At 30.1% G+C, this 144179-nt stretch overlaps 13 protein-coding genes and 1 long non-coding RNA gene across 39 annotated transcripts; 8 read left to right on the top strand and 6 right to left on the bottom strand.

Moving 5' to 3' along the window:
- The first annotated feature begins 23420 nt into the window (after positions 1–23420).
- LOC119600696 (probable multidrug resistance-associated protein lethal(2)03659) lies at positions 23421–28424 on the top strand. Its single transcript, XM_037951131.1, has 6 exons — positions 23421–23652; positions 23728–25746; positions 25818–26202; positions 26276–26426; positions 26496–27444; positions 27523–28424. Exons 1-6 carry the CDS (start codon positions 23426–23428, stop codon positions 27821–27823), a joined length of 4032 nt encoding a protein of 1343 aa, XP_037807059.1. The 5' UTR covers positions 23421–23425; the 3' UTR covers positions 27824–28424.
- A 1330-nt stretch (positions 28425–29754) lies between these two features.
- Positions 29755–36905, top strand: LOC119600833 (probable multidrug resistance-associated protein lethal(2)03659). The gene is made up of 7 exons (XM_037951407.1): positions 29755–29834; positions 31642–31872; positions 31939–33849; positions 34463–34778; positions 34857–35007; positions 35277–36225; positions 36284–36905. The coding sequence occupies exons 1-7, from the start codon at positions 29755–29757 to the stop codon at positions 36561–36563; spliced, it is 3918 nt and encodes a 1305-aa protein (XP_037807335.1). The 3' UTR covers positions 36564–36905.
- A 7940-nt stretch (positions 36906–44845) lies between these two features.
- On the bottom strand, positions 44846–87908 carry LOC119600976. 22 transcript variants are annotated; one of them, XM_037951744.1, is made up of 10 exons: positions 87635–87892; positions 81054–81244; positions 63679–63914; positions 62622–63576; positions 62107–62259; positions 51855–51995; positions 51301–51415; positions 51032–51219; positions 46392–46412; positions 44846–46334 (listed from the first exon to the last, which is right to left on the bottom strand). In XM_037951744.1, exons 3-10 carry the CDS (start codon positions 63790–63792, stop codon positions 46123–46125), a joined length of 1899 nt encoding a protein of 632 aa, XP_037807672.1. In that variant the 5' UTR covers positions 63793–63914; positions 81054–81244; positions 87635–87892; the 3' UTR covers positions 44846–46122. The 22 variants fall into 22 exon arrangements, with proteins under 22 accessions (XP_037807672.1, XP_037807571.1, XP_037807591.1 ...); XM_037951643.1 differs by having other exon boundaries at positions 51023–51219; positions 62622–63914; positions 87635–87908; XM_037951663.1 differs by having other exon boundaries at positions 62622–63914; positions 87635–87908.
- Positions 87909–90425: 2517 nt separating this feature from the next.
- LOC119601069 (putative defense protein 3) lies at positions 90426–92862 on the top strand. Its single transcript, XM_037951777.1, has 3 exons — positions 90426–90765; positions 90835–91054; positions 92634–92862. The coding sequence occupies exons 1-3, from the start codon at positions 90555–90557 to the stop codon at positions 92701–92703; spliced, it is 501 nt and encodes a 166-aa protein (XP_037807705.1). The 5' UTR covers positions 90426–90554; the 3' UTR covers positions 92704–92862.
- Positions 92863–95838: 2976 nt separating this feature from the next.
- On the top strand, positions 95839–97324 carry LOC119601053 (probable phosphoserine aminotransferase). Its single transcript, XM_037951757.1, has 3 exons — positions 95839–96089; positions 96178–96854; positions 96922–97324. The coding sequence occupies exons 1-3, from the start codon at positions 96045–96047 to the stop codon at positions 97292–97294; spliced, it is 1095 nt and encodes a 364-aa protein (XP_037807685.1). The 5' UTR covers positions 95839–96044; the 3' UTR covers positions 97295–97324.
- Positions 97305–98933, bottom strand: LOC119601062 (guanosine-3',5'-bis(diphosphate) 3'-pyrophosphohydrolase MESH1). The gene is made up of 4 exons (XM_037951767.1): positions 98795–98933; positions 98113–98357; positions 97819–98013; positions 97305–97462 (listed from the first exon to the last, which is right to left on the bottom strand). The coding sequence occupies exons 2-4, from the start codon at positions 98332–98334 to the stop codon at positions 97346–97348; spliced, it is 534 nt and encodes a 177-aa protein (XP_037807695.1). The 5' UTR covers positions 98335–98357; positions 98795–98933; the 3' UTR covers positions 97305–97345.
- Positions 98934–100066: 1133 nt separating this feature from the next.
- Positions 100067–111946, top strand: LOC119600582 (pyruvate kinase). 3 transcript variants are annotated; one of them, XM_037950926.1, is made up of 4 exons: positions 100067–100282; positions 109950–111345; positions 111415–111571; positions 111637–111946. In XM_037950926.1, the coding sequence occupies exons 2-4, from the start codon at positions 109968–109970 to the stop codon at positions 111647–111649; spliced, it is 1548 nt and encodes a 515-aa protein (XP_037806854.1). In that variant the 5' UTR covers positions 100067–100282; positions 109950–109967; the 3' UTR covers positions 111650–111946. The 3 variants fall into 3 exon arrangements, with proteins under 3 accessions (XP_037806854.1, XP_037806837.1, XP_037806845.1); XM_037950909.1 differs by lacking the exon at positions 100067–100282 and adding an exon at positions 102169–102658; XM_037950917.1 differs by lacking the exons at positions 100067–100282; positions 111637–111946 and adding an exon at positions 102191–102658 and having other exon boundaries at positions 111415–111575.
- LOC119600621 lies at positions 102656–108543 on the bottom strand. 2 transcript variants are annotated; one of them, XR_005231157.1, is made up of 3 exons: positions 108495–108543; positions 102976–103304; positions 102656–102912 (listed from the first exon to the last, which is right to left on the bottom strand). It is a non-coding gene; the product is annotated as an uncharacterized LOC119600621 (long non-coding RNA). The 2 variants fall into 2 exon arrangements; XR_005231156.1 differs by having other exon boundaries at positions 102976–103294.
- A 129-nt stretch (positions 111947–112075) lies between the features above and the next one.
- LOC119600596 (pyruvate kinase-like) lies at positions 112076–115434 on the top strand. Of its 2 annotated transcripts, none has more exons than XM_037950942.1 (2): positions 112076–114592; positions 115199–115434. In XM_037950942.1, the coding sequence occupies exons 1-2, from the start codon at positions 113224–113226 to the stop codon at positions 115432–115434; spliced, it is 1605 nt and encodes a 534-aa protein (XP_037806870.1). In that variant the 5' UTR covers positions 112076–113223. The 2 variants fall into 2 exon arrangements, with proteins under 2 accessions (XP_037806870.1, XP_037806882.1); XM_037950954.1 differs by lacking the exon at positions 115199–115434 and adding an exon at positions 115089–115153.
- Positions 115435–115439: 5 nt separating this feature from the next.
- Positions 115440–116979, bottom strand: LOC119600597 (protein suppressor of variegation 3-7-like). Its single transcript, XM_037950969.1, has 3 exons — positions 116856–116979; positions 116308–116700; positions 115440–116233 (listed from the first exon to the last, which is right to left on the bottom strand). The coding sequence occupies exons 1-3, from the start codon at positions 116897–116899 to the stop codon at positions 115591–115593; spliced, it is 1080 nt and encodes a 359-aa protein (XP_037806897.1). The 5' UTR covers positions 116900–116979; the 3' UTR covers positions 115440–115590.
- Positions 116980–118860: 1881 nt separating this feature from the next.
- Positions 118861–120216, bottom strand: LOC119600603 (protein suppressor of variegation 3-7). The gene is made up of 3 exons (XM_037950982.1): positions 120030–120216; positions 119617–119967; positions 118861–119549 (listed from the first exon to the last, which is right to left on the bottom strand). The coding sequence occupies exons 1-3, from the start codon at positions 120098–120100 to the stop codon at positions 118967–118969; spliced, it is 1005 nt and encodes a 334-aa protein (XP_037806910.1). The 5' UTR covers positions 120101–120216; the 3' UTR covers positions 118861–118966.
- Positions 120217–120510: 294 nt separating this feature from the next.
- Positions 120511–121980, top strand: LOC119600612. The gene is made up of 3 exons (XM_037950993.1): positions 120511–120669; positions 120873–121174; positions 121245–121980. Exons 1-3 carry the CDS (start codon positions 120635–120637, stop codon positions 121796–121798), a joined length of 891 nt encoding a protein of 296 aa, XP_037806921.1. The 5' UTR covers positions 120511–120634; the 3' UTR covers positions 121799–121980.
- Positions 121981–123935: 1955 nt separating this feature from the next.
- LOC119600542 (protein suppressor of variegation 3-7) lies at positions 123936–129348 on the top strand. The gene is made up of 8 exons (XM_037950812.1): positions 123936–124103; positions 124165–124971; positions 125111–125476; positions 125537–126175; positions 126239–126436; positions 126501–126692; positions 126874–127707; positions 127816–129348. Coding segments are annotated over exons 1-8 (4362 nt in total). The 5' UTR covers positions 123936–124101; the 3' UTR covers positions 129140–129348.
- A 558-nt stretch (positions 129349–129906) lies between these two features.
- On the bottom strand, positions 129907–133379 carry LOC119600547 (TBC1 domain family member 5). Its single transcript, XM_037950827.1, has 12 exons — positions 133026–133379; positions 132715–132894; positions 132558–132654; positions 132376–132492; positions 132153–132304; positions 132038–132088; positions 131856–131967; positions 131649–131785; positions 131449–131591; positions 131272–131378; positions 130933–131208; positions 129907–130856 (listed from the first exon to the last, which is right to left on the bottom strand). The coding sequence occupies exons 1-12, from the start codon at positions 133175–133177 to the stop codon at positions 130293–130295; spliced, it is 2088 nt and encodes a 695-aa protein (XP_037806755.1). The 5' UTR covers positions 133178–133379; the 3' UTR covers positions 129907–130292.
- Positions 133380–144179: the final 10800 nt, after the last annotated feature.

Genomic DNA, 144179 nt, shown 5'->3' with positions numbered 1-144179 from the left:
AGTTTTCGAATTTGTCCTCCACTTTTGAAATTTAAACTTCCAGCTCTAATTACTAGATCATGTATGTTCAAATCAATGATGCAAGATGCTGCAGTAACTACAATGTTTCGCCGTATTAGAGATCCACTACATATTAAGACTCGTTTGTATATTATAGCTACGTGCCATCCAGCATTCGTTTCATTTACAACCACACCGCCTATAATAATTCTATTATTGTTTCTACTTTCAGCGTCCACTCTACTAAAGCACAACACAATCACCAGAGAGATTGTTAGAGATTTGTAATACCACAGACGATTCATCAGAGACACTAAATATGTTTATAAAACATTTGTCAGATATATACCAATATTAAGCAACTTTCACCATATATTTATATTTAAATATTTATTCAGTAGAAACTAGCATAAATAGGAGTAAAAAAGTTATATGTTGACAAATAGTTAATTAATTTATATTAATTAAAAATGTTTGATAATAAATACATTTCTCGACTTTAATTCGTACAAAATTAATGGATGAGTATGACAGCATAATAGAGTTTAAACTTGTCTTACATTTAATTCCATTTCCAAGCCATCGTAGGCTACAATTCTACGCATATATACCCTCTATCACCACTGATGGTATATGTATATAAGTTTGTCATTCCATGTGTAACACCAAGATATATTCATCTGAGATCCAACAAAGTATATTCTGAGAAGATTGAGAAAATGTAACTGTTTAAGTTTTTTATGGTATTCAGCAACAACAGTGTAGATAAAAGTTATTCAACAACATTTTTTTTGCACAAACAGAAAATATCATAGTATTTGTATGGAGAAAATATTATTTAAAGCCAGTTTATCACAAGTAATATGATCTGTTAAAATTTTGTGTAGAAGAGAACGGATGGGAACGTCTAAACGCAATATGTAATGAAATCATCACACAGTGAGAGAAAATACGGATGGAAAATTTGATAGTCGTATGGCTCTCTTTTGAAATGATTCAAAACTAATGGTAATACTTACCTCATGAAAATTGGGCAAAAAATGAGCAATATGGGGAATTTTAGATAGCTAAATGAAAATTGCCACATAGCTTCTCCTTAACGGAGATACGAGCAAAAATTCGATGCAACATCTGAAAATTTCATAAAAAAACATTTTTTTTGCATGCTTTCACAAAAAAGCAACAACAACATTGCTTATTGAAAAATAAAAACGTATGTTTGTATGTGTGCTAGTTTTATTGCTTTTCGTATTTTGTTTTGGTTTTTTTTTTAAACCCTTCACATTCGTGAGAAGGCTATGAACAGAGTTTTCCCAAACATTCCTGGACAAGGAAGGAAACTTCAATGGTATCACTTGTATAAGATACCTATCATTCATCACAGCACATCTCTTATTCAACCTACACACTCATAGAGAACAACATCCGACACACTCACTCTAGGTATACTCTCCGTATACCCCTTCATTCATCCTGTATCATATACACTTAACACAAACTCATTTCCAACGCTTAGTCCCACAGTCACTCCTCTGTGGGGTATCTGTTGACTCCGGCAACAAGCATCAAACTTGTTCAGAATTCTAGATTTCATCGTGCATCAGTCCTTTAACCGACATTTTCTTCCCTCGAATTTGGGTTTAAACCACAGACACTACGAGGATTTCGATGGAACCTCAACCAAGTGACCAGCCAGGACAAAGTCCTGCGACAACTTGCCACCCGTAGTACCATATTTTGTGGTTTTTTGGTTCGAACCCATGTCAAATCATTAAAGGAAAGCCCGAGGATACAATCGATCATCACCAGTTTATAGTCCCGACAGACTAGAGGTATTGGTTTCCCGGGATTGCAATCACACCAAGATGGGGTCTTTTATCAAGGTAACATGCCCCCGGGGGGACGTGAGAAGGGTAGGTTTGTCATTCCGTTTGTTATTTCCATATTATTTTCCGACCCTATAAAGTATATATATGTATTTTGGGACCTTATAGATAGCGGTCCCAAATATTTCTGTCAGACATACTTTCGAGAAGTTTCCTGTTTAATTAACTAACTAACTAATTTTACATCAATTATGAGTTCGTGTGATGAAGATTTTTCATCCGACGATGATCTCAAAGATCCTCTTTAAAGTAATTTTTTGAAGGGGGCCTTATATGAGGTGTAGGGTTAATTATGGACCGATCCACACAAAACTTGGTAGAGAGGTTTTGGATCATAAGAGACTTAATTACGTCAAATTTCATTGCAATACTAGTATTTTTAAGTCAGTAATGATCGGGGCTATACGAAAACGTTGACCGATATTGCCCATTTTCAATAACAAACAAACCTTATCTATAGAGAATATTTGTCGAAAATTTCAATCTTATAGCTCATTCCGTTCGGACAGACATAGCTAGATCGTCTTAGAATTTATAAAGGACCCAGAGTATATATACGTTTGTGGGTCTATAACCAATATTTCAATGTGTTACAAACGGAATGACAAAACCAACATTGTTTATTGGTTAAGTTAATTTACTTACATCTTTTTAAACGAAAATGAAGTTTATAGCTTTTTATTATTACATGAATAGCAAAATGAAAAAGACAGAGTTGTTGCATTGTGCAAAACATGTTATAAATCATTGAAAGGAACGACCAAAAGTAATTCAAATTTTCTGAGTCATCGAAAGAAATGTAACAGCGAAAAGTATAAAGAATACCAAAAACTAAGCATAACAAATAAAAACAAGAAGGACGAATTTGCAAAAAAGATTTTGTTTTTTATTGCCGATACTATGAGTCCAATATCAATTGTAGAACGGAAATCTTTTCAAAATTTATTTAAAAATGAAATAGTACCTTCTAGAACATTAGTAACAAAATTGATGGAAAAAGAATTTAGAGAATATATTTCGAAAGCAAAAGAAGTATTTAGGAAATCAAAATTTATATGTACAACAGCAGTTATATGGAGCGCTGACAAAAGGAGTTTTTTTGGATGCACTGCCCACGTAATAAATGAAAAGTCAATGGAAAAGGAGTCTTTTATTTTATCATGCAAGCGTTTTAAAAGTCCACATAGTTTTGATAGAATTGCCCAAATTATAAACACAATAAATACAACATTTGAAATTAAACCTGAACAGGTTGTTGCAACAGTAACAGATAACGCCTCAAATTTTGTAAAAGCCTTTAAAGAATTTGGAATTTTGACGGATGATAATTGTGAATCTTTTCAAAATTTATTTAAAAATGAAATAGTACCTTCTAGAACATTAGTAACAAAATTGATGGAAAAAGAATTTAGAGAATATATTTCGAAAGCAAAAGAAGTATTTAGGAAATCAAAATTTATATGTACAACAGCAGTTATATGGAGCGCTGACAAAAGGAGTTTTTTTGGATGCACTGCCCACGTAATAAATGAAAAGTCAATGGAAAAGGAGTCTTTTATTTTATCATGCAAGCGTTTTAAAAGTCCACATAGTTTTGATAGAATTGCCCAAATTATAAACACAATAAATACAACATTTGAAATTAAACCTGAACAGGTTGTTGCAACAGTAACAGATAACGCCTCAAATTTTGTAAAAGCCTTTAAAGAATTTGGAATTTTGACGGATGATAATTGTGAAGATATAGAAATTGAAGAAATTAAATTGCCGAAACATATAAGGTGTGCTTCTCACATATTAAATTTAATTGGAACATCAGATTATATCAATATTTTAAAAAAGACTAATTTATATGACAATCATTCAAAGGAATGTAAATTCAAAAGTGCGATAATTTAATGTGTATATAAAATAATTATTAATAATTATTTAATATAATTATTATTAAAATTTGAAACTAAATTAAAACAAATATGCGAATTTTTGGCCATATCGCAATTCACCAGCATTGACATACAATATTTGAAAGATTACCATACAATAATGGAACCAATTTCGATGGCAATAGATTTTTTACAAGCTGATTATATATTAAAAGGGGTTTTGTTACCAACTTTGGTCACAATAAAACTAAAATATAAGAAAATGTCAATTAATGAATGCAGTATTATAAAACAAAATATTATTGACGAACTTTTAGCTGCTATTGAACGTCGTTTCATCGATTTCTTTAAATTAAAAGAATCGGCTCACTACGCGGTTCTAGCTTCTGTATGTCACCCAGAAGTGAAACTTAAATGGTTTAATGTTATATCGCAAACAACAGAAATCGACAAATATTAAGTTCATGAAATTGTAATTTCTGCCATGAATGCTGTAGAAATTTCAGAAAATATACCCCAGGAGGATTTCGCTAAAAAATTTGTTTTTTTTTGGAACAGGTAAGAATCAAAAAAGAAAGTCGTTCCTACCTCACTTTTATTATAAATATATATATAAGACTACATTAAAAATTCTTATAACTCAAATGTATATTTTTAGATGCTACTAATTCAACAGCAACTCCATCCGAAAATGAATTACTTTCCTATCTTAGTGATGCTGATACGTCGCTTAGAAATTTGAAGAAATTTACTAGAATTTATGAAGTACTAGCTGCGTGTACCCGGCGTAATTCTTCGAAAATTAAAAAGAATATTTTTCTATCTGTAATGACTATACTTTTTTTTAAATAGATGTCAAAATTTAGCTTATAACGATAAAATAGTAATTATATTTTTCCGCATTTTGTTTAATACTTAAAATCAGTTTCAGGACCAAAAAGTCCTTTAAAAATTTACAAATTGATAATGAGCTTAAATTAGGAAATTTTGACTAATTTGTAGACAAATTTAAGAAACTTTTTTCGAGAAATTATACTTAAATCAGCATTTTCAATCACTGGTAGGGAATTAAGGACACTTTCAAATTAGTTGTTTTAATTTTTCCACGTGCAGTAGATTTTAAGAACTGTTCAGTTTAAATTTGGTCACACTTTACTTTAAATTGTAGTGCCCCTGGTGTAAAGAGGCAAAATGCTTCGGGGCATTTTATTAAATACAAAAATACCTACCATTAACCATACAAAATTTCAAGCGATTTTCTTTCATGCAATTGATGAAACTCTGAAACGATTATGAAAAATTCTGGAAAAAATCATGAAAAATTTGGGCTCATTGCAAGATTTCAAAATTCTTAAAAAAGAACAAAATTACTATCCTAGGAAAATATGAAGATTCCTTGAATTTTGACAGAGAAAACAAAATAACTTTTAATTTGACAAACAATTTTGAGTTGTTCATTAAAGAGTAAAACCACCGTTTTTGTCTCATCATTGTTTCTCAAATACATCCATTTATACAAAAGTATGTTTAAAAATATTATTTTTATTCATTAGCTTTTATGCATTCACACTTAAGTTTTGGCTGGATTTAGACACCACTTATTAAATCCGAAGAAATAAATTTTACTTATTAAAATATCCAAATCTTCCTGCAATTAAAAAAATTTCGGAATTTGTTAATGGTAAATGGAAAATGTGTGCTGGGGTTATTCAAAATCATTATTTAATTTGAAAAGCTTGCAATAAATACGGCGCTACATACAGAAAAAGTTGTGCAGAATTTTTGGTGATCTTTTTCTAAAAGTATAAAAAGATATCGAAAGATGAATTCATCCAAATTTTATATGAACAATGCTTTATATGCATCATTTGAGAGGTCTACCTATTTATATAAGATTTGCAAAAGTGCTGTCTTTCGGGGCACTCTAATGAGTAGTCAAATACATATCTTCATGGTTTTTTAGATTTGAGCTGAATTTAAAAAATGGCAACCGAATTTATATCAAGATAATTTTTTCATGGTATATTTAACTGATCACAGATTTTTATTGTTATCTCGATTTAAAAATAAATTTATATTTTATTTTTTTGATATAAAACTCGATTTGTATGGAAAATATTAGTGATTACGCATCTTTATTGTTTTCTCGAATTGAGAGTTATTTAAAGTAAATTTTTAAAGAGTTATATAAATAGAAATTTTAAGGGAGATAAGAATGATTTTCTAGATAGATTTAAGTGTTATATAAAGAACCACAGCCGATTTAAATTCGAATTTTTGTGAAAATGTAATATTTTACCTATTTTAGGATCGTAGAAAACTACATCCGATTCTGATTAAAAATAGTTATTTTCTGATACACAGCTGATTACAGGTTTTGAAATAAAAATAGTTTTCCGGTGGAAAATATAAGTGATGGGAGTCTTATATATGGATCTACAACAATATAAATTTGATAAAAAATTTTCATATGTTATTTTCTCGATCGTAGTAAACTACATCCGATTCTGTTTTCAAATAGTTATTTTTTGAGGATATACAGCCGATTACAGGTTTTGAAATAAGAATAGTTTTCCGGTGGAAAATATAAGTGATGGGAGTATTATATATGGATCTACAACCGATTTTATGCTTTAGATGAAAATCGATTTTTGATAATAAATTAAATTGATTACAGATTTTTATTTTACGTAATCGTAAAGTTAGTTAAACATTATAGAGTTTTCAACTAAAAATAAATTTTTGATTAAAAATTTAACTAAATAATATTTCTCATATAATATAAGAAGTATATATCATGATCTTTAGCATTATAAATGTAACAAAAAGTAGACGGAAAAAATTCATTGCATTTCATTAAGATCACAACATTCCTGAAATTAGTGGTATAGGTGTATTTTTTTGGATTTGATGTATTAAATATTCTCTTCCTCAAACTAACCTAGCCTTCCACGATAGAACTATTATCATGCTAAATTTCATGAAGCATAAAATTCAGATCAAAAAGTTGATTCCAAAAATACACTGTATGTTGCCAAATTTCTTGAAAATCGGTTCATATTTTTTATATTTAGCCTAGAAATTTGGTGTTATAGCTGGTATTCTAAAAGTGAACATAAAAATATGCGTAGCATCCAATCAATATAAGGTCCACTTCCGAAAATTACTTAAACGCACATAATTCATTGACAAAAAGAGTTCTCGCTATAAAAATTGGCATGAGTATATTTTGTGTATATACAAATCATTCTCAAAAAATTTTTGGATCAGTTGATAAATTGTAGTAGCTCCCATATGAGGTCCACTTCCTTAAGTCACTTTAACCCATATATTTCATTAATATATGTATGTATAAGTATATACGGATTAAATCCGACATAGTATGTTTTGTGTATCAATTAATCATTCTGCGACATTTTGTTCCGATTGGCCAATAATTGGTCATATCTTCCATAAAAGGTCCTCAAATTTGTTATTGAGTTGATCAAAATTAGCTGTATAAAGCATTACTAAATGATTCCTAAATGATAGCACCCTCACCAAAATTTAAACTTTCGCAATTTATTAAATACGTATCTAAAGCTATTTAGGTGGGTTTTCATAAAATGTAGCTTATAGGTGGAGGGTATTTAAGATTCGGCATAGCCGAATGTAGCACTCTATCTTGTTTTCATTCGAGTAGTCGATTAAATTTTAAAAATTATTCGATTATTCGAATGAATAAATGTTTTTATTCAAATAATTTAATAAAATATAAATAAATTTTGCCAAACACCTGCTAAATCTTAAGACGGGTAAAAACGTTTTTCGTACATTAATGCGCTTATAAATCAGTAACTTAGTTGAATCTCAACCTATTTTAAATTTCTCAGCGGATTTAAAAGAGGAAGCTGAATCCTTTATAATGATATATACAATGTATAACTAACATGTTTTGCAGAAGTTTTTACAAACTGTTTTATAGAAAAAATCGTACTATTTATTAATGTATTAGAAACAGGCCACTATCGGGCCTGTTGTGCACTGCTTTTCATGGAAGAAAAAGGTTTGTTGGTAAAAAAAATAACAGTGTACACTGAATGTATTATCTTTCAATGTTCTGAAACTCAGTTTCCTGGCTGTAATTCCTAAGAATTTCCCAATCAGTGTTCGTGAGAAATCTTCCGCTTGACCAAGACATTCTATCTGGGCTCAGTGTTTCAAAATTTCCGACATATTCTGTCTCTGGTACCTCCGATGAATGTTTATAGCCTTCCAATGTGTTGATGACATGCCCTATAACCGCTTTTGGCTGGTTCACCTAATGTTATGAGCCGTTCAGTTGTATGTGGCGCCTCATATCTTAAATATGTATGTTTCAATTGGTGGAATATCTAGCAACGTTTCTAGAGCCTTGCTCAATGTTGTTCTTATGGCTTCTCTTGTGCCCAAGCAACATATATGTACGCTGAACTCCCTGTTTTAGTTTGATATTAAACTTTTTGTCCAAAGATGTCAACCTGATTATTAAGCATAAGCTAGAATTAGTCTAATTACCCTTCTATAAAACCAATATGTCATATTAGGACTAAGACCCCATTTCATGCCTATAGTTCTCCTACATATCGCCCAGCACCGATGTGGCTTTTTGATCTTATCTTCTATGTGGTGTCTCAATTTTATTTTTCTATTGTCTATCACCGGTATCTTCTTGTCCAGGAAACAGGGTTGGGTATACTTAGAAATTATTGTCTTTCTTGTAAAAAGGCGGATACTTAAAGAACTAAATTGCTTAATGTTTGTCTGTTTCACTTATTGCAAACATTAAAAAAATGAAGAGAATCACTTTAAAACTAGAACCAATTTATTTTTAACATAGAAAACCAAACATTTTTATAAAATAAAAAAATAAAATGTTATTCGTATATTCGAATATTCGATTAATCGACAAAAATTGTTCGAATTATTCTTTATTCTAAATTGGAAATTTTTTATTCGTTCGAAGAAAAACAACATTTTTCCCTCGATTAATCGAATAATTTTTATTCGAATAACAACCCTATTAAATACCCTCCACCATATACAGGTTATATAAATCATAAAATTTTAACAATGGATTTAAATTCACCATCATACATATATCCTTCATTTTCATTACGCCTTAAACTACACCATGTAAAACGGAATTAACACTTAACAGACTGTTACATAATGTACTAAATATAACAAATGTTAAACCATGATAAATGTTGCTGTTCAAGAATCTGAAGTGTTTCTCATCAAATAAATTTTCTTCATTATTGGAAAATAACACTGTAAGTATGTCAAAAAGACACAGAAAAACGCCGAGACACCTAAACTTAATTTTAGGTAGTAGAATCTAGTGGCATACTCCGTTTTGAAAAGTTGGGTCAAAATCGGGAGATATTGCGTTTTAAAGTATGAACAGTTTATAACGAGATTTTTTCTTTTTCACGCATATACATATATGCCACTAGATTTTTTACGACCGAAAATTAAGTTCAAGTGGTTCGACGTTTTTCTGTGTCTTTTTAAAAATTGATATTTTACTTACAGTGTAATTAAATTAAAGGAAGAAAATATATTATAAAGATATTGAATTTTATATGAAATGTATATCAATGTTACTGTTAAAAAGGGATTTTTTTATTAAACGGTTAATTGATAGAAATTATTCGGTTTATTCGTTATTCGAAATTTTCATTTATTCGATTAATCGTTTGAATACCCTAATACATATATGTGCTCTAGAAGATATTTATCACTGTGGGAGAAACTTAAATATTGTAAAAACAAGTTAGAGTGCTATATTCGGCTGTTCCGAATCTTAAATACCCTCCACCATAAACAGGTTATATAAATCATAAAATTTTAACGATGGATATAAATTCACCATAATATATCTTTTATTTTCATTACGCCTTAAACTATACCATGTAAAACGGCACTGACATCTAACAGACTGTTAAATAATGTACTAAATTTTACAAATGTTAAACTATGATAAATGTTTAACATAATTTGAATCTGTGTGTAATTGGAAATAAAGATGTATTACAAAACTTAATTTTCATTACGCCTTAAACTATGCTATACATGTAAAACGGAACAAACACTTAACAGACTGTTACATAATGTACTAAATTTAACAAATGTTAAACTATGAAAAATGTTTAACATAATTTGTATCTGTGTGAAATTGGAAATAAAAATGTATTACAAAGCTTTTTATATAATTTTGTTTGTAAAAACTTGTGATCTGATTTTTACGATATTCAACATTGTTTATCCTAGTACCAAAATCTATATGTAGGACAAAATCATTGATCTGGATTACTTTTTGTATAAAATGAACAAGAAATAGTGAAAAACCCAGCAAAAAATAACTTCCAACGAAGCGAAAAGAAGTAGAATTTACTCTATGGAAGTACTAAAAAAACCGCAGCAAAAAATAACTTCCCCAGAAGCGAAAAGAAGTACTAAAAAAGACCTGCAGAAGTGATGAATTTAACACAGACTTGTCATAGGAGGAATGATCTTTTTATTTGGTTCCAATTTCACTACTTTTGAAGTCATTCTCAAGAGATAATTTTTATGTTATTTTTAGGAAGTTATTTGGAATTGATTAGAAGTTATTATTGAATTGAATATTAGTACAATATAAATTTGATATAAATAATATTAACATTAATAAGAGAAGTAGGGTAGAAGGGGGACCATACGCCACTTTTTTTTTGAGGCGGCCTCAAATTAAAACCACAATACATATTCTTAATTTTTTTCTTGGTTCGGATACTTAGATATGTTGGCTTTAGTTTTATTCCTTTCAATCTTTCCTAAGTCATCCTCATGTACATATTTTTTTAACTTTTCCGCACTGACCAAAAACGGCGATACCGCCCCATCCATGGGGTAAATGCGCCAAGGGGATGGGGCAGATTTGTCATTAGTAAAATAAAAGAAGACATTACAAAAATAAAAACTTATTTTGCTGTTTTATACTTTAATTCATTAAACAAAGTATAATAAACCAGATATTTATTGTTTATTTCACAAAACTTAACAAAAAAATTAAAACAAATTATTACTGATTTTTTCTATATTTTAACCAAATTTTGTTCTACATCACAAGCATTACATATATTTGGCGCATGTGCCCCACGGGCAGTTCTGGAGTTTAGTTTCAATTTTTTTCTGGCTTCAAATTATATTATCGAAAATATTATTGACGTTCTAATACTGACCAATATATTTTTTCTAACACAAAAACTAAAAAAGTTAGCACAAAAAGTTCACACAGTGAAATATTTTCACAGCCCTTTGAAAAACAATTAATCATGTCTGCCTCCCATCATATGTAAAGTTAATGTTTCAAATAACATTAACATAAACGAAAACAAAATTTGATAATGCGATAAAATCGATTACTCAATTTTCAAGTTATTCGCTATTGGCAGATGTGCCCCTATGGCGTATGATCCACCTTCTACCCAAGATACGTTTAACACAAAAGCCCAAAATTAATATTTTTTAACTCATAAAAATGTAAGACAAAACAATATAACTTCAGCATTGAAAAATATAATTCCACCAAAAAATTTTATTCTTTTGGAAGAACTTCGTTTTATCTTTTTCTGAGTAGAAATTATTTTCCAAATTGAAGAATTGAATCAGATTTCTGATTTGCCCCATGTATGGAAAAAATACTTTAAAGAATTAATTTGATTCTCTAAATTTAAACACTATTTATTCAAACTTACATAGCTAAATCAACACAAAATTTCACAAGGACCCACAATATTCACATGTCAATACCTTGTTGGGTCTGAGATTAATATTTCTCAGTGTTACACTCAGAATAAAAAGCCTGCTCCAGTGATGATGGTGTAGGTTATAATAATTAAATTTTGAAAAGATACAGATGTTTTCCTTTCAGAAATCCAATTTTTTGAAGAGGAATTACGAAAGTACCTATAAATTTGCGACAATTAATTTAGTTTCTTAAAAAATTTAAATATTTTTAATAAAAACAATGACATCCAAGATTCGAACCACCGATGATCAACTTTTCATTCTACTGTTCTACCCACAACACCACTGCCTTACATGGTTTTCTAATAATTAATGTTTTTGATATAAAAATACTCTTTTCTGTATGTACAAAAAAAAAAAGCAGTTGCTGAATACCTTTGGTCAACACTGATCTTGCTGAATTGCATAAAAAATTAAACAGTTACGTTTTCTCAATGTGCGCATTTAACGCGCGTTAGCAGTGAAAATCGTAATTTTATGTAAAAAACTCCAGTTAACAAACAAAACAAGACTAATTAATGGTGCAGTGGTGAGGACATAGAACCGGCAACTCCCTTTTAGACCTATCTTATGGTTGGTATCTAAAATGATGGTCCAAATAGTTGATCCTTGCATATAAAGCCATATATCTTTAAAAATTCATTAGTTTATCTACAGTAGTTTTTGTAAAAAATACAAAAAACCAGTTGAAAAAGCAAGATTTTTTAGAGGTTGTCTGAAATTTTTACTCATACCTCTGATCCTATTGGACCGATTTTGCTTATTTCGTAAGTTTCCATTGCTTTGTTTTAACGTGAGCGTGTTTTACACAGACAGACAGGCGTACATAGCTAAATCGACTCAGAATTTCATGAGGATCAAGAATACACATATATACTTTGTTGGGTCTCAGATGAATATAATATATGATAAAATAGTTATCGCAAATTTCATATTTCAGAAAATACACTGATAATTAAAAAAAAAAAATTAATTTTTTTGTTTGCTCAAATTCTGCAAATAAAAAAAAATTCTAAAAAATTTTCCTAAAATTAGAGATGATTTTTTCGGTTTGAAAAATATAGGCAGTTGAAGCAGGTTTCTCGTATATTTTTTATATCGAATCAAAGTACAATATTAATATTTGTGCATTTGAAAACGTAATTTTAATTATGTGTCATTATTATGCATGAATTCATAGTGAATGTGTTTAAATTGCTAAAATGTTGCTATTACAGTGGACGTCTAATAGTACGTATACTCTTTACTACGAATATCCAATAATACGAATGGCAAAATTGTTGCATTGTCTACTCTATAGTACGAATAAAGTCACAATTTTCTGTTCGATAGTACGAATAACGCATTTTTTATGGGAATTTTGGTTTTATTTACGTATGAATGAAGTTTTTATTATGTTTTTATTATACCCTCCACCACCATCAGTGGTGATAGAGGGTATATATAACTTTGTCATTCCGTGTGTAAAACCAAGAAATATTCATCTGAGACCCAACAAAGTATATATATTCTGGATCCTTATCAAATTCTGAGTCGATTTAGCTATGTTCGTCTGTCCGTCTGTCTGTGTAAAACACGCTCACGATAAAACGAAGCAATAGCGTTTAACCAAATTCACCCAAAATGTTCTTCATTTTCCTAAGTTATTTGGTATTGCAAATGGTCAAAATCGGTTCACACCGGGAAAAGTTATGAATCAAAATTTAAAACAACCTCGGAAAAAATAAGCATTTTTTACACATTCTGATGTAATTTTCTCGAAAACTATGCAAGATAATTCCATGGAAATCACCATACATTCGTTTTCTGCACAAGATCTTGATCCCTGCTGAAAATTGCCAGCATAGGTCCACAATTTCATATACCTCCCATACAAAAGTACATATTCCCGGAAAATGGGTTTTTTTAATAACTTCCGCCACAATGTCGATATCTTCACAAAATTTCACAAATTAAAATCTTATGTCAATAGAATTCTTTCAGAGGAAAAATTTTATGGATCGGTCCATAATTGGACATAGCTCCCATACAAGGTCCCCTCCCGAAAATCACTTAACGAACATAACTCATTACTAATTAAGATATCCATAATAAAATTTGGTATAAGTATTGCTCATATGCATAGAAATATTACTGTGAAAGTTTTTTTGCGATCGGTCCATAATTGGTCATAGCTCCCATACAAGGTCCCCTCCCGAAAATCACTTAAACGCGCATAACTCATTACTAAATAAGATATCCATATAGAATTTGGTATAAGTATTGTCCATATGCACAGAAATATTACTGTGAAATTTTTTTTCCGATCGGTCCATAATTGGTCATAGCTCCATACAAGGACCCCTCCCGAAAATCACTTAAACGCGCATAACTCATAACTAAATTAAGATATCCACATAAAAATTGGTACAAGTATTGCCCATATGCATAGAAATATTACTGTGAAAGTTTTTTTCCGATCGGTTCATAATTGGTCATAGCTCCCATACAAGGTCCCCTCCCGAAAATCACTTAAACGCGCTAACTCATTACTAAATTAAGATATCCATATAAAAATTTGGTATAAGTATTGTCCATTGCATAGAAATATTACCGTGAAATTTTTTTCCGATTGGTCCATAATTGGTCATAGCTCCCATACAATGTCCCCTCCCGAAAATCACTTAAACGCGCTTAACTCATAACTTAATTAAGATATCCATATAAAATTTGGTACAAGTATTACCCATATGAATAGAAATATTACTGTGAAATTGTTTTCCGATCGGTCCATAATTGGTCATAGCTCCCATACAAGGTCCCCTTCCGAAAATCACTTAAACGCGCATAACTCATTACTAAATTAAGATATCCATATAAAATTTAGTATAAGTATTGCTCATATGCATAGAAATATTACTGAAAATTTTTTTCCGATCGGTCCATAAATGGTCATAGCTCCCCTTCTGAAAATCACTTAAACGCGCATAACTCATTACTAAATTAAGATATCAATATAAAATTTGGCACAAGTATTACTCATATGCACAGAAATATTACTGTGAACATTTTTTTCGATCGGTCCATAATTGGTCATAGCTCCCATACAAGGTCCCCTCCCGAAAATCACTTAAACGCGCATAACTCATTACTTAATTAAGATACCCATATGGTACAAATATTACTCATATGCACAGAAATATTACAGATAAATTTTTTTCCGATCGGTCCATAACTGGTCATAGCTCCCATACAAGGTCCCCTCCTGAAAATCACTTAAACGCACATAACTCATTACTAAATTAAGATATCCATATAAAGTTTGGCAGAAATATTGCTCATATACAGAGAAATATTACTGTGAAATTGTTTTCCTATCGATCCATAATTGATCATAGCTCCCATACAAGGTCCCTTTCAGAAAAACACTTAAAGGCACATAACTCATTACCAAATAATGATATAAATAAATACTATTTTTGTTCATAAATACTATTTCGTAATGTTATTTCAAAAATTTTTCACGATCGGTCTATATTTGGTCATATTTCTCATACTAGGTCCTGCCCCTAAAAGCGCTTTAACCGTATTTAACTATTTGCATTATCAATTTGTGTAGAACAAAATTATATACAGTAGCGAGCACAAAAATTGCAACGCGGGGTCATATGATCTTTGATTTTGTCTGATTCGAAACAACGGTAATCAATCCATCTCTTCTTTTTGCTGTTTATTCTCTTAACTCAGAGCTTCCAAATAAGCGACATTTTATTTCAATTTCTATTACGCAAAGTGAAATATTTATATTTGCTGGAAAAAGTGAACTTTTTTCGCGAGCACAAAAAATGCAATGCAATGAGTAAATTTATGATTTTTATTGCGTTTTGAATGAAAGTTTCTTGAAGAATAAACAATACGAATATTATAATAGTAGTAATTATTATCTAATCAAAAATAACTATTATTAAAGCTCTATAGGATAAGAATTCATGCTTGAAATTGGTTTGTTTTTTGAGTGAAAAATTTGACGTAAATCGATCTGTATTACGATTTCACCTGAGAAAAGCGTGGAAAGGTAACAGATAGTGGTCATCTTTGGAAAACTACCACTTTTAGAGACCGTCACATGATTAAATTGTTCAAAATCGCCTCACGAAAGATGTCAGTGGACGTTGCTGGTTTCACAAAGGAGCATATGGGTGACTCTATTGGAGTTCAAATTGCCCGCAGAAGGTTTAACAAAGTGTAATTTGCTTGGAAAATGATTCACAAAGAAATCCCAGATTAGTAGAGTCAATAAAAAGTACCGCTTTGAGTTTGAGAAATGTGTTAAGCATTGGTCAGGTGGTACTGTAAATGCTTGACATATAATCAGTGATTTCATTGCGAAAATCTCGCTTCTTGAACCACTCCAAAATGGATTTTTCGACATATGTGACTATTAGACGAATATATTGTCTTTGTCTAGGCCATCTAGTAAGAAATTTATGGTATCGGAGCCAAATAAATTTTATTTGCTCACGTCGTCACATAAGACCTTAACCCGCTGTTCACTTGACCAATGCTGATACGTTTCGCAAAATAACGGGGCTTGTTTTTCTTGACTCTACTGATGAATGGTTCCTTAGTAAAATGTTTTCCAAGCAAATTACACTTTATTAAAACGTCCGCGAGCAATGTGAACTCCAATAGAGTCACCCATATGCTCCTTTGTGAAACTAGCAACGTCCACTATCTTCTTTCGTGAGCCGATTTTAAACAATTTAATCACCTGACGGTCTTAAAAGTGGAAGTTTCCATAGACAACCACTATCTGTTCCCTTTCCATGCTTTTTTGAAGTGAAATCGTGATTCATATCGATTTACGCCAAATTTTTCACTCAAAAGAACGAACCAATTTCAAGCATGGATTCTTATTCTCTAGAGCTTTAATAATAGTTCTTTTTGATTAGATAATAATTACTACTATTATAATATTCGTATTGTTTAATTTCTTCAAGAAACTTTCATTCAAAACGCAATAAAATCATAAATTTACTGTTATTTTATTGCGTTGCATTTTTTGTGCTCGCGAAAAAAGTTCACTTTTTTCAGCAAATAAAAATATTTCACTTTGCGTAATAGAAATTGAAACAAAATTTCGATTGTTGGAAGCCCAGAGTTAAGAAAATAAAAAGCAAAAGAAGAGATGGATTCATTACGTTATTTCGAAACAGACGAAATGGAAGATCAGATCGTCACGCGTTGCATATTTTGTGTCGCTACTGTACATACATACATACATACATAGATACAGACAGACATACATACCAGACAGACACATACAGACAGACAGACGACAGACAGACAGACCATACATACATACAGACAGACAGACAGACAGACATACAGAATACAGACAGACAGACAGACAGACAGACAGACAGACAGAAGACAGACAGAAGACAGGACAGACAGACAGACAGACAGACAGACAGACAGACAGACAGACAGACAGACAGACAGACAGACAGACAGACAGACAGACAGACAGACAGACAGACAGACAGACAGACAGACAGACAGACAGACAGACAGACAGACAGACAGACAGACAGACGACAGACAGACGACAGACAGACAGACAGACAGACAGACAGACAGACAGACATACAGACAGACAGACAGACAGGACAGACAGACGAAAGACAGACAGACAGACAGACAGACAGAAGACAGAAGACAGACAGACAGACAGACAGAAGACAGACAGACAGACAGACAGACAGACAGACAGACAGACAGACAGACAGACAGACAGACAGACAGACAGACAGACAGACAGACAGACAGACAGACAGACAGACAGACAGACAGACAGACAGACAGACAGAAAGACATACAGACAGACAGACAGACAGACAGACAGACAGACAGACAGACAGACAGACAGACAGACAGACAGACAGACAGACAGACAGACAGACAGACAGACAGACAGACAGACAGACAGACAGACAGACAGACAGACAGACAGACAGACAGACAGACAAAAGACAAAAAGACAGACAGACGACAGACAGACAGACAGACAGACAGACAGACAGACAGACAGACAGACAGACAGACAGACAGACAGACAGACAGACAGACAGACAGACAGACAGACAGACAGACAGACAGACAGACAGGACAGAATACAGACAGACAGACAGACAGACAGACAGACAGACAGACAGACAGACAGACATACAGACAGACAGACATACATACATACATACATACATACATACACATACATACATACATACATACATACATACATCATCACATACATACATACATACATACATACATACATACATACATACATACATACATACATACATACATACACATACATACATACATACATACCTACATACATAACATACAGGAAAATCATTCATGTCTAGAATGAATTTGTAATAAATATTATGAATCGAACATGACTTTTTCCCCAACCCTTTTTAATTCAGAATATTAAAAATTCATAAAATATATGAATATGAACATGATGGAAATTTTGGAATTTTTTCCTTTTTTCTACGATATCATGAAAAATGTGGAAAAATTCTATTATCTACCCAGCAAAAAAGCGAGAAAAAGAAGTAGAATTTTCACCACAAATAACATACTTGAAGTACTTCCAATTTTGGTGAAAAACCTATGAATTTTACATTAGCGTGTCATTGGAGGGATGTTGTTCATTTTTGACAACTTTGAACTACATCTAATGTTATTCATAGATGCAGTAAAAATCCGATATTTGGGTGTCAAAAATAAACCACATTCTTTCAATGACACAGCTTATGTAAATTTCATTGGTTTTTCACCAAAATTTGATGTATTTCAAATATGTTATTTGTAGTGACTTTTCAACATCTCTTTCCGCACTTTTAACTCGGTTTTTATTTGTAAGGAAATATTTGGTTTATAGAAGTGAAAAATATGCAATCGCATTTTTAGATGAGATTAAGATGTCGTTTCCATATTCAGTAAATATTAATAGTTTATTATCGAATTTGTATAATTAAAAAACAGAAATTGAAATGTTGAAAAAAAAATCTAAAACCAGAAAACATAGTTAAACATATCTATATATATAAAAATGAATGTGTGTTTGTTTGTATGTTTGTATATTTATTCTTTGGTTTTCACAGCGTATTCCTGTATGTCTGGAATAGGTATAGGCTGCTTTTTATTTGAAATTTCAAGTGGGCGAGGTGCCACGCCCATATTAGAAAATATTAAATCCGTATATTTGAGATAATATAACAGTTAGAGTCCTCAAATTTTGTCGGAGCCACTTTAGTGTCAATATGATTATTTAGGACAAAAAGTAGGCGGACTAGCATTAGGGGGCGTGGCACCTCCCATATAAATTAAAAACAAAAATTCGTTTATCTTAGAAACAATTACAGTTAGAATCTTAAAATTTTGCACAAATAATTTTAACATCCATGTTAACATTTGGGAAATAATTGGCGGACTACCCATGAGGGGAGCGGCACCTCCCATATTAATTAAATGCAAAAATTCGTTTATCTGGGAAACTAATAGAACTAAATTCTTCAACTTTTGCACTAAGAACTTAAATACAGGGTTTCAAAAAACTGCTAATTGCAGTCGCAAATTACTAAATATTTGACTAAATTTAGTACCATGCTTAAAAATAGTAACTAGTTAAAATTTCCCCTTACAAGCTAACTGAAGTCAGTCAACTGTGTCAACACATTGCTGCAATACCTTGCAAGTGGTTTTGTTTTTCTTCAGCAGCCACACACACAAGCAGCGGCCATGTTAAGTTTTTCAACTCAGCCGAACTGAACACAACGACTGAACAGTAAAAACAGATTTGCGTGTGCTGCTTACGTATTGCTTAGTTCTTGGTTTCGTTTTCTTACTAAGGGACGTAAAAAAAACTGATAGTTTGACTGGTTAGTACAAATCAAGCTGACTGAACAATAAACTTGATGTGTTGTTTGTTCAGTAAGACTTTGTTATTGTATGCAATTTGTTTTAGTATATTGTATGTTTTTGTGTTTAAATTTGACAAAAGTAAATAAAGTAATTGATAATTATTGCTAATAGAAATTGTTAATTAATTTAAAATTTATAAAATTATAAATTACTATACTTATAAATTTAGATATTTTCTTTAAATAAAAATTGAATCAAATTTAAGCATTTTGATGATTTTTTAGTGAGATTTTGTTATTGTATGTATGTAGTATATTAGGGTGGGTCGAAAATAGGCTTTTCGCTCGGAGCAACATCTAATAGTGAAATTATGTTGTATTTTAACGTCAAATGGAAGACTGTAAAATATTCTTCAATTATTTTGAGGGTAAGAGCCCGCGCATCGCCGCCAAAGTTTGTAAATGCGTTTATATGGGAAAAATGGCACTTTTTGGAGTTTTTTCACAAAATGAGGCTTTAAGTATTAATTATTGCACCATTTTATAGCAAAATCGTAATGTCTACAAAATTGTCTTTCCAAAAAGATGGAAAAACTCAAAATTGGTTAAAAAAGTTTTGAGTTATTAAAATTTCCCCCGAGAATTTTGTGATTCTGAAGACATATAAAAGTAAATATAAGAAAATTTTTGTTAGTTTTGAAAAATTTTACAAAAAAAATATTATGTTTATCTTTATAAGGTTCATAAATGTGCTAGTACGAATTTTTGTTCAAATTGGATAACGCTTACTCGGTTAAGTCTGTGGTCAAAAAAGGGCCATTATTTTAACAGCATCTCCAAAACTCCATTTTCAAACTTTAAAAAATTTTGTTAAATTGATTATTCAAAATTAAAGTTTTCTATACTGGATATTATAAAGGATATATATAAGAATTAAACACAGAAAGAATGAGCTTAATACCTCTCATAGTTTTACCGTACCTGCGATGTGAATTTGAAGGATTTCGGGAAAAAGGCAATTTTTGCCAATAATTAAGTAAAAATTATATTATTACCAATTGTTACTTAATTTTGATCAAGTAAATTGCGATTATTATTTCCGAGTCCATGGAAAGTTAGTTCTAATCAAATTTTCGAAACTAAAAAAAAACACCGGGGCCAAAATCAAATTTTTGAATTTTATGTTCTTGAAGAAATAAGAGCATGATGTTGTTAATTTGTTGATGGATATTGATGAAACTTCTTAGAAGTTATTTTTACTACATTCAAATAATACGATATATATCCATTAAATCTTTAAGAAAATTCATTTTAGAAAATTCATTTTTAAAAGTGTTTTTTCGGTCTTGAATTGACCCCAAGTATGACAGAGGGTTAATTTTTGAAGAAGTTTGATTCCTAGATTTCTGGATATATTTTCGTGTAGTTTGTCAAAATGAATTCATAATTAAATACACAATATTTTGCTATTTTTAATGAAGAATATTAAATATACAAAAACTTGATTTTGACCCCGGTTTTTAGACGGTTAATGATTTTTAATTTCGGAAATTTTATCAGAAATAACTTTTCATGGACTCGGAAATAATAATCGCAATTTAATTGATCAAAATTAAGCAACAATTGGTAATAATATAATTTTTACTTAATTATTGGCAAAAATTGCCTTTTTCCCGAAATCCTTCAAATTCACATCTCAGGTACGGTAAAACTATGAGAGGTATTAAGCTCATTCTTTCTGTGTTTAATTCTTATATATATCCTTTATAATATCCAGTATAGAAAACTTTAATTTTGAATAATCCATTTAACAAAATTTTTTAAAGTTTGAAAATGGAGTTTTGGAGATGCTGTTAAAATAATGGCCCTTTTTTGACCACAGACTTAACCGAGTAAGCGTTATCCAATTTGAACAAAAATTCGTACTAGCACATTTATGAATCTTATAAAGATAATTTACTTTTGTCAAATTTAAACACAAAAACATACAATATACTAAAACAAATTGCATACAATAACAAAGTCTTACTGAACAAACAACCCATCAAGTTTTATTGTTCAGTCAGCTTGATTTGTACTAACCAGTCAAACTATCAGTTTTTTTTACGTCCCTTAATAAGAAAACGAAACCAAGAACTAAGCAATACGTAAGCAGCACACGCAAATCTGTTTTTACTGTTCAGTCGTTGTGTTCAGTTCGGCTGAGTTGAAAAACTTAACATGGCCGCTGCTTGTGTGTGTGGCTGCTGAAGAAAAACAAAACCACTTGCAAGTTATTGCAGCAGTGCGTTGACACAGTTGACTGACTTCAGTTAGCTTGTGAGGGAAAAATAAATACTTGAACTTTCTTCAGTTCAGTCGACATTTAAAAAAATAAAACTAAAAACTAAATATTAAACCCTGCTTAAATATTCGTCTGAACATTTGGATGAAAAAGATCGGACTTCCATCTGGGGGGGGGGGGGCTTGGAGCCCCCATATGAATTAATTAGAAAAAATCGTATATCTTAGAAACTATTAGAGCTAGAATCTTCAAATTTTACTTGAAAAACTTTGACATTCATCTGAACAATTAGAGTATACCGGGCGGACTTTCAATGGGGAACTTGACAACTCCCATATGACTTAAATATAAAATTTCGTTTATCTGGGAAACTAATAGAACTAGATTCTTCAAATTTTGCAGAAATTACTTCAATAATCATCTGAATATTTTGGAGGAAAAAGATCGGACTTTAATCTGGGGAGCTTGAAGCCCCCACATGAATGAAATAGAATAATTGTATATCTGGAAACTACTAGAGCTAGAATCTTAAAATTTTACATAAAAAACTCTGACATTCATGTGAACATTTAGAGAATAGCGGGCGAGCTTTCAATTTTGGGCTTGGCACTACATAAAAGAATTAAATACAAAATTTTGTATATCTTGGAAACTATTAATTATTAAAATTTTTCATAGATAGATAGAAATTGGCGAACTTTCAATAATTTGCTTGGCATCTCTAATATGTAACATATTGTAAATCTAGAGAACTATTGCAGTTATAATCTTCAAAATCGTTAAGTGGGTTTTTTATTTATACTGCTTTTAGGGTAGCAAAGCACACTGGGTAAAGCTAGTGTTAGAATAAAAATAAATAAATTATTTTTGACATAACCCATGCACTTTTTAAATAAACAAATAAAAATCAGCTGCCTTGACGATTTCACCTTACTTAGTGCATCCTGTTATTAACTTTACACAGAAAAAGATAATACATAACTTGAATGAATTTTGTAATATATTGTATGAATCGAACATGACTTTTTTTTCTAAAACCATTTTCATTCAGAATACTAAAAGTTCATAAAATGTATGAACTTGTGCATGACGGAAATTTTTTGAATTTTTATTTTTTTTCTACGCTATTCATGAAAAATTGCAAAAGAGTCCATTATCTACCAATCTGTTTCCATATTTAGTAGATAGTAATCCTTTATTAGCGAATTTTGTATAATAAAAAAATATAAATTGAAATGCAGAAAAACCAAATCTCAAACAAGAAAACATCAGCCAACATAGTTAAGCATCTATTCTTCATAAAATGCCGCCAAATACGTGTATATTTCATCGATTTTAATTAAAAAATCATAAAGAAATACAAATGAAATGAAATGAAAATTTCAAACATTTTTCTTAACAAATAGAAAAATAAATTTGAAATATTTTAAGTCAAGGCTTCTAGATTATGTTTGAAAAAATATAAATTAAAAAATTCATACAATTTAAGAACTTATACTTAAATGTTATTAACTTTAAACAATGAAAGCAGTTCATAATATTTATGCTGAAACTTTTTTCTGTGCATAAGTGTTAAAAATTTGTGATGAAATGTTTTTTGATTCTACAACCATATTTTTCATCTTAACTATTTTTAGGTGGATGAAAGATCTTTTTCGTCGTGGTCTCAAAGGTCCCTTAGAGGATGAGGAATTATATCAACATCGTAAAAATTTAGATAGCGAGCGTGTTACTGAGAAATTTGGTCGTTTATGGGATGAAGAACGAAAACGCAAGAACCCGAGTGTTGTACGTATGATAGTTAAAGCGTATGGGTCAGTGTTTTTACCTTTGGGTATTTTATATTCAGTTTGTGAATCTATAACAAAGTAAGTCTCGTAAGATCTTAGGTGATTATATATGTATTATTATTTAATTTTAATACTTATTTATAAAATTTTCAGAGCTTTACAGCCACTGTTCTTAGGAGGATTGGTAGCTTATTTTGCAAATGGACAAACGGCAATAAGCGAGAAAAGTGCTTATCTTTTTGCCGGTGGTATTGTGTTATGTTCGATAGTGCCGGTGCTGACATTCCATCCATTCATATTCTACATATTTCAAGTGGGTACAAAAATACGGTTAGCACTATCAGGTTTGATATATCGTAAATGTTTGCAAATTTCTAAAAGTGCCAGCAATGACGGCTTACGCGGGCGTGCTATAAATATATTATCTAATGATTTGGGAAGATTTGATGTAGCCTTATGTTTTTTACACGACATTTGGAAAGGTCCTATCGAATCCCTTATTATTGGTTATTTAATGTACCGAGAAATTGGTATGTCGGCTGTGATTGGTGTGGCGTTCATGTTGAGTTTTATTCCACTACAAGCATGGGCCGCTAAAAAGGCTGCATATTATAGACAGAGGACAGCGGAACGAACAGATCTTCGTGTAAAGCTTATGAACGAAATTATACAAGGAATTCAAGTGATAAAAATGTACGCATGGGAAAAATCTTTTGCCAAGGTAGTAGCCGAAGTTAGATTGAAAGAAGTTAAAGCTATACGAGGAACTTCGTATATACATGCTGCTCTAAGTTGCACATCGATGATATCTCCACTTTCAGTGTTTTTGGCATTAGTTTCATATGTATATATGGGTGATACTTTGACTGCAAAACGAGTATATACTGTGTCGTCATATTTCAATATGTTAAATGATTCTATGGTACACTTCTGGCCCCTTTCAATAACGTTTATTGCTGAGGCCTGTGTCTCAGCCAGAAGATGCAAAGAATTTCTATTGGATGGTGACCAGGCTGAAGCTCCATTGAAATTAGAAAAGAAATTAAAAAAGAAAAAGGCGAATAAATCTCAAAATAAAGACCAAAATAAAAATACAGTAGATAAATTAAATTTCATAGACAATCGAATAGAAGCGACTATTGAATCTAGTCCTGTGCGAAATGTAAGAACATTAAATATTAATGCGGTTTCCAAGGGAGTGACACTGCGTAGTGCAACTGCAACATGGGATAGTGACAGTTCACATGGCTACACAAGTCCAGCAATATCAAATTTAAATGTTGAAATCAATGAAAAAACTTTGGCAGCAATTGTTGGGCCAGTAGGTTCAGGTAAATCGACTTTTCTTAATGTTCTTTTGGGAGAAGTTCAAATTGATTCCGGTGAAGTTCTAGTCAATGGAAAAGTATCATACTGCTCTCAAGAACCTTGGGTTTTTGAAGGGACAATTAGAGACAATGTTGTCTTTGTTGAAGATTATAATGAAAGACGATATAAGCGCGTCTTAAAAGTGTGCGCTTTAGAAAGAGACCTTGAGTTGCTCCCCCGAGGAGATTTGACAATAGTTGGAGAGCGTGGAGTTAGTCTTAGCGGTGGTCAAAAAGCTCGAATAAATTTAGCCAGAGCTGTTTATCGTAAAGCGGATATTTACCTATTAGACGATCCTTTATCAGCCGTAGATACTCATGTTGGCAAGCACATTTTTGAGAGATGCATAAATGATTTCTTGTCGTCGAAAATTCGAATATTGGTTACACATCAGTTGCAGTATTTGTTTGACGTTGAGCAACTTTTGTTAATGGGATCGGGGAGAATTGTAGCTCAAGGTAGCTATCAGGAACTGCAAAGGTCTAAACAATTTCAATTTTTGGCTCAAACCCACCATGAATGTGGCGGAGGAGATACGGCTGGTGATGAAGTTAGTGTTAGCAGTCACTTGTCAAGAAGTGACTCAGAAAAAAGTATGGAACATTATTACCATTTGTTGCGACCAGACGAAAAGCCTGTCGAAGATGTGAATAAGGAAGCCCAAGCAATAGGGTCTGTTAAGCTAGATGTCTATCTTTCTTACTTTAAAGCCCTTGAAAGTACCTTTATACTAATCCTTATAGTAGGACTCTTCATATGTGCCCGCATAATGCTGAATGGTGTTGATTATTTTTTGTCACGATGGTAAGATCGTTAGCAATATTTTAATGTTTTAGCCTGTACTTATTTGTATAAAATTATCTGACCATTTTTAGGGTTATTTGGGAGGAAAACAAAAATTCATCCTATGTTGGTGCAAATAGTTCTTTCACAGAAGTTCTGATTTCGAATTACACAATTTTTGATGCAACTTCCGATGGAGACTTTCAAGAGAAAGAAAATGAAAGACAGAAGAGAGTAATTATTTATTCATCAATGTTGGGTGCTACCCTGGTTGTGTATTTGTTACGGACTTTTGGATTTTTCCGAATGTGTTTACGAATTTCTCTAAAGTTACATGATCGTTTATTTCGAGGCATTACGCGCACAAGCATGTACTTTTTTAATACAAACTCTTCTGGTCGCATTTTGAATCGTTTTTCAAAAGATATCAGAACAGTGGATGCGGATTTACCTCACACATTAATGGATTGTTTATCTGTAAGACTTTTTGTCAACTTATTTTAATTCTAAATACTTATAAAAAAATTCTAAATACTTCATAAAATTTCAGTTCGCGATTGATGCCTCAGGCGTACTGATTATAGTGGCGATTGCAAATTATTGGCTGTTAGTGCCTGCAGTTGTAATAGTAATTTGTCTTGTTGGTATACGATTTCTCTACGTAAACACGAGTCGCAGTGTCAAACGTTTGGAGTCTATTTGTAAGTAATAGAACTGGAATGACTTCATTGTAGTGATTTAACTAATAGACATATTATTTGCATTTTAAGCGCGCAGCCCTGTGTACTCGCTCACCAATCAAACCTTCCAAGGACTTACAACAATTAGAGCATTGGAAGCCGAATCAGCATTAGAGTCGGAATTTCATGATTATTTAAACGCAAATACGTCTGCATGGTTCTTGTTTCTATCCTGTACTAGAGCATTTGCTCTATGGACAGATATTATTTGTGTTTTTTATATAACTGTCGTTACATTTAGTTTTCTATTGCTTGGAGCGGACTTTAACAGTGGAGACGTTGGCTTGGCCATTCTACATTCAAGTACTATGATTGGTATGTGTCAATGGGGCATGCGTCAAACAGCAGAATTAGAGAATCAAATGACCAGTGTTGAACGTGTGTTGGAGTATACCGAACAACCACCAGAGCCACCAATGGAAACATTAGATAAATTCAAACCCAAAGGTGAATGGCCAAGTAAAGGTCGTATTGAGTTCATTAACTTCAAATTGAAATATGATCCGAAAGAGTCGTATGTTTTGAAGGATCTGAACTTTACTATTGAATCGAATGAGAAAGTTGGCATCGTAGGAAGAACAGGAGCTGGTAAATCTTCTATTATACAATCACTATTTCGCTTAGCCTACAATGAGGGTGTAATTCGTATTGACAATGTGAACATTGAACAACTAGGACTTTATGATTTGAGAAGCAATATTTCTATCATACCACAAGATCCTGTACTATTTTCGGGCACTTTACGCTATAATCTGGATCCATTAGAAGAATGCAGTGACGTGGATATGTGGAGGGCGTTAGAAGATGTCGAACTGAGAGGACATGTCTCGACACTTATTGGTGGATTAAACTGTCGCATGTATGATGGTGGCTCCAATTTTAGTGTAGGCCAAAGACAACTGGTTTGCTTAGCAAGGGCCATTCTCAGAAAAAATAAAATTTTAATACTAGATGAAGCTACAGCTAACGTGGACCCTGAGTAAGTAATAAAACTGATATGTTTGATTAACTTATCATAATGACAATCAACTTTTATCTCATTTATGAAACATTGCAGAACCGATAAACTTATACAAAAAACTATAAGAACGAAATTTTCAGACTGCACCGTTCTAACCATAGCTCATCGTTTGCACACTGTCATGGATAGTGACAGAGTTTTAGTTATGGATGCTGGTCAAGCTGTTGAACTTGGTCATCCTTTTGAGTTACTACAAAAACCAGGTGGCTTCTTACGTACGTTAGTTGATCATACCGGCCTAGCGACAGCAGCAGCCCTATTTCAAGCTGCTGAGGAAAACTATAAGTTGAAATTTGAAAGAACTAAAAACGACACAGATACAAAAAAACAATTGTGATAAAAAGTATTACTGAAACTGCTACATCGTATACATACATATACATTCATATTTACATACATATATGAAACCTACTTACGAATGAAATCTCTTTTTAAATGTATTAGTCAATTTTTTATTTAAATGTTTAAAACTATCATCAATTAATTTTCATTAAGTATTCAATTTATACTGCCAATTTAAAAAGTTCGGTACTTGATTTATTTCTTCCATTTATGTGTTCTAATTAAATACATACAAAACATACGATACCTATCTATGTTCGTATGTAAGTGTAAATTGTAAAATATAATAATTTATTATAGATGTTTGTATTAATTTAAATTAAATGCAATTTATTATATAAAGTATTCATAATCAGATCAAAAATCATATAGGAATTTACTTCTTTTGTTGTTTTTATATTATATTAGAAGTTTATATATAAGACTAACAATTAAAATGAATACACGTATACGTACTTACAAATACAATACATATTTTTGTACTTAACATATTTAAAAACCAAATAAAGTGCCTAAACTTATGCAATTTTTCATGAGAAAAATTTAAAATTATAAATAATAATAATAAAATAAATGCTATATGATGGTCACTAAACACAATTTAATTTTGACTCAAATTTATTTTTTGGCGATGATAATTTTACAAGTAAGAGTGCTATATTCGGCTGTGCCCTGTATAGGCTATATTCCATTGTTATGGATGTATTAATTTCATTTTTTGATGATTCTAAATTCGTGATCGTTTCTGCAAACTTTCAGCTTTTAACATTGGCAAGTCTGGCCCAGACTTAATACAATGATGACATTGAAGACAAGTACTTACCACGCTCGCATACAAATAGGGAGTTAACTAAGTACTTACCACGTTCGTTTGCTAAAAAAGAGTTAAGAAAGTAGTTTTGTTTTTGAATAAATTTGAAAATTAGAAATATCTAGGCTAAAATGTTATTTGAAAGTCATTACTAGATTGGTCAAAACGGAGTCTCTTAGATTGTACTTGACAGTTCGCGCGCTGTGAACTACCACGTAAACCAACCAACCATTACTAGACTGCTTTCAAATAATGCAGACGGTATGTATTAGTCATGGAAAGGTAAGTTGTAAGTACAAGCCATTGTCGCATTACATTAATGCGTCGGATGTCACTTATTTGAAAGTCATAGAAAAGTGAAAACAGTCAATGAACAATTGGTAAATTTTTATTTATTTCGATATGGAGTTTTATTTTGTAACTAATTTGATCCATTAATAAAACAGTATGCAATACAATACAATAATTTTCAGTTTGTGCAAATATTATAATTATTTTTAGATACTACTTACAGTATTTAATAATACTCCACATACATATATAATTCGCACTATCTCTCTCTGGATCATCAAAATCAAAATGGGTACTATTCAAGTAAAAATACTTATTATAGATAAGATATTTCAACTTTTATTTACTATTTCAACTTTTATTTACTATTAGTTAGATTGCAGCAGCTACTATATCAATTTTATTCTAATTTAAAAAACGGTTAAAAGACCAGGAATATTTTTTAACAGCAACAATAGGTAGACTCGAGGGCGCGTTAATAACGTGTAATGATGGTGTTATTTTACTTTATTTTAACTTTTTAAGTTGTTGTTGATATGATGAATCCTGTCAATACGGATTTAGATAAATTCATCAAATGTAGAGAATTAATTTATTTCGTCGTTTATTTTTATAGAATTTCTATGTGTGGTTGTTTTTAACTGTGAATTATATCTTCTTAGCACAGGTTAAAATAGTGGTCATATCGAATGAAGAACTCAGTGTGCGCGTATCGTTAAAAAATAAATATTAAAAATTAATAACGAGCAATTTTAAAATTATAATAAAGAATTGATTAAATAATGGTTCTGTGTGTTTGATTACAAAATTAAAATACTAATAAAATGAATAAATCACAAGAAAACAGTGAACGTAAACCAAATCCAATTTTAAAAGCAAATTTCTTATCAAAATGGTTCTTCTGGTAAATATTATTAAATATTTATGTTAAAAGAAAATTATAACAAACAAAACATCTTTTAAATAGAGCCTAACAAAGAATTTATAACATTTTTTATTGTGGACATACTTTGCTTTCGACATCAAGAATTAACAAGTTTGAGACATAATTTAAAATCACTTAAATAATTTAGAGTCACTAAATATCTTGATTGCATGTGAATTTTGATAAGTACCACTTCTATTTATGACACATTCGAATTTCATTTAAGTGTACCGTCGATTATTTAATGATGGTTGCTTAAATTATACAAATATTGGTGCAGCGTCGTTTTATAGTTTTCGTTAAAATAATAGTAATGATATCAAAGGTAACAAGAAATCTAAAAAATAATGTATTCAAAGTAATTAAACTTATAAAAATATTTCATTTTAAGATGTTGGAATATTTTCGTCTTCCTAAAATTAGTAAATTATCTAATATAAAAATTTGTCTAACAAGAAATAAAGATTAGGAGATATGCTATTTTAAAAAGTGCTATTTTGTGTCTCTTGTAAAACTCAAGATTTTTATCTAGAAAATTTCTAATTTAGAAGGATCTTTCTAAATATGTATTTACTTGTCACATAAAGTTCATCTGATGCAATAGGTTCAAGGCGGTTAATGTTTTAAACAAACCTATAATAAAAATAAAATTATCAGAATTTTATAAAAACTTTTTTCCTTTTCTGAAAAAATTTTTTGAGTTGAGTCACTTTTGTACTGGGTGTGCGATATGTATGTATATTACACCGTTTCACACTGTACGGAAAGCAAAATCGTGTTATTGTTACCCCTTTAAATATTTACCTTGCTTTGTTTCATGATGATTCCCAAAATATTTTATTTTGATTAGAACCAAATTCAAAATCGAAGTTTTTTTCAACATTTTTTTTAAATTTAATTTTTTTTCAAACAGATTTTAAAAGCCATATTTATTCAATGGAGTATTAAACATAAATAAACGTGTTCTTATAGTTAAAAGAATTGTATGTTTATACCCTACACCACTATAGTGGGTAGGGTATTATACGTTTGTGCTAATGTTTGTAACCTAGCCCCCGTACGCTTCGAATGGGGCTTTGGAGCACATAGTTCTCTTAAATGATCTATTATCTTTATAAAAAATGGCACCACTTAGTTTTGTATAAGCTTCAATGATACTGCGTTTACATTTTGTCAAAATTAGTTTTATCATATCCGAAGGATTTGCATTAAAAATTTTGGTTTGAAAGAATTTAATGGTATTAAATATCTCATATACGCGTCCGAAGAATATTCGTATAAAAATAACTGTTTTTATATTAATAGAATTTGTTTATTTAATTTTCATTGTTCGGTCATCAGAATCTGGCTGGCTGGCTGACTATTTATTGGCCATAAATTATTTGATAATAAAAATAAAATACCAACAAATAGAAGACATAGAATGAAATCGAAAAAGGGAAATTGTTTAATAAATTAAATTTTGATACTATTACTGATACTATTTATTTATTTACTCGTCCATTGATGATGATGTGTTTGTCTTATCAAAAAAAAAAAAAAAAAAAAAAACACGACACCATATTTATTTCGTGCTTTTGCGTTTGATATTTGTAGTGTGCTACTCATGTGAGGGAGGATTTAAAACTGTCAGTCAAATCAAAAGTCAATACTCACTAATGTGGCCTTTTTTAAAATGGTTTATGACTTTATTTTGCCAGATTTCATTTGAACTTGATGATTATGATAACGTGCTATGCACATAAACAATAACGGAAAGTTTGTTTTGAATTGATTTTTGTTACAGGTGGACACGAGAGACATTTCGTAAAGGCTATAGAGAACAATTGGAAGCGGATGATCTTTACGAACATATTCCCACTTTGGATAGCAAAAATGTTTCGTTTGCTCTTATTAAGCATTGGGAAAGAGAGGTTCGCCGTAAAAAGCCTAGTTTGTTGCATATGATATTTAGAGCATACGGATGGAAATTTGTACCAACATGCATTTTGTATTCAATTTTGGAAATTTCTATACAGTAAGTCAATATCGAAGGGCATAGTAGAAATTATACACTTTTAATATTTGCTTATCGCTTTTCAAGTTGTTCACAGCCATTGTTTCTCGGTGGATTGGTGTCCTTTTTTGCTGAGGGTCAAACGGACATAAGTAAAAATCAGGCATATCTCTATGCCACTGGTATAGTTCTGTGTTCGTTGGTATCGACGCTATGCTTCCACCCCTTCATGTTCTACCTCTTTGAAACGGGAACTCGTATACGTTTGGCTTGTTCTGGTTTAGTTTATCGGAAATGTCTACGTTCCTCGGTGACAGCAGAAAACAGCGGAATGAGTGGCTTTGCAATTGCGGTTCTTTCAACAGATTTGCCACAATTTGATATGACATTTTATTTCTTTCATGATTTGTGGAAAGGACCCATTGAGGCATGTATTATGGGTTATATAATGTATTTAGAAATAGGTTGGCCAGCGATTGTTGGCTTGGCTTCCATTATAATTTTTATACCACTACAAGCATGGGCTGCTAAAGCCTCTGCGCACTTTAGGCATGAGTCGGCGGAACATGGGGATGATCGTGTTAAGTTAATGAATGAGATAATAACAGCCATGCAGGTTATAAAAATGTATGCCTGGGAAAAATCGTTTGCAAAATTGATTGCTTTGATACGCAAGAAGGAGATAAAAGCCATTAGGGGCTCTATGAACATCTACGCAGCTCTACAATGTACCGAAATGATTTCCAAGTTAGCACTTTTTCTTAGCTTGGTGTCGTACGTCTATACTGGTGAGATTGTGACTGCAAAAAAGGTGTTCATCATATCCTCATATTATGATGTTTTAAATGATTCTCTTTTGCACTTCTGGCCATTGGCAGTTACTACTTGGGCTGAAACGACAGTATGTGCCCGTCGTGTTGTCACGTTTCTAATGCAGAGCGAAGATCCGGCGGATGGAGGATTAGAAAACTTCGGAATGGACGACGATGATGAAAAAGGAAATTTCAGTGGTCGTGTTCACAATCCCAGAGCTATTAAAAAGGGAGTTATCCTACACAACTTGTCCGCTAGCTGGGACAAAGTTGAATCTGATAAGCGGCGGAGCCACATTGAAAATGTAAATGCTCACATTCACGAACAACAATTTATAGGTATTGTTGGTAATGTTGGCTCTGGGAAGACTACATTACTTAATGCCATACTGGGAGAATTGGAAATTATTAAGGGAAATGTCGAAGTAAATGGCACCATAAGTTATGCACCGCAAGAAGCGTGGATTTTTGAATCGAGTATACGAGAGAATATTCTATTTGTCGAAAAATACGAGGAGGCACGTTATAAGGCGGTATTGCATGCTTGTGAGCTAGAGCGAGATATTTCCCTATTTCCTCACGGAGACTCGACAATAGTGGGAGAACGCGGTATAAGCTTAAGTGGCGGACAAAAGGCACGTATAAGTTTGGCGCGTGCGGTTTATCGCCAGGCTGATATTTACATATTCGACGATCCTCTCTCTGCCGTGGACTCTTATGTTGGCAAACGCTTGCTAGAACAATGCTTTAAACGATTTCTATCTGATAAAATTCGTGTATTAGTGACACATCACGTACAACATCTAAAGGACACTGATCGTTTAATATTAATGGAAAATGGAATTGCCGCCGAGCAAGGTACATATGAAACTCTCAAAACAACAATACGTTTTAGAGTACACCTGGAACATGAAGATGATGAACAGAAAGCAAGTATTCAACATGCCGACAGCATAATTGATAAGGATCGAGATGAAAAGTTCAAAACACATGAGATATTGCCAGATGATACAAAGGATAAAGGAGAAGAACGCAAAGAACTTCAAATGCAGGGGTCTGTCAAATTGCTTACCTATTTCACCTACTTTTATGCCTTGGGTATGCCATGGTTAATTATTTTCGTATTTGTACTCTTTATATTGGCCAGAGCTTGTCAGGCGACAATGGATATTTTCATATCAAAATGGTATGTATACATTTTCTCATATATGTATGTATGTATGTATGTATGTATGTATGTATGTAGTATGTATGTATGTATGTATGTATGTATGTATGTATGTATGTATGTATGTATGTATGTATGTATGTATGTATGTATGTATGTATGTATGTATGTATGTATGTATGTATGTATGTATGTATGTATGTATGTATGTATGTATGTATGTATGTATGTATGTATGTATGTATGTATGTATGTATGTATGTATGTATGTATGTATGTATGTATGTATGTATGTATGTATGTATGTATGTATGTATGTATGTATGTATGTATGTATGTATGTATGTATGTATGTATGTATGTATGTATGTATGTATGTATGTATGTATGTATGTATGTATGTATGTATGTATGTATGTATGTATGTATGTATGTATGTATGTATGTATGTATGTATGTATGTATGTATGTATGTATGTATGTATGTATGTATGTATGTATGTATGTATGTATGTATGTATGTATGTATGTATGTATGTATGTATGTATGTATGTATGTATGTATGTATTTATTTATTTATTTACAGTTATTCCATTACCTAGTAATTTTTATTATTTTATTATTTTTTAGGGCTACTTGGGAAGAAACTTTGCCAACAGTACATGAGACTTATTCTGAATATACTTCCAAGCGAACACGTCTAGTGGTAGTCTATACTATATTCATTATTGCTACTTTAGTCTTGTACATCATGCGCACCTTTGGGTTTTTTATGATCAGCTTAAAAATCTCCTTACGTTTACACGACAGTCTTTTCAATGGCATAATTCGGGCGTACATGTATTTCTTCAATACAAATCCATCTGGTCGGATTTTAAATCGTTTTTCTAGTGATATCACTAATATAGATGTGGCATTACCACAGGCTATGTTAGATTCTTTGGAGGTAAGTGCCTTTCCCGTTCTTTAGTTACAGTAAATTGTCACAAAGGAATACACATTATGATATCTTTACTTCTCTTAGTTCTTCGTCAACGCGTTTGCCGTTCTGGTTATTGTAGCTATAGCAAACTATTGGCTTCTAATACCGGCTTTTATAATGATATTATTACTTTATTTTTGTCGAGGACTTTATATCGGAGCTAGTCGTAGCTTAAAAAGGATTGAAGTCATGTGTAAGTATAAATGTTCTAATGTTCAGAAACTTTCATTCATTTCGCATTGGTATATTTTTGTGAAAAATCAAATACATTAGTTTATTTTACTAATAATTTCGGTAAAACTAAAAATTGAGTCCTTTTTTGAAATTTAAATTATTCCCACAGACCTAAGGGGCACAAAATTTCTAAAATAATGTTTTTACTAGGTGTCTTATAGAATTATAGATATGAATCTTACTAATGCACTTACTCAACCATTCATATTTCAATTTGTATTTTTTTAGCACGAAGTCCTGTATATTCTCATACTAATCAAACGTTTCAAGGATTAACAACGATACGGGCATTAAATGCCACACGGCATTTGGAACACGAATTCCATGGATTGCAGAATAAGAACACCTCCGCTCTTTATCTCTATGTTACTTCGAATAGAGCTTTTGCGTTTTGGACCGATTTGATTTGTGTTTTATATATTTTGGCAGTGACTTTCAGTTTTCTTTTGATTGATCGTAATTTTTATAGTGGCGACGTAGGCTTGGCCATTACGCAATCCATGACTCTGGTAATAATGTGTCAGTGGGGTATGAGACAAACAGCTGAAATGGAAAATAACATGACCAGTGTTGAACGTGTTATCGAATATGCAGAAACTCCATCAGAGCCAGCATTGGAAACGGACCCTTCAGTTAAGTTACCCGAATGCTGGCCATCTGAAGGTCGCATGATCTTTAATAATTTGCGTCTACGCTATTCTGAAAAGGGTGATTATGTATTGAAAGGTTTGAATTTCTCAATAAATCCGATGGAAAAAATTGGCATCGTTGGGCGAACAGGTGCAGGAAAATCGTCTATTATTCAAGCCATATTTCGCTTGGCTAAGAACGAAGGAGTAATTGATATTGATGGCCTCGACATTGAAGATTTGGGATTACATGACTTGCGTAGTCGTATTTCGATTATACCTCAAGATCCAATATTGTTTTCGGGAACCTTGCGTTACAATCTCGATCCATTTGAAGAAAAGACCGATGAAGAAATATGGCATGCGTTAGAGGATGTTAAGTTAAAGCCATACGTCAAAGCCTTAGACGGAGGACTGTCATCTCGCATGTACGATGGCGGATCCAATTTTAGTATGGGTCAACGTCAATTGATATGCATGGCTAGAGCAATTCTACGACACAATAAAATACTTATAATGGATGAAGCCACTGCAAATGTCGATCCGGAGTAAGTTTTCATGTTATGATTTGTTTAAAATCGTTTCAATTATTGTCTTTATTCCCAGAACTGATAAACTCATCCAAGAAGCCATTCAAAGCAAATTTGCCAAATGTACCGTCCTTACAATTGCACACCGATTGCATACTGTTATGGACAACGATAGAGTTTTGGTGGTAGATGCCGGTAATGTAGTTGAATTGGGACATCCTTTCGAGTTGTTACAAAACACTAAAGGTTACTTGTACAAGTTTGTAGAAAAGACTGGTACTGGTACTGCCCAATTTTTAAGACGTCTTGCAGAGGAGAGCTATCGTAAGCGTGTGGGCGACAGAAAGTCGGAATGATTAACTATTATTGTTAACTTTTCTTTACGAGAGCAAAAGATTTCTTTCTTTATTATTGTTTAAAATAATAAAGAAGCTTTACTTTAAGACTTAAGCATTCCTTTTTGATAATTGAGAGACTGTTTTTTTATATGTACATATATTGACATAATAAATCTAGATGTTAACTGTTATGTGAAATAGGTAGGAATTAGAATATAATATTTGTATTTATAATTAATTGGAAATAATTCATTTAATAAGTATTATTTTGGAAAATAATTTAAAAGTATGAAATCAGTTTAAATGAGCTTTAAATAAATTATTGTTTTCAATTTGTCGACAAGATCTATTAAAATATTTACTATACAAATCATTGATATTGATATTTTGATTTGTTTAATAAATCATATAAAAATGTGCATTTGTTTTCATTTTGTTTAAAGTTTTTTTTTTTCAAATATCTATATATATAAAATTCTAACGTTACTGACTGACTGACTGACTGACTGATTCACTGACTGATTCATCATCGCACAGCCTAAACGGTTGAAGCTAAAGAGCTGAAATTTGGACAGGAGGTTGGTCTCCCGCCAAATAGATCCACTAAGACGGGATTTTTGGAAATTCGAATGTTTAGGGGGTAAAAAAGGGTAAAAACGGGTAAATTCGGTAACCTTATATCTCCTAAACTAGAAAAGATACAAAAACAGTTTAAAGCTTATCGCCGTTCATTTAAAAAATAAACGGACAGGTGTCTGGTACTTTTTTATAATTCGGCCCCTTTAGGGAATAAACGGGTAAAAACTGTATTTTGGTACTTTTTTCGCACCCCATGTATCTTTTAAACCGGTGCACATTCAAAAAATATTTTTGACTCCTTCATAACCTAACGAAAAAATAAAAATATGAATTTAGTACTTTTTGGATATTCTGACGTTTAAGGGTTTAAAATTGTACCTATTTTTGGTACTTTTTTCATAAAACATTGTTTTTGGTTTATTAACTTATACATATGAATACATAATAACGGGCTCCCACTACGATGTTGCAACTTTTTGGAATACAATTTTTATTTCGTTAATGGGGAGTAAAAAAGTACCAAAAGGGGTAAAAACGGGAAATTTGATTTTATTCAACCACAATGATCCAATTTAGATAAAATTTTTAAATTTAGAAACACTAAATATCCTAATGGGGTGTTATTTGGAACCCCGGTATCAAGTGATATTTTTTGGTACTTTTCATTCTCCAACTGGTCCTTTTTGAGTTTTCTATGATATTGAAATAGAAACATGAAATTAATAATAAAGGGACATTTCGCTACTTTTTCGTTCTTCAAAAGGTACTTTTTGAATTTTCTATAATATTGAACCTAGAAACATGAAATTAAACATGTAGAGACCGGAGTAAATGAGAATCTATAAAAGGGGACTTTTTGGTACTTTGTCGTCCTTCGACTGGTACTTTTTGAGTTTTCTATAAAATTTAACCTAGAAACATGAAATTAAGCATGTAGAGCCCGGAGTAAATGAGAATCTATAAAAGGAGACTTTTTGGTACTTTTTCGTCCTTCGACTGGTACTTTTTGAGTTTTCTATAAAATTTGACCTAGAAACATGAAATTAAGCATGTATAGCCCTTAGTAAATGAGAATCTATAAAAGAGGACTTTTTGGTACTTTTTCGTCTTTCAACTGATACTTTTTGAGTTTTCTATAAAATTTAACCTAGAAACATGAAATTAGGCATGTAGAGCCCGGAGTAAATGAGAATCTATAAAAGGGGACTTTTTGGTACTTTTTCGTCCTTCGACTGGTACTTTTTGAGTTTTCTATAAAATTTAACCTAGAAACATGAAATTAAGCATGTAGAGCCCAGAGTAAATGAGAATCTATAATAGGGGACTTTTTGGTACTTTTTCGTCCTTCGACTGGTACTTTTTGAGTTTTCTATAAAATTTAACCTAGAAACATGAAACTAAGCATGTAGAGCCCTTAGTAAATGAGAATCTATAAAAGGGGACTTTTTGGTACTTTTTCGTCCTTCGACTTGTACTTTTTGAGTTTTCTATAAAATTTAACCTAGAAACATGAAATTAAGCAGAATGAGAATATATAAAAGGGGACTTTTTGGTACTTTTTCGTCTTTCGACTGGTACTTTTTGAATTTTCTATAATATTGATCCTAGAAGCATGAAATTAAGCATGTAGAGCCTGGAGCAAATGAGAATCTATAAAAGGGGACTTTTTGTTACTTTTTCGTCCTTCGACTGGTACTTTTTGAGTTTTCTATTAAATTGAACCTAGAAACATGAAAATAAGCATTTAGAGCCCGTAGTAAATGAGAATCTATAAAAGGGGACTTTTTGGTACTTTTTCGTTCTTCAAAAGGTACTTTATGAATTTTCTATAATATTGAAAATAGAAACATGAAAGTATGCATGTAGAGCCTGGATTAAGTGAGAAACTATAAAAGGGGACTTTTTGGTACTTTTTCGTTCTTCAAAAGGTACTTTATGAATTTTCTATAATATTGAAAATAGAAACATGAAAGTATGCATGTAGAGCCTGGATTAAGTGAGAAACTATAAAAGGGGACTTTTTGGTACTTTTTCGTTCTTCAAAAAGTACTTTTTGAATTTTCTATAATATTGATACTAGAAGCATGAAATTAAGCATGTTGAGCCTGGAGTAAATGAGAATCTATAAAAGGGGACTTTTTGGTACTTCTTCGTTCTTCAAAAGGTACTTTTTGAATTTTCTATAATATTGATCCTAGAAGCATGAAATTAAGCATATAGAGCCTGGAGTAAATGAGAATCTATAAGAGGGGACTTTTTGGTACTTTTTCGTTCTTCAAAAGGTACTTTTTGAATTTTCTAGAATATTGAACCTAGAAACATGAAATTAAGCAAGTACAGCCAAGATTAAGTGATAACCTATAAAAGGGGACTTTTCGGCACTTTTTCGTTCTTCAAAAGGTACTTTTTGAATTTTCTATAATATTGAACCTAGAAACATGAAATTAAGTACGTAGAGCCCGGAGTAAGTGAGAACATATAAAAGAGGACTTTTTGGTAATTTTTCGTTCTTCAAAAGGTACTTTTTGTGTTTTTTATAACATGAAATTAACCATGTGGAGCCCGGAGTTAATGAGAATCTATAAAAGGGGACCCTTTGGTAATTTTTCGTTCTTCAACTGGTACTTTTTTAATTTTCTATAATATTGAACTTAGGAACATGAAATTAAATAAAAGAGGTCTTTTGTTACTTTTTCGTACTTCATTGGTACTTTTTGAGTTTTCTAAAATATTGAATATATAAACATAAATTTAAATAGGGGACTTTTTGATATTGCAGATATATATACATTTACAATAACATTTATTTTATTCCATTACGATGAGGGTAGCGAAGCACACTGGGTATAGCTAGTGTAGTATAACTTTGTAAAAATATTTGAAAACAAAAAAATTATTTTCTTTATATTGAATAAATATAAATTTAATTATGCTATGCACTATCAAGTCTTGCCTTTCGAGTTTCATTTTTTTACAAACTTGCATTTAAATTTTTCTTTTCCTCTACTGTTTCAAGAAATAATTTTTTGAATAATTTTTAGTTGTTCTTCAGAAAATTATCTCTCGAATAAATTTTTTGTATCGCTTCATTAGAAAATATATTCAAATTAAAAAAGTTTGTGAAAATTGTTTTAAAATTGCCTGAAGTAAATTTTTTCTTTTTATTTTTAATTACATTGTAATTAACATTGTTAAGTTTATATTGTTATATTAATGTTGATATTTTTGTGTTAAATACATACATATGTATTAGGCTTCGTTTAAAAAAATAAAATGTTTCCCGTTTTTGTGATATCACAACTTTTTAGAAGGTTTTTGTATCAGTAATTACTATGCTGAAATAATTTTTTCAAAATTCCAACTCCTTCCTCTGCATATCTGAGGCGGAAACCACTGATTTTGAGCGACATTTTTTACAGAGCAGAAACTGTAGAATTTATAGGAAATCATGCTCTAATAATTGATTTTATAGGAAAAATCAATAAGAACGAGCTAAATTTCACACTTTTATAATGCTTCAAAAGTGCATTTAGTATTATCCAAAGATGCACTTTTTTCAAAAAATTTTTTTCTTTGCGCATAATCATGCTTTTTGCTGAGACAAATGGTGCAAAAACAAAAATTTTATCATTAACCCTTTAGATGGGATGAGACTTTAAATTTTCAGATCTTAAACTTTTCAACGCTATACATATTTCGAAAACCACGAAAGTAATAAGGCCCAAAATTTGTCATTATACAAGTTATATATGGAACATTAATTGGATGGAGTTTTATTAAATTCGGAGATGATGATGAAAAACACCATTGTTTGATGGGAAATTATTAAACCACAAGCCAACATAACCATCATAACTCCTAAAGGGATTACAATAAATTAAAAATTTTAACACTATTTTTTTAAGGGCATTGAATATTATATTTACGAATGATAAAATCAGGTTTCAAATTAAAGTTTATATATCTTAAATTTTCCTGTAGAATAGTATACTAAAGTCGGATTTGAAATATGTACAGCAGTTTTCGGACTATAAAAAAATGTCGCCCAAAATCGGTATTTTGGCCGCAGATATGCAGATAATGATAAAATCAGGTTTCAAATTAAAGTTTATATATCTTAAATTTTCCTGTAGAATAGTATACTAAAGTCAGATTTGAAATATGTACAGCAGTTTTCGGACTATAAAAAAATGTCGCCCAAAATCGGTATTTTGGGCGCAGATATGCAGATGAAGGAGTTGAAATTTTAACAAAATAATTACGCCAATATTAGCGCTGTTCCAAAAACTGTCATAAAAGGTATGATATCACAATTTCAAAAATATTGCGTGAAGCCTAATATGTATGTACCTATGTTTGCTTGCATCTGAATTGTCATAATTGGAATGATGAAATGGAATATAAATTTATATGTTATGTTATATGGAAAATGTGCATAAACGTAAAAATATTACGTTACCCCATATTTTGATTATAAACAAAAATCTTTTGAATTACAATGTATAAAATTAAAGATACTAGAGACTTTATTCATAACAATTTATCATAGGTTTATAAGACGAATTTTCATACAAAATTTGTTCTATAAGCTTTTGATAAGTTCTTATGAATAAGACAGTATATTTCTCCCAGTCGTTTGACCTATTTCTGTTAGAAAATTTCAACATTAAGTTAACAATATAGTAATTACATACATATGTATGTCTTTTTTCATGTGTCTGTTTATAAGGTAATGGTATAATAAATTTATTATAATAAAATGATTTTTGTTGTTTTTAGTTGATTTGTTGTTAATATAAATGGCATTTTAATATTTTACGAAAAGTTTTTGTATTGTTTTTAAAAATTAAATGTTATTGCTATTTGCTTTTAATTTAAATATCTAATTGTAATTGTAATTGTAATTGTAATAATCATAGTAACATAAATAAAAATCTCAATTATTTATGTACATATGGATGTGTGTACATATGTATGTAAATTGGAAATTAATATTAAAAATATATTTTTCTTCATGTTCACTGCAGTTTATAATAGTCTGTATAGTTGTCAGTTGATTTCGTTTGATGTTATTATTGTTAAAAAAAAATAATAATAATTTTGGATCACTTTCATACTTACGTCGTATGTTCAATATTTAAGTTTTTGAAATCAAACAATGTTTAGAAGTAAAATAAAATATTGTTGTTATAATGGAGCTGATTTTGTGTAATTGTTTGTGTATTAAAGTATCTGGTACATTGTAATAGAAATATGTAAATATGTTTTATTTACTAATTTTTGCGTGTATATTTATTTTATATATTTTATTTTAATTTTTTATTTTATATTTTTATTTTTAAGTTAAAAACGCATTTAAGCCCTAAAATGTAAACGAGAAAAAATTCGCTTTTAATTGAAGACACGCTACTTGCTAAGTTACTATTTATGTATACAATTTTTCATTTCTATTTTTATAATTATAAAACATAGTTGTTTAGATCCGTTTCGATCTGCTTCGATCTGTTTTTATGTTTTGCGTGAAAATTATGATTATTTGATTTAAACAAAACAGCTTTGAAGTTCTTCCCCAAACTTCAAAACTAGTCTCGTTTATAAATAATTTATTATTTTTGTGTCTTTCTGTTTAGCAAGCAATTTTTAAAAAATTCGTTGAAATTTAACTAAATCACAAAGTGTTATTTTGTTGTAATTATTATTTATTTGATAGGATTTCCAAATTATTTTAATGTTCATTTTAATTTGAAGCTATAGACGTAATTATACAAATTATTGTTTTTATTTGTGATTATTTTCATTTCAAATTTGTCACAGGTAAGCTTTTCTAGTTGAGCTTTAAATGAATTTTAATAAATTTTACAAACTTTTAATAGTAAAGCTAAAAAACTTCCCCGTTCTTAATAATTTTATTATTGTTATTATTTTTTACTGTACCATTAATAATTTATAAACATTTTAGAGATGTTTTAATATTTGAACAAATTGTGTTAAGTTTTGATTGTTTTATTTATCTTTTTGTAGGTGATGAAAAAAGAAATTGTTGTTGATTGACATAAACATTTATATTTCTATGTAGTTATACTTAAATCAAAATTTTTAATTGTTGTTTCTTTTTTACTTATTTGGAACGGAATTTATTTGTAAGGTTTATTTTATTAACTTGATTGTAGAAATGTATGATTGTAACTTGTTTTTAAACGACTTTTAGTTGTAATTAATTTATCTGTTCGATTTGGAAAATATAAAACAAATTATCGTGTATTATAAAGAAGAAAGCAAATTATGTATTCAATTATGATTATTTTTAAAATTCTTAATTTCTCTAATTGGAAAATGTTTAAATTGTTATGTATGATTTTATGCACTACATTTCAACATGAAAATACATATAAATCGTAAGAAATAAATTGCTTAAGTACATACATGGACATTTTTGTTTATTATTTGTACTTATGACTTAATGTTTTCTGAAGAAATTGTCTTCATTTTGAAGAAGAAATGTAATTTTTATCTGAAAAAAGCAATTTGAACATCCATTAAGTTGCTCAATGTTAGAGTTAGATACTTTTTATTTGATTACTTCTGATTTCATCAACATGAGAATATTTTAGGTTTTAATTTCTTTTTAAGTTTTAATTAAAATATATTAATTTTTCTGATTTAAATCAATGTTTATTTCACGGTTTTAGGAGTATATAGAAAAAATTTACGTTTATAGCTTCATGAAACATAAAATATACATACAATATGTCTTCCATCATTTGATTCAAATTCCATATTTTCTTTTTCTATTTAAAATGATTTTAAAGTTGATGCGAAAAAAATTAACCATTACGAATATTTTTTAATTAATCATTGGATATTAATTAACGAGTTTAATATCAATAAAACAAATTACCTTCTAGAAGCTTAGATTGCTTAGACTTGGTGCGGATGATTTTAATTTTAATTAACGATTTCAGATTTTGTGAATGATTTAGATTAAAATCAATTGAAAATTTTCTAAAGTGCTTTAAACATTGCCACATAATTTGAAATAGTTTTTAAAAACTAATGTAAAAGTAGAAACAATTAAAAAACAGTTTTGTTTTTTGTAAAACAATTTATTCATTTAAATATTAAAATTGTTAATTGAATCAGATAAATGGAAGAATATTGAAATAAGTATGTGTGAAAGAGTATATTTTTGGTTTTGTTAATTTGTATTGTTGTTTTGAAAACATAATTATGTATTTTTTAGCTAAATAAATAAATAAATATTTAATATGTTTAATTTTGTTTTATTAATTATTTCCCTAATTTGAATTTAATATTTATTTATATTTCATATATGTTTGTTTGTATATATTTTTAGTTTATTTAACTAAATGCGATTGCTAATTAAAAAAATTGTATTTTGTTTTTAAATTTATATTTTATAATTGTAATTATAATAATAATTATTATGTATAAGTATTATGCATGTAAAGTTGGATGTAAATATAAATATTTATATTTTTGAAAGTGTACCGCAGACATTTTGTTTATAAATATAAGTATAACAATTTATCAAATAATGATTGGAGACTTTTGTTTTTAGAGGATTTTGTTTTTTATATAAAATATAGACTATTTTAGTTTTTTTTTTTCTTAATTTTTAAATTAAAATAAAAGAACAGAAATAAAAGTAATTAAAACGTTTGAAACGCATATTTTGATTCGAAAATATGGTCCCGAAGTTGTTTTTTTTCTTTTTTTTTTTTTTTTATTATGTACCATTTTGTAATGTACGTGTACGAAGAATAAAGTAACAAATAAAAATATAGATTTAAGTTTTTGAATGATACGAATGTAAATGTATGATTGTTCGAAGAATATATGTAGATGTATGCATGAATGAGTTTTTAATATATAATTTATTATTTAGGTTATTTATTTATGTTTATGATCAATGTATGTATGTAGATATACATACTACATACATATTCCATAAGCGTACTAAGTATTTTGTTTTAACGATTTCCTGTTTAATTATAATTCAATAAACTAATGATTCTAGGCTTTTTTCTATTTAGTAATTTCTTATATCCTTATTGTTTTATATTTTTAATTTAATTGTTATTATAATATTTTATGTCATTGCTGTCATTGCGCAATAATCGAAGATACTCTTAGTAATTTTTGTTTATTTTAATTCTAGATGAAAATGCGTGCATTATTTAAATAATTTCTTTCTAAGTCGAAGACCATTTTCGGCCTGTTATTTTAAAATATATATTTTTATATCTATCTTTCGTTAAATAAAGTTCGAATCGATTTTAAATTTGTATCATTTAATTAAAAATAATTTAATGTGTAAATTTTTGGAATTTTTGAGTTCGTTTAGGAAAATATATGAGTTTGTTTTTTTTTATTAAAAATATGTTTTTTAAGAAAAGTAACTTGTGATAGTTTGTTTATTATATTATTTTTTTTTTGTTTTAATGAATTTGTTATGCAAGGTTTTTTATATTTTTTTTATAATAATAAACTAGCGTTTTGTATTTTTGGTGTATTAAAGGCATTATTTTAAAATTGTATTTAAAAAGTTTTGAATTAAAATTTAAAAAATATTTTTTTTTATTTTTCTGCTTTCTGTTCATATGTAGCTGAACTTTTTAATGCTCATAATTAAATTTTTGGTTTTGTTGTTCAATTAAAAAGTGTGCATACATATTTGTTTTTTATTTAATTTATTTCATTTAATTGTTATTGTTATTATTATTATAATTTTTTTTATTTTTATGTTTGTATTAAAAAATTATTTATTAAATATTGTTTGTTGTATTTAAAGCATATTCCTTTTATTTTATTTTTTTAAATTTTTGTAAAATTACCTTTTTGTTGCTGCTGAATACATACATATATACATATGTATAATATATTTATGTGTTGTTCTTTATTCGATTTCGCTTCTGTTTAAAGCGTTTAATTGTAGGTCCTCTTTTTAATTAATCATTCATTATTATTAATTTGTGATTTATTTTTCTGGTTCAATAATTTCAACAGTTACAGTTTCAGCGACAGGATTCGATATAATATTCGTTTGTGTTAATGGCTGTTGTTCTTGTTGCTGTATTGGCTGCAGTTGTTGTTGCTGTTGGTTTTTCTGTTGTGAGGGATGCTGATGTTGATGTGGCTGGTATGTTGAACCTTTCCTCTCATGATGGGAGTTATTCACTACGATACCTGCTGGAGAAACAGAATTACTACGCGTTGATCTTAATGAGGTGGCGGATGCATTACTACCATGTGAATTCGAGCGTGAGCCTGAAATTATATAATTAATAAAAATAATTAAAATAATTTTTTTTAACAAATGAAAACTCCAAATAACCTTAACGTTCATATGTACATATTTATTTACATTGTATATAAGTATGTATTACATTCACAATTCTACTACATACATAGATAATAAACAATATTTATTTATTAAATTATTGTGAATACATTTATTTAGTGGAATTTAAAATGTTAATTGCAAATAATAATGTGCAAAAAATAAAGTGAATATCTCAATAAGAAATCATACATATGTATAGCAAAAAACAAAAATTCTATTACTACAGTAAAGATACATATATGATTTGTCTGTTGTTTCCTGGTTTATTAGATACCAAAATACATATTTGTGGTTTCAGAAGAAATTTATTTTTTCAGTTTTCTAAAGTATTTATAAAAATGTCGTAACTGTTATTGAAAAATGAAAGAAGAAAACTGCGTTTGAAGGTTTAAAAAATATATTAAATAAACAATGTTATTACGTTTTGTAGCTTAACTTCTAAAATTTTCTGAAAAGGAGTTGTCACAAAGCTAACGATATGTTAATCTATTTTAAGAGAATTATTTGTTTGTAACTGATTGACTCAATATATTTTTAGTGTCATAAGTGGCTTCATCAATAAAGTAGGTCTAAATCCGAATATAGTTCATATACTTGTACTATTACAGGTTAAATTTCTGATTTAAATTAGTTTATATGATTTTAGAATCGTATGGTCTATCTAGTAAAATTTTGAACAATATTTAAAAAGTTAATACGGAATTTTCATTTTTGTAAATTATCAAAACTACAAGAGGTTATAAATATTACGCAATAATTTTGATTTCAAAAAAGAATTAAATAGAAAGAAACGTAAGTATAATAAATAAATTCACGAATGCCCACGTCAATATTAGAGTAAATAGTTAATAGTAAATTTTAAATTATACTTCAAAGCAAACAAATTAATTTGAAAAATTAAAAGATAATTATAATTAAACATATCTACTTGTAAACAAGAGTCCAATCTACGTAACCGATGTAAATATGTTGTATGTATGTTTGTGTTTATTTGATAAAGGTGTAGTAAGAGTAAGACTATCTACATATAAATTGTGTGTAATTTAATAAGATATACATAGTAAAATAGTACATTTTTGTTTGTTTAAACTTTTGATATCGTGTAACAAAAACAAATTTCTTGTACACGTGTTTGGAGGTTTTTCTTTTTTACTCAATACAAGTGCAATAGCTCCACCATATAACCAACAACAAGATACTACCAAAACAAAAACAACGATACTACTACTTGACTAACATTAGGAGTATGCGATTATCCAACTAAACCAAGTTTTTACAGAATTATTTTCAGTATGTAAGTTCATACATGTGTATAGGGTGGCCCCAAAATGAATGTTGCTGATAGTTCCAAATAAAATCTGAGATACATCTCAAAATTTGTTTCCTGACGTGAAATGAGCTTTCAATGTCATATCGAACATTTAAGTGCGATTACAATGTCAGTAAACTGATAGATTTTAATATAACTTTTTAAAAATTGATTTCGAATAAATATATAACCGAATCATAATAAGCGGATAAACCGTTTAACCGAATCAATATTCTCAAAAAAATCATCAGAATATATCGTTTACGTTAATATGTTTCTCATTTAAATTGAAATTTAATTTAAGTTTTTACAATAAAAAATTTATTTCGCACCGACATTTGATAAATCTATATGAAAGACTTTAGTATGACGCATGTTTGTATGTTCAGTTCAAAAAACCCGAATTTTGGCTTATGCCAGTCTGGTAGTAAGTGAGCGATATGTATGTATGTACATACATATATGGAATTCCAGAGTGTAAATTAAAAAGCCGTCACTGCAGATATGCGTTTGTTGTAAAATTCTTTGTAAAACGGTTGTTGTTGGATAATGAAACTAATAAGTAGGTACGAATGCTAATTATTTGTTATTGTGTTAATATTTATTAGCAAAAACTACTGTATGAAAGTAGAAGAGTAATTATGGAGACAGATAGTATAGAGAGAGAGATAGATTAAATAACTATGTAGAGGAGAAGTAGAGTTTGTTGTGTGTTTGTGTATGTGTTTGATTTTGTTCAGAACTACAATATCGAGACTACAAACTGTTGACACCATACCTCGTAGAATGGGGTTCGTTTACAATTGTTTTTTTTTTTTGTTTATTTTTTGAAGAATATGATGATATGTTTGTTTTTTATCATTTTTCGTTTCTTTATATTTAAATTAAAATTTATTTGGTTTATTGGTAATTGTTGGCGGTGGAGTCATCAAATTTGAGCTGCAGGCAGTAGTTCCAGCCACAGGTGTTTGATTCACATATGTTATAGTTGTGGTTGGAGCATTTATAGATAATGGTGACACACTTGTTTGTGGGCCATGATTGGTCGTACTAGCATGTGGTATGGTTGTATTCGCATGCGTGTGCGAGGCATGGTGTGTGTTGGCTGTATGGTGCTCAAGCAAACGTGAGCAGTTTGAAGCATCACTAACGCGAGAATCACTGGATCGAGTATTACTTTTAGAACGCGTCATACGCCCTGAAATGAATGAAAAGCAGTAATAAAAAGGCCCCATTAAAAGGCCACAAATGAATGAAAGCCACTTAATATTGTAAAATACTTATAACAATGTGTGTTTACTATCTAAATAATACATACATACATTTTTAATACATAACTTGTATCTATCAATAATCTAAAATTTTCAATTACATATTGTTTTAATAAAATCCCAACAGACGCATTTTTTAAATTTTTATCAAAATTGTATACATACATACGTCATATTTATATGTACTTAAGTACAAAGGCAAATTAAATATCAATAAATAAATAAATAATACAACGGATTCTCTTGTCAGACTTGTCATTCAAAATGATTGAGCAGGATTGTTGAAAATAATCTATTTGACACCGTTGCCGCTTTGTCTATTAAACAGTAGAAAATTGTTTACATTATGTATGCAAATCAAATACACTAAAGGTGTTCAAAAATATCGATTTTGTTCAGATAGGTCTTATTTTGTTTGTTAGTGTCTAAAACATACTCGCGTAAAATTTTAGTAAAATCGTGTAATGGGAATCCGTGCCGGAACTTTTTTGATTTCTTCAAAAATAATGTCAAACTACATTCTTTGAATATTTCAATCAATCTTATGAATAAATAACAAAGTTACTGGCATTTTTCCACCTCACATATTTACTGAAAACGGATAATGGATATTTTCACATGTACATTTTTTTTTGAAAATGTGACGTGTGAATTTGTCAATAACTTTGTTCTTCGATTTTTGGACACCTCTAATATACACTAGCCTTGCCATTTAAAAAAAATTAAATTTTCATTTGAGAATTTAAAGCAAATTAAATCTACGACAAATTATTTTTAAATACTGATCTAATGTTCACACGAAAAAAGTTTTTTTCTTTTTAAATTTTAAAGTAACCCTATTAATTTAATATATACATACCATTGGTTTTATGATAACGAAAACAATACCATAATTTCATGAGCTATATACTTTTTATCATCTAGGTATTATGGCTTGGTTTATTGGGATCTTACTTTCGAATTATAAGTTTTGACATTATGTTAATTAAGAGAAGAATCCTTTAAGAATTTATGATTTATATCTAATTCGAAGATGATATTTAATATACATATTATATTTTTTGCAGTTTTCATGCTTAAATATAATTTCATAAAAATATATGCAAACAAAGTTAAGTTAGGTTATATTTAAGAGTAATAAAACGTGTGTAGTGAATATATATATTTGGATAAGAAAAGCTTATTTAATGCAAAACTGGTAGCTTATCAACATTTGAACCATAGTTAAGGCTTAGAAACAGATAAAGTTTATTGTTATATTAAATAAAATATCCTCCCTGCCAATTATTCGCTTCTTTAGAAAGGTTTTAGTTTATCAATTCAATTTGTAACATGTTTTTCCAAAAACTTAATTTTTTTTTTCACATGCATATAGAAAATGTTTTTTTTTTATAGAAATGTGTGGTAGATTCAATTCAATATGTATATTTTAATATTTTTGTTATAAATGTTTATTAACTGGTACAACAAAAATACAAATTGTTTAGATACTTTTCTTAAAATAATAAATAATATGTAAAATATTTACAGCTATTTTGGGGTTTGGAATTAAAAAATAATTCACACTGCCTAATTTTGTAATTGTGTGTAATTCAAGTTCGAAAATCTTACAATAGCATTTATCAAAAACAGACAATGTTTTTTATAATTGTTTAACTTTTATTTTATTGGAAAGGATAACGAAGTTTAAAATTATTTTATAAGATATAAGCTTCTTGCCATAGAGTAAACTTCTTGCTATATATACATTCTTATTTGTCCCTAAATAGTAGTATATCATATTAAATCTTCACTATTAGTTGATGAGATTGATTTTTTGCTCTTTAATTTGATTTGTATTTACATTTAAAAATTAAAATAAAACTTTTTGATTGATTAATTGAAATTGTGATCTGCATAATAAAGTTAATTAAATTGAATAAAATTGGGTGCAATAGGGTGCATGAATACGAACCTGTCTTACCTAACGACGGATTAGGGGAATGCGGACGCAAAGATGCCATACTTGGTTGACGAGATGGTGCTCTTACTGACATTCGAGATCCTCGCCGTTCCTGTCCATGCAATAGTTTACTCTCGCGCAAAAGTGACACATTCATCAACCGTGGATTTGGTGTATTGAAGATAGTTCGATTTTCGCGCCAACGTGCCCTACAAAAACAGATTGTTTATGAATAAACATACGACTTGATTGAACTATACAAATGACATTTATAAGCTTTCGATACATACTGACTAAACAATCTTAAAACCACACATATAATGATAAACATTAATGCCATACCAATCAGGACGCCAATCATTGCTGGATCTATATACGTTTCGGGTCCTTTTTTATCGCCACGTCCTTTAAGTACATAAAAAGAGATTATTTTGTACATAATTGACCATTGTCAAATATAGTCTGCCAATAAAGCGCGCATTTGAAGAAAATAAATGAAATACATAGATTTATTTCGTTTTTAAATCATTCATTATCCTCTTGCCAGATACGCACTTGTATATTTTACAATGTGTACATACAAATTTCGAAATAATATTCTTTAGTCATTCATAAATACATACATATGTATGTATGTATGAATGTATCTATGAGTGTATGTTTGTGCATTGGACAAGTGTTTATGTACTATATTCGTATGTAAATATTTGAATTAACAGTGACATATGTATGTCCAGATCTTTCACTGAAAACAACGTTTTGTACAATATCAAACAATAAAACATAAAAATAGCAGGATGTGTAGTTTAGCTGACAGTGTGTAAAACTTTTATAAATAATTTACCTTTGCACTCAACAGAGCCATCTTTCAACCAAACGGGTGTCATGTCAAAACGACATACACACCGTTGATCTCGACATTCTGTTTGGAAGTATTTCACTTCACATTGTTCATTAAAGAAACAGGTTTCATTTACCGCGGCCTCTGTGGATTTATAAATAAAAAAGTGAACAAAAAATTATTAATTAAAAAACAATAAAATTATTAATACATATCAATGTGTTGTAATGTGTATATTTCATGTGTTGTGTCATTTTTATCGTTTTTATACATTCACCTTCATAAGAAGGGTATAAATAAGTTTTTCATACTGTTTGTAATTTCTATAATATAATTTTCAAACCCTATAAAGTATATATATTCTGGATCCTTACATATATCATAGTCGATTTAGCCATGTCCGCCCGTCTGTGTTTCTGTTGAAATCAGTCCAGATATTTGCGAGATTCGAATCTTCAATAATTCTGTCAGGCATGCTTTCGAGAAGAACGTTATTTAAAATCAGCAATATGGGTCCATAAATAACGGAGATATGAGCAAAAATCCAAGACAAACTTTAAAAATTTCATAAGAAATTGAGATTTTTCGTGCATACTGAGGCAGAAATTGTAAAGAAACATTAACAACATCACATATAACCAAACGGTAAATTTCGTTCTTGTACTTGCTTGTTTATAAAAACAAAGCAAAGAAAGAACAATTACGAATGAAACAGTGTGTTGTTACTGGCTAGAAACATGAAATTAAGTATGTAGTGCCTAGGTTAAGTGAGTACCCATGTAAAGCGCGGATTAAGTGAAAACACATAAAAGGGTACTTTTTGGTACTTTTTCGTTTTTCAAAAGGTACTTTTTGAATTTTCTATAATATTGAACCCTGAAACATGAAATTATTTTTGAAGGAAAATATAGGTGATCACAAAATAACCTTATTTTTCAATTTAAACGTGTTTAACGAAGTTATAAGCGATTTGATGTTTTCGATCAATAAATCGATTTTTGAAGGAAAATATGGGTAATCACAAAATAACCTTATTTTTCAATTTAAAGGTGTTTTAACGAAGTTATAAGCGATTTGATGTTTTCGATCAATAAATCGATTTTTGAAGGAAAATATGGGAGATCACAAAATAAGCTTATTTTTCAATTTAAACGTGTTTTAACGAAGCTATAAGTGATTTTATGTTTTCGATCAATAAATCGATTTTTGAAGGAAAATATGGGTGATCACAAAATAAGCTTATTTTTTCAATTTAAACGTGTTTTAACGAAGTTATAAGTGATTTTATGTTTTCGACCAATAAATCGATTTTTGAAGGAAAATATGGGTGATCACAAAATAACCTTATTTTTCAATTTAAACGTGTTTTAACGAAGGAAAATATGGGTGATCACAAAATAACCTTATTTTTCAATTTAAACGCGTTTTAAAGAAGTTATAAGTGATTTTATGTTTTCGATTAATAAATCGATTTTTGAAGGAAAATATGGGTGATCACAAAATAACCTTATTTTTCAATTTAAACGTGTTTTAACGAAGTTATAAGTGATTTTATGTTTTCGATCAATAAATCGATTTTTGAAGGAAAATATGGGTGATCACAAAATAAGCTTATTTTTCAATTTAAACATGTTTTAACGAAGTTATAAGTGATTTTATGTTTTCGATCAATAAAATATGGGTGATCACTAAATAATCTTTTTTTTCAAATTAAACGTGTTTTAACGAAGTTCTAAGTCATTTTATGATTTCGATCAATAAATCGATTTTTGAAGTAAAATATGGGTGATCACAAAATAAGCTTACTTTTCAATTTAAACGTGTTTTAACGAAGTTATAAGTGATTTTATGTTTTCAACCACAAAAAATCGAAATTAAACACTATGGTGAAGGGTATATAAAATTCGGCACAGCCGCATTAGCACAAAATAACCTTATTTTTCAATTTAAACGCGTTTTAAAGAAGTTATAAGTGATTTTATGTTTTCGATCAATAAATCGATTTTTGAAGGAAAATATGGGTGATCACAAAATAACCATATTTTTCAATTTAAACGCGTTTTAAAGAAGTTATAAGTGATTTTATGTTTTCGATCAATAAATCGATTTTTGAAGGAAAATATGGATGATCACAAAATAACCTTATTTTTCAATTTAAAAACGTTTTAAAGAAGTTATAAGTGATTTTATGTTTTCGATTAATAAATCGATTTTTGAAGGAAAATATGTGTGATCACAAAATAACCTTATTTTTCAATTTAAAAGCGTTTTAAAGAAGTTATAAGTGATTTTATGTTTTCGATTAATAAATCGATTTTTGAAGGAAAATATGGGTGATCAAAAAATAACCTTATTTTTCAATTTAAACGTGTTTTAACTAAGTTATAAGTGATTTTATGTTTTCGATCAATAAATCGATTTTTGAAGGAAAATATGGGTGATCAAAAAATAACCTTATTTTTCAATTTAAACGTGTTTTAACGTAGTTATAAGTAATTTTATGTTTTCGATCAATAAATCGATTTTTGAAGGAAAATATGGGTGATCACAAAATAACAATTTAAACGTGTTTTAACGAAGTTATAAGTCATTTTATGTTTTCGATCAATAAATCGATTTTTGAAGGAAAATATGGGTGATCACAAAATAACCTTATTTTTCAATTTAAACGCGTTTTAACGAAGTTATAAGTGATTTTATGTTTTCGATCAATAAATCGATGTTTGAAGGAAAATATGGGTGATCACAAAATAACAATTTAAACGTGTTTTAACGAAGTTATAAGTCATTTTATGTTTTCGATCAATAAATCGATTTTTGAAGGAAAATATGGGTGATCACAAAATAACCTTATTTTTCAATTTAAACGCGTTTTAACGAAGTTATAAGTGATTTTATGTTTTCGATCAATAAATCGATTTTTGAAGGAAAATATGGCTGATCACAAAATAACAATTTAAACGTGTTTTAACGAAGTTATAAGTCATTTTATGTTTTCGATCAATAAATCAATTTTTGAAGGAAAATATGGGTGATCACAAAATAACCTTATTTTTCAATTTAAACGCGTTTTAAAGAAGTTATAAGTGATTTTATGTTTTCGATCAATAAATCGATTTTTGAAGGAAAATATGGATGATCACAAAATAACCTTATTTTTCAATTTAAACGCGTTTTAACGAAGTTATAAGTGATTTTATGTTTTCGATCAATAAATCGATTTTTGAAGGAAAATATGGGTGATCACAAAATAACCTTATTTTTCAATTTAAACGCGTTTTAACGAAGTTATAAGTGATTTTATGTTTTCGATCAATAAATCGATTTTTGAAGGAAAATATGGCTGATCACAAAATAACCTTATTTTTCAATTTAAACGCGTTTTAAAGAAGTTATAAGTGATTTTATGTTTTCGATCAATAAATCGATTTTTGAAGGAAAATATGGCTGATCACAAAATAACCTTATTTTTCAATTTAAACGCGTTTTAACGAAGTTATAAGTGATTTTATGTTTTCGATCAATAAATCGATTTTTGAAGGAAAATATGGCTGATCACAAAATAACCTTATTTTTCAATTTAAACGCGTTTTAACGAAGTTATAAGTGATTTTATGTTTTCGATCAATAAATCGATTTTTGAAGGAAAATATGGGTGATCACAAAATAAGCTTATTTTTCAATTTAAACGCGTTTTAACGAAGTTATAAGTAATTTCATGTTTTCGATTAATAAATCGATTTTTTAAGGAAAATATGGGTGATCACAAAATAACCATATTTTTCAATTTAAACGCGTTTTAAAGAAGTTATAAGTGATTTTATGTTTTCGATCAATAAATCGATTTTTGAAGGAAAATATGGATGATCACAAAATAACCTTATTTTTCGATTTAAACGCGTTTTAACGAAGTTATAAGTGATTTTATGTTTCCGATCAATAAATCGATTTTTGAAGGAAAATATGGGTGATCACAAAATAACCTCATTTTTCAATTTAAACGCGTTTTAACGAAGTTATAAGTGATTTTATGTTTTCAATCAATAAATCGATTTTTGAAGGAAAATATGGGTGATCACAAAATAACCTTATTTTTCAAATTTAACGCGTTTTAAAGAAGTTATAAGTGATTTTATGTTTTCAACCACAAAAATCGAAATTAAACACTATGGTGAAGGGTATATAAAATTCGGCACAGCCGCATTAGCACAAAATAACCTTATTTTTCAATTTAAACGCGTTTTAAAGAAGTTATAAGTGATTTTATGTTTTCGATAAATAAATCGATTTTTGAAGGAAAATATGGGTGATCACAAAATAACCTTATTTTTCAATTTAAACGCGTTTTAACGAAGTTATAAATGATTTTATGTTTTCGATCAATAAATCGATTTTTGAAGGAAAATATGGGTGATCAAAAAATAACCTTATTTTTCAATTTAAACGTGTTTTAATGAAGATATAAGTGATTTTATGTTTTCGATCAATAAATCGATTTTTGAAGGAAAATATGGGTGATCACAAAATAACCTTATTTTTCAATTTAAACGCGTTTTAAAGAAGTTATAAGTGATTTTATGTTTTCGATAAATAAATCGATTTTTGAAGGAAAATATGGGTGATCACAAAATAACCTTATTTTTCAATTTAAACGCGTTTTAACGAAGTTATAAATGATTTTATGTTTTCGATCAATAAATCGATTTTTGAAGGAAAATATGGGTGATCACAAAATAACCTTATTTTTCAATTTAAACGCGTTTTAAAGAAGTTATAAGTGATTTTATGTTTTCGATTAATAAATCGATTTTTGAGGGAAAATATGGGTGATCAAAAAATAACCTTATTTTTCAATTTAAACGTGTTTTAATGAAGATATAAGTGATTTTATGTTTTCGATCAATAAATCGATTTTTGAAGGAAAATATGGATGATCACAAAATAACCTTATTTTTCAATTTCAACGCGTTTTAACGAAGTTATAAATGATTTTATGTTTTCGATCAATAAATCGATTTTTGAGGGAAAATATGGGTGATCAAAAAATAACCTTATTTTTCAATTTAAACGTGTTTTAACGAAGTTATAAGTCATTTTATGTTTTCGATCAATAAATCGATTTTTGAAGGAAAATATGGGTGATCACAAAATAACCTTATTTTTCAATTTAAACGCGTTTTAAAGAAGTTATAAGTGATTTTATGTTTTCGATCAATAAATCGATTTTTGAAGGAAAATATGGGTGATCACAAAATAATAATTTAAACGTGTTTTAACGAAGTTATAAGTCATTTTATGTTTTCGATCAATAAATCGTTTTTTGAAGGAAAATATGGGTGATCACAAAATAATAATTTAAACGTGTTTTAAAGAAGTTATAAGTGATTTTATGTTTTCGATCAATAAATCGATTTTTGAAGGAAAATATGGATGATCACAAAATAACCTTATTTTTCAATTTAAACGCGTTTTAACGAAGTTATAAGTGATTTTATGTTTTCGATCAATAAATCGATTTGTGAAGGAAAATATGGCTGATCACAAAATAAGCTTATTTTTCAATTTAAACGTGTTTTAACGAAGTTATAAGTGATTTTATGTTTTCGATCAATAAATCGATTTTTGAAGGAAAATATGGGTGATCACAAAATAACCTAATTTTTCAATTTAAACGCGTTTTAACGAAGTTACAAGTGATTTTATGTTTTCGATCAATAAATCGATTTTTGAAGGAAAATATGGGTGATCACAAAATAAGCTTATTTTTCAATTTAAACGCGTTTTAACGAAGTTATAAGTAATTTCATGTTTTCGATTAATAAATCGATTTTTTAAGGAAAATATGGGTGATCACAAAATAACCATATTTTTCAATTTAAACGCGTTTTAAAGAAGTTATAAGTGATTTTATGTTTTCGATCAATAAATCGATTTTTGAAGGAAAATATGGATGATCACAAAATAACCTTATTTTTCGATTTAAACGCGTTTTAACGAAGTTATAAGTGATTTTATGTTTCCGATCAATAAATCGATTTTTGAAGGAAAATATGGGTGATCACAAAATAACCTCATTTTTCAATTTAAACGCGTTTTAACGAAGTTATAAGTGATTTTATGTTTTCAATCAATAAATCGATTTTTGAAGGAAAATATGGGTGATCACAAAATAACCTTATTTTTCAAATTTAACGCGTTTTAAAGAAGTTATAAGTGATTTTATGTTTTCAACCACAAAAATCGAAATTAAACACTATGGTGAAGGGTATATAAAATTCGGCACAGCCGCATTAGCACAAAATAACCTTATTTTTCAATTTAAACGCGTTTTAAAGAAGTTATAAGTGATTTTATGTTTTCGATAAATAAATCGATTTTTGAAGGAAAATATGGGTGATCACAAAATAACCTTATTTTTCAATTTAAACGCGTTTTAAAGAAGTTATAAGTGATTTTATGTTTTCGATCAATAAATCGATTTTTGAAGGAAAATATGGATGATCACAAAATAACCTTATTTTTCAATTTAAACGCGTTTTAACGAAGTTATAAATGATTTTATGTTTTCGATCAATAAATCGATTTTTGAAGGAAAATATGGGTGATCAAAAAATAACCTTATTTTTCAATTTAAACGTGTTTTAACGAAGTTATAAGTCATTTTATGTTTTCGATCAATAAATCGATTTTTGAAGGAAAATATGGGTGATCACAAAATAACCTTATTTTTCAATTTAAACGCGTTTTAAAGAAGTTATAAGTGATTTTATGTTTTCGATTAATAAATCGATTTTTGAGGGAAAATATGGGTGATCAAAAAATAACCTTATTTTTCAATTTAAACGTGTTTTAACGAAGTTATAAGTCATTTTATGTTTTCGATCAATAAATCGATTTTTGAGGGAAAATATGGGTGATCAAAAAATAACCTTATTTTTCAATTTAAACGTGTTTTAACGAAGTTATAAGTCATTTTATGTTTTCGATCAATAAATCGATTTTTGAAGGAAAATATGGGTGATCACAAAATAACCTTATTTTTCAATTTAAACGCGTTTTAAAGAAGTTATAAGTGATTTTATGTTTTCGATCAATAAATCGATTTTTGAAGGAAAATATGGGTGATCACAAAATAATAATTTAAACGTGTTTTAACGAAGTTATAAGTGATTTTATGTTTTCGATCAATAAATCGATTTTTGAAGGAAAATATGGATGATCACAAAATAACCTTATTTTTCGATTTAAACGCGTTTTAACGAAGTTATAAGTGATTTTATGTTTCCGATCAATAAATCGATTTTTGAAGGAAAATATGGATGATCACAAAATAACCTTATTTTTCAATTTAAACGCGTTTTAACGAAGTTATAAGTGATTTTATGTTTTCGATCAATAAATCGATTTGTGAAGGAAAATATGGCTGATCACAAAATAAGCTTATTTTTCAATTTAAACGTGTTTTAACGAAGTTATAAGTGATTTTATGTTTTCGATCAATAAATCGATTTTTGAAGGAAAATATGGGTGATCACAAAATAACCTAATTTTTCAATTTAAACGCGTTTTAACGAAGTTACAAGTGATTTTATGTTTTCGATCAATAAATCGATTTTTGAAGGAAAATATGGGTGATCACAAAATAACCTTATTTTTCAATTTAAACGTATTTTAACGAAGTTATAAGTGATTTTATGTTTTCGATCAATAAATCGATTTTTGAAGGAAAATATGGGTGATCACAAAATAACCTTATTTTTCAATTTAAACGTATTTTAACGAAGTTATAAGTGATTTTATGTTTTCGATCAATAAATCGATTTTTGAAGGAAAATATGGGTGATCACAAAATAAGCTTATTTTTCAATTTAAACGTGTTTTAAAGAAGTTATAAGTGATTTTATGTTTTCGATCAATAAATCGATTTTTGAAGGAAAATATGGATGATCACAAAATAACCTTATTTTTCAATTTAAACGCGTTTTAACCAAGTTATAAGTGATTTTATGTTTTCGATCAATAAATCGATTTTTGAAGGAAAATATGGGTGATCACAAAATAACCTTATTTTTCAATTTAAACGCGTTTTAACGAAGTTATAAGTGATTTTATGTTTTCGATCAATAAATCGATTTTTGAAGTGATTTTATGTTTTCGATCAATAAATCGATTTTTGAAGGAAAATATGGGTGATCACAAAATAAGCTTATTTTTCAATTTAAACGCGTTTTAACGAAGTTATAAGTGATTTTATGTTTTCGATCAATAAATCGATTTTTGAAGGAAAATATGGATGATCACAAAATAAGCTTATTTTTCAATTTAAACGTGTTTTAACGAAGTTATAAGTAATTTCATGTTTTCGATTAATAAATCGATTTTTGAAGGAAAATATGGGTGATCACAAAATAACCATATTTTTCAATTTAAACGCGTTTTAAAGAAGTTATAAGTGATTTTATGTTTTCGATTAATAAATCGATTTTTGAAGGAAAATATGGGTGATCACAAAATAAGCTTATTTTTCAATTTAAATGTGTTTTAACGAAGTTATAAGTGATTTTATGTTTTCGATCAATAAATCAATTTTTGAAAGAGAATATGGGTGATCACAAAATAACCTTATTTTTCAATTTTAACATGTTTTAACGAAGTTATAAGTGATTTTATGTTTTCGATAAATAAATCGAGTTTTAAAGGAAAATATGGGTGATCACAAAATAATCTTATTTTTCAAATTAAGCGTGTTTTAACGAAGTTCTAAGTCATTTTATGATTTCGATCAATAAATCGATTATTGAAGGAAAATATGGGTGATCACAAAATAAGCTTACTTTTCAATTTAAACGTGTTTTAACGAAGTTATAAGTGATTTTATGTTTTCAACCAGAAAAATCGAAATTAAACACTATGGTGAAGGGTATATAAAATTCGGCAAAGCCGCATTAGCACTCTTTCTTGTTACATATAGATTTCTTTGTAGACTGGCGAATTAGAGAAATACATTTTTTTAATCTGCTGACGTTTTAAACAGCAACAGAGAGTTTTAAAAATTGTCCCTCTTAAAATTCTTTGGATATTAAATTCATTTTACATACTTCGCCATTTGGAGTTAATTTATGTATTCTTTGCAGAATCACTTTAAAATTGAGTAAAATCTTGGCCTAGATTAAATTTAAAAAATGAAACTTATTAAATAACAAAACACTTAAGTTATGTACATGAAATATGTATGTAAAACAAACAAGACATTTTAATGAAATAAGAACAAATGAAAGCCACAAGTGATGATGGCGCCATAACACATGAAAACACAAGGATGGCACTGGAAAATGTCAATGTCACAAAATCGAAAGAGTAGAATTTTTTAAAAAATACTTTTATTTTAAGTACATATATCCATCGGAATTTTGAGTTTATAAAAATTTTGTTACTTTTTTAATTGGTTCAAAATATGTAAGTATAAAACAACAACTTTCCTTCTTATTTTCGAAAACCATTCTAATGTACACTCATTTCCACGGATAAAGAACCTAATACACAAAATTAAAAAAACGCCTTGTCGTTCTGAAATTGTTCAATTTCCATGTTTGCCATTTTTCGCTATTAAATTTATATTCGGAATAGAGGAAATAGGAGACAGCAACTACGATTAAAGAATGTTCGTAAAATGTGAAATGTTAAAGGTGGTAATTGCCACCTTTAAAACTACAAAGCTGTTCAGCACAAACAGAGTCCGATTTTAAATATAAAGTATGTTGCTTTTGTATTATCAAATGTTTACAAAATATGTCGCATAATAAATTGATTTTTCATGTACATATCTCAAAGGGAATAATATTAAAATTTGAAAAAATATGTACTAATATAAATTTGCATAAACCGATACGATGGTTGTTTAATGAATAAAGCGAATATCCCAATTTTATTATCAAATTTAGTTTCTTTATTTTTTAAGTTTTTAACATTAAGATTTTGGTAACTGATTATTACTGGTAATGAAACGACAACAAAGTTTTGAAAATGTTTAGTTTTTTATGTAAGAGTAAGCTATAGTTTTGCTTCAGGTCGGAAAAAGAAAATTTCCAACTTATACAGTTTAAAACTCTAATATACATAATAATTTTTTCCTCTTTGAACTCAATTATCTACGACTTTAAGGGTGAAAAACTTTTGTTGTTGCTGTTGTTATTATTGTTTTAAAATGTGGTTAAGTTGTGGTGTGTCGTAAGGTGATTTAAAGTGACAAACTTACCTTTACCACATTTATCAATGTGATTAGTTACCGGCAAATCCTCTGTACACTGACATGATTTTTTCTTTGGATCACAGATGGAGCCAGGGAAACCACATTCTAAAGTATTTTCGCATTTATCTCCGAACTTCTTTTGACCACGACTGGCATAATCTGCATTGAATAAAAAATCAACGAATATAATTATACACAATCATGACAACGTATGAGTTATATGTATTACTTATTCATATGTACATACATACATATCGTCACCTAAAACGCAAACGGCCCTATCTAACATTTTTTAAATTTTACAGGAGAAGCAAAAAACTATTGAAATTGAAAAGTTTGTTTCTATCAACGCGATTTATTTGTAGTAAATAAACAAATTGTTCAATAGTGTAATGAAATTATTGAAAATTAACAAAACTAGCAGACAGACAGACGATTTGCAAAAAGAAAATATAAAAGACGATAATGGGTATATAAATACAATATGATGGAATTGTTAATTTATGTTTTCCTCTACTTACCGAATTCCGGAGTTGTGGTTTCTAAGCCATTGATTGGAAAGAAAGTATCACCATCATCGCCGACTACCGGCTGAGGCAGCAAAATGGCAACTGCTGCGTATACCAACAAACATAAGGCAATTGAGGGGGGTAAACGTGTTTTGTTCACATTTTTAAAACAAATGCGTTCAAATGAACTCTCTAACGATTGTGAGGCACGCATGATTTTCGCTAAATTATAACCAATCAAACCGAAGCTACGACAACCTACTATACAAACGAATGGATTTCCGGTCAAATGTTTAATAGCGTGCGAGAACACAAAGAAAAGCAACAATTTCAAATGGATAAATAACCGCGAAATTAAGTCTGTCAAATTGAGATTTTCATAAAATTTCGGAATTAATAATAAGGACTTGTTGACCTCCTTATAATGAATATTGTTCTCACTGCTGGTGTTGCTGCTGCTGCTGTTGTTGTTTTTATTAACAATTACGTGATACTTTGAAGTATTTAATGTCGTTTTAACGACTTTTACTTCTTTTGTTTTCTTGCTGCTGCTGCTGCTCTTGTTATTTGTGCTATTATTCTTCTCTTTGTTTATATTCGTATTCTTAAATTGACGTGTTGTGATGTTGTTTATTGCTCTTTGCTTCAAATCACTTTCAATATTTGTTTTCTTTTTGTTATATTTTTCTATTGCTACAGTCTCTGCCGCAGCTGCAGTCTTCGCTGCTACTCTTGTTCTTGTTGTTTGCTGAATTTTGTCTTTGTTCCCACAACTATTCGAATCAATACAACTGGACCTAGTGGTTGTAACTGAAGAATTACTATATTGTGTAGTATTTGCTGTAGAAGTAGAAAAATTACAACTACTTAAGCTGCTGTTGTTGCTGCTACTAAAATGTTCACCACATTTCCTTTTTTGCGGCTGCTGCTGTTGTTCTTGTTGTGCTAGTGGTGTTGTATGCTGCTGCTGATTATTATTTTTATAAATATTATTATTATTATTACTATTATTTATGATTTCAGTTAAATGTTTATTATTCACACCACATTCACTAAGTGGCAGACCTACATTTTCATTCACCTTATAATATCGCTTGACGCGATACTTTCTTTGGACAACACCAGGGGAGCTTCCTTGTTTGGAGGCTCCTTGGCGGGGCTTTAAAGCCCCATTTAATTTCATATTCTTTCGTCGTCGTGTTCCTCATCCATTCTGTTGCTTTTTAACCCGTATTATATTAATACTTTTTAATTTACACACTGTAAAATAATGCCACCTCAGTTTGAAAGAAGTGAATGGGGGTCCTGTTGGAGAAACAAAACAAAAAAATTAAATTTAATATTTTAATTCAGGCTAAAAGTTTGAAAAAGTTAAATTCAAAGTTGATTCAATTTTTTGTTTGATTAGTACACATGTTAACATTATTAATATCCGATCTAACTCACTGTTTAATTTATTTTTTAAGAACAATAATTATCATAATTATTTCATGAATATAACCAATCCCTGATCAGTGTTTGGTTAGCTATTAATTAATCTTTTAAATGTTATGATATTATGATAGAAATGATTGCAAAAACTTACAGATGGCAAAATCTATTTCTTGAAGGAAATCCGTACATTAAGCTTGATATTATAGCAATAAATGTTTTGCTAATGGATTTGTAAATATGTATATCCGTCTTACATTTTTTATATGTACATATGTATGTATGTATGTATGAATTAATATGTAAGCATTTATTTTAAAGTTTAGACTAGACTGAAAACATTTCTATTAACACATTTCATTTAATATATAATTAGCACCTAATTTAGGGTCAAAGGCATACAAATGACATCTATCCACTCACTATATATCAATAATTTTATATCAAATTTAAAATATACATAGTAGACAACTTTAAGGTGGTAACGACACACGAGCAACGTAAATTTTAAAGTTAACTACTAAATGGCAACAAAATTATAATGAATTAACGTATCTTCAGGTATTGCAAATGACATCAGTGTCCTTTTAGTACTACCCTACAGTACGAAAAGTGCCAATTGACACCTTTCATTAGTTATATTACCGGATATCAAACTAACTAGGTACCTCTTATTGTGACATGTTTTTAAAATAATTTGTTCAAAGTGCAAATTTTAAATTATTTAGTGCACTAAAATCATAGACGTTCCAATTACTGTGAACTTCTACTACATATGTATATAATATACGTATGTATATAAGATTAATTATTTATTTTCTCATTTCAACCCGAATATTTTCCAATACAGGTCATATTGTTGAATCTTTTGTTGGAATCAAATGAGCCATCTAAAGTACCTCTTCAAATTACAATGCAACAGAGAAAAAAATCATCTTTCGTATGTAGATGTTGATAAATCGTTTCTTTTGAATTTTTATATTATTTTGCATTTTAATTGTTCCTTTTGTTAGATACATTTTTTGTAGTTGCTGGCAATACTGGAACAATGTTTAAAGATGATGGAAAATGAATCTAAAGAAAGATGACTACGAAGAAAGAACATTGAAAAAATGTGTTGAGACATGGTAATTTTTACTATAGTGTCTTTTAAATATATGTATATTACTACAACATGCTATTATTTGTAGTTATTTATATAATAAAATACAATTGTTTTTTTACATGTTACTAAAAAAATTTTTTATTTCTATAGATATCCATGTACATATGTATGTATATCTGAGTATCTAATGCAAAAAATAACAATACTGAAATGAAAGGCCGTAAGACGTACGATATAAAAATACATGTATTGGATTCTACTTAAAAAATCTAAGTTAAATTTATTGCTTCAATTGTTTATATTAAGGATGTAACTGTTAACTGATCTTGGAAAAATATTAAGAAATTCCTTAGTTTTGTCACTGCGTTTAGAATATACAGTGTCTCACATAAATATTCGAATTTAGTATTTTTTATGAATTACTGTGTTATTTTATGATGCTACATTAAAAATAATAATTAGCTTAAAATGTTCAAAGAAAAAGAGGCAATCAATTCAGATTAAAAAATAAATTTATATCTCTATAATCAAGGCCGATCAATTAAATACATATAGGAAATGTTTGATAGATTCCCGTCGACAATATATTTTGTCATTACACGAATGGAACAAAGAATTCCATCGAGTATTTACAATTGTCAGGTAGTCCAAAATGCTGTCAATACAGGATGACAGAGAAGTACTAAGGAAATAAGGAAGGAACATTCATCTATCAGCTCCAAAAATTAACAACGAACTTAGGACAGTCCTGTGAATAAAAATTAGTGGTAAAATTGTGCGGAGAGTACTAGGGAGCAATAATTTGCATGGGCAAGTACCAAGGTGGAAACCGCTCATATCGAAGTAATAGATAGCAAGTGTCTTGTCACTAATAATTACTGGTAGTTCAAAATTATTCACTACTTTTATTAAAGTTTAGTGATGAATTGAAAAATATAAGCCTCATTCAATAATAGTGATAATGATATTTAAAATTTGTAACTAAAAATATTTTAAAAATATTTGTTTTTACAGCCTAGTGAAATAATTTTTTCTACACTAAATTATTAGTTCAAAAAATATTCCTGCACTATTTTTTCAACAGAGAAATGTTTCACTTAATTGAAAGTTTACGTTAATAGGTCAGTGTAGAAATGATTCAAGTCAACCTAAAACTCATTGGACGAATATTATTAATGAATAAAACTTCATTATTTACAAAGTTTCCAAGCTGTTGCTTAAAAAACATCCAGTAACCACATCATTTTGGCCACTGGCAATGCAGCTGAAGTGGCAATCGAGATACATAATCGACCTATTAATTTATTTCTCCGAGGAGAGTCCACCATTCCTCTAAAAGAAAATAATCGTTATACTGGAGCAGAAGAAGGCAAAGGCCTGTTAAATTTTAAACATATTTGCCTTATTTGTAGATATTTGTTGAGGCTAAAAATACGGTAAATCCTTTCAACAAGTTTTTACGGGAAATCCCTTGAACAAGTTTTGGAATTCAAGTGTTTCAACCATTTCTTTTTAAAGCGTATCATGTTGTTGGGGTAACACTATATGTAGGGTCATCACTATCGAAATCTGTATTTTTCATTTTAATAGATCTATCTTTTAAACAATTTTATCATATATTGTCTCACAAATATGCTAATATCGCAATATCCCCCATAATAAGGCAGACATTGCCTAATACTAGACTTAAATGATTACAAAAGAAAATAAATTTATGACGGATAATACCATTACGGATGCTTTGCACTATGCTCTATAAAAGTGGTAAATAGTCTTCACGTAAAAGTAAGCTTATACAAACTAATCCAAAATGTTCAAGGTTAACTTTGAATAGTGGAACCTAAATAACCATTTAAGAACCCCTAATAACAGTGTGAATATGTATATTCAAAAATGAACACAACATTTAGAATAACTCTATTTTTACATTTAATGTGATGTGATGTTAAGATACAATTTTCTTCTTGCTTGTATATGTATTTCTTAAATTTTTTTTCTTCATTCTTCTTGGCTCAGTGCCAAATCATTTATATGTATGTACATATGTATGTATGTATATGTATGTACGTATATTCATATAAGTGCATAAGATATACATACACTTAATAGATATTACTGTTCTTATTTAAACTTATAATTTTCGGTTTTGGTTCGAAAGAACCTAAGTAACTATGTATTTAATTATTTGAAACCACAATGAGTACGATTATTATTAAATATCTAAAACACTCAGTACAAATACTTATAGGGTACATATTTTATTTTTACAAAAAATTTAAATTTTTAACTAAAAATTTAATATTTCACTAAACATCAATCTAATACAAGTAATATGATAACAAATTTCTTAGCCTTCAACTTACACTAAAATGTTGTTAAGTTTGTTTCCATTCTTCGACATCAGAATAATTTAGGGCTTCTTTAAATTACACTTATGAATATGTACAGTAAATCCTTAATCCTCTGTAATATACACACAAAATACATGTAAATATACTTAGCTATTTACTTTTTATAAATTTGTGTACATATTGCTCTATTACGTCCTTGAATGCTCTATGTCATTATACCCTACAGCACTCTAGTGGAGATTTTGATGAAATTTAACACATATGCCCAAACGACGAAGCCTTTTAACAATTTTGAGATCTGTTCCTATTTTATATAGCCCCTATTATATACGAACCCTTCAAGTAGGGCTTTGAAGTTCCTGATTATACAGTATATCTACAAAAAGTTTTACACCGCCAATTTTGGTAATAATTCGTGCCCATAATAATTACCTTTCAGATAAAAATCTTATAATATTAATTTTTCAAAACTGAATCTATATTTAAGTGAATGAACTACTTATATGTTTTTCAATAAACATGTTTTGTGGATATATGTATGTACATATAATTAATTTCTGCAAATCCAGATGTACTTATCAATCTCATCGTATTTTCTTTTCCTTCTTTACTTTATTGATTGGTGATGTAAACATTATTCGGCATTTAAAACATTTGTCAACAAAAAAAGAAATATAATTCCATAGATAATATACACATGTGAAGATTGATCCGTTTTCTCTTGTTATTCTTTTGGGATCTTAAACTTTTGTAAAAACAAAAAAAAAATTATAATTGATAATTGTTGTTAAACTTATTTTATTTTAAGCGATATTCTCGAACATTTTTTAAACTTTCGAGACAAGATAAGTTAGAAAATGAAATGGGTTATTTCCAATTAAAACAGTGAATTAAACAATAGTACGAAAAAAATTGGAAGAAAATTTAGGTGGACTACAAAGTTGAAGGTTATAAAATAGTTGTTTAGGTATGAGCCAATAATACCAATTAAAACAATAATTTTGTATTTTTTTCTTTATTATCATCTTTCATGTTTTGGAAATCGTTCTAAAGAAAAAGTGCAAAAAATTTTAAGAATAACATTTTTTTGGGCACAACCCTAATACATGTGGATCCAAAGTAGATATTTATTATTTTGTTCTACTAAATGCAGTCACTATAGATTATAAGAGAATAAAAATTGTCAAAAATATACAAAGATTTCATGAAAATAAAAATAATTTATTACACAACTAGGCATCTATAAATTGCAAAATTAAACACGCAATCCGAAATATTATATGGCATTTAAATTGTTTTACGAATTGGAAAATTTTCTGTATGATTCATAAAAACGTTCATATTTTAAAAATTCTAAATAAAATTCCTCAAGTTACTTCATTGATTGTTGTATACGAGGGTTGCAATAAATTTGTAGTTTTTTTATTTTTAAACACAATGTATTTAACAAATTATTTAATAGTCTTTATGTTCAGTGTATACATATTTGTTTTAACAGCTTCTTTTAATTTATCAGTATGTAATTTGGTCAATGTTGGGATAACTTTAGTAAACCGTTTAACATTTGTAATTAGTCAAATTTAACAATTATTACTGCAGTAAAAACGTGTAAAAATTACTATGCAATGTTAACTTTAATAAATTTTATGTTCATTGGTTTTTATTTTGTTGAATGTTAAATGCGGTCGTCTAATATTAAATTTATTATTTTATACTGCCCGCGCAAAGTACATATATTTTATTTCAAAACATTTCCCATCCATTTAATTGCAGTCATCCAATACACATGCATATTTTTACATACATATGAATGTATGTGTGTATTTGGTACTCCAGTAATTATAAGATGATGGTCTAAAGAAATACCCAAAGGCTGTTAAAGGAGAATTAAATTTTCAGCATAAAACCCAAATTAATTGAAGGCCAATACAGAAGTAATTGGTCAGAGTTTGACAGTTTGTCAAGAGTTGGACAGAATAAAACAAAATAAATGGTAACATTAGCTCAGAATTATGGCATGTTTTGGGTACGTACTTACTTACTTCGTTTCCCACTTATAATGGTTAAATTATTTGCACGTTTAAATGTCAACTCATTCCACCAACATCAACGAAAAATGTAAGAAAGTACCATCTAAATATACACAAGCTTCAGCCAGCATACCGTATACCCTTTTGCAGTAGTAGGACTCTTTTATTCCTATAATTATGATTTATTCATTTCACACGAAGTGGTTTCATATTTCCCAACCACGGTTCTTGGTTATTGTTGTTATTGTTGCGCTTGTACGATGGTTACGGAACTTTGGTGTATGGCAACCAATTTGTTTTAGGCTTTTCTTGTTACAACAGCAGTACCCGAATAAGTTCCATCGAAATATTTTGTGGACCACAAAATTTAACAAGCAAATTTAGTAAATGAAACAAATTTTACGAGTCGAATACATGTGTAAGTGAGTACATACATATTTACTGTAGACATTTACATACATTTGACATCTGTCCATATATTTAAAGGATTGATTTGTTTTATGCATTTTGATTTTGACATTTCTCTATTAGGAACGTTAGGATTTTGCCATTTAATAATAGAGAACTTTACGCTCCGAGAATATTAACATTTTATACCAAAGTACAAAATTACACAAACCATTAAACGAACGGTCGTGTGAATTAATCCATTTAGACTATTTCTTAGGGATTACATTTAGCCTTTGTCGAACAGAATGGTATAGTATTTTGTCCTATTTGTTTACACGAGTAATGGAAAAATGAGTCCTGCACTAATGTCAGTGCTATTAACGACTAGTATTCCATAATTAAATTTTGTAACAAAAATAATTTCCAGAACTAAACCACAAATACTTTATTTAAAAAATAAATAAACTTTAATGAATGAATTCTTTTCAATAACTGACAATGTTATAATAGTATAAAAGGCGAATATCATTAGTATTTGAGAGTAAATGCCTTTAGTAATTTGTAACGCTAAATAAAATCAGTTTCTCAACAAAGAAAAAATAAAAGAAAATAAATTTTATTTGGCGTAAGTAAATAAATATCACATTATTGTATGTTTAAAGTATTTTCTTATGCCTATACCATGACATTCATAGCTTGAGAAGAACTTACTTTGTCATGTCATGTGTATAAAATTGAGATACCACATACATACAATAAGCGCTTTCTTATTAAAACCCCAAAACACAAAGAAAATATATAAATTTAGGCAATTTTTAATTAATCGATAAAATGGTATTTCGCATTCACAATTTAATTTTCTTTGTTTTCATTACATTTTGTATAAAACAAACACACAACACTATTCGCTTAGTTGCGTTAATATTGTCATATCTAAAAAAATATAATTTATTTGTCTTAAAATTTTTATTGGAGACGCGAAAAAGTTTAGCTGAAAAAAGTTATTTCCTACTCTGTTTAAAAATTACAATTATTAAGTTATTACGATTTAATAGCGAATGAGCCATATGCATAAATAAAACATACATACGTACATATGTAAATACATACATACATATGTATAGTGTTTTGAGAAATTGATGTAATTTAGTGCGACGTTATAACTAATACCAATAACAACAAATAAATAGAAATAACAATGGTAAAAGTAGAAAAATAACGAAATACATCCGATAGTTCATTCATTGTTTGGTTTATTCAAAAAAGAAACAAATCAAACACGAAATATAGCGTGGCTGTATGCTATTCCCTGAAACATTACCATGTCAAAGTTAAAGTGCTTATAGCCAAATATTTTTATATGTTTATACTTGTTTCAGCAAAAGTAGTTGGAGGAAATTTAAATAAATCGTAAAATACATATAATACAACAAATAACTAGATGTTAAAAATAAAAGATTATTATATACTTTTTTTTCGTACTTAATATTTAAAAGACTAACTGTTCAAAGGATATTTATTCATTATTTCTCTACTCCTTCTTAAATAATGCAACTTTGAGTTCGACCCTCACTGCAAATAAAATATAAATTTACAATCAAAGATTTTTCTGGTCTTTGAAAACCATTTACATATAAATACATATTATGTATTTTCAAAGGATCGAAGTATATTTAGAGAAATTTTATTAAAAAAAAGGTTGATTTTAACAAAGAAATGGATATCGTAAAATTCTGTCTAGCTCATTGGTTACCAGAAGGAGGATACTTTAAATGAGAGTAAAATAATATCAACAATGTAAGAAGTATTAGTTACCATCAGCGTTGCCAACTTAGTGGTCTTAGCACTGTTTTTAGTGCTTTTAAAAATTTTCGACGCGATAAAAAATTCGAGTTAGTGCCTAGTGCTTTTTCTAGGAAATTGTGAAATATTTTAAAAATCCTATTTTTTAAGGTAATTTTAACTTAAATTTTAAAAATTTTCTTGAAATTGTCTGTTTCATAGTTTTGAAATTATCGGTTCTATGTGTTTTAGATGAAAACGTTTTTCTGTTCCTATTTCTATCATTTAGGTAATGTAAAGAAAGGACGTTCAAGTCAAGGAACACCAAAGGCCTATTCGGGAGGCACAATTGGTAAAATAATAGACCAATTTCTAACATTTTCAATAAGAGTCATCAAATTATCTTGAACATTACGAACTTTGGTTGATTACAAGGATAAGAAAAATCAGAACAAGCTCACTTTATTTATTATTATATTTATTTATATATTTTTGAAAGTTAGTGTTGTGTATGAAAAGCCGATTAATGTTCGTACCTTGGGACAATGTTTACATTTCTTTGTTTCAGCCAGAGTTAGAATTGACATGTAGTTACAAATTATATTTATATAAATTAAAATTTTCCAACAATTAAGCAGAAAATAGTTTGCAATAAATATTTACAAAATTAGTTAAAAAAAAATTAAAACATGCTCTTAGCTGTTTTCAGGAGAACTATGTATCTCTCATTTTAATGAAAATAAGATCTTAGCTGTACCCAGCTAAAGTAGTGTTCTAATAACGAAAAACTTTTTCTCACGTCATTTTGATGCAAAAACCTTCCTCTGCAAATCGATGTTCTAAAACCATTCACAAATAAATTTGCAAGAATTTTTAATAATATACATGTTTGGGTACTAAATTTGGAAGGGGAATAAAATACAGCAGCTTGCTTTTTCTCCTCGTATATGTCGTGGGTCAAATAATGACACTTGTTTAGATCAAAAATTTTCGATTTTGTAGTAATTAATTTTAAATTTTGTTTAGAATAGTTATCGAAAACTTTTTTAACGCCATAAAAACAACTTTTAAATAAACCTATATTCTTCCAGTTTCGAATTTTCCTACTTTTTTTTTAATTTATGAAAATTTTAAAATTATTTTTAAATTTTTTACTTAGAAATTTTGAATTATTTTAATGAATCCTTATGATTTCAGATCATTTTTACAGGTATTAAAATTTTCCAACATAACTTGGAATTTTTAAAAATAAAATTTTATTGTGATCAGTCGTCTTCTGCTTGAGAAATTTTTTCTATTTTGGGCTACGGAAATGGTTCACAATTCAGTCACAAATTTTGAACTTTTCTAACAAACAAAGGAAGTTTAATATGGAAAAGCAATACAATCTAAGCATTTTGTTGTGTTAATTAATGGATACACTTTTTAGGATTTATATGTATTTGTACTGAAATCATAATTCTTCTATTCTAATAAATTTTATGGCGATTACTTAATTTTAAATTATTAATTTATAATAATTCCTTAAAAAACAGTTTTATAAAAACTTCAACAAAATATTTCCAATCTTATTACAATTAATTACTTTATAAGCTATATGAGACTTAATTTGGGATAACAACTCATTCTAAATTTATCAACAAGTATGTTTTTAATCCTCATACAAAAAGGTGATGAATATAAGTTTTTGATCATAAAATAGTTTTAATAAATATTTATTCAACACATTTTATATACATATGTACATATGTATGTAGCTCGTCATGTGTAGTTTATACATATTTATTTACATACATTCTTGTATGTTAAAATACACATTTACATACGTTGCGTGTACACAAATGTACTATTAATATTTCAACGAAATTTAAACGATATTTAAAATTTATTTACATACATATTCATATGTATATATTCACTCTAAGTCACACTCATACAAAAAAATATATTATTCATTCATACATACTTATAGAATTAACATGAATGAACGATCTGATGTACATATGAATGTATGTATCATGTAAATATGTACAAACTTACGGATGGATGAATTTGATGTGTATTTAAACTGCACTTATTTGGCACATGTCCAGGCTTTAATAAAATATAAATAAAAATACATGTGAAAAAAGCCAGGAAAACAATTAACACTACTCACTTACACTCAGAGAAATCATGATGAAATCTATATACATACGGGCAATTTCATATCAAGTGACCCAACTCAAAAAATCGATTTTGACGAAATTTGCACTAATGTTAGTACTATTGGATAGTAGGCCAAACACAAATTTTCTGCGCTATCGGTCCAAAACTGCCGGACTTAGAGGGGATCAATATTGGACATTTAGGTCATACAAGGTTTTATTCAAATGCATGTAACTTTTCACCTATTGGTCCCAGCAAAAATTGTCCAAAGGAGTTCAGATAGCTATTTCTTCAACGTTTCCAAACTTTTTTTTTTTATACCCACCATCAAAGAAGATGGGGGGTATATTGATTTTGTCATTCCGTTTGTAACACATCGAAATATTGGTCATAGACCCACAAAAGTATATATATTCTGGGTCCACATTAAATTCTAAGACGATCTAGCCATGTCTGTCCGTCTGTCTGTCTGTTGAAAGCACGATAGCGTCCCAATGGAAAGAGCTAGAGGGTTGAAATTTCACATAAATATTTCTTATAGGTAAGGTTTGTTTGTTATTGAAAATGGGCAATATCGGTCCACGTTTTCGGATAGCCCCCATACAAGTGGCCCCTCGAAAGCAGCTTTAACAGCCATAACTTGTTTAAAAATACGAATATAGCGATGAAATTCGACGTAAGTAAGTTTCTTATGATCCACAATCACTATGCAAAATTTTATGAGGATCGGTCCATAATTGACCCTACCCCCCATATAAGGTCCCCTTCAGAAAATGACTTTAACGCTCATTAATGGCTTAAAAATACGAGTGTAGCGATGAAATTCGACACAAATAAATTTAATACGAACCAAATCCTGTCTACCAAATTTTATGAGGATCGACCCATAATTGACCCTACCCCCCCTATATAAGGTCCCCTTCAGAAAATTACTTTAACGCTTATAACTGGCCTAAAAAATACGAGTATATAGATGAAATTCGACATAAGTAAGTTTCATTCGAGTCAAACGAGGTTTGATGGTGGGTATATAAGATTCGGCATAGCCGAATATAACACTCTTACTTGTTAATTTTTTAAAATTTTTTGCTGGGACCAATAGGTGAAAAGTTACACGCATTTGAATAAAAAAAATTTCATCAAAATCGGAAGACAATAATTTTTAAGTTATGTCACTTGACACGATATGACCCATATATATAAAACTCTAACATTATGACTGTTTCATCATCGCATAGCCTTAACGGTTGATGCTAAAGAGCAGAAATTTGGACAGGAGATTGGTCTCCCACCAATTAGATTCACTAAGACGGAATTTTTGTAAATTCGAATGTTTAGGGAGTAAAAAGGGGGAAAAGATACAAAAAAGCTTAAAGCTTTTTAGCTTTAAGCGTACTGGTACTTTCTTCAAATTCGGGCCCTTTAGAGATTAAGCGGCTAAAAGCCTTATTACGGTACCTTTTTGATTCCATCATAACTTAACGAAAAAATAAAAATATGAATTTAGCACTTTCTGGTTATTCGGACGTTTAAGAGATGAAAATTGTAATTATTTTTGATACTTTTTGTTTCCTATGTATTAACTTGTACATACATACATATGACTGAATACTTAATTATGGTCTCCCACTATGATATTAGAACTTTTTGAATTAAATGTTTATTACTTCAAAAGGAAAAAAAAGTACCAAAAGGGGGAAAACCGAAAATTTGATTTTATTAAAACTTATTGAGCCAATTTTAAAAAAATTGGAGAAATTGGTAGATTTTGTAATATTAAATATGCTAATGGGTGTTTCGGAGAACTCCTGCTCAAAGCAATATTTTTTGATACTTTTTCGTTTTTTAACTGGTACTTTTTGAGTTTTTTATAATATTGAACTTAGGAACACAAATTAAGCATGTAAACCCCCGACTCATTTACTGCGGATCCCGGAGTACATATAAAAGGGGACTTTTTAGTACTTTTTCGTTTTTAATTTGTATTTTTATAATATTGAACTTACGAACACTAAATTAGTCATGTAGACCCCAGAGTAATTGAGAACCTATAAAAGGGGACTTTTGGAATTTTATATAATATTGAACCTAAAAACATGAAATTAAGCATGTGGAGACAGTAGTAAATGAACCCCTATAAAAGGGGACTTTTTGGTACTTTTTCGTTCTTTAACTGATACTTTTCGAATTTCTATAATATTTAACCTAAAAAACATAAAATAGTACACGCAGCTTCCTGATTGTATAAACATCTGTATTAGAGGAATTTGTGATTGAATTTCTGATAGTACTTTTTCGTTCTGCAACTGCTTTTTTGAATTTTCTGTAATATTGAGACGAGAATCATAAAAGCAAACTTAAATGGTCATTATGAAAATCTATAAAAGGTGACATTTTATATTGCAGATAAGTATTTACAATAATAATATTTATGTTATTCCATTACGATGAAAGTAGGGTATATTTTAAAAAGTTTTTTTAAAATGTTATTATATTTTGACAAAACTACTAACATTTCTATATTAAGCATAAAGTTTTCATTTGTAAATATGTATAAAAACATGTAATGTTAGTACATATGTAAATATAAATGTATATTTTACATATTAAGTTCATTGAAATTATAAATAAAGTACCCTCCAGTTATAAATAACAAAACAAAAATAAAATGTTTAAGTGTGCATAAGGATGAGTATGTGTGCATTAATAATATGAATGCATGTACATTAGGGTATAACCAAAATTAGACCCTATTACTTACTACGTGGTAGCCAGTAGTGTTCTAATAACGAAAACCTTTTTCTCAAGTCAATTTGGTGCAAAAACCTCCCTGCAACTCGATTTTCTAAAACCTTTCAGAAAGAAACCGCCTACGTTATCCATGTTCTTTTTTCGTGTAAATGTCGTAGGTCAAACAATGACACTTGTATCAAAAGTTTCCGATTTTGTATTAATATATTTTAAATTTAGTTATAATATTGAAAACCTTGAAGCATTAGCCTCGGAAACTTTTTTAACGGAAAAAGTGGCATACTTTTTTATACTTTATGTGGAATGAATAGGACCGATTGGAAATTTTCAAAAATGTTTTAAAAATTGTGACCCTAATATACTTACAAACATATGTGTGAAAGTATGCATATTTATATATGAATTTCATGGCACATTTACAGAAATATTGCATACGAAGGAAAGGAGTGGTCTTAAGCCAGAGCAAAACAATGAATTTGCAGAATTACCAAAAAAAGGATTGTGTCATCATCAGTCGTTATTATGTGTAGTCATTATTCACAACATCATTGTCAACATAATCCATACAACCACACTAGATATTATACATAAATATGTAATACATAATATATACATATTTACAAACATACATAATACATACTTATGTATTATCATCATCGTTATTGTTTTAAGTTTGTTGATGTCGGTTGGTGGTTGTAATTGTTGTAGGAGCTGAATTAAATTGAGCTTATGTGATGGCAGAAAAGAATGACAAGTCATTTTTGTCAAGTATATAAATACATTCATAAAATGAGCCATAATGCTTAGTCAGGACCTAAGGGCTTGACCCAATAAATTCCCCAGGGTATTAATGCCGCACAAGTATTCACATTATTTAAATAATTGTCGCCTATTATAGCTGCCTCGTATACTATGAATATGTGTTTGTTTAAAAAATTAATTATATAAAAATAAACAAAATGTACATTACATTTACATTAATCATTAATTCAAAAGAAGAAATAATTTAAATATTCCAGAAAGCTTATTACCACCACAAAACAAGCAAACCATTGGGGATGCATTTTTAGGGGAAATAAAAAAAGTTTCCTTTTCTAATTTAATTTCATTTCATACAATTTAATTAATTTAATTATTGTTTATATTTCACAATGTTTGTTGGTTTAAGGAAAACAAAACATTTCATTGGGCGTCTAGATAAACATTTCAAAATTCATTTCTAACCTGTCCACAAATTTCACTTGTACAACAATGTAATTTAGAATAAAACTGTTGAATCAACAGGCAATTTAGTTTAGATGTTATTTATCTTGTAAAATAAATACACAAACAAACCCAATTTTTAAAAATATTACCTGAACTAAGGAAAATAAAAGTATTTTTTTAATAAATACAATCAAGTGTTATATGACTTTTTTGTGTTGTATGATAAATTAAGAACATTTGATTTTCGAAGATCAAAAAGATTTTAAATATTACCAGAAACCTTTACTATTAACATTTACTTTGTAATTTTATTTATTTATTTATTTATTTATTTTTTTTTGAAAAGATTTATTTCAAAAGATTTTAATTGTATTTCAAATGAAAATTTTCGAATAATATTGTAAATAGTTAATAGCGCTTTTATTTTGTTAGTAAGGTTCGAAAATTGTTCTGAGGTTGAAAATTTAGAACCAAAGATCATTAATGGAACAAATGGGCCTTTAATGAATTCAAAAATTAACACTTATTTTTATATTTGCTTAAAAAACATTTCTCAGGATGCACTAATTATTACATCATGACATGGTCCGAACCGATTTTTAACATTTTAAAAGATTCCCGCCCTTATTCATAAATGCTTAATAAAGATAATTTATTTCATGAATTTTGTATTGAAAATGTGCGTTATAAACCTAAGATTAACGATTAATATCTTTATGAATAGATCTAGCCGTCGCACAGTGGTATAGGAAAAAAAAAAAGAGGGAAATAATTCGGTAACTTCTAAACGGTTAATCCGATTTTAATGAAATTTGGTATGCACAAAGAGGAGGTGTTGTCGAGTTTAGGTTTTGAATTTGGACCTTATAGGCCATTTTTAAAACGATCCTATTTCTTCATTTGATTTCCGATTTAAAAAAAATTCGTATATAGAATCTCCTCATCGAGCACTATAAAAAATGTCGTCGTAGCAGTAAATTATCTCTTATAGTTTAGGAGATATTCGCATTTGAAAATTAAAATTTTAATTTTTACCGTCCTTACTTTAGTTTTTTTGATAATAGCGGGTCCAAATATTCCCGATTTTCGCCATTTTTTTTTATTCGCTTAACAACAAGTTTACATATCAAGCAGTGAAAGAATTATGTAAAAATCATGACTGAGTCCAAAGTTATAGGCATTTTAATTTAAAAAATAAAAAAAGGCGATTTTTTGTAATTTTTTTGGGAAAAAAGTATCTTTTTCTTTTTAAAAAGTTTCTAAGAAGATGTATATAGAATTTATACTTTTTGGAAAGCTGACTTTACATAAAGTACGATAAATGAAACAAGACCTAAAAACTTTTGATACCGAAGGGACCAGGTCCATCCAAAAAAACCCTATTTTTTATGGAAAATTCAATTTTGAGCAAAAATTCTCAAATCGCATAGTCGATATCAAATTATAGTGACCTGTTTTATATGACCCAATATGTTCTTAATCATTTTGTAACGGGTTTCGATAACCCCGCCACTGGTATGGATATAATAGGCAAAAAACCAAAAAATCTCATTTTTGGGATTTTTTAAAACTTTTTTGGGAATTCCGGGATTTCTAATAAGAAAATTCGAAATTTTTATTTAATTTTGGATTTTGAGTAAAAAAATCTACCTAACTGTAAAATTTCATCAAAAAATATTCATAAATAAAATTTTTATTGCAATTTGAAAAAATTGTATCTTCGCAAAAACTGAATAAAAAACATTTTTTAATTTTTTTTAAAAAAAGTATTCCGCGAATTTTTTAATTTTCAAAAATTATATACAGTTTTGAAAAAAGACAAAATTACCTTTCCATTGATGTATAACATGCCTACCTAGTGTTTTTAAGTGACAAATTAATTAGGGAAAACTCAACATCTTTTAGAAAATTTACATAGCACTATTATTTTCATCCATAAGGTTAACTCTTAAATTTGTTACATATATGGATTTTTTAGATTTTGTTTCATTTATCGTACTTTATGTAAAGTCAGCTTTCCAAAAAGTATAAATATATACATCTTCTTAGAAACTTTTTAGATAACTTAAAAAGAAAAAGATACTTTTTTCCCAAAAAAATGACAAAAAATCGCCTTTTTTTTATTTTTTAAATTAAAATGCCTATAACTTTGGACTCAGTCATGATTTTTACATAATTCTTTCACTGCTTGATATATAAACTTGTTGTTAAGCGAATAAAAAAATGGCGAAAATCGGGAATATTTGGACCCGCTATTATCAAAAAAACTAAAGTAAGGACGGTAAAAATTTTAAAATTTTAATTTTCAAATGCGAATATCTCCTAAACTATAAGAGATAATTTACTGCTATGACGACATTTTTTATAGTGCTCGATGAGGAGATTCTATATACGAAATTTTTTTTAAATCGGAACTCAAATGAAGAAATAGGATCGTTTTAAAAATTTAACATAGCCGAGGTGTCCTAATTTGAGGACCCCCCGCCGGGCCCCTGGTTGGCCTATAAGGTCCAAATTCAAAATCTAAACTCGACAACACCTTCTCTTTGTGCATACCAAATTTCATTAAAATCGGATTAACCGTTTAGAAGTTACCGAATTATTTCCCTCTTTTTTTTTCCTATACCACTGTGCGTCGGATTTACTTTAAGGTGTGGTTATTCCAAGTAATTTCCAAATTTTTTCAAATTTTATCGCGCTGTAATATTATTTACCTCAAAATTTAATTTAATTTTGATATTAATTTTGTGCTGCGCAAAAATATACTGGTATCGGAAACAAGTTCTATAATATCAGAGGAACAATTCCATTGTAATATCGATAGAACAGCTCTTATATAAGTCTAGACTCTAGAACTACACTTTACGAGTTAGGAACGAAATGAGCTACATATGCCGCCACATTCTATTAACATAAATTGCTTTTGATCACAGATTGTATATGTATGCAAATTGTAATATAAAATAATAATCGCTCACCAAATTTGTAAATATACAAATAAAGTTTCGTTTATCTTAATCTCATATTTATTTACTTTAAATAGTATCTTTATGTATAACGAACGTGTGAAAATTTTCGGCAGAAATTTCTTATTCTACTACTATGTTCACTTTTTTGTTTGTCTGACTGTCTATCTATCTATCTGACCTTCTTCTTTTGTTTGCTATGTGTGCTTCTACATAAGTAATATTTATCTAGGTTTACAACAATTCACAAAATTAATAGATGTTTTATGAAAAAAAAAACTTACCCGTACGTTATTTGTAAGTTGTTAATTTGCAATTTGTTATACGTTTTCTTTGCCTTCTTATTAAGTGTTTTATTTGATTGTTTCCCCTTTTTTAGGCAGGCGGCAGTGGTTTATTTAATGTGCGTGTTTTGAATCCTTATAATTTTCTCTGCTTGTTTTTTTGTTTCTTTGTCAACGAACAGTACGTTTTCCTTGGGTGAGATGAATGCAAAAATAAAATAAATACACAATTATATGGAATTTTTTTTATTTCAAATTTGAAATCACTGTTATCAGCATTAAACTGTTTAATCGTTTGACATAAAATGTTTCAGATTGTTGGGTATGAATGGATTGTCGGTCTCAATCGATAGGCTGAGCCGAATGTTTCTCTTGCTGATTTTGCTATCTGTTGTTATTTGCAACATTAATAAATTAAAGTAAACAAAACAAAACGTTTATTTATATGTAAATATGTATGTTGTTTAAGTTGAACTTGTACACATAGCCAGACTCTTTATGTGTGTGTTTAACTCACACTGGCTGATAATTTTGTGATTATAATTATATGTTAATTAACGAAAAAAATATTTTTTCGTTTATAAATACAAAACGTAATAGCATTAGTTGACGTCGTTATAAATAATGAATTTCATTAAATATAGCGAATATTTCTCAGACATGAATTTATTTATTTTAGGAATTTTTTGAGATTTTAATTAATTTTATAATTTAATAAAAAAAAATATAAGTCTCTAATAAATTTTGGAAAATCTGTGGACGAAATTCAAAATTGAGCCACTTAATACTTCTAGTAATTCAAATATTACTATTTTATTCTGTGGAAATTCAAATGGAATTCCAGTATGAAATTCTGAATTCAATAGTCATTATTAGCAATTCAAAAGTATAAGTACTTAACCACGTATGAATAATATTCATTATAAATTATATTACTCATACGACTTGTTATATGACAGAAATCATTGTCATTCATACTTTTAACATAATTTGTGGTTTTTCTAAAATCAATCTAACAATGATCAGTGAAAGGAAATTTGAGTAAACCTTCCTCAAATGTTTAAAAATTGTCAGATTTGTGAAAAAAAACTAAAATATTTACTACATCACAAACGTAAGTGAGACCGAATCGTATAACTATTTCCATTTAAAGATCGCGGAAAAACATAAGGGGTCTCTTAGGTTTTCTCACCACACGTGTTACTTGCGTAGATGAATTTGACGGAATTAAAAATTTGAGTAAATTAAGGAAATCCTGACAAGTTTAGATTTTCATCAAATTGAAATTTCTGTCCTTGCTTTAAGCGCAAACAAGTTGTTGTTGAAATGATAAAATCATCACATAAATTCACATTTAAATAAAAAAAGGAAATCTACCTAAAGGCATTTATAAATAAATAAATAATGAGTATGTGTGTTTGAATACGTAGTATGTTCCTCTTTCTCTACCTCTCATGATTTTTTTAATATAAAAGATAAATATCACGAAAATCGCAAAACGGAAAAACTAAGTTTTTCCATCTTTTTTTTACAATGTAAAATGTTACTTTTTGACTTGTCACCATTTAAAGTTTTCTTAACAGAAAAACTTTAGGATTTTCCTGTTTCTTTTAAATTGTAAAAGAAAAGGTGGAAGGATATTGCAGTAAGAAGATTCATATTGATTTTAAACAGATTAAAAGAAAAAAAAGAATTGGACAAAATCTTTACACGATTTAAATGTCTCTGTTTTGCGCTTGTAGAGTGTATCTCTTTGTCATGTCCTCTTCTTTCTGTTACGTACAGTTTTCTAGTGTCTTGTCTTTAGGTCTCATAAGTGTGCTTATTTCGGCCTTAAATAGTACCTACTTTATATTTTTGCACTCGCACATAATGGGCAAGAAAAGTATTCCAAAGAAAAATACATTTTCTTTTAACGTCTTTTTATTTGCATGTGTGTGTGCGCGTCTTATTTAGAATAAAGTAAAAATAAAAAACACAATTGCAAAATAGCGATGCATTACAATTTGTACGGAACTTTTTTTATGACACAAAAAACAACTACAACATACATATGTATAACCAACAAACATCTTACGAAAAGGGCAAAAGGTATTCTATTGAGTTCATGGTTGCTACTAACTACTAACACATAAATAAATACTTTCACACAGATTAATACACATACATACATTCACACCAATAAACCACTTCTACTACTTGCATAAACGTGGGAATGTGAATGAGTGAATAAAACGAGCATGGGACGAAATGTATAAATTTTGAATGGTTTTTATGTCGGTCGCTTGACTGCTTATATTCTTCTATATGGCAAAAGGATATAAAGTGATGATGCTCCCAGAATTGTATGTTAGGTCCTACGTGAAAGCTCGTTCATTCATTTACTCACTCACTCACAAACAGAATACAGAGAAGCGGTATCATGATGATGCTGTGGTTGGAAATGCTGCAATGAACAACTGAATTATTTACGAAGTACGAACTACTAAAACCAAAAACAGACCCCACTTCCGCACAACGAACATACTATATGTACGAATGTAGGTATTTATTAAATGTGGCATAAAAGCAAGCACTAGAAGTACATTCCACATACAATATTATGGAAAAGACTTCAAGGATAAATAAATATAAATTATTAAATAGAATGAAAAAGAGAATTAATTGAAGCGAAAAAGTTAAACATAATAAAGTAGAAGAGGATTCATTTACATACAGGGATATAAAAATAATACATACCAACACATTTGCATATATATGTACGTTAGGGAATAACTATTTGATAATTCAGTGCTTCTTAATGTAGGGTGTACCTCTCGCAAGGGGACAATTACTGATTGTGTATATGTAAAGTTCACACTTTTACATATAGCAGTAATAAGTCACTTCCCTATCATATTTCGGTAATTTTTGATGAGAGCTCAAATTATTTTTAAGAGCAAATATATGGTACATATTTCTGTTGATTAAATTTCGAGTCCCAACTCGTTATCGAAATAATTTTTGTATGACCCTCGTGGTATCTTGGACGAAAATTTAATGTTTCCTTAGTATTTATCTTGAATTGGCACATTTATACCACACGTGGATAATGCATTGAGGAATATACATACTATGATGCCTCAAAATCAAATTTGCTGATGTTTCCAAATGAAATGAAATTGTAAAAATTTATCGGATTTCATGACTATTTTCATCATGAATGGAGCTTTCAATAAAATTGTTTGTTTTTAATTAAAAGTTTAAAAAATTAACTTTTTATCCAAAAAGGACATTTACATTTGTTTTGAGTATCACCCTAATATAATTATTATCAATATAATTTGTGTGATTTCATTCAAGTCACATTGTTTGTTCATTACTTTTAATGTTATTATAGCAGTTGTCTGTTAAATTCTTAAACACTCTATTTCTTATTTTAATTTTAAATTTTTATTTCAATTTTATTCCGTATTATGCAAAGTTATTCTTTAAAAGTTTATATGAAAATGTATTAACATTGTGGCTTCCAAGTAAATGTTACCAATGTTCATTGTACGTACTTATATGAATATTAAAAATTTGTTATTCTGCCTTTACTTTAAAAATTAGTTAGGAGTGTTTAATGTGAATTTATGGATTTATATTCAATAAAATTTATTTTTTAAAGCTATACAATTATGTATTTGTTTAGCAAGTTACATTTTATGTATTTACATAAATTTCAAAGCCAATTTGATATATTTGTTTGGCGAGTCCTCAATACAATAAAGCTTTGCTCCTGGTTTCATGCCCAATGCTATTTTCAGAGTAGACAATATATGTATGTAGATATTATTTAGTCATATACTATATAATATATATAATATATATATATATATATATATATATATATATATATATATATATATTATATATATATATATATATATATATATATATATATATATATATATATATATATATATATACATATATAATTATACACTATACCACAATAGTTCTGATGGTATTATGCGTTTGTAACACCCAAAAATATTGGACGAAGCCTATTGACAATGGTTTAAATCGGTACTTTATTTCATTTAGCCCGCAGAACCGCAGGCCTCGAACATAGACCCCATGCAAAGTCTCCTTCAAAAAATTATAAATAATTTACTTATAAACACTAGTATCAATATGAAATTCCCTCTACTAAAATTTGGGTTTGTCAACAAACCCCAAAATCGAAAAAGTTTTAATCGTCTACATATTTCAAACTAATTCACCAATTAAAATAAAATTTTGGATTTGAATAGCCTGTAGTGTTCTAATTTAATTCTAATAAATAGATTTTTAATTCTTAATTTGCATTAAAAAAATGCTTTAGAGCATAGTCGGAGAAAATTAATTTTGTACGGATATGCACGAGACTTTCGTCAAATGCTGCTTAGATAATATATTCTATTCTGTCATTCTCATTATCTTTAAACATTATCTAATAATTGACCAATATTTATCTAACGGACGTCATAATCGTTATTTTGAGGGATTATTTTTTCTTTGTAGAAAATATTTTTTTTTCTAATTTTAGCACATTTTAAAGATCATTTAATTGAGTCTCTGGCATTATGACCACTGAGTAGGTGTGGACAAAATAGCGGGTTTATACTGTGAAATCATACAAATAGTAACGTCCGATTTTCAAAGCATTCTTCTCCATAATTTTCACCATTGATTTAACTACATTTAAAAACTGGTTTTCATTTAAGCACACATGAACAAATTGCTGGCTTAACAAGGTCCTCTTTCGGAAATTTGGACTTTATTTTCTATTTACAACGATTACAAATTGTTCGATTTTGGTGGGTTCAACCTTTAATTTTCTCTAGTTTTATTATTCATATATTTATATTAATACTATCTTTAATCGAAAGCATAATTAGAAAATTTCATATAAATACTGTAAAATAATTATCCTCTTTTTAAATCTATGATATTTCTTCTTAAGTATTGTCAAACTATGGTACAATAAATAACAATTAACTTGAGACCAAAATTAATAAAAAAAATTAAATGAAAAGTTTAATTAAAAATTTCAAACCAAAATTAATAAATAAATTAAGGTTAAAACCGTAATTTAAATTTTTATAAAATTTAAACCATAAAGAATTTTAAATTTAGTATTTATAAAAAGAATGTATTTTTCTATTATTTTTATCAACACTGTATAACTTAACACTTAAAAATGGGAGTAATATGGAGCCAACAATTGCAACTCAATGCAATTCCAGTCATGCGATTTAGGTCATACGACTGTGCGTGGAATCTTTTTAAATATTTTGTAAATAGGTATGTATATATGTATGTATGTATGTACTCTAATGTTCATCTATTTATTATTTACTGCAGATTGTTGTAGGCCCATAATAGATTATTGTTGTGAAATTGTGACAACATTATAAAGAAATGTTTTTACGGACTATGAGTACGTTTTCAGTACGAATATTTATTATAATTATCTATATACTATATTTTAAATATGTACATATGTAGTTTATTTGAGTATAAATACTAGTACTGTTTATAATAACATTACAAAAAAACATATAAAGATGATTTGTTTATGCGTGTGTGTTTCAAGAAAAGGACATATGTTTTATATTCGATTTAATTCAATTCAATTCGTTTTGTTTTGTTTGATTTTTATTTCCATCAATACTCTGTCTTCCGTTTTGCTTTATTATTATTTTTTCTTGTTGTTGTGTTTGTATTTTTTTTTTCTTTATTTTTTGCGTTTTTATGAATCATACGCTGGAAAAGACCCCAACTAACACAGTTTTGCACTCATGGAATAAAAATAAAAATAATAATAACACCGCCAGAAGGCATTTAGTAGGCAATGTGTTGAGTAAATAAGAACGTAAGAAAAATAAAAGCGTTAACAAAGTACGAAGTTGGATATTGAAAAATTCGAGGGGTGGAGAGGAAGGAGGTTAATGTGTTCCAATGTTTAGTTACGAATTCAATGGGAGCTGGTAAATCTTGTCGTGGAGTGGTGTGGCATGCTATGGCATGGCATGACATAGCACCCAAATAACACATATAAACACACACATACACTTATGTAGTTTTATGCATACTTCTATGCATGTGAATGGCTCCAAACAACTGAAATAGCAAAAACAGCATTAAGAAAGTCGTCACGTGAAAATATTGGAGTTTTTCTTCATTTTTTCACTTTTATTGAGTTCAAATCTTAAAAACGATTTTTCAACACACACACACACACACACACTAAAAAAGTTAAATGCACGATTGTTTTACACATTTTTCTCGTATATATTTCATGTAGAGCTACTTAGATTAATAATATAAAGTTTTGTTTTTAATTTAAATAAATATTTTTAATTTGTTTAAACCAATTTTTTAGTAAATATTTATAGTGTATGTTAGATTGGAGAGACATAAATAATTATTGTATATATGTACATACATATTATATGTACATATATACGATATACATATAGTACATATACATACGTTTGTATATTATATATGAGTTTATATATTATGCATATATTTTTTAATATATTTTCTGTTTATTTTAATAACTATACTACCGTTGTTTAAAATTAATCCTTGTTTCCAATGGAAATATTTTAAAAATTTGTTTTTTTTTATAACTTTGCTTAAATTTAGGCCACTATCATAAAAAAGTTTCTAGGCTCCTTGTTTTTTCTTCAACTTTTTTTTTCTTTTTACTCCACTTTTTTAATTAGTTTTTTTCTTGTTTATGAATTTAACCGTTTTCTAAAACAGAACGTTTAAGCGTTGAAACAGCTCACTTACGTCTGAATGGTGACGGCAGCGTATGATGTGAATTTTCTTTTAACAAATTGAAATGCGAACTTATGTCCTGTTTCCGCATATTAGACTGCCAATTTTTCGCTCTTTAAATCTCGTGTTTTTATAAAAATTTGACGCATGCGTTTGTCGAATGAGAATTTTAACTCGCACATCATAACAAATCAAATATATTGTTTTTTCCACTTACTAAAGCGTGCAGTTTGACACAGTTTGTTATTTATTTTTTATTTGGCCCTTTCATCACTTGTTTTGTTTTTGATTTTCTTAACAACTCCCTGCCGACACCTTTTCCACGAAAAAAAAAAATGAAAATATTAAGTCAAAATCAATACTAAATTCAAATTATTTTTAATGCCACAATTCCAACAAATGAAATCAAAAATATTTAAATTACATTTAAATAATAATTTAAATAAATAAATCTTGCTTTAGATTTGTTAACAGAAGATTTCATTTATTTAAAGTTCATTTTGCAGGTTTTAACTAAACAACATCTACTTAATCATTGTTGGGGTTAAACGAGAATTTGCTCGGAAAATAACGAAAAATGTAATATAGTAATATGTATGAGTTTATGGTAATTAAGAAACACTTTTTTTACCCGGCAATACTGAGAACTAATTCCACATTTGTTGTGTGATATTTTAAGAATCATTCATTGGATTCAATCACAAACTCGCTAACTCATTAAAACATTTTATAATCGAAAAGTGTCTTTCATTATTATAAATTTAGTGGCCGCGAAATTAGTAGTTCCATGAGCTGTTGGGTTTGTACAGTGTACACAGATTTGAACAAAATGTATTTGCAGTGTTGTGAGAGTGTATTTAATATATTAACTCTTGTACAATTTCGAAAAAGTAGAGAACACCCGACACAAGAGAGAGAGAGATAGAGTGAGAGAGAAGTAAGAGACGTTGAGAACTATTTGGTTTCACCTTCCATTTGCGAAAAATGTGTTCCACAATTTTAAGTAAAGAAATTTTCAATATTACATCCTGTTTGCTACGCACAGTAGGTTCGATGGCAATTAAAGTGGCGATTAATTCGGGAGAGCCGTAGTTTTAATATGTATATTTTAAAATTTTTTTCAACAAATTAGTAAAAATTCATTAAAAGACATCTTCTTACAAAAACTTTTTTTAGGTGAAATTGTGTAAATATTTCAGTTAAATAAGTGCTCAAATTATTCTGGACGATACAGTGGTGTTGGGGGACACATGTCTTAATTCTTCCAGTGGGAACATATGCAATTCCCATTTTCGGGCCACTTAAATTTAAATTGACATAAATAATAAAAATTATATTTTCTTATTTACGAAATAATCATGAGTGTAAATTTTACTTTCATAAATAATTTAATTTCTTAGTGCATGTATTATATTGCAGTTTAGTCAAACCTGTCAATGAAACTAGAGAGAATAATCTTCAAAAACTATTCAAATTGTTACCCACATCCTCGATAAATTCGTTTTGAATGAGCTTTCATACCAGAAATAAATTTCAATATTTAAGTGAAATGTACTAGATCTCTTCATATTCGATATCGAATGACAAAATGGAAAAATACAATTAATTTTATTTTACAATGATTTAAAAAACAATTTAAACAAAAATACGTTCATTGTATTGGAAAAACTTAAAAACGAGGACTAAGACTTTTTGCATTATTCTATTTCTGCTTGCAGAAAAAAAGTTTGAAGTATTTTTTTTAAAATACACAGTACAAACATATTTAGTTGCGTTATGTGTTATATACTATGAATGAATGAGATCTTAAAAATACTCATTCTCATATGTAAGGAATTCCAAAAATACAGACTGTAATTACACAATACGATGTATTAAGTATCTATGAATGTACGTTCATATGTACATATGTATGTATGTAACAGTTATGTTGGTAGTAAGCATGCATTATTGGTTAGTTGGTTCGCTGACACGCTGGTTGCCTGGCTGTTTGGTTAGCTGACCGGCTCATAGTATGAAATATTGACTGGCGTTAATGTATGACCCAGTTAGAGCGTATTATATGCACGATTACATACATACATTCATAATGTATTTATGTAAAAGTATTTTTTGTTTTTCTTAGATTTCAAATTCAGTTTAATACTACTAAACGATGTCGCGCTAAAGTAATTTCCGCAGGAGTACAAAATTTATTAATTAAAAACTGGTTACGTTTTGCGAAGAGAAAAAATCAAAGTACATAAATGGCCAAAACTTGGAAAATACACCATTAGATTTATTTCTTACACACAAGATTTAGAAAAAATAGAAAAATCCAAAAGCAGAACCATTTCTTGACATGACAAGTTTTTTGATCGTTGTTGCACTTTTTGTCAATTTGTCTAAAGGCAAAAAGGTAAAATCAAAAGCTTTTATATCATCGATTGTGTGTGTGTATTGCCATAAAGACATGAAGCAAAAAGCATTCACACAATTCGCAACTCAAGCTTTAACTATGATTTTATTTGGTACTCGCCAACTAAACCAAAGCTTCAATTCCAAACGAAAATATTTAATAAAAGCCCAGGCCTTAAGGCGAAGTAAAAAGATTTTCAGTACAGATTTTGTTAAAAGAGCATCGAAATTTATCTGCAACCCAAAAAAGAAATTATAATTAGCGTTTGTCTTGTTGAGTGAAATAATAGTTCAAAATAATTAACAATGAATTTTTCAAGTGCCATACAAATATTAAGCATCTTATCTTTAATCGTAGTAATTAAATCATTCCCGGACGGTGCTCCTTCCGATACTTGTGTTAAGAAACGTCCGAATCAACCAAATCATGGACAAGCCAGATCTCAACCGCTTGATAAAAATCCCTACGAAGTAGTGGCCAGTTCAGAAACATTTCATCCTGGTCAGGAAGTAACAGGTAGACAGACATAAATTGTCTGCAAATTTCTAAAGTGACTAAGAAAATATATTTGTTATTTTTGTGTAGTGGTCATTTATCCGCATGGTAAACAAGAGTTGTTCCGTGGCTTTTTCCTTCAAGCACGCGATGCTGATTCTAACGAATGGATTGGGGAGTGGCAACGCAGTGAGAATACAAACACTATACCAGAATGTTCGGCCATAACACACGGTGACAATCGCGACAAGCTGGCAGCGAAACTGATATGGAAAGCTCCACAGAACAAGCGTGGACGAGTTTATTTTACGTAAGTAAACGTCTGCTTTTTTAAATGCATTAAGTCAGGCAACAAATTTGATTAAGTTACAAATAGTTCTGAATATGGTGTACTCTAGATCTGAAGACTTAAGTTGCAAAAGTTATATCTACATATATATGTACATACATATGTCGAGTTATTTCGATCTATTGTCAACCATATTAAGAACAGCTTTTAATTAAATGTGAGCAATGAAAAGGCATAGTCGCAATGCATTCTTTATATTCTTTATATGTTGAGCTGTAATAATGAACAAGTTTCATAATTAATTACTTTTATTTTTTAAATTAAAACTTGCCTCTTCGGTGACCATTGTACACATATCCAGTTTGGCTTAAGAAACAAGAAATCAAATTTGGAATGAAACTAGATACGTTAAAAATTTCATGTCAATGAATTTGCAGCTAATCATTCAACGGTCATTGATATAATTGTGAAACTCCCTTTAATAAAATATCAAAGCACGTTCCTTAATTTGTTAACACGAATGTTAAACAATATTTGGAAATTTAATTTAAAATATTATAAACAATATTAATGTCTGTTAAAAATAGTTTTGAATTATAACATTTTAATTAACGTTTTGAATGTGTTGATCATCTTAATGATCCACTTATCTCTGTTTCACTTTTATTGATACAAATCTTCGAAAGAATGAAATATGATATAAATATTTTATCATGGAATGAAATAAATTTAAAATTAATTAATTCTCAATTCGGATTAAAATTATAATTTAATGTTTAAAGGAATATATTCTGCATTCAATTAATAACACAATTCAATTAATAAAGGTATCTTCGCCCTGTTATAGCCCCTCAAATATTTTTCTAATCCTCTGCCCTTTAGAAAAGTAAACATTGGTTTCCGTATTTTGATTTTTTGTAAAATTTTGTTGGCATGTGTAATCACTGCGATTTAATTCAACTACATCGAATGCTTTAAGAATGATAACTCAATGAATGCTTTAAAGAACTGAATATTCCATAAGAGTGTGTATCTTTATTAAGTTTTTACTAAGAATTTTGAAATAGAACTTATATTTTATATATATGTTTGTATGTATATGCAGGTGGAAAGATAAATATTTGTGTGCATTTCTTGCATTTCATTTTAGTAACTTTTAATTTTAACAAGTATGAGAGTGTTATATTCAGCGTTGACGAAACTTTATGTCCTTCCCCATTGTGTATTTTTATAAATATTATTTTTTAAATTTAAAAAAAAGACATACAGACAGACATAGCTTAACCGACTTCTTAGTTTATCGGATCGAAACTTATATTTTAGAAATTACAAACGAAATGACAAACCCTTTTCACGTAGATGAAGGCAAAAAATATAATATAACAATTTATAAGACTTTGTAAAGTTGAAAACAAAATATGAAATAATTTCATGAAAAATATAAAAATCAGACCCGCTTTTATAAGAAAATAAAAAAATGAAACCAATATTAAGAATTTTGGGCACAATCGTATGTTCCAATATATTTAATAGCATGACTTATAAATTTTTAAAAATATGTATTTTTATATCATATTTATTTTTCTTTTCTTTCTTTTAGTGGCACAGTTTTAAAAAGTTATGGCACTTTCTGGAGCGATATTATTGGCAAAGTTCAGAAACATCAATAATATTTTAATAAATTTTATTTCAATGATAATAAATATTTTTAAAATCATATATACTATATTACTGTATTAAATTAATACAAACTAATAATTCATTGTTTTTTCTAACATGTTTGCCAAATTTGCAAAATTTCATTAATACTGATTTGTAAATAAAAATAGACTTATTAAATAAATTGTATATTATTGAAAGGTAATTGTGTACAAAGAGAGTAGTAGGTATTATATACTATTTAGTATGACATTAATTATAAAATTAGTGGTGCCATTGCCGAAATAATTAAATATCGGTATTATTTTACTATTTTAACATAATTGCATACTTTTAGGCAAATTTTTATTCACAGCGAAATGAAATCAAAATTTGTAATTACAAATATTTTATAATTTAGAAGATAAGATTTTAGATTGCTGCTTATCTTCAACATGATTTTAATTCTGATAAAAAAAACGTTAATAATTATGTCGAAAGTGTCATTATTATTTTCAATATTAATTCAAACCTGCCTATCACTATGATGAACTAAATTAAATCCACTAAATTAATTTGTATTTATCACCAAGATTTATTTAAATCGATATGCGAATAAATACGAAAATAATCATTGTTGATATAAACATGCACAATATGTATGAATACAACAACATATGTATGTATGTTCCGTCGTAATGCTGTCACGCGTCGTCTGATCAGAATATTTCAACTTAATTAGTTGTAATAAATGCTAAAGTATATTCATTCACATTGTTTAAATATTTGAAGAAAAGACTTTGTTAAGAACCTACTAAAAATTGAAACATACCTAAGTTTGATTTGATTTGGCGATAAACAATCAATAATTGTTTCAATTGTTATTTAAAATATAATAAGCGGATAAAACTAGAAATAGTTACCATAGGAAATTTATAAAAATTTCTTTTAAAAATGTTGTTGTAATGCTTAAATGTGCTGAGTAGTTAATATTAAAAGTAATAATTGATAAAAATTTCCTAATTGTACTGGCCCGATACTGTAAAAGGTGTTTAAAATATTCCATTAAAAACAAAAACAAATGTAAAGATTATTTTTAAAATTAAATTAATAGACGATGTATCAATACCGAACTGATAACAGACGTTTTATAAAATTGTTTATGCTGATCCAGACGTTGAGGGGTTGTTAAATAAATTTTAGGACTGATACAAGTTCTTCTGATTGCATTAATTTTGAAACCAGTATACAATTTTAGGATTTTATGGCTGAATAATTTTTGAAATCTAAAAGATTTTAAATTTAAATTAATGAGCTAATCGCGGCTATATTTTCTAAAATTAAAAATAATTTCAAAAAAATGTCCAAAATTCTGTCATATGATAAATTCCATATTTTTAAAACCTTAAAAGTTAAATAAAACTTGCTAAAAATCGGAGTTATGTTAATATGTTGTTGCAAATTTTAATTGAATTTTTTTTTTGAAACGACCTACGCAAATTTTGTTTTTTATTTGTATGTATGTATGTATGTATGTATGTATGTATGTATAAATTAATAAATATGTAGTATATACAATATACATTTGTACTTATTTTTTACAAGATTCACATCAAGAAGAAACAATTCATACACATAAGAAATGGTGTTGTTGTGCATATCTATGCATATTTTGGAGGTAATGACTCGGTTGCCATAACTGGTTTTTTGCTTTGGAGCACTCTCACTCTCTTTGTTCTCTGTTTTTATGCCCTACACCACTTTAGTGGGGAGGGTATATTGGGTTTGTGCTGATGTTTGTAACGCACAATAATATTGGTCCTATACACACCTTAAAGTATACCAATCGGCTTAGAATCATTTTCTAAGTCGATTTAGCTATGTCCGTCCGCCTGTCCGTCCGTCCATGTAAACCTTGTAATCAAACTACAGGTCGCAAGTTTGAAAATAATTCAATGAAATTTGGTACATGATCTTCTATTGTCATAGGGACGAAGCCTATTGAAAATGGTTAAGATCGGTCCATTATTTCACCTAGCCCCCATACAACTGAACCTCCGAATAGGGCTTGTAAACCTTGTAATCAAACTACAGGTCGCAATTTTGATGATAATTCAATGAAATTTGGCACACGATCTTCTATGGTATCGCAGACGAAGCCTATTGAAAATTATTAACATCGGTCCATTATTTCACCTAGCCCCCATACAACTGAACCCGCCGAATAGGGCTCTTAAGTTCATAATTATGATTAATATGCTCATATCTCGACAAAAAGCTGCAAAACCAAGTTCTATACTAGCCTTGATGACCCTCAAAAATTTTATAGTTATAGGGTCTCATTTGACCATAGCCCCTATACAAAGCCCCCTTCAAAATTGGACTTAAATGTCCACAATTTCATTCAACAATAAATGGCTTAATTATATCTGAGGCAAGGTATAATTCAACTTAAATGCTTTATTATGAAAACTAAATCACATTTTAATTTTGTAACAGGTGTAGGGCATTATATGGTCGGCCTCGGCCGACTATAATTTCTTACTTGTTTTTATTTGTAAATGCGCTTCCATTATCCAGTGTTGCCACAGACAAGGTTATAATTTATTATTTATTTTCGGACAAAGATTAAAAGTTTTTTTTTTTTTTTTAATTTAACAGTTTTATTTAAACAAGTTAAAAGTACATAATTACAAAAGAATATCGTAAATCCTATAGCTTCTACTTTATATGTACTTTAGCAAATTTCTACACGGAAATCGGAAAAGATCCTTATACTAATTTTCGGGTTACTTAATGTTCTGTTTTTACTTGGTTTGAAAATAAATTTGTCTGTTATAAATTTCTCAATGTCTGGTATTTTTAACCTAACAATATATTGTCAGTTTTTATACAAAAAGAATTTTAACCTGCAGAATATCTTGTGGTTAGACTATAACCGGATGTTAAGATAATGAGCCTAAATGCTCAAAAGTATATTTTCCTGTTAAGAGGATAAATACGACTAATTATGAATCACATGCACAGGATTTCAGTTATACACTGACATAACTCAAAAATCTCTGACAAAATTCCACAGATTTTTTATCAGTAAAAAAATAATTTGATCCGTTTTTGTGTAACTACATAGAAATCGGCAACACTAAAATTATCGCATGTTGTTTTTATTGTCGTTAGCTTGTTGAACTTGTCTGTGTGTCTCAATTAATCGACAATTTTCCAATGTCCAGAATCAACCGGCTCATGTTTACGTTCAATATATAAACTACCGATCACTTAGTTACAAAAGTGAAATACAGGCGAACAGTCAGTCGTAAAGCGATCGCGCTAATTGGATTATAAAGATTATTAAGACAAACTTGATATTAGAAAAATGGTTATCAACTTTGCTGCCGGCCCAGCTAAATTACCCGAAGAGGTAGGCAATGCATACATAAATACATATATGTACAAAATGCATTAATATTTTGTCATGTATGCTTAAAATAAATATTATACATATTTAGGTTCTAAAAGAAGTACAGCAAAATTTACTAAATTGCAATGGCAGTGGAATTTCAGTAATGGAAATGTCTCATCGTTCTTCAACGTATGATAAAATCCAAAAAGACGCCATTAACACGTTGAGGGAACTTTTAAATGTTCCAAATAACTACAAGATATTACTTATGCAAGGCGGAGGTACTGGTCAATTTGCTGCTGTAGCCATGAATCTTATTGGACGCACTGGCACTGCTGACTATGTTGTAACAGGGTCTTGGTCGTCAAAGGCAGCTAAAGAAGCCACACAATACGGTAAAGTTAACTTAGTTTTGCCCAAATTTGCTAAATATACGACAGTTCCTCGCATGGATACTTGGAATTTGGATTCAAATGCTTCGTATGTCTACTATTGCGATAATGAAACTGTTGATGGCGTAGAGTTTGACTTTATTCCCGATATTCCCAATGATGTGCCCCTGGTTTGTGACATGTCTTCAAACTTCCTATCCCGCATGTTTGATGTAAAAGGTTTTGGTATTATTTTTGCTGGTGCACAAAAAAATATTGGACCCTCAGGAACTACCGTGATTATTATACGTGAAGATTTGTTGGGTCATCAACTCAAGGAAACGCCATCTGTATTAAATTTCTCATTAATGAATAAAAATGACTCTCTATTAAACACCCCGCCTACTTTTGGGTACGTAATTGTATTAAGTTGTTTATAATTGTCTCAAAAACTAATAATATTTCCAATAATTTTACAGAATTTATGTTATGGGTTTGGTATTTGAGTGGATCAAGCGTAATGGTGGCCTCGAAGGCATGGCCAAAAATTCTGATGTCAAGTCTAAACTTATATACGATATAATCAACAAATCGAACGGATTTTATTATTGCCCAGTGGATGCTAATGTACGTTCTCGCATGAATGTACCTTTTCGCATTGGCAGTCCTCAGGGCGATGAAAGTCTGGAAAAAGCTTTCTTAGCAAAAGCCGAAAGTGAAGGCATGATTCAACTAAAAGGTCATCGTTCAGTTGGTGGTATCCGAGCATCTCTATACAATGCGGTCACAATCGAAGAAACACAAAAATTAGCAAATCTTATGTTGGAATTTTATGAAAACAATCGAAAATAAAACAATTCCATAGTCTATAGCATATTTAAATGCCTGTTTCATTTATTCATTTTACAATAATTGACGTTTTTTAAAAATCTCATCCAATTCATTTTCAATTTCCTTGTTCGTTCCACGTAGATTGTCGACCACCTTTTTGGCCCATATAAAATATTCTTCACGACGTTGCTGGAAATATCGTACAAAGTAAAATTGAGAATATGTACAGTATGAACAATTAAATATCTTAGACATGAAATTAATGACGCTTACTAAACCATTGTTGAAAATACTACTGCATTTGGAGCATTTTTGCAATGGAAATTTTCATATTGATTATCTCTAACGGATATATTCGAATTTGTATGTTATCCTCTTTTGTATTATAAAAATACGTTTTTGCAAATTTAAAATTTTTTGCAAATGCTTTATTTAGATTTTTTCGAATATTAAATAATATATAGTCGCAAAATTGACCCTAATAATTTGTAAATATACCGACGATATTAAAATGATATTTCATGATTTAATAAAAAATTACTTACCTCTGTCCAGCCATTCGGCAATATTTGCTCTAAATCCCGTAAGTTGTCCAATTTATCAGCTAACTTTACAAGCTTAGCTTTTGTACTCGCATTTGCAGCATGTTCTACCTGTAATTGTTTGCGGACTTGTTTTTCTAAAGTCTTATCATCGGTTACCTCACGTACTATATTGCATATTTCTGTGCCAAAGAGTTCCTTGTATAATAAAAAAACAAGAAGTGTTTAATCTACAAATCTAGTTTTGTATAGAAAAGACAACTTAAACTTGAATTTATCTAAATTTATGTAAATTACCTCAATTTCTCCAAAAGTCGTATCAGTGTCTTCAACGGTATCATGCAACAAAGCTGCCATTAGTACTGATTCGTCATCTATTTTACCCTCCACTGATAAAATTGTGGCAACATTTATAGGATGATTGATGTATGGCGTTTGATATGCATTTTTTCGTCTTTGATCACGATGTTTAAATGCAGCAAATTGTAAGCATTCCATAAATTTATTAGATGGTGGCATTGTTTAAACTTTAACCAGAATAACTTGTAAAAATAATGATTTATTATTTAAAATATACTTTATTTCCACGCAATAATAGTTGGACATTTAAAAAAATTTATAAATTAGTTATATCAAACGAATATTTCCATTTGATGGAGTACTCTATCATTGTGAACGTAGCTTTAAAGTTTTGGATATATACAAAACAAGAATTGGTGCTTTAGTATCCTACTCTTAATAAGGGGATACGATTCATATGACCGTTCGTTAGCTGGACCAATCTCAAAAAAGATATTTTTTTATTTATTGCTTCGATTCTAGGAAAATGTACAATGTGGAGATCGTTTAAAAATCTTTTTGGGAACCATTACAAAACATAAAAAGGTAAATTTTTGGAGGTGTAACAAAAACACTATTAATGATTATACATATCTAGCGAAACTTGTGTGTAGCATTACTTTTAATTGATAGTATTTACCTTTCTTTTACATTGATTCAGTATTTCAAATATTAATTTACTTAAAAAAATTTTAAATAAATTATAATTTGTAGTATAAATATAATCCGTTTTAACCGGTAAAAAAAACAAAAATAGTACGCAGCTGACTAATGTAAACATTCTCATAGTTGATTTTATAGTAGTAAACTAAGTCTACACCCTGAGTAGTATTATATTATTCACTGAGAAATGATAACACATTAATTTATAACGGTTTCTAAAATATTAGGGGCTATAGTTGAAACGAAAAGTCGTCTTTTCGACTTTTTTCATTTAGTTAAAAGTCGACTTCTCGACTTTTTGCATTTTATGAAAAGTCGATTTTTCGACTTTTTTCATTTAATTAAAAGTCGACTTTTAAACTTTTCGACTATAAGTATTTTATAAATAGTCGACTTTTCGACTTTTTCCGACTTTTCGACTTTTTTGACTTTTCGATTTTTTTCGACTTCTTTCGACTTTTAGATTTTTTCGACTTTTTGACGACTATTTTTTGACTTTTTTCGAGTTTTTCCGACTATATTAGAGTTTTTTACTTTTTTCTACTTCTTTAAGATTTTCGACTATTTTTGACTTGTTTCTACAATTTTCGAGTTTTCGACTTATCGACCTTTTTCGACTTTTTCCGACTTTTCGACCTTTTTCGACTTTTTGACTTTTTACGACTTTTCGACTTTCTTCGACTTTTTTCGACTTTTCGACTTTCAGACTTTTCGACTTTTTCGACTTTTATTAACAAAGTCGACTTTTCGACTCTTTTCACAGACCATAGTCGAGTTGTCGACTTTTTTGGAACAAAATAGTCGACTTCGACTTTTCGACTTTTTTCGACAAAAAGTCGATTGTTCGATTATTCGAAAGTCGATTTATAGAAACCTAGTACATATGTATATAGAAACAACAGATAGATATAAAAAAGGGGTTTTCTGACAATTTTTATATGTAGTTTAACAGTAAATTGTTTCAAGTCTATATACAAGTTTAATTTAATTTGATTTATTTCAATATTAAACCTAGCCTATTGGACAGGAGTACAAATTAAAGAAAAATTACTGATTTTCTAAAAAAAAAAAATAAATAGCCCAAATCAAATTTGTAGGTTTAAAATTGTTTATTTTATAAAACTAAATACATACATCCGATTAATAAAATTTTCGACTTTGAGCGGGTAATTAATACAAAAAATGTCACCATCAGCGTTGACAAATAACATTACTCACAAAAATTCAACGAAATGGGGGAAAAGCTTAAAAATGTGGGAGCACTGGAAAAAAAGAACTTGCTACGGTTTTTGTTGATTTCATTTAGTTCTCAAGAAACTCTCATTGGAAATAGACTGTTAGACTTTGCTCTAACAAAACTGTTAAGCATTTATACGCGAGTGTGTTTTATTTAAACTCCAGATTGCATTCCGGCAAAATTACTACAAACTAATTTTGCAAAAAAATCAGCATTTAAATAAAAAAGGTAAAATAGTGTGATTTGTATTAATTTATAGCAATTGTTTTTAATAAATTGATTTAGTGGACTTTATTTTTTAAAAATATTATTTTTTTCTATACATTTACTAAGAAATGCCGCCTAGTAAATGCAAAGGTGAAATCAAAGTCAAAGCTCATACATATGCGTTGCGATTGTTTTTTGCTTTTTGTATTTCCCATTACGATTCTTAGTAAGTAGTAATAAATAAAATAAAAAAGAGGGAGGCAAGCAGGGAGAATTATTGAAAAGCAAAAACGAAGAAAGAGCTAAAGTTTGCAAAAAAACTGTAAAAACCTGTTTATTTATCATCACATCCATTATAATTTAATTCTTAATTTTTTATATTCAGACCTACATACTTATTTATTGATATTTGATGTTTTGTGTTCAGTTTACGATATTTTATTTAATTTTATTCAAGTATCAATACATTGAAACGATTGGTCATATGAATGTCCTTATATTTAAGTTCAAGGTCATATTTAATAACTTTTTAAAGACTGACAAATACCCCCTGCAGATGTACTAAAGTTACTTTTGAAATTAATGACGTATATACATAAATGTGTATTTACGATGTTGTACAAACATATTTCTCACGCAATATTTCGGTGAAAAGTTTTCAGTAAAAAAGCTTTCATCCGCACAAAACATCTTATTCATACATGTTTGTACGTGTGTACTTGCAAATATTATTCACAACTCTTCCATTTCTTTCTGTCGGCTTTTTGTTTTTACCATATTTTCGTTTTAACAGCTGGGTATTCACAGATCATGCGCTGACGTCATGATCATGCGAATTTGTAATCAACCACCAATGTTTACACTACAGACAAACATACATACCTATACCCATAACATTTAATCAATTTGGTGATTTGCTTTTCTGCATTATTTTATATTTCAGTTATAATAGCTTCATTTGTAATACATATAATATTTAATAGGAAATTAGACGAAGAAAAATTGTTAATGTTGCTAAAAAGAAAAATGCAATAAATAGGTAGGTACCTACCTAACAGTATTTTTATATCAATAAATAACATTCCAAAAATTATTTCAAAATAAATTAGGAAAAATAGAAAATTAAGAATTTAATTGTAGGTAGTTTTCCGCTTGTAAAATGAAAAAACAAGTAAGAAGATAATTACATCCGTATGAACCCAATTTCTTGATTCTCACTCCCAAAGATGAGAATTAAGAAATTTGCAAAAAAAAAGCTACTTCCTTTTGTACAAAATGTACTTACTAAAGCTTTATTTTATATCGCACAAACTAACCCTCAACGAATGACTGATGTAGATAGATTTTATTAATATGTACACATCATTATATGAATGTTCTTTCACATACACCTAACGACAAAAAATGCCGATATAAATTAAGTATGTATGTATGTGGGTATAGTAATAAAATATTACAGTAACATAAATCCCTAAAAAAGCACTAGTCTTTGGGTCCTCTTGAATTTATGATGTTTTATAAAAAAATTAATTTTTAATACATTTTTTGTAAATTTAACAAAAATTTAAAAAGGCTTTAAAGTTTTTTTTTTTTCAAAATGTGTAGCAGACCCTGGTATTACATTAGATACCTACATGTTAGAAAGTTTGCATTTTTTGTATATTGGTTTCCGAGATATTAAACATAAAAGTGAATACGATAAATTTATTTAATGACTAGGTATACAAATAAAAGAAACTTACTTAAAAGAATGTATAGGTATAGAGGAAATTTTTCTGTCATTGGTTGTATAAAAGTGCTTTTGGCCAGTATAATTTCGTTTTTCACTCTCGTTAATAATGAGCATTTACACAAAACAACACTACGAAAATATTGAGCCTTTATCATGCGCTCTAGATTTGGTGGTTAGTTGGTTGCAAGCATTAAAAGCCGAATCAATTGTCATTGAATTTTCTCATCGTTTGCATTGCGGAAAGTACCTACGACTTGAGTCTTTTTACTTAATAATTATTTTACAAAAAAAAAAAAAAAACTAAAAAAGTTATCAAAGATAAAATTGTTAAATTTTGTGACAATTGATTTGAAAATTAAAATCGTTATACTCAAATAATTAATTATACATATTTTTAAAAAAAGCGTGAAAATATTATCATTCAACCCAGACAAATCTTCCAATAAAAAATTTTGTCTGGGTTTCGTTCTTTGTACGTCCTTCGAAGGGCAACCAAGTTAAATAAATTTATCTGCGGTTTTAGTTGTCGGTTTGCTGCTCATAGTACAACATCGTCTAACTCTACATATTCACCAAGCAGTTTGCTAATTCAAGGAACAGTATCTCCCATACGCATAGGCAGAATGGTGAACACTACTATTTACGATGAACCTTCCAAGTTAAAGGTATACAAACAGTCATATTACATATTACCCAAAATTAGTTACACAATCACTCAATCCAATGTAAACCGGGTCAGGCAGATGGGCAAATAAATCGATATAGACAAAGTATGAGAATATTATAAAAAATTTCATATCGACTCGAGCCTGAAAAAGCTCAAGTTATGAAGGTCAAGTTTAATGATAATTTTTTCTTATTTCTTGCAAAGTCAAATTATGCAATTTTCTGTTAAATAGAATATTTTGAATGAAAACGGCTAAAAAAGAAAATAGAAAAAATGAGTGAGAAATTGTGCTGACAACTTATGTATTATATTAACCTTCAAATGCATTATTTCGTTCGTTCATTGTTTTGGTTTCGCTAAAATTTCCTCTGCTAAAATTGCAATTTGGTTTTGGTACGAAATTAATTTTAAAACAAATAAATTACAGCTGTTCAAAGAGAATAAAGAAGGAAAATAAATGAGAATATTCATACAGATCCCCGTTACGTATACGTCGTGTAGTTTGCATTTTTTTTTTTTTTTTTTTTTTTTTTTGTCGATTTTGGGATTACTCCGTGCCCCCTTAAAAAAAAACAAGGGATGGGAGATTTACTTGGCTGGTCCAAAGGGATAAAACGCCACCAACAATTTAAATCTAAAGTTCTCTAAAGTTTAATATTAGCCTCCTTAATAAAGTCCGTAATGAAATGATAATTCTCAATAGGTTCCTTCCTGAAAAATGACGTGGTATTATCATACTGCTCTAATACCGGATACCTCAAGCGGATGTGGTTGTATTTGGTACATTCGAATATGATATGTGAGTCGTCGTCAACTTCATTGCACAGAAGGCAAGTGTCATCATCCAAAACATGTAATCTAGCCAAAGTATGTGGACTGAAGGAATGGCCTGAGAGTATTCTGTTCAACTGTCTTATCTGAATAGCATTCATCCCCAAGGAGTTATGGTTGAACCAAGGTTTCCTAAGGAGACTTGGGAATATTTTTCCGAATTCCCGACCTTTCGTACGACTTAGATCAACATATTCTCTCTCCCACTCATCATGTAGTCTCCTTTCGATCTCCCTTATAGCTTCGTCTTTAGACCATTTTATTTGCAATGTCAGGCCATCTTGAGTGGCCTTTTTAGCTTCTTCATCAACACGTTCGTTCTCGAATATTCCCCTATGCGAAGGGATATAATGAAACTCAACAGTGGAAAGTGTAGGGCTGGAATCTATCAAATCATGAATTCTGGAACATGCCGCATTTGAAACACCGTTTTTCAAGGCCAGAACACCACTTTTGCTGTCAGTAAGTATCGCCAATTTCAGAAAGTTCATCTCCTTTGCAAATTCTACCGCCTTTTCCATTATGTGCAATTCCACCGACATGGATGACACTGTTTTCGACAATTTAAATCTCCTTACAGTGTTAGACCTTGGATGAAAGAAGGCTCCACCAGCTTGGTTCTCCATTATGGAACCATCAGTATATACCAGCTCCAAATTCCTGCTCATGATGTCGTTTTTTTTACTGAGAAATATTTGATTCACCTCCTGAGGATTCAGGTTCGCCTTGTTGCTATGATAGAAGTTTTCATATGTTCGCACTTTTCGGGATTCCACTGTAGAAGTACGTATTTGTTCCACGTCCAAGAGTACATTCTTGAATTTATCAAACATCTTGTAATAACTCGTGTCCAAAGGTTTCTCCAAGGTTGGGAGCAATTTTGCCAAAGGCATTTCCAAATGGAATAGTTTCACCAGATCTTTCCCTGCTGCCAGTTGAATTCTATATTTAGGGGGCAATTCGGCCGCTAGATGATATAAGACATGTACCGGGGTGGATTTCATAAGACCCAGGGCCCTTCTAACGTGGAAATTCGATTGAGTCTGAAATTTAGCCAGGGCTCTTCCGGAAAGGTTCGCAAAAGATGACGCAGCATATTCCAATTGTGATCGGGCATAAACTCTATAAAACTGGATGGCCCTTGCCGGATGTATTCCATAAAGGCAACCACTTGTCGTATTCAAAAACCTGCAAGTCCGGTTTATTTTCGATATTGCCTGCGTCACATGAGATAGTGAAGAATTATTCGCCGAGACTATCCTGCCAAGATATTTGATCTCCTTTACTTCCGTTAACATTCTACCATTGAAATTGAGATTAATTTGAGAACTCCTTCTACCAAATGATGTCACCGTGGTCTTGTCGTAGTTTATATTAAGGTCCAATTGTTCACAATCGTAAATGAATTCACCAAATTTGCGTTCCAGGATGTCCAACGCCTCATCCCAAGTTTCATCAAATGCAAGAATGAAAAAATCGTCCGCAAACTGAAAAATATACGTGTTTTCATCCTCTATGTTGTGAAGTGATGCCGTGTACAAATTGAACAGTATTGGGCTCAAGCCGCTGCCCTGAGCCAGTCCACGATTAGTCTTAGTTTTCGCATCGTGAAGATGAAGTGTACGGTCTTGGAGATATGATGTTAGCCACAGTACCAATTTACGATTAAAACCCATCTCCATCAATTTGGCTCCTAAGGTGTTCACGTTCACATGGTCATACGCTTTTTCTATATCAATACAAATCGCCACTACTTTCCGTTTTTCAGTTCTGAGGTATTGAACTGTATTTATCAAATCGTTAATGCATTGCGTCGTGCTCATATTCTTGCGGAAAGCAAAAGACCTTTCGGGTATGATCTTCCTGGAATTTGCGAATTGCTCCATATGTGGTTTCAACATACCCTCTATGCACTTGAGAAGTACTGGCAGAAGACATATCGGTCTATAATCAGTAATATCCACCGAATCTTCACGTTTAGGGATGGGGTGAACTTTTATATGTCTCCAGATATCAGGAATGTTACCAGAGATCCATATTCTGTTGAGCACTGCAAACAATTTCTTCCTGCCGCTATCCGAAAGATTTAAAAGCATTCTGTAAGTTATTCCATCAGCTCCGCCTGCAGAGTCAGGCTTACGAGAACTTAAAAAATCTTCGAAATCACTCAGATTCAAATTGATATCCTCCATTTGCACTAGTGGGTAATCTGATGGCACAAAGTTACTCGAGTCCGTGCAGGAGGTCATGTTATTCAAAAATTGAGTATTTTGCTGAGAGCTCCAGCTGTTATTCACCTTTTTTACTCGGTCATATTTCTTCAGGTTGTTCATCTGTCTCCACATCTTCTCCTGAGTTTCCGGATTAGACAATTCTTCCTGCAGTTTCCTAAAATGCTCGTGTTTCCTCTTCCTAATATGTTTCTGGAAGTTCTCATCCGCCTCAACAGCTATTATATTATTCTGCCATGATTTGTATCTGTCATTTTTCAGCCTGGCCGCATTTCTGATTCTGAAGAGCTTCTCAGATTCTTTATCCCACCAAGCCTTTGCCTTATAATGGTTTTCCCCATTAAGCGTCACAGTGCATGATTGGATAGCCTCCCTGAACTTACAGTTTATGCTCACAATATCATCTTCAATCTCCATTTTCCCTAGAGTATCAATAAGTTTGTTCCGAATTAGTTTACGCCTACTGCCACTGGGTCTGTTGTCAGGCTTCCATTCAAAGTTTATAGGTTTGTGATTGCTTCCCGTAATCCTTAGATCCAAAGTTCTCCATTGTATTAATCTATTGTTACTCCTGACCAGTGTTAAATCAATTGCAGATTCCCCGGATGGTCCTACAAAAGTCTTGGAGCCGTCATTCAGAACTGTGTAACCATAATTTCGTACTAAATTGTCAAGAGAGGCTCCCCTTCTGTCGGTATTCATATTTCCCCAAGAGGTTGACTTGGCGTTGAAGTCGCCACATACAAATGTAGTCAAGCGCGAATCTTCAAAAAAGGCCATGCTCCTCTCCACAATGTCCCCGAAATGTTTCACATTCACATCCGGTGGGCAGTAAATACCAGTAATATTAAAATTAAATGGAAGATTCAAAGTCGATATTGATATTACCTCACCATCCGTGTCAATTCTATTAATCATGAATCTTATATTCTTCCTCAGGTAAATGCCAACGCCTCCATATCCATCATTCCGAAAATTACCAATAAAGTTGTAGTTCAGTAAATTGGTACTTCTATTATCCTTCAACCAGATCTCATATAATACTGCACATTCAATGTTATTCTTCTCCATATATAATTCAATCAGTTCCTTGTTACCTTTCTTCCCCAAACTCTGTATATTATACTGTAAAAATTTCATAATGTACTAGTAATTCTTTGCAATCGCACCACTTGTGGATGCGATTATTTCATCTCTGTCCTTAGTTATTAGCGCTCTGTCTAAAGCTCTTGCAATTTCACCTACGAATCTTCTGTCATTGCTTGAAAGCGAGTCATCTCCCCATTTACTGAAGAATGAGTTCGCCAAGGTTTTTAATTGGGTAGCTAGTCTTTCCACCTCTGTAACCGAGTGGGGGTTTTCAATATCTCTCTTCTCCTGTAATACTATTTGGTTCTCTCTGTTAAGTTGTCTCCATTGATCCATATCTTTTCTTGCTCTCTCTTCCTCTCTAATCCTGTTGGGGTTTGATTTGGTAACTTTCGCAAATGATTGGTTTCTATGTACGTGTCTCGCTGCTTCAATAGAGTTATCAATGATCTTATCCGGTCTGGTGCGTAATTGAGGGAAATTCACCTCAACACCGTCATCACCTAATATTTCAAATCTGTTTCCACCTATGATACCAGCATATTTAGTTCTAGCCTCTCTGATGCTCAAGTTCTCCAGAATCATAATTCTCTTCAGATTCAACGCTTTCTCCCGAGCCGGACAATTGCGGTCGGTGGGTGGGTGCAAGTTCTTACAATTTGTACAAGTTATCATTCCCGTATCACAATCAGAATTCAAAGTGTGTTTAGTAAAGCATTTGCCACATGTCTTCTCCTTCTGCTTACAGTTGTCCGCCATATGGTTAAATTTAAAACAGTTGTAACACTGTCCGAAAGGAATAAAAGGTTTGGTTATCAATTTCGTAAAAGCAAAGTCCATCTCCTTCGGTATGTTCAGTCCTCTAAATACAACCTTTACCTTCATAGTGGCACATCTTTCGTTTCCATTCTTTCTCGTCATTCTTATCAATTTGACTATAGGCACTGGTGATGTTAGCATGGCTGATAATTCCTTCATTGAGATCTCTTCCGGTATATTAAAGACTATTCCCGTTTTCGTCAAAAGGTGGGCAAAGATTCTTGGGGTGTAACCTGCACTCTCCAATTGTTTACTATTCACAAAATTATTTGCTGCCGATCTCGATCTGAACGTCACCTTACATCTACTATAACCTATTTTAATAATGTTGTCTATATCTCCTACCTTGAGATCAAGTAGTTTCTTCGCAAGTCTATACTGATTAATTGGTGTTCTTGGTTCCGCTTTCGCTGTGTCCACGTATACAGTGAAGGGGCCTCTATGATCATCCTCATATACTGTTGGCATGTTCTGCGAGACGAAGACCAGCGGGTCCTCAGTTTCGTCTTCCTCTTCATCTGGAATTGTACTGTCACTTTGTTTTCGCTTTCTATTAGGCATGTGGTTTTCAGCAAATTTTTCAAAATCATTGTTCCTAGCATGAAATGATATGTTCGATTCCCCATTCGCAGTTGTGCTTCCAATTATCAACATTTTCTGAGGGGGTCCTGCCCCCCCTGGTTCCAGACGAGGTGTAACCCCGTCCGGGTCGTCCTCCATAATGTCCACTAAAAAGGCACCGTCAGAAGAGCAAACAGGTAATACCCACAGATGGAGTAGTAGAAAAGATGACTATAATGAAATCGTCCGTTAATGGGATGAAAATACAGTCAAAAATAATAATCAAAAAATCGAATTTCACACGGTATAAAAAAAAACACAAGTTGCGCGTCGGGCGTTCTTACACCGAATCGTAGTTTGCATTTTACTGTTGCATTTGATTCATATATTATTTTATTTGTTTATTTATATGTACATATTATACCTACATTTTTATACTATTTAAATATATGTACGTATTTATATACATATACTCATCTTTAATAGATAAACAAAGCAGCAAATTTAAAAATATAAATAAGAATTAATATTCAATTTCACGTTCAGTTTATTACTAAGTTAAAATTGATACCTATTTCTTAGTAATTAACAGCATTTACAAATTTTAGCTATATTTTTAAACTACAAATTAGGTATACTGATGGAAACTATAAAAAACATATCGCTTAAGACGGACTCAAAAAATTTAATAATTGTTTAACATGATATATACAACTATTATATTATGATTGTTTAACATTCAGTTGTTTTTAAACAGAAAATACCTTTAAGATAAGTACCGCTAATATGTTTCTCATCTAAATTTAAATTAAAACTAACATACATATGTAGCTGTCAATATCCTAATGATAAGTAAAATGTATAAAAAATAGCCTGACTTAAAATAAAAACTATTATCTTATCGAGGATTATGGAGACAATTAAAATGTGAAAAACTTGAAATCTGTAAAAGTTTTTTCGATATAAAATGAATCCCTTGGTTTGTTGTTAATAAATATTAAATGAAAAATTATAAAAAATGTGAAAGAGTATATAAAAACTGAATTTTTGAGTTTTATTGGTAAATATTTAGTTTTATATAGTACTAGCTATACCCAGTTTGCTTTACTATCCCACTATAGCTAGTCCGCCCATATTGTCCCCATATGTTCATGTGGATGTCAAAGTTGTCCATACAAAATTTGAGGACTCTAGCTGTTGCAGTTTCTGAGATATGTGATTTTAAATACTTATTATGTATGTGGGCGTGGCACTTTGCCCACATGAAATTTTAAAATAAAAAGTAGCCTATATTTCCCCATAAATGTTCACATAGATGTTAATGTGCTTCGTGCTAAATTTTAAGATTCCAGCTAAAATAGTTTCCCAAATAAACGATTTTTTGTATTTAATTCAAATATGAAGTTACGTGCCAAAGGGTCTTATTTTACAAAAATATACAATAAACAATTTTATAAAAAAATCGATTGTATATTCTTAATACTAATTTCTGCCTTTTTAATCAGTTTTGTAAACCGATATTTAATTTATTTGCACACGTAGCTCTTTTTAAAGTTGATCGTTTATTTAAAAATAAATAGTTTACACAATCAAATAATAATTTGAAAGCAATCCTAGAAAGCCTTCAAGTGATGATTAAATTGAAAGATTTTTTTAATTTAATTTTACTTAAAAAAATATTTTAAGTGTTATTTCTCTATACTGATTTTACTGTCATGTAAATGCTAAACTGAATATTATAATCTTCAATATTTCCAGAGAGACGAAGTACCTCAAATGATGGCCGCTCAAGCAGAATCTCAGTTGGAGCACATGTGCAAATTGGAGTTTGATGCTCCCGTTTCACAAATCCGTCTATCGGGTATCATCTGCACCATTGGCCCAGCTTCTGTTAGCGTTGAAATGCTCGAAAAAATGATGGCAACTGGCATGAACATTGCACGCATGAACTTCTCTCACGGCTCTCATGAATATCACGCTGAAACCGTGAGAAATGTTCGCCAAGCCGCTAAAAATTACTCTGAAAAAGTTGGCTATGAATACCCAGTAGCTATTGCTTTGGATACCAAGGGTCCTGAGATTCGTACTGGTTTAATTGCCGGTAGTGGAACCGCCGAAATTGAATTGAAGAAAAACGAAGTCATTAAATTGACTACTAACAAGGATTACGCCGACAAGGGTAGCAAGGACATCATCTATGTCGACTATGAAAACATTGTCAAGGTTGTTAAGCCTGGTAATCGCGTCTATGTGGATGATGGTTTGATTTCTTTAGTTGTCAGCGAAGTTTCTGGCGATACATTGACTTGCACAATTGAGAATGGCGGTTCTTTGGGATCCAGAAAGGGTGTCAACTTGCCCGGCGTTCCTGTTGATTTGCCCGCTGTTTCGGAGAAGGACAAGTCTGACTTGAAGTTTGGCGTTGAGCAAGAAGTCGATATGATTTTCGCTTCATTCATTCGCAATGCTGCTGCTATTACCGAAATCCGTGGTGTCTTGGGTGAAAAGGGCAAAAACATTAAGATTATTTCGAAGATTGAAAACCAACAAGGCATGCATAATTTGGATGATATCATTGCCGTCGGTGATGGTATTATGGTTGCTCGTGGTGATTTGGGTATTGAAATTCCCCCAGAAAAAGTATTCTTAGCACAGAAGGCTATCATTGCTCGTTGCAATAGAGCTGGCAAACCCGTCATTTGCGCCACTCAAATGTTGGAATCGATGATTAAGAAACCACGTCCAACTCGCGCTGAAATTTCCGATGTTGCCAATGCCGTTTTGGATGGTGCCGATTGCGTTATGTTGTCTGGTGAAACTGCCAAGGGCGAATACCCATTGGAATGTGTATTAACCATGGCTAAGACCTGCAAAGAAGCCGAAGCTGCTATTTGGCACAAAAACTACTTCGCTGATTTAGTAGCTGCCAACAAATTGAGCACTGTTGATGCTGCTCATGCTGTTGCCATTGCCGCTGTTGAAGCTGCCAACAAATCATTGGCCGCTGCCATTGTTGTCATTACTACTACTGGCAAATCCGCATACCTCATCAGCAAATATCGCCCAAGATGCCCAATTATTGCTGTTACTCGTTTCTCCCAAACCGCTAGACAGTCTCATCTGTACCGTGGTCTAGTACCAATTGTCTACAAAGGTAATACTTATAAAACTCATTTATAACGCATTATTGAAATTATTATATATATTTCGTTTTATTTTTTAGAACCTCCACTATCTGACTGGCTTAAGGATGTTGATGTTCGTGTACAATTTGGTGTACAAGTTGGAAAGAAGAATGGATTCATTAAAACCGGCGATCAAGTTGTAATTGTGACAGGATGGAAACAAGGTGCTGGTTTTACCAACACTATGCGCATTGTGTAAGTGTCAAAATTATTATTAAATATGAATATTGTTTTAATTTTATGCAATTCTTTTTTCACAGTCCTGTTGAATAAGTAAAGCGGAGAGTTTATAAAACATTTACGTCTTACATTGGCTCTGGAAGCTAATGAAAACTCTATTTGATATCTCTGTTGGATCACTATTAATCTGTACCTAATAAATACACACACATAATGCAAACATGAAGATGAGAACCAAAAACTATTCTGCTTCTGCATAATTGTTTAGAAACATTTATGTACGTCATTGGCACAATCTATTCTATACATAACTAAATTATTTTCTCCCCCTCATGTATTCGTAGTCTAATATATTATTGTGTTAATAAACGTTCAGTTAAATTGATAAAATTTGCATGGTATTTTATTCGCATTTAGTTTGAATTGTTTTTATAAATGGTCCACTGCATCATAATCAAAATACATGTTGTTGCAAATTTTTAGTACTCTATTTTCAAAAACTCCGACTTGAAATTAAATTAAAAAGGGCGTAATAACAAATTAATAATTTCTACAAGTCAGAAAGTTCTCAAAAACAACATATTAGACAATGTCTGGCGGAACAGTGGTATTCAAACCTGTTCATTGATGTTGGGATAATACAATACTTGTCATTTTCTTACAAGTTTCCATAACAACAATAGCTTTCATTATACCCTACACCACTATAGTGGGGAGGGTATTATTTTGTTTAGTTTTTTGTCTTTCCTGTAAAATGTTTAGGTGTTGTGAAGCCCTTTTGCATTTCGTAGTACTTTCGAAAATGCATAATGGGCATAAAACATCGAAAAACGTATCAAAAAATAGCTGATGCGGTGTATGAGTAAGTACATATTTATATTTTAGTTTATTTAATGAAATTTATTTTCATTTACACATTTTTAAATCAGAATCTTTTGTCTACGCATTAGCATATTTGCAGACAAATCATTGATTCACTGCAGTGATGCATTTCGGAACAGGACCGTTGTAAAACTAAACGTGACATTTTTATGTGCATTCGGTAGTTGGTGTTCTGGTCTGTTAGATTCCCACCAGAGACAGGCACGATTCTTTGTTTTCATAAACTTTATATGGGACTCAACGCTATTATTTAGGTACGACTATTATTAGTCCTAAATAAAGGTAAAAATATTAGTACTAAAGTTTTGAAAACTTATTTTTTTAATACTACAATAAATTAAATAAAACTATAAAATGGTGTCGAGGTAAATTTGTCGATGCATTTCGAATTGTCATGGAATATAATCATTGTCGACCAGTATTGATATTAAATATAGTATTGAATTTGAAAAACAAATATTAAAAAACTGCTTCATAAAAATTCGTTTTAAAATTAAATTTGAATTTTAATTATAATTTAATTCAAGACTTGAATTAAACTGTAAAATGATCGACTTGAATTCAAGTTGGGAGAACACTGTTGAATTAAAATGTAATACAAGTCTGTTTTAATGCTTGAAATTTGAATGTTAGACTGGAATCATATTCTCATCACTATTATAGACTCGATTACATAAATAATTTGTCTACTTTATGATTAAAACTTTACAATAACATCATTACTTTTTATAAAAAATAAAAATATAACAAAATTTTAAGTAATCATTAAAATTATTAAAAACATTATGGATGATGAAAATTCCTTATTAGAGCATACGTGCAAATTAAATTTTACGGAACCAGCATCACATTACCGTTTAACGGGTGTTATCGGAACTGTGTCTAAAGCTTCTCGCTCTTTACAAGTGCTCAGGAAAATGATAAGAACCGGAATGACCATTGTTCGTTTAAATTTTTCACATGAAACACACGAACTTCACGCAGAAACAATACGATTGCTGCATAATGTAGAAGAAGAATACTCCAAGGAAATGGGCTACACCATTCAGTTAGCTATAGCTCTAGATACAAAGGGTCCAGAAATTAGAACAGGTTTATTAGAAGCTGGTCCAAATTCACAAGTAGAATTAAAAGTCAATGACAGTGTACGTCTATCAATAAATCGTGATCTTATGGACAAAGGAAATCGAGAGTGCATATTTGTGGATTATGAAAACATTATCAACGTAGTTCAACCTGGCAATTTTGTGTACATTAATGATGGATCATTAAAGTTTATCGTAAAAGAGGTTGGAGTTGATTGTGTAACTTGTCAAGTTGAACGTGGTGGTATGTTGGGCTCCAGAAAAAAGATCAATCTTCCCGGTGTGTCTGTTGATCTGCCGGCTGTATCCAAAAAAGATGTCAATGATTTGAAATTTGCTCTTGAACATAAAATTGACTTTATTTTTGCTTCATCTATGCGAAATGCTTCGGCTGTAAAAGAGGTTCGTTCTTTGTTGGGAGATCAAGGGAAATATGTAAAAATAATAGCAAAAATCGATTGCGAACAGGGCTTACATAATGTGGATGAAATCATTTCAGTTGCAGACGGCATCCTTTTTGCAAGCGCTGATATTGCGATAGAAATAAACAATGCCAAAGTGTTCTTGGCACAAAAGGCAGTAATGGCGCGTTGCAACAGAGCAGGAAAACCTGTTATAGTAGCAACAAAGCTATTAGAATCTATGCGATACTCAATTTTTCCCACTAAAGCAGAATTCTCTGATTTAGGTAATGCTATTTTAGACGGTGCAGATTGCGTTATGCTTTCAAGCGAAACTGCCATAGGACAATTTCCCTCAGAATCTATAGCATATATGTGTGATATATGTCGGGAAGCCGAACTCGCTCTATGGAATAGACATATGTTTGAGGATCTTTTGCTTAGAAATCCGACAAGTTTAGATGCGGCACACTCTATGGCTATAGCAGCAGTCGATGCTGCAAAAAAGTCCTCAGCCTGTGCTATTGTAGTTTTGACTGCATCAGGAAAATCGTCATACTTATTAGCTAAATATCGACCAGGATGTCCTATATTAGCTGTGACAAAATGCCCAAGGACATTTAGGCAATCTCACCTTTATCGTGGAGTTATTCCAGTAATGTATACAGGTAAAAGTACAAAAGAACTATTTTAGCTTTTAATGAAGCCATTAGTAAACCTATAACTCCACTATTTACTGGTTCGCTACTATATATTTTTTTATTGAATTATTATTTACATGCATAAATATGTACAAATGTGTAGTAATAAATTACCCAACAGTTCGGTCGGGCAGACCCGAACTACCCATTTAACCCACCACTTAGGGTTACCCCTACCCACCAACTGTCCAGGTGAATAGTTGTTTTAACATGTGCTTGTCCTACGAGGAAGTCAATCGTCACCCCATATATTACGAAAAGACAAAGTGAACTTTAGTGTCCCTAGTGTGGCTAGGGTAACACTAAGTGGTAGGTTAAATAGGTTGTTCGGGACTGCCCGACCGAACTACTGGGTATGTTTTACTTATCTATTCAGTAATGATCATTAATCATAATAATTTGAAAATAGATTATGATTCTTTGTAATGAATAATAATTACTGATCAGAAAATTTCTCCTAAAGAATTATTTAGTCATTAAAACTATTTGAAAAATCTAATTGATTACCAATCGTAATCCAAATTTAACCGCTATAACTATACTTAATACAAGTAGTCTTGAAATTTTTTATAGAAATTACACAAAAAAGATGGTTGAATGAAGTAGATGCCAGAGTTCAATTTTGCATGAACGTTGCTAATCGTATGAATATTATAAAAAGTGGCGATTCAGTTGTGATACTTTCGCCTTGGAAGAATGATGGAGGATTTACAAATACAATGCGCTTAGTTTATGCATTTTTTGAGCAAGAAGATATAGATGGTATGTGCAAAACTGACCGGAAATCTACGAAAAAGTTGAAAGTGTAATTCTCTTTTTTAAATTAAAGTTAAAAATGTATATTTTGATAATATATATATCATAATGGTGTTTTTATGATGTAAATTTTTAAAGAATTTAATATTTAATAATTAAGACATATATCGAATTAACCAATACGAGTTAAAATAACAATGAGAAATCTTTTAACTTAAGGCTTCATAATGATGGGCCTCATTAACTTGTTGGTGGGTATCGGACTGGTGATTTGAAGCGACATGTGTGACTGGTTGATTTATAATATAACTTCCACTACTGCTCTCTTGTGAAACAACAACGGTGGAACTAGGGTTTTGGGCATTATTAGCCTGCTCATTCTCCGTTAGAGCTCGCAGCTCCAATTCACATATCAACTGAGAAACTCTCATCTTTGTTTCAGCAATTAATTTTGGCGAAAGAGCCTTTACACTTGAACTTACGCTCTCAAAAAACAAGTCAACGTGATTTTTTTCTCTGGGAGGCGAGAGATGTGGCGCAGAACCACCCATTAGTTCTTTGAATGAATCCATTAATTCACTCTTGTCCCTTTGAATTTGCATCAAACGTTTCATAGGATCTTTTCTATCTACAACTTCGTCTACGCCATGGACACTACTATTTTCTATTGTTTTGGCGACTTTACGTGGGCGGCCAACATTATTTTTCGTTGCTGAACGTGCCACGATCATATGATGATTCATTTCATCTACAGTTATTGCTTCCTGTTTGCAAATGCTTTCTTCGTGAGTATACTGATCTTCTGAGTTTGTGTCCGTTTGCTCAAATCCGTATTCAGTCCCCTGGTCCGCTCTGTAATTAATTAAACGAGACATTTTCAGATAGTCAAATCATCATACAAAAATCGATTTTGCAAATATACTTACTCATCAATGTAATCCTCCATTCCCATTTCAGAATCTTCCTGCGAGCCGACCGATGAACTAATCTTTTTGCGCTGTTGGTAGTACTTACTGCGCTCTTGACGTATACTAAGGTTTTGACGCGCCGCCCCTTCCCCCTTATTTACTAAAATTTCGAGATTACGTGCATGTTTACTGGTCCTTTCATGTCTCTGCAAATGACATCTATTACAGTCCAGCCGACACTGGCAAGCTCGACAAAATGGTTTATTTGGATCATCTTCGCAACGTGACAGCCATGGCGAGAATATGCTCAACCATTTCTCACAAAACTTTTGCGAGTACTTCACCTTACTCGATGAAGTATTGTGATGATCTTTAACGGTTCCCGGTTCAGTTTTCAATTTTGTTACTTTCCTAAACCGAAAAAGATTTTTGACAAAATAGTAGGTTTTCTTATTTAACAAAAGTAGTAGAATATTAATGGCCGAATGCAATGCTGTTTGTTGCCATTCGTATATCAATACATTCTTGATTGGCCGCGCCATTTTTATTTGCTCGCCCAAACTTACCATTCTGGATCATGGGGATCGCTGTGGAAACTTAATTTATTCATTATATTAAAATAATATATATTACTATTAAAATTATATGAAGAAAAATCTATGATGTCGACTTTGTATATTTACAAATAGTACTAAATTGTTCCGAAAAGTAGTTATTAGATCTCTGCGCAGACAAATGTTAACTACGGCGGCGAATGACACTATAAATTTCGGCGGCGGATTATTTTTTAGCAGTGTTTTTAAATTTTCATCGACATTAAATTAAAATTGATTTTGAGAGATTAAAAAGTGGAATTTTGGACGCGTATAAATTATTTATTTATTTATTCAAACAAAGTAATATAATAGCCTTCATAGGCCAATTAAACTATATTACAGAGGCAAATCCTGAATAGCATACATATGAAAAACAAAAAAAAAATAATACTATTAAAAGTCGGAATTTTTTTAAATTGACTACATAAATATAAATCCGTACTTAATTTAAAATGAGACGAACCGCAATAATTTGCAGAACGCCAAGTATTTATTCGATTTTAAACACGTTTCAAAACGATTCGACTAGTTAATGCTGCAGTTAATGTTGAAGAATGGAATTGTACCATTTTTATGGATTCTCATTTATTCAGTTTAATATTATAGCCCAAGGTTCAATATTTAATTTTAATTTAATTTATTTATTTCCAAAATAAACCTAGCCTATTGGCCATAATCGGTTACAATTTTCTACTTAAAAAAAAATTTACAAAAAAACTCTAAAATATTTGAAATTTGTTTTGAAGTACAAAAATAATTTGTAACAATTTTTTGTTATTGAAGTTCAATAATTGAACAGACATTATGACAAAAAATTTCAAGCCGTCTTAAGCAGCAAAATTTTCGGCGTCGGTGGTTTTGAAACCTTTTCGGCGGTCTAAAGTCTCTGGAATTATCGACAATGCCAACGCTGTCAAATAATATCACGTTGGTAACGCTAAAGTTATTATACAAAATTTGTAAATCATAACACAAAATATGTCTGTGATAACAAGTAATAACAGCCTATCTCTAAAATTATACATACGAGAAAAATTTCATTTAAAAACTCATATAAGATATGACGACATACAAAACTGAATTTATATGAAAATAACGAAATAACGAACACCGTCTCCGATAAAATTCACTTTTATATATCGAAATTATTTAAATATGTATCGATAATATTGATATGATGTTTTTTACTTGACAATAATAAAAGTGGACCTGTTCGGAAACGCACCACTGCGCTGCACCGGATGTGTAGAAATGCAACACAAAAGTACATACATATGTATATGATTCCAAAAAACAGTAAAAAGCGCTTTATGAAATGATGCGATAAATAAGTAATTATTAAAATTTTAATTTATTTTATAAACTTAATTTTTATCTAGTAATTTTTAATGCAATCCTTTTGTCTATCATAAAGTCTGCATCAGCATCGCCAACTAATCATCAGATGCAGTGATGAATTTCTCTTAGATAAATTTTATTACGTACATTAGACCGACTCACAAAAATATACGTTAGTATGTAAAATGATGTTATTCAAAATATTTATTTTTAAATTTTTTATTTTAGGTTTAGTGTTGTCCGTCCGTGAGCTGATCCCGATTTTACACGTTTTATTCAAAATTGTACTCAGTTTCAAAAATCCTTTTTGTTTTATAATTTTCCCAAAATATTTAGTCTATCGATGGGTTTTTGTAAGCTGTATCAGTTACAAAGAAGGATCTTTTAAGTTATTTTTTGTTTAAATTTACCGTTTTTCTTAAACAAAAATATCATTTGAAGGGTCTTTTGATCCGCGTCTAACGTTACACAAAAGTTGCTAAATCATTTTGCATTTTTTTATTTTAATAAAAACATTACAGTCAAGTTTTTTGGGATATGACTCTTAATGATATCCTATATTGAATACACAGTTCAAAAAAACACTAACATTACTAAAACAAAGCATGAAAAATTATGAGAGGGTAACAAAAAACGATTTTGCTTTCCATACAGAGTGAGCCGGTCTAACGTACATACATACACACTTTATTTCAATGTTATAATGTATATCTGATTGTAACAAAGTTAAAAACTAAGAAAAACTACTCTTGTATTTTTGGTTGATATGCATAAACGTAGTGAGTAACGCCATCAACGGTCTGCTGTTCATTGTGATCACTATTTACAGATGGATCAACGGTGACTACACTTGCCACTTGAGTGGGTATAGTAACAATCGTTTGTTGTTGTGCTTTGTCTTGGGCTTCTTGTTCGCATATGGCTCGAAGTTCAAATTCGGCAATAACTTGTGAGACTTTACTTTTAACTTCTGCCGCTAATTTCGGTGGCAGATTTTTAACAGTCGCACTAATTGAATCGAAAAAAAGATCGAAACTGTCCTTTTTGGGCGGGGAGGGTGCTGAATAATAATAGTCTCCCCGTCTATCGTATTCCATGCTTTTAAAATGGGCGTGTGAATTCTGTGGAGATCTTTCAACTGTTGTTTGTTGTGACGGAGATGATCGTCTGGGTTCACTTTTTACTGTTGCACGTTTCTTTGGAGGAGTTTTGGTGTTATACTTTGTTTTTACCAAAACCGGACTAATTACAGACGAGGGTCTCGTTGGCTCCACCTTGATTGTTGTATATTCTTCATCCAATTCTTCCAGCATTTCCTCAACTTGACTGAAAACGAAAGAAAAGAAAATAAAATCAAAGATTTAAATAAAATGATGTAGTATGTCAAACCCACTAGTCTTGATTGGGATCATTGTCCAAATATCCAGATGTGTGAGCCTCAATTAGATCCGCTTCCGGTTCATTAACCGTAAACACATTTTCAAACCCTTGCAAACGCATATGCTTAAACGATCTTTGGTGTCGTTCTAAATGACTTTTTTTGCACACCAACTCCCTTCGGCAAATACTACAATATCCGATTGATTCATCGGCACGATTTGGTCTCAGCCAAGGAAATTCAAGTTGCCATCGGGGACAAAACTTTTGCCTCGGTTGGCGCAATTCTCCCAATGTTTTATGTACTCTTTTTTTTGGTTTTGGTTCATCGCTGTTGTTTCCGCTGTTATTACTTATGGGGTTTGTACTAAAAGGGATAGAATTTGTCTGGTGACGTCTTGCGAGATATTTTATTTATATCGTACAAACCTGATGTTTTGTTCAAGCTCTTCTATCAATTCGTGGTCATCATATGTCATTTCATGCTCTTCATCGGCCATTCTTGGAATATATTATTTTGAATTATATGTCAGTATGTTAGATTTCAAAATATAAATAATTTAAGGGAAAAGGCTAAAAACAAGGCCTTTTTTGTGAAAATTTTGTTTCGCGTACACAAACGAAATTTACAAGGTTGCCAGAAACAAACAACGAAATATTCAAAACAGTGCTGACAACTCAAAACGAATTGATTCGCGTTTTTAGTTTTTACAGAATGATAAATATGCGAAAAGCAGTGCATTAACATGAAGGAAAAATACTGAGAATAGTTTTCCATAAAGTTAAAAATCGTAAATCCGTTTTTTTATAATTATTATATATTTTTTTACTTAGGGCACAAATAAACATTGTGAAGCGATATGAAAAGTGTGGCATCGCTGTTTTTTGACAACATTGGCTTCGTAATAGCTGATAAGTACTTTCAATAGAGAAAAAACCAAGTACTTTACTTAGTACTATTAGGAAGTTGTTTTTTGGAAATAAAAAGTATAAACAAAACAATTAAATTATAACAAATAATTTGTAACAATAAAATGAGCATCGATGAAAATTCAAATGATTCAAATTGGTAAGTCCCTAAAGAACTGGTAAAAAATATTCACAACACCAACTATAAAAAGTGCAAGCAAGTAAATGGTGTGAATAATGGCAAAGAATATTAATTTTTGTGTTTACGGGTAGATACTACATGGATTGTACTCGCAAATGAGTAAATCGACATTAAATTGTCCTATTAAAACCTATTTCAATAATTTTATATTTTTATTGTAGGAATATAATACCTTTGAAAAAGGAAAACGAGAGTGATGTAGAAAAGATAAAACCAGTGGTTAAACCAAAGGAAAATAGGAAATTTTGTGAAAAATGGCTGAGTTTATTTTCACCATGGCTGTCGCGGTGTGAAGATGATCCTAATAGGCCATATTGCAGAGCATGCCAGCGTCCGTTGGATAATAATAGATTTCGGCTGCAAAGGCACGAAAGAACTGCAAAACATGCCAGAAATCAGGAAATTTTGCTAAACCAAGGCGAGGATGCTGTCCGCTTACTTCTCACTAAAACTAGAAGGCGATGTAAATTTTAATTTTTAAATTATATTAAATTCTAGGCACGATTGATTTTTTCATACTTTTAAATTTACAGATATAAAAAAAGAGGCTCCTATGAAATTGTACCCATTGGATATTGAACGCACTAGTTTCGAGAACGAAATACCTTTTAAAAAGATCAAGACTCAAAAGCTATTAAGGACACCAACAGCAGTTAAAAATGGAAACGATTCAAATTATGTATACCCAAAGCGAGAATGTCATGATATGAGCGATTATTATTATACTCCACATAATTCACGACCGCCTCCGCCTAAAAAGGACAGCTTCGATATGTTTTTCGAAGCGATAAGTGCTACTGTGAAAAATTTACCACCCAAACTAGCGGCTGAAGTCAAAAGTCGAGTTTCACAAGTTATTGCCGAATTTGAACTGCGAGCAATTTGCGAGAAGGAGGCTCGAGAGAAAGCCCAACAGTCTGTTGTAGCTATGGCTCCGCAAGTAGCAAATGTAGTTACGATAGATCCAGTAATTACTGCAGAGCCCAATAGCGTTAATGTAAGTACAGGAAATCAGCAAACCACTCATTGCACACCCACAGTGACCCAGTACGTCTACGCGTATCAACAAAAAAAGGAAATCAATTAGTCCCATACTCTTAAACATACAAACATCTATGAATGTATATTTTTAAGGAATCAAGAACATATTTGCATAAAGTGATAATCCATTGCAAACCAGATAGCACTTTGATTTGGCATCTCCAATTTAAATTTTAATAAAGTTATTATGTATTTCATCTAAAAATTGTAATAAAAAAATAAATATGATAATACCTATACCTCTGTTACAGAATTCAGTTCGGTTTAAAAGTGGAAAATCGTTTCTTTAAAAGAAAATCAAACTTTTGAATGAAACAATGAATTCTATTTTGAATTAATTCCCTTAGATTTTTAATTTGGCTTGAAATTTTCCAATGTACCATTCTTTGTGAATTTTATTTTTTGAATTTTAATTCTAAAGCTTAATGAAAATGTTTTGATTCAACACTTTTAAATTCAATTTGTAATTTGGAAATATTCAAACATAATTTTTATAATTTAGAGGCAATTTAAAAATCAATAGTAATGGTTCAAACAGGATGCACTATTATTATATCATATGTTGAAATTTATTTTAATTCATTTTGGAACAATTTGACTGCAAACAAAATAAATTCAACTACATCAGAAGCATTAAGAATTAGTTATAGGAATTAAAACTCAGGGAATGAATTTGAAGAATTGTTAATTCTTTAAAATATAACTCAATTTTAAAAAACTAAGTAGGGAATGAATTTTTTCAGCTTTGATTTTCAATGAGGAATTTCTATGTGTAATTGATATTTGTTTATAATTGTTTGGTTTTTAAATACAAAATTAGAAAACAGTAACCCTACAAGCAAGAACATACGAATATGATATGAATTTGTATTGCTTAGAAGAAAAAATTTATTGCTCTCTCTTCGGGAGAGTTTGTGCGGCTAGGGCGATACTTCTAAGCAATGCGAAAGAAATAATCCTAGAAGACAAAAAAGAGATATTGCTAGATAATCATCAGGGCGAAAATAAGTACGTATATTAATATATTATTCTAAGAACGTATATTAATATATTATTCTGATCGATATTTGTATGTATATTAGACCGTTTCTGTATGTTTACTTCTCAAAATTTACTTTGTATTATGTTGACACCCAAAATATTTTAAGTCTAGCGATGACCGTTATATATGACGTTATAAATATGAGCTGGACTCATATTTTTAAAAAGTTTTGAATATCTATTATATTATTTAGAGGCCTTTCCAATTCCACAAAATAATTTATTTGAAGTTATTCTTATGTTGAAAATCTTCATGTTTGTAAAAAATTGTTACCTTTTTCGGAAATAAAGCAGAAATGAGATATATTTAAATTAGATCAAGCCAATTAATTTAATTCCAGTTTTTAAATTAAAACTTTCATAATTTCTCAATTATTCAACTAATATTTTTTAAATGCACACTTTCTAAATAAGAATAACTATCACAGTATCAATAAATCTAATCTGAATCATCATATGTAAATAAAATTCACCACAATTCTGCTACATACGACCGACATACGTTCCGACAATTGGATGTTCGCTCCGGAACGACCCGAGTAATACTCGGCCAAGGATTGTCAACCCAGCGACAGCTGTATCAACCAAAAGCTTTTTCCCCAGGAAAAAACCATCGGCCACAGTCGAACTGTTACAACCACCGACATATTAAAACATAAAATATTGATTAAGATGTGATCATCTAGACTCCCACCTTACTGAAAGATATTGCTTTATTTTAATAAAAAAACCTCATCAATTGCTGTTCTGAAAAAATTCTAGAAATATTTTATATATTAATGGAAATATTAGATCTCGATATTTTGAATACAAACCATATGAAAACATGTCGTGTAAACGGAGCATTATCCTCGAAAATTTTGCGTATGAAAATTAAGAATATTGAAAATATCTGGTAACACTCTCTCGTCGCAATATGTCAACATTAACCCTTTGTAGGCAAAGACTTCTTATCACCAACATTTTCATCTTATCACCAAGTTTCATGTTTTTGACAAAACCTGAAGGATCCTTTGTTAACAGAAGTTGATTTAGGTCGCTGGACGTTATTTGTTAAAATATTTTTGAAACAGATTGTGATTTATTATCATGTATTACGTAGCGCATTAATATAAGCACTGGTAAGTACCGTCGGTCGATTAAGGGTTAAAGTAGCGGCATTTTTTCTCAAACGATAAAGCGATTTTATTTCTTGTAAGTTTTGTAAATTGTGGAATAAAACAGGAGGGAAATGTGTTTTTAATCATTGTATCCCTATCGAAAGGAAAAAATAAAAGTTGAAATCTAAACGTATTTATATTTGTAAAAATGTAAGTAAAAAAAATTGAGAAAAATGTTAAAAGAAAATACTAAGGGCATAATTTCTTAAAGGGAAATGAACAAACCAACAGCACCAATCATCACAGTGATCCATACTGGCAACTCAAATTTAAATAGAAATGATACGGGTGAGATGGAAGTCATCGAAGGAAATGACCGGCAACAAAAGTCAATGGAATGCATAGACGAAACTACTGAAGAATCAAATAAAGAAAAACAGAAGGATGACGATCAGGAATCGGTCATAATTGAAGAGATGGAAAATAATACAATTGAAGTTGAAGAAGATTCTGGTGAAGAAGAAGATGGAGAAAGGGTTGAATTAAATAATACTGCCAACGAGTCTTTTACCAAAGCAACAGAGTTTGTAATTGTAAACGCAGCAAAAGTGTTGGCGGCTGAGGTCGCAGATGAAGCCGAATCAACAAATAAATATCCGATAGAAGATGTTCATATTAAAGATGAATTGGCTGAAGCGATTACGGCTGATTTAAATACCAATGATGTGTTAGAAAATGATCCTATGGATTTATTGGAAATAAATACACGCAGTGAATGTACGAGTAGTATCAGATCACAAGATGACACAGAGGATTATGGTGATGATGTAAGTTCAGCGGGATCATCGTCGGCTCAGACTGCATCGAGTTCGTTGAGTGTACTTGATTGGGTTAGAGATTATCCCTGGTTGCTGTACGAGGAAGGATGTGAACAGTTTGGTCACTGCTTATATTGCGATACTAAAATTAACATTAAATCTCAGAGATCCGTCAAACAGCATGGTTTGTCTCTGTATCATAAAGAACGTTGTGAGAATTATTTAGCCTTTCAGGATGAGGAAGAGAAAAATGGTCTAAGGTAGGTAACGGGAATGCTCATGGTCATTAATATTGGCAAACAATTAAAATTTGTAAATATTTGCTGAGGAATACGCTTCAATACTAAAAAATCGGATTTTGAGCATATAGGTTGTTATTTTTATACTGTTTTATTTTAGCATGCAATTAGTTGAAATTAAGGAAGAATTTGGCACTGATAGTCGCGTTGAAGCACTAAAACTGAAACGCAAATCGCAAAGTGCAGCACTCAATAATTTTAACTGGCGTCGATGGTTAATGGATTATCCTTGGTTGGAACGAGACTCAGCTGAGGGTACCGTTGGCTATTGCAGATACTGTCTTATACATGTTAATGTTGAGTTTTCATATTTGAGAGACCGTCATCAAGAAGGTTCTAAACATAAGGAGGCTGAAAAGCAATACGAAGAATCCAACAAATCTAATGAGTACAATCAACAAGATGATGTCTCCAATGTTATTGAAGAAACCCCAAAAGAATCTACGGCTGATGTTCAACAAAAAAGGTACATACTATATGTTTAGGAACTATTATTGTATATTGATCAATTTGTATGAATTCCCAGTCACAAATGGCTAGAGCACGTAAAAAATGAGCCCACAATGGTACGTTGCAAACTGTGTAGTAACAAAATGGTGAAAAATAATTTTTTAAGACATTTACGTACCAATCTTCACGAAAACAATGAAAAGCTCTATCTAGAAAGTCAGAAGACTGCAAAATCAAAAGAATTAGATCAGAGGACTGGTAAATATCAACCGGATTGGAAATTATATGCAAAAAATCATCCATGGTTAGTGCCAGACCCTACAGATCCATCGTTTGCATATTGTAAATATTGTGATAAGCGAATTATCTATGGTTCCTCTGCGGCCAAAAGAGCAGTGCATGAGAACAGCTCACAACATAAACTCCACGAAAGTGAATTTAAGAAGCCACCACGTAGGGATCACGGTGAGAACCAAAATGACAAGGAATCTGAGCGGAAAGGTGATGAGGATCAATCTGAAAGAAACGGAGAAGAAGAAGACGAGGAGGAGGAAGAAGAACAAGATCAGAATGAGGATAACGACGAGGAAGATAATGAAGAGGAAGTAGAAGAGGAAACCAATGATGACGAAGGTGAAGAGGAGGAGGAAGAGGAAGCTGACGAAGAAGATGAAAGTCAACAAGCTAAAGAAAGTACAGATGAGAACGACTCTAAGTAAGATTATATTTATATTGTAAAAATTAAAGATTGCTAATAATAAATTTGTTCATATTGCAGAAAACGTATCTACAGATTAACAGAGGAATGGATAAATCAGTATTCATGGTGTAAAAGATACAATAAAGATCCGACAAATTATTTCTTCTGCATTTATTGCAGGATACCTTTACGTGCTAAATCTTCACGATCGAAACATCAAACAACATCCATTCACATATCAGCAGAAAAAGAATATTTAAGTCGGCAAGTTAAAAGGTTCATATTCAAAATTTTTACTGTAAAGCGGTCTTGACTAGTAATAATAAAAATATTTTTTTAGGCAAAAATTTCAAGAAAAGAAGCAAGGCAGTGAAAATCCAACTTTCTATGAATGGGCCATTCCATTAAGAAATAATCCGAATAACTACTCTTGTCGTTATTGCCGAGTGCGTATATCGAAGAATTATAGTAAAAAACAACATGCATCCAGTAAAATTCATCAGATTAATGAAAGCATTTACAAGAATAATAGGTATTTTTATATTTTTTACAAATACATATACATCGAACAAATATTGAACATACAATGAATGATATAATCTACAAATGTGGAGATTCCGTCCAAATATTTCATTGTTATTTTGATTACACATACATACATACAAACATTGTAAAACTAATTATTCGACTTTTTCACGTAAACTATCTTACAGGAGGAAATCTTTGAGGAGAGACGAAAATAGCAATAGCTCTCAACAGACCAAGGTTGTAACAAAACTGACAAATGTTGCAGCAACAAAAAAAGGACAAACATTTGCCAAGGTTGTAATAAAAGCTCCTTCAACTGTTACACTTATTAAACAATGGCAAAAGAAATTTCCCTGGTTGACTTATAAACGAAGCGAATTGCGATCTAATTACGGTCATTGCAAAATGTGCGAAAGTTCGCTGTTTATACGATCCCTGAAACATGTCTTACGACATGTACGTTCGCCGAAACACGTAAATATGACAAAGGCAAAGAAGAAGGAAAAGCTTGAAAAAGAACAAGAAGAGACTCGCGACAACGACACATCTGCCAAAATAGATAAAAAGGGACCAAAAGAAGAATTACAGTCATCTCCGCCTCCAAATGAAATTTCATCACAAAATCAAACAGCACAGTCGACATCGGCAATAACCGAATCTCCAAAAGCCTTCAACTACAAATCGACCATTGCAGAGTTGAAGAAACGATTTTCATGGATAGAAAAGTCAGAAAGTCCAAATTATGCTTATTGTCGCTTCTGCAATACCAACATTCCTATAAAGATTTTATTCCTCCGAAATCACAGCAACTCCCTTAAACACCGTCATAGTGTTGTCAATTACAATACCATTGGCGGGAAAAAAGCCAACAGGGAAACTCAGGGACAAAGTAATGCAGAATCAGATAACGAGAATGATAAAGGCGACAATGCCAATGATATGGATGACGATGTCATGATAGTTGAGGAGAATAATGAAGAAATTCTTATATCAGAGCAAGATGAAAATTGGGCTGTTAAGTAAGTCTAATATTTTATAAAATTATGTATAATCAAAAGACAATTAATTGTACAGGGTGGACCTTTTAAAAAATTCATAATTTTTTTTTTAACCTTAAATATTTTCAGGTCGGAAACAATGGACGAACATGAAGAGTTGGACTATCTTTTGCAACGGTCCTTTAACAACAGCCAAAATAAATCCAATGCGCAGCGTAATGTTCGCAAAAATATTGGTGCTGTTGATGAAAATCCACCAACCAAACGTATTAAACGATCACAATCGTTTAGACGTTTTAATGATAGTAATACTTCTCTGGTGGCAAGTCTTTTAACGACTCCTTTAACATTGGCATCATGTTTGGGTCCCCTTATTCAGCAGCAGATTCAACAAGCTAATAGTACGCAAACACCACTTTCAACGGCGGCTGCGCCAGAAATACAAAAAGCATCTTCCGTACCCCAGAATGAATCGGCAAACACATTTGATTTATTTTTCAAAAGCATTAGTGAAACTATGAAAAAGTTGCCTATCGACTTAGCGGCTGAAGGAAAATTGCGTGTAATGCAAATAATATGCGATTTAGAATTACAAGCCCTTAAAAGACAACAAAGCAGCGTGCCAAATGAATCTTCGTCTAGTAATACCAGTGGTGGTGCAATAAGTCTTGCAACATCTACATCAACAAGCGTGCTACCTGCGCTTAACAGTAGTGCTATTCATGATCCCACTACAGAGCAAAATGGTAACAGCAATGAAACTATTATAACACAGTTAAATGCAGGCGCAGATGTATCACCAACTTCGGCTATCAACCTTCTTCCTACGACATCTATAAATCCACCCATTGTGGAAAAACCCCTCGCATCAACTGATACTTCACCCATTATTGGTGTTATGGATAAGAATGGGCTACAAACTATACAATTAAAGACATCAGTGGCAAAACAAATACCTAGGAGTTCATCCACTACTACCGTAACTAGTGTTGCTAATTCTGGCATACGATGTATACCATTCAAGAACCTCTCTCAAGCAACGACACCAGATACAAACAATACAAAAATAACACGTATTCAAGTTCCCTTAAATGTGGCAGGTCAAGCTTCAAATCCAAATGCCAATACGGTAAACAATTCAAAAAATTTACTAAATTTCCGTAATATCCAAATTACAAAGAGAATTGCCACTCCGCCAGCCTCAGCCTCAGCACCAACAGCAACTAGTATCAGTGGTCAACCACTTCAACAAACTGTCTCAAAACCAACTACAGTGGTTAATAAAAGTCCTCAAAGGACTTATATAACAAATATACAACCTCAAATGCAGCGTTGGAGTTGTTCGGTGAATGGTGCCACAACATCCCATCACACACCTACATCGTCTGCTGTCAACCACCTACAGCAATTATCATCTCAACAAACATCTACTCCAATTTCCAAAAAGCATTAATTTTTTTACAATTTTGATATCTACAAAATGTTTTTTACATCTTTGTTTATGGAAACAGTGAGTGTCGAAATAAAACCTACTATATGTCACTGTATACAAGTTCAGAGCTGTGAAACAGTAAAAGTTCGCTAAACCGTTATTTATTTTTTGTGTGTTGTGATGGTTTTACCCAAAACGAATGTACTAGTAATTAAAAAATATGCAAATTTGAAAATACTTAATAATATTTGGAGAAATTGAGGAAACACATTTGGTATTACTAGTTTTTATAAAATTTATATTTTTTTCAAATTGTTGTAACAAGGAATTATTTTCATTTCTGTTCTCATAATTCATTTTTGCACTCACTGTTTTTTAAGCATTATTAGTTAGTTTTTAAGGATTATTTAAATAAGTGGAAAACTCTTTATTATTAATGATAAAATTATATTAATTGGTTTAGTTTTACTATAAACTTCAAGTATGTTTTTATCCAAAATTTGTTAAAATTGTCTTAAATATTTTTTAATTTGAAGGACTTATTTAAAAAATCAAACATATTTTTTTTTAATTAAAATGAGGCCAATAATAATGTTCTCACTTAAATCTGTGCATATTGTTAGAAATATATTTTTTTTCTAATTTCTAATGTTATTACGGTCATATTTAAAAATAGTTGACAAAAATGCGTCTTAAAACAATATTTTTAAATGTAAAAGACTTAAAAAATCAAGTGCACAGAAAACAAATATGTAATACATATTAATATTAAACATAAAATTACGATATTTACTAATTGAATTAGTTCGTTTACTGTTTATTGACTTCAGAAAATTATAACATTTTATTATTACTATTAATTATAATCTTTTTTAATTTAAAATACCATCATTAAAATCAATGATACATTTTGTTAAATGTAAACTATTTAATTAATGACAACAAACAGTGATTGATGGATGATCAATAAATTGGAATGATGATATTTTTTTAATATGTATATGTGTATGTATTTTTAATCCATTTTCTTTATAAATGTACTTCATTGCTAGTGAGAATTTCAATATATGTGTGGTGGTGTTGTTATATATCAAACTATTGTTTCTTAATCTTAAATATATTTCTCTTGAAATGAAATATTAATGCGAAATGAAGGACCAAATATTATTATCGACTAACAATTAAAATTGGTTGGATCGGCAACTGGCAAACCTACATTATTTTTCGAACGATTGGCATTTAAGGGATCAACAATTTTTTCATCAGATACTATTGGTATCAGTTCGATTTCTTTAGTGTTGCCCAGAAGTCGTGTCGACTGCAACATGAAACCAATGTCAGGCTTTTCATAACTACAAACGTGTTCGTCGACCATACCATTGTCTTCTTGAACTGCGCTAGTGGAAACATTAGAACGTTCACTGTGCAATAAAGGATTGAGATCAGGCTTTATAGATTTTTTTGATATTTCAGTCTTTTGTTTTTGATTTCTTAATTGTTGCTCATTAGCTTCTAGGGCTTGATCTATTGGCCCCGAACGAGAATGCAGGGGAAACATGAATTTAACGTCTAAGAACTGACACAACTCATCAATGCCATCTAATGCATTTGCAACTTCGGGAGATGATTGTTTGGACATATGATGACGTATTGTATTTAAATAGGTCTGCAATTTACTACGTGCCACAGTTATTACCGTTTGGGCATTTTTCAATTCCAAACGTACCAATTCAGGATTCTACAAAAATAAAATGAAATAAGTGAATATGAATGTAGACTACATGAAAATATTAATTTCAGTGTGTATCAAGTACATTATCCTTATAACCATCCATAGCCAAACGATTCTCTTCAGATGCCTGCTTAAGTCTTGCCATCAATGCTTCGTCCGCTGCATTGCGCGTTTGCATCAGAGTTATTTGTCTTTCCATGCGTGCAGCATTATCTCCCAAAGATGTAGATCTGATACGATTCATTTGCTCGCCATTTGAAGTTTTATTGTAGCTTTCACTATTGTCTGCCGCTTGATTTGCTCTATTTATAGATGGCATGTTGAAGTACACAAACGCGTTGGTGGGACGATCATATTTCTACTCCAAATAAATAATAAATCTTATTTAACTATAACGCGATTTTGTTAAGTTGGATCCTACCTTGGGCATTTGCATATACAAAGCATGTCTTAGTATTAAACTGATGTCGACATTAGTTGGATAACGCATCAAGTAAGTTAAGCACGTCGTATAGTCACTAAGTAATACTGAAATAAATTATGATTTACCTTAATTTTACTCAAGATGGAAAACAACATAAAATATCGATTTATTTACATTTATCTCTAATACGTATCAACATTGCCACAACTATATAATTGGGCAAATCAAAACGATCACTGTCGGCAAATATCGCATCCCACAGCACTAGTAAGTCTAATAATGCAAACTCTCGTCCAAATAACAATCTTAGCCAACGACTAAAATTAAAAAATATTGTTCAATAAACTTACCAGCCTAATTATTCATTTACTTACATTCCGAAAATATGTAATGGTATATCTAATTTCATTAGATAATTGTGCAAGTGCAAATCTTCTTTGGCTAATATTTTATCTCTTATCAAATTCAATTGGCCGACGACTTCAATTTCGGAACTGTAGTTGGGATTATTCTAAGAGAAGATAAAAAGAACACACAGATTTTGTATATACACTGCACATTATAATTGCTTTAGTACATACCTCAATCTCAGATGTGGATAATGGACTGTTGGCACCGTTTAGTTTAGTTGGTAAATTATTACTAACACGATAGTACGATTCAATTGAAGCCATTATACGGGAGAATATAAAACTAAAATGTAAAGAAATTAATATTCAACAGCACAATCCAAATATTGTTTAATTATATCAATGCTATTTACTATGAATCAGCTTCCAAATAAGAGGGATTCAAAACATTCAAAAGTGTATTACTGAAAGTAAAAAAAATACAATATACAGTATTTAGTAGAAGGCAACAGCAATTAACTGTCTTACTCAATTTCAACATCCTTGGCAATTTCTCTGAAATGTAGCAAAGACTGATGATCTCCATACATGACAAAGATAACTGGTGCCAAAATCTCATGCATACCCTGCCGATAACACATATAGGGATGTTCTCGTGCGTAATAAAATAAAATGTTGCACTAGTGAAAAATAGCTTCATATTACAACATACAACAACTGGAGTACATAATGAAAAGTTATTAACAATTACCATGGAATTCTGCACGAGCGGTTTACGAAAGAAATCTACTCCGGGGAATGTTCTTACTACATCTTGCCTGATAACGGCAAATAATTCTTGATCGCTAAAGTATTGATTCCAGACGCTCTATATTAAGGACGTAATTGTGTTGTAAATTTATATCTTATTCCAAAACTGAGTGATTTACTAACCTGCGACGACTGGGATAAAGGGTCATCATTTTCATTCGACAAATTCCCATCTAATTGGTGTGGATTTTTGGCAAACTCTTGCTTCAACTTTTCATAACTGCAAATAAAAGATTTTCCAAAACTACTATATTCATTAAGATATATGTATATTTTTTACCATTTACGTTGCTGTTCCCGCTGTAAGCACCATGTCCGATGGTCTTCATTCAAAACCCTCAAAAGCAAAGACCAGTATACACTGCGAAACTTTGAAATCTTTAAATGGCCTTCAAAGGCCAAATCTCTTATTGTTTCAGGTTTATCATCTAGAGTTTTTAGCAGCTGTAGCCATTCTTGTCTGAAATAATTGATAAAGCAAATGAAGGCGTTATTAGCAATCAATCATTTAATACTTAATGGGTATCAATAATTTCTTTATCAGTTCCATAAAAATTGTTCATGAAAATTCCTACAACTTATGTTACATACCTATAACGTTCCACAGATGTCATTGTCGTTTCAAGTGATTTTTTATCATTCAATGTTGTGCTCGTATCTTTTTCCTCCCTAACATTTGCATCCAATTTCCCAGTGTTTGGTGGCATATACAGTTTAATGGCTTCTATACCTCTAACTGTCATATTATTGCGTCATTTATTTAGATTTATTACCAACAATTTGACTTTTCAACATCGATGCAACCAAAGCTCGAAACAAAAACCTTTTTTGATGGTAATTTTTAAATGCAATTCCCTTTTTTTCTAACTTCTGTTTGTTTATCGTTTTTCTTCGAAGTAAATTTTAATAACCAAAACAACAAAGACAATAGTATTTGTCCAATTTGACAGTTGCATTCTTATTCAGTAAATAAGAATATAAAAGAAATAGAGAAGGAATAAAAAAATCTAGTGTTGCCATTTTCGCAGATTTTCAAATAGATTTTGGGGGCAAAATTAACGTTGTGTTATGTTCACATTTAAAATTTAAATTTATGTTCACGTTTATTTTTTTATAAAGAACCAAAACTGGAAAAATGCACTAAACTAAATGAAATAATTTTGTAGAACGCCTCAAAGTATTTCTGGCAACATTAAATGGAGATGCCAGATAAATACTCACATACAATCAAGCACAATCTCTGCGTTGCACAGTAGGAGAATCGTCAATCTGGTGGATCTTTAATTATATCATTGTAAATAGGGATCTGATATATTACAAATGTTCAGTGAAATTATAGCCAAGGACATGGTCTTTAAAAATTTTTTTTTGGGAAATGCCACTTTCCTACAGGGTGCGCCATAAAGTGTCGTATCGGTCACCCTCGATAGTTCATATATTTAATAGTAGTAATATATCTTTATAATTTTTGTATTCCATTCGATTTGAACACTTTTTGAAAACGATATCATTTTTAAGCCCCCTTCACACGAGCACACAAGTAATATGATCTGTCAAAATTTTGTGTAGAAGAGAACGGATGGGATCGTCTAAACGCAATATGTAATGAAACCATCACACATTTAGAGAAAATACGGATGGAAAATTTGACAGTCGTACGGCTCTCTTCATTTTTTGAAATGATTCAAAAAACAAACAAGTCGCATTAGATCAGGGATGTATTTTTATGTAAAACACATACAAAAAAAGTGAAACAGATGTTCCATCTTAATCCGAAGAAATACACCTAGGCCTCTATCGGGCCTGTTGTGCGCTTCATAACCAGTGCCTCAGGTGGGAATCGAACTCCGGTCTACCAGACTAGAACACTAACCACTAACCTACCGGAGGCCACCATTCCATCTTACTTCGTTATTGTTTTATAGCAATCGTGTAAACACGAAAAATCTAAATCATACGACTTTTATTCTCTTTTTTGTTATACGGATGGAATTTCATTTTACTTTTTCATTAGACTTGTCGTACGTAAAGTGTGATCGTCTGAAGGGCCCTTAAGACTAGACAAAATAAAAAATATACAAAAATAATACTCAAAAAAACTGACTAGTTTTCATACAAACTTTAAAAAATGTTTTATTTTCTTATTTCTGAATACACAGGCCAAATAGTCCGCACATTTTATAAAACTGAACAAGAGATACACATCTGTATGTGTACCCACGGTCTGAAGAGGTTAAGTGTGAAATCCATTTTGGATCCTCTCAAATGTGAAATTATTTTTTATTAAATACTTTATCTCAGAATAAACGGACATGACTCAATGTCCGTTTATTCAAATGTTCCGATAGGATTACTATTCGTTATTATAAATATAATATGAAAACCAGAGACAGAAAATAATTATTATCTATGAAATTTTTGCTTAAAAAAATCAGTATGAAAGAATCGTCATAGAAATGTTTTGAATGCACCAAAATATTTCCCAGACCTTTTTTAATCGATTTCTTCAATAAACTTTTTTTTCTTGATTTTTATAAAAATTGAAAATAAAAATTATTTTTGATTTTTATTCTATTTGTTTCAATAAAAAATTATTTATGTTTTTTTTAATAATACTCACTCAGTAATTTTTATTTATTGAAACAAAAAATAGAAATCAATCAATGATTTTTATTTTTCAAAACAAAGAATAAAAATCATCTAAAAATTTTAATTTTCGAATCTAATTTCTGCACAATTTTAGCAAATTTGGTCGATAATATCAGTGGTAAAGAAATTTTACCAATTTTCTGTTTAAACCCGATCATTTTTAATGTGTTTTAAAGGTAAATATCGCATAATGAGTTTTATAATTAATTTCAAAAAATAAAAATCATTGTCTGATTTTTATTTGTGCCTTATGGTTTAAAAATTATTTGTGTTTTTAATTATTGATTTTTATTTGAAAAAGTTCTCAGTAATTTTTACGGAAAATATAAAAAATACAAATCAAACGCAATTTGTATTTTCTGACGAATGAAATACAAACTAAATAAAATTTTAATTTTAATTTTTTTAAATAAAAATAAATAAAAATCATAATAAAACAATGGTTGTATCATGTGTTCAATCTAAAAAATCAGAGTAAATATAATTCCAAACAAATTTTATTAACATTAAAGAATACGGTAAATATGCGAAAAAGAGACAAAAAAAACGCCGATACTCGTTTACTTAATTTTGGGTCGTAGAATATAGTGACATACTTCGTTTTGAAAATTTTGAAGTTGCAAACTTTGTATTGTCTCTGAAGTGATTTTTGCTTATATCTCAATGTTAAGACTTCAACACCTTTTCAATATTAATAAATTTATTCTTAATTTTTTTGAAACTTAAGCTACGTTCACAATAATGGAGTACTCCACACTCCAGCAAATTCTATTTCTATCTTTTTCTTATCCATAGAATTTCAAATTTGTCTCTCTCTTTTGAATCCACTCCAGAGTCAAAAAAATTCTACTCTAGAGTGTAGATTATTTGCACTCTGGAGTTAACATAAGAATGTTATTGCTAACATGAAAAATGTTAAATAAAAAATAACAAATTTTGTAAAAATAAATAATAATTCAATATTTTAAATAAATAAGAACATTTTGAATGTTTAATTTTCCTAATAGGAAGCTTATTTTTCAGGAAATATGTTATAAGGTTGTGCCAAGAAGACATGTACATACATACATAAATGCAGAGGAATGGATAGGTTACAAAGGGACAAAGGTCAGAGCTAAGGAACAATATATACATACATAAGGAATTTGTTAGGACGGGGTATGGGTTGGTGGTTGCAGAGATATGCACAGATTTAGTACAGCTAAATAGAGGTGTGAAGATCATCGTAAATATGTATGTAGAAATTGTAAAAGCACACACACTTTATGACACAGGAATTTTTATAAATTTTATTTATTTTCTACAATTAACCCATGGACATTGTGTTAATAACTATTCCCGTGTCAAATTTCGCTTTTTAAAATGTATTTAAACTAAAAAAACAACTAAAATTCCACCAGATTCAATAAATATTTGTTGTTTTATTATTTTTTTAATTTGTCAAATTTCTACACTGACAATTTACACAGAAAATTTTCTAATCCGTATTTTGAACACTTAACATTTTTTTGCTGAAGTGCAGAGTCGAGTACTCCAGCATTGTGAACGTAGCTTTATAATTAAAACTTAAAAATGTACAGAAACCACAAAACATGTTCTACTCTTGATTCTTGTTGAGTTGCTAGAAGAATATTTTCTGTTGGTTTTGGCAAACTGATTTTTATTACCCAGTTTGTTAATTTTTCGATTTATTTTCTAAAAATTAAAAAAAGTTACAAAACCAAAGCATTTTTACTTGTTTAAGTAAAAGTTATGTTAATAACGGTTCAATATGAAAATGATATAAGAATTTCATATTTTCTCTATCATAAGGTCAGAAAAATACTCTCTAATTAATGTTTTTACTTAAAATTGTTTGTGAAGGAAGGATTTTTAGTGAATTATAGAATATATCCATCCATTTTTGTTCAGTGGGTTAATGTCTTTTCTAGATATATTCGAGATATGAAATATACATATACATATGTAGTGCAAAATAAGGTCAGTGTCAATATCGACTTAAATATTGATCGATTAAAACTAACAATTTACTTAAAAAACTATAATAAACATTTCGCAATGTTGATCTGCTTGCTTAGAAAGATGGACAGGAAATAAAATCGTAAAATCAAAAAATTAAAAAAAAAACTGTAAAAAACAGTTAAAAAATGAGGAAGCGACTTATAACTCTTGCCATTTAACCAATCAGACAAAAAGACAAACAAACATACAGTTAGCTAGCCAACCAACCGGCCAAACATGTAGTTATGTATGTATGTATCTATAACACAAGACTAACGTTGTTTATCATGAAGAGGGTCAATGACGTTTTTTGATCTAAACCTTAGGCCAAGAGGTTGTCAGTTTCGTACTTAAATAAATTCATACATAAATATGTACATATGTATGTATATGTGTCAGTATCTGTATCTGATAAATGCGTTAATCTGTAGTTGATTTAATAGCAAAACACAAAATGCTCAGTAATGTATTTGATAAAATAAAAACACTCGCATACAAATTTCAGTATTGTACACATTTTCTACATATGTACATACATACATTAGCACCCCGATATATGAATATCTGTATGTATGGACGTTTGCTGTTTGAGTCGGTTCAAATCATATTCGCAATTTATGCATAAATTCTAATTTATTTTGGCAACATTTTTTATTTTTGCTCTAGGTTAGTTTTATTTTTGACCCACTGACTGTTCGACATAATTTCGTTACTGTATATACATACATACACTTTGATTAATATATTTATTTCTTTTGTTTATACTACATATTTTAATTTTTTTGCACATTCATGGTTGAGATAATTAGAATATATGAATACTGTTAATACTGTTAATATGTCAATATTAGGCTTGTCAATTTTATTCGACCTTTCAAATTGATCGAATATAAAAAAATCTTAATTGTTTTTATTGCCTAAAGATTTAATGAATTAATCTATGATACATATTACTAAATTTATATCAACAGCTCTACAGTGGTACTGTAAAAAAATTCCAAAGAACTTTATATAATTTAATTTTTTTATAAAATTTAATGCACATAAATTCGAAATGTGACAAAAAAAATTTACTTTTTCTGGGATATATTAAAAAAAATCATTTTGTTACTAAAAATATATTTATAATTACTCGAATATTAGTTTTTATTATTACAAGATAACGCAAACTTGTTCTCAGCTATGGTCAAAAAAGTTTGATTTTTTCAACGGCCGTTTCAAATTTTAAATTTTAAAATTTTTAGGAGATCTCATGAGAATTTATGGTCGATAGATAAGGCTATTAAACGGTAAAAAAATTAGATCAATATTTCTTACAGTTTAGCTGTACCTGCGATTTGTAATATTTTAATATTTTAGAGAATACGTATTAATTCTTTACTGTTGCACATTTTAAATAAAGTATTATCAGAGTATTATAGTCTAGATAATACAAAATATATATCGGAAGTTTTATTTAAATCGGACATTCTTAACCCATTAACTGTAAAGTTCAAAGGTTAAATTTTGCAATATTTGGGAATTCTTTGTGTACCATATCGAAATAATATTTATTTGTCGGCCATATTTACCAAAAATGACTGCAATTTATTGTATATAGTCCGATATTTAAAATAGAGTGTAAAAAAGGTAGATTAACCCTTTAAGGCACTTGGGAATAATTTAACACCAAAGTTCAAAAATTTGAAAAAACACTATCTATTTGAATAATGCTCTATATAATTAGAGGAATAACTGAAATAAAACAAAAAATTCTATATTAAGTATAAAAAATTATACTTTAACACTTTACCTTTCCGAAATGCTTACTCTGTGCACATTACGATTCCTTTACAATAAAGTTCAAAATTTATTACTAAATGGCCAAATTTGAGCAAAAACTGAAAAACATAGATATTTTCCCCTTGTAAATGCACTTAGAAACTTCAGAGCCGTTGCGGCACCTGTTAACGTTGTCCAATCAGCCTAATTTTTTGTATGACATAGTTTTACAACCCATAGAACAATTCTAGAGGGGGGACGGACGCAACTTCGTCTTTTAGGAGTACTCTAATGTACATACATATGTATGGACAATATATTTTTATGTATCGGTCCTTTTTTAATTTATGGTGAATAGTATTATAATATGTATGTATGTATGTATGTATGTATGTATGTCTGTATGTATGTATGTATGTATGTATGTTCTGTATGTATGTATGTCTGTATTCTGTATGTCTGTATGTCTGTATGTATGTCTGTCTGTCTGTCTGTATGTCTTATGTCTGTATGTCTGTCTGTATGTTGTCTGTCTGTCTGTCTGTGTCTGTTTCTGTCTGTCTGTTGTCTGTCTGTATGTCTGTCTGTATGTCTGTCTGTGTCTTCTGTCTGTCTGTCTGTCTGTCTGTCTGTCTGTCTGTTCTGTCTGTCTGTCTGTCTGTCTGTCTGTCTGTCTGTCTGTCTGTCTGTCCTGTCTGTCTGTCTTTCTGTCTGTCTGTCTGTCTGTCTGTCTGTCTGTCTTCTGTCTGTCTGTCTGTCTGTCTGTCTTCTGTCTGTCTGTCTTGTCTGTCTGTCTGTCTGTCTGTCTGTCTGTCTGTCTGTCTGTCTGTCTTTGTCTGTCTTCTGTCTGTTCTGTCTTCTGTCTGTCTTCTGTCTGTCTGTCTGTCTGTCTGTCTTCTGTCTGTCTGTCTGTCTGTCTGTCTGTCTGTCTGTCTGTCTGTCTGTCTGTCTGTCTGTCGTCTGTCTGTCTGTCTGTCTGTCTGTCTGTCTGTCTGTCTGTCTGTCTGTCTGTCTGTCTGTCTGTCGTCTGTCTGTCTGTCTGTCTGTCTGTCTGTCTGTCTGTCTGTCTGTCTGCTGTCTGTCTGTCTGTCTGTCTGTCTGTCTGTCTGTCTGTCTGTCTGTCTGTCTGTCTGTCTGTCTGTATGTATGTTGTATGTTGTTGTATGTATGTTGTATTATGTATGTACTATGTTTCTGTCTTATGTTTCTGTCAGTTTTTTGCTTGTTGTCTTATGGTTGTTTCTGTCTGTATTTTGTACTGTCACTGTTCTGTCTTTCGGGATGTATTGAGTATGTCTGTCTGTCTGTCTGTTTCTAAACATTCCAATTTTCACAATTTCAAATATTTTGTGTATTTGATGGGAATGAATATATTTTACTTCACTTTCCGGTATGACCAAGTCCGGGGTATCTCATTTAAAAGTGACAAATTTGAAAAAATTGTGTGCATGCATTTTATTTATATTAATGGAAAACCTAACGATTTGAAATTTTGGAAGCGGCTTTAGAACCCCTATTAAATGATACCCCATACTAGAAATTTTTTTAGAATCTAAAAAAGACTGCAGAAATTTAAATGTTGCACTGAGATCTAGATTTTGAATAGCTGGTAGGAAACTGAAGCCCCTTTAAAAAAATATACATATACAGTGTCTCTCATAAGTATTCGAATTTAGGTAAACTATGAAAAGAAACCAAATTTAATAATATATTTTGTGTCGAAAATAAATAAATTAATTTGTTATATTGTCTAGATAGTCCTTAGTTTTGATATCACGCCCCTTAAAATTTGAAAACTTTACATTTACTTAAATTATTTGTGCTTTTTTTAAAAAAAGTCCATGAAACTACTTCACAAAAGTATGCGAATTTTTCCCGTATTTCATATTTGATCATATTATACGATACACAAATTTTAGAATCGCATGGTTTTATGCTTAATATTGTTTTAAGGGGTTACTATCAACCGCATGGATATATTTTTGACCCATTTGGTCCACAATTTTGGGGGATTTGTACCCCCTTTTCATGTAATATCATTAAAATGGCGATTTTTGGCTATATTTGTATGTTTTCACCCTTTTTCCAGAGATAAAACCAAAATTTAATATTGGAATTTAATAGAACCCATAGGGTATCTAAAAATAATATTTTTTGTTATATGGATCTGTACTTAAACGTTCCAAGATGTATTTTTTGGTATCGTTTTTCAGTTTCTAATTGAATTATCTGGATCATAAGTCCCTTTTCGTACCTCTAGGGACGATATTTTCCGACAAAGTTGTCTAGTGTATATTCATGTACATATTGGCACTAATGTATTTTAAATTTTCAATATATTATAGCGGTATACAACCCCAAAACATGCCTTAACAAAACGTCATCCTATATAGTAGATTTCAGTTTTTACTACTCGTAACTTTCACGCTTATGTAGCCCGTTACAATAACACTGTAAGTCCTAAATTTTGGTTTTAATTTGATCATAGTAAATAATATTTAAACACATATCAACATTTTTGATGTGATCATAATGATATCGTGCCATGCAGCATGGAGGCCATTGGTATATAAAAATAATGATTTTACTATTTTGAATGGTGCTTCTTGGAGGCATGTTTTGGAGTTTTACACTTCCACAACACATTGAAAACTTAAAATGTATAAAAGCTGATATCTAAAAAAATATATACCAGAAAACTTTCCCCGAAAATAGTTGATCGTAGTTTTATAAAAATGGACTTAAGTTCCAATATATTGAATTAGCGACAGAAAAATGATCCGAATAATTTATCTTGGAACGTTTAAATACAGATTCTTGTAACAAAAAATATTATTTTTAGATACCCCAAGGGGTCTTTTAAGTCCCAATATCAAATTTTTGTTTTATATCTAGAAAAAAGGAGAAAAATTTGCAATTATGGCCAAAAATCGCCATTTTAATGATATTACATGAAAAGAGGGTACAAATTCCCCAAAATTGTGGACCAAATGGGCCAAAAATATATCTTTTCCGTGGATAGTAACCCCTTAAAACAATATTACGCATAAAAACCATTCGATTCTAAAATTTGTGTTGCGTATAATATGATCAAATATGAAATACAGGAAAAATTCGTATACTTTTGTGAGGCAATTTCATGGACTTTTTTTTAAAAAAGCACAATTAATTTAAGTCAATGCAAATTTTTCAAGTTTTAAAAAGCGTGATATCAAACATAAGGACTATCTAGACAATACAACAAATTAATTTATTTATTTTGCACACAAAATATATTATTAAATTTGGTTTCTTTTTATAGTTTACCCAAATTCGAATAATTATGAGAGACACTGTATATGTTTTATTTTTCTTGTGTTCAGTACATTAATACGCATCGATTGAGAGGTATTCCTACATAAAATTCTTAAAAAGGCAGTACCTCGGGACACTCAAATGTACTGTTGATCATACCTCTTTTATTTGAAAAGCTATTAAGAAAATATACATATATAGGACTTTTTGTTGGCGCATCGACGATGTGTACATACATAAGTACATATGTATGTGTTTATTTAATCTATGAATTTGATATTGTTTTAGATTTTTATTTATGAAACTAGTTCCTCAGTGTGTTTTAAAGTTGGACGTGATATTCGACATGAAACCGTATGAAAACAAAATGCATCTAAATTTTGTTTGTATCTGTGTATGAGCGATGGTTTGGTGGCAATTTAAATTTTTCTTTAAATCAGTTAAAACGTTAAGATTTTGCACAATGGATTTTGGACACTCTTTTACTTTTCATTTACTGTTTCAAAATATTTTCTAAAATATTATTTTCAAATGTGTACAAACTGTAGTCTGTTAGTGATGCATTTGTAGTCTGCGTAAAAATTCGGTCTTTAACTTTAACAGACGTTTTTGTTTTCATTCCTTGAGTTTGTCGGTCAAAGTCAATGTCAATGTTGTGCCGAAATACATAAATATGTAAATTTGCAAAAAAAGCTCTATGACCAATACCCACCAATATTACACCCAAAAAACTAACATAAGTAATATTCGTTAAAATTAATAAAAAGACATGAAATTGAACAACAAAAAAAATATACATTTTTAAAACTGATAAAAGAATGTTATAAAATCTATACTTTTTGAAGCTTGACTATAGTGTAAGTCTAGATGTCAGTCCGGAGGTCGTGAGATCAGTTCCCACTAGAGACTATAATAAAGGAGATCTTTCGTTCTTTCCAACTATCGACTAGACCTAGACTGGTCTATGAATTAGACTTTGTTTAGTATATTGACAAAATGGTTTCATATTGATATACATAGATAAATTTGTTAAAAAAATGATTTGTTACAATCGGAGGTAAAAAAAGTAATTTTTTTTAATGTTGTTTTATTAAATTTTAAAATTCTATTTGCTAACCCTAATTCGAGCGTTTCGTATTTGACTTAATATTACATCAGGACTAGATGGACTTTTAATTTGCTTAATAAAATTTATATTTATGATTACAGTTAGATGTAGCCATAATAAACCTTTTTTTATACTATGATTTTATGTTGAGTGTAATGGGTTTGTAATCAAAAGCACCCAAAGCATGTCTTAAAGACCACGTTAGTAATTGAAAGACAGATAAATAGACAGACAAGACAGCCAGCCCATCTACATACATACATACATACATAAATGTAGATGTATGTATGTATGAATATACGATATGAATGAATACAAATGTGCGTGTATGAGCATAATTAGTTTTAACCCTTTTGTGAACCTATGTTTATAAATCTCACAATTTTTTTCAAAGTTTCATAACATTCGATTAAATCGGAAATTGTTTTCATAAATTTTATCTGCTTTAGACCCCAATAAAAATTCAATGCTGTTTAAATTTGTACATTTTCACAAAATGTATTTATGACGTTTCATCAATGTGTCAAATATTAACATCATTTAAAAAGACCTCACGCCAAGTAATGTGTAACCAACATAGGGTTAACATTTAATTATTCATTAAGGTATTATTTAGGGTTTTTTTTGTTGCTTATGTTACTCTGCCGACTGACTTGTTTGCTCCACTTTGCATAACTGAACCTCTGTTAAATTTAATTTCCTGATATTTTTTTTATCTGTGTTTGTTGTTGTGTATTTATTTCTTGTCGTATCGTATCTTCGATGGGTGATTAATAGAAACAAACTTATTAAAATACATTCACATAAACTCCGGTTTCAAATGATTAAAAGCAAAATTGAATAGAAAAAACTGCTTTTAACTCTACAAGATTTAGTTTTTATTAACTGTTATACTTAGTTTGTTGTCATGTTGGATATTAATATTTTTTTAA

Source organism: Lucilia sericata, unplaced genomic scaffold (assembly GCF_015586225.1).
Source record: "Lucilia sericata isolate MDLA Ls3-8-SP2 unplaced genomic scaffold, ASM1558622v1 Contig000005F_arrow, whole genome shotgun sequence".
In the NCBI taxonomy this organism is placed as follows: domain Eukaryota; kingdom Metazoa; phylum Arthropoda; class Insecta; order Diptera; family Calliphoridae; genus Lucilia; species Lucilia sericata.
The sequence above is the reverse complement of the archived record's forward strand: the minus strand, read 5'-3'. Positions and strand labels throughout refer to the sequence as shown.

Bases quoted from the DNA above. Each gene is read 5' to 3' on its own strand.
- LOC119601053 (XM_037951757.1), top strand. From the start codon at position 96,045: ATGGTTATCAACTTTGCTGCCGGCCCAGCTAAATTACCCGAAGAG. The intron at 96,090-96,177 runs GTAGGCAATGCA...ATACATATTTAG, and splicing joins CAGCTAAATTACCCGAAGAG to GTTCTAAAAGAAGTACAGCA. The intron at 96,855-96,921 runs GTACGTAATTGT...ATAATTTTACAG, and splicing joins AACACCCCGCCTACTTTTGG to AATTTATGTTATGGGTTTGG.
- LOC119600596 (XM_037950942.1), top strand. From the start codon at position 113,224: ATGGATGATGAAAATTCCTTATTAGAGCATACGTGCAAATTAAATTTT. The intron at 114,593-115,198 runs GTAAAAGTACAA...AATTTTTTATAG, and splicing joins TATTCCAGTAATGTATACAG to AAATTACACAAAAAAGATGG.
- LOC119600696 (XM_037951131.1), top strand. From the start codon at position 23,426: ATGAAAGATCTTTTTCGTCGTGGTCTCAAAGGTCCCTTAGAGGATGAG. The intron at 23,653-23,727 runs GTAAGTCTCGTA...TAAAATTTTCAG, and splicing joins GTTTGTGAATCTATAACAAA to AGCTTTACAGCCACTGTTCT. The intron at 25,747-25,817 runs GTAAGATCGTTA...GACCATTTTTAG, and splicing joins GATTATTTTTTGTCACGATG to GGTTATTTGGGAGGAAAACA.
- LOC119600976 (XM_037951582.1), bottom strand. From the start codon at position 63,792: ATGAAATTAAATGGGGCTTTAAAGCCCCGCCAAGGAGCCTCCAAACAA. The intron at 51,996-62,106 runs GTAAGTTTGTCA...ATAAATCCACAG, and splicing joins CATTGATAAATGTGGTAAAG to AGGCCGCGGTAAATGAAACC. The intron at 51,220-51,300 runs GTATGTATCGAA...CTGTTTTTGTAG, and splicing joins GTTTTAAGATTGTTTAGTCA to GGCACGTTGGCGCGAAAATC.
- LOC119600612 (XM_037950993.1), top strand. From the start codon at position 120,635: ATGAGCATCGATGAAAATTCAAATGATTCAAATTG. The intron at 120,670-120,872 runs GTAAGTCCCTAA...TTTTTATTGTAG, and splicing joins AATTCAAATGATTCAAATTG to GAATATAATACCTTTGAAAA. The intron at 121,175-121,244 runs GTAAATTTTAAT...TTAAATTTACAG, and splicing joins CACTAAAACTAGAAGGCGAT to ATATAAAAAAAGAGGCTCCT.
- LOC119601062 (XM_037951767.1), bottom strand. From the start codon at position 98,334: ATGCCACCATCTAATAAATTTATGGAATGCTTACAATTTGCTGCATTT. The intron at 98,014-98,112 runs GTAATTTACATA...TTATTATACAAG, and splicing joins CGACTTTTGGAGAAATTGAG to GAACTCTTTGGCACAGAAAT. The intron at 97,463-97,818 runs GTAAGTAATTTT...CGATATTTCCAG, and splicing joins TGCCGAATGGCTGGACAGAG to CAACGTCGTGAAGAATATTT.
- LOC119600582 (XM_037950909.1), top strand. From the start codon at position 102,617: ATGGTGAACACTACTATTTACGATGAACCTTCCAAGTTAAAG. The intron at 102,659-109,949 runs GTATACAAACAG...CAATATTTCCAG, and splicing joins ATGAACCTTCCAAGTTAAAG to AGAGACGAAGTACCTCAAAT. The intron at 111,346-111,414 runs GTAATACTTATA...TTTATTTTTTAG, and splicing joins AGTACCAATTGTCTACAAAG to AACCTCCACTATCTGACTGG.
- LOC119600547 (XM_037950827.1), bottom strand. From the start codon at position 133,177: ATGACAGTTAGAGGTATAGAAGCCATTAAACTGTATATGCCACCAAAC. The intron at 132,493-132,557 runs GTTAGTAAATCA...TCCTTAATATAG, and splicing joins CTTTATCCCAGTCGTCGCAG to AGCGTCTGGAATCAATACTT. The intron at 130,857-130,932 runs GTACTTGATACA...TTATTTTTGTAG, and splicing joins TGGATGGTTATAAGGATAAT to AATCCTGAATTGGTACGTTT.
- LOC119600603 (XM_037950982.1), bottom strand. From the start codon at position 120,100: ATGGCCGATGAAGAGCATGAAATGACATATGATGACCACGAATTGATA. The intron at 119,968-120,029 runs GTTTGTACGATA...TATCCCTTTTAG, and splicing joins GAGCTTGAACAAAACATCAG to TACAAACCCCATAAGTAATA. The intron at 119,550-119,616 runs GTGGGTTTGACA...TTTCGTTTTCAG, and splicing joins AATGATCCCAATCAAGACTA to TCAAGTTGAGGAAATGCTGG.
- LOC119600597 (XM_037950969.1), bottom strand. From the start codon at position 116,899: ATGAATAAATTAAGTTTCCACAGCGATCCCCATGATCCAGAATG. The intron at 116,701-116,855 runs GTAAGTTTGGGC...TTTTCGGTTTAG, and splicing joins GATCCCCATGATCCAGAATG to GAAAGTAACAAAATTGAAAA. The intron at 116,234-116,307 runs GTAAGTATATTT...AATTAATTACAG, and splicing joins ATGGAGGATTACATTGATGA to AGCGGACCAGGGGACTGAAT.
- LOC119601069 (XM_037951777.1), top strand. From the start codon at position 90,555: ATGAATTTTTCAAGTGCCATACAAATATTAAGCATCTTATCTTTAATC. The intron at 90,766-90,834 runs GTAGACAGACAT...ATTTTTGTGTAG, and splicing joins TCCTGGTCAGGAAGTAACAG to TGGTCATTTATCCGCATGGT. The intron at 91,055-92,633 runs GTAAGTAAACGT...TCTTTCTTTTAG, and splicing joins CGTGGACGAGTTTATTTTAC to TGGCACAGTTTTAAAAAGTT.
- LOC119600833 (XM_037951407.1), top strand. From the start codon at position 29,755: ATGAATAAATCACAAGAAAACAGTGAACGTAAACCAAATCCAATTTTA. The intron at 31,873-31,938 runs GTAAGTCAATAT...TCGCTTTTCAAG, and splicing joins ATTTTGGAAATTTCTATACA to TTGTTCACAGCCATTGTTTC. The intron at 35,008-35,276 runs GTAAGTATAAAT...GTATTTTTTTAG, and splicing joins AAAAAGGATTGAAGTCATGT to CACGAAGTCCTGTATATTCT.
- LOC119600542 (XM_037950812.1), top strand. The intron at 124,972-125,110 runs GTAGGTAACGGG...GTTTTATTTTAG, and splicing joins GAAGAGAAAAATGGTCTAAG to CATGCAATTAGTTGAAATTA. The intron at 126,176-126,238 runs GTAAGATTATAT...TTCATATTGCAG, and splicing joins ACAGATGAGAACGACTCTAA to AAAACGTATCTACAGATTAA.